Source organism: Tinamus guttatus, unplaced genomic scaffold, assembly GCF_059628265.1.
Source record: "Tinamus guttatus ecotype Peru unplaced genomic scaffold, ASM5962826v1 Tinamus_guttatus_pri_ptg000106l, whole genome shotgun sequence".
NCBI classification, from domain to species: Eukaryota; Metazoa; Chordata; class Aves; order Tinamiformes; family Tinamidae; genus Tinamus; species Tinamus guttatus.
The window spans coordinates 53,301-194,073 of NW_028288640.1; the positions used below are offsets into that span (position 1 = coordinate 53,301).

At 54.5% G+C, this 140,773-nt stretch overlaps 2 protein-coding genes across 2 annotated transcripts; both read right to left on the bottom strand.

Moving 5' to 3' along the window:
• Window positions 1-26,023: 26,023 nt before the first annotated feature.
• Window positions 26,024-83,072, bottom strand: LOC148595378 (olfactory receptor 14C36-like). The gene is made up of 7 exons (XM_088520931.1): window positions 82,142-83,072; window positions 45,997-46,022; window positions 44,540-44,609; window positions 27,488-27,631; window positions 27,304-27,426; window positions 26,995-27,116; window positions 26,024-26,098 (listed from the first exon to the last, which is right to left on the bottom strand). The coding sequence occupies exons 1-7, from the start codon at window positions 83,070-83,072 to the stop codon at window positions 26,024-26,026; spliced, it is 1,491 nt and encodes a 496-aa protein (XP_088377057.1).
• A 27,270-nt stretch (window positions 83,073-110,342) lies between these two features.
• On the bottom strand, window positions 110,343-111,263 carry LOC148595379 (olfactory receptor 14C36-like). The gene has a single exon (XM_088520932.1). The coding sequence runs from the start codon at window positions 111,261-111,263 to the stop codon at window positions 110,343-110,345; it is 921 nt and encodes a 306-aa protein (XP_088377058.1).
• Between the last annotated feature and the right edge of the window lie 29,510 nt (window positions 111,264-140,773).

Consider the following 140,773-nt stretch of genomic DNA (forward strand, 5'->3'; position numbering starts at 1 on the left):
GCAAGACCCTGCACTTGCCCATGTTGAACGTCATGAGGTTCCTCTACCCCCAACTCTCCCGGCTGTCCAGGTCCCTCTTAAAGCCTGCACAGACCTCTGGGCTATCAGCCATTCCTCCCAGTTTTCTATCCTCAGAAAATTTGCTGAGAGTGCACTCTGTCCCTTCAGGTCACTGAGGGACCTGGACAGACTGGACATCTGGGCGGTGAAAAACCTCATGCAATTCAACAAGGCCAAGTGCAAGGTTCTGCACCTGGGGAGGAATAACCCCAGGCACCAGTACAGACTGGGGACTGACCTTCTGGAGAGCAGCTCTGCGGAGAAAGACCTGGGTGTCATGGTGGACGATAAGGTGACCATGAGGCAGCAGTGTGCCCTCGTGGCCAAGAAGGCCAATGGGATCCTGGGCTGCATTAAGAAGAGCATCTCTAGCAGGTCGAGGGAGGTGATCCTGCCCCTCTACTCAGCACTGGTGAGGCCACATCTGGAGTACTGTGTCCAGTTCTGAGCCCCACAGTACAAGAGGGATGTGGAGCTGCTGGATAGAGTCCAGTGCAGGGCCACAAGGATGATCAGGGGCCTGGAACATCTGCCCTATGAGGAGAGGCTGAGGGAGCTGGGCCTGTTCAGCCTGGAGAAGAGAAGGCTGAGAGGGGACCTGATCAGTGTCTAGAAGTACCTCAAGGGAGGCAGTGAGGAGGATGGTACTAGCCTCTTTTCAGTGGTGGCCACTGATAGAACTAGAGGAAACGGCCAAAAACTAAGGCATCAAATGTTCCACAGAAACTTAAGGAAAAATTTATTGGCAATGAGGGTGACAGAGCCCTTGAACAGGCTGCCCAGAGAGGTTGTGGAGTCTCCTTCTCTGCAGATCTTCAAAACCCACTTGGACACAGTCCTGTGTCACATGCTCTAGGTGACCCTGCGTGTGCAGGGTGATTGGACTAGATGACCTCTAAAAGTCTCTTCCAACCTTAAGCAATCTATGATTCTTAGAATAATCCTCCCTATTCACGGATGCCATAGAATGCCCTAAGGAATTCTTGTTATGTTTATCTCTGCTCACTCCAGGACCAGCTTGTCCCCCCCAGCTTTGTGTTTTTCCTTCCAGAGTTTGTGGCCTTGAGGCTGGAGAACAGTGATGGCTGCTCTGGGCGCCTACAGGTTTTCTACAACGGGTCATGGGGGAGTGTTTGCTCCAACTCGATGCCTTCCAGCACCGTGTCTCTGGTGTGCAAACAGCTGGGCTGTGGAGATGGAGGATTCCTTGAAACAGACCTGCCATATAGGAAGGTATCTGGCCATACATGGCTGGATCATGTTGAGTGTGGAAAGAGGAACAGCTCCTTTTGGCAGTGCCTCTCTGATCCCTGGAACCCACAGTCCTGTGATGACCAACGAGAAGAGACCCACATCACCTGCAATGGTAATGCTGGAGCCACGTGGGCGCAAAGCTCACAGCAGGTCTTGCTCCCTGTTCAGCAAGGCACAATGTTGAGAAGGGGTCTGGAGTGGCTTTTACTTTCCATATGAGATCATTCTGCTATCAGTGACACAAATACAACATATCCATGAGCAGTAGCTGCCCTGAGCTACCTGCATGGCCAATGAGGGGAAGAGGCACATGCAGCCTCCACATCACCTTGGTGATCTCCTCTACTACACCTTGGACACCTCTTGGAGGTGCCTGTTGATCTCTGTTGTGAATAGACGGGGCCCAGACAATTACCTTTTAGCTTGGGAAGTCCATGCAGAGCATTCCACTCACGGCCGTGGTTTGCTGAGGGAATGGGAAGGGGGAGAGAGAACACGGTGCTGGTGGCTCGAGGTTATGTAGGAACCAGGCCGTGCCCAGGGCAGTGCTGGCATCGGAGTTTGGAAACAGCCTCCCCTTGGGGACATGCTCCTGCTCCTCTGCTAACCAGGAAACCTCTTGGGGTCAGCAGCCAAGGTAACCCTGGAGTTCAGCACTGTTACACACTGCATTATCAGGGGGGTTCACCTTTGTCCACGAGCAGGGGGAGGTGCTGGGAGGTTCAAGCACAGCTCAGTCCTGATCCTGTCCACATGACCCCCATAAAGCAGCCCCTTCCTTCACTGTAGCGTTTCCTTCTACAGGGAGATGACCAGAAACCCCTCCAGCCCTAGCGGCAGAGTGCCCCAACTCTACAAGCTGCACAGGTAACTGCTGCTCCCTGTGCCCTTCTCACCTGGCCAGGCCCTCCCAACCACCCCAATGACACGGAGGGTTCTGTGTTTTCCAGAGATGGAGAAGATTCGTGTCGTGGGAGGAGAGGACGGCTGCTCGGGCAGAGTGGAGGTTTGGCACCACGGCACCTGGGGGACAGTGTGTGACGACTCCTGGGACATGAAGGACGCTGAGGTGGCCTGCAGGCAGCTGGGCTGCGGCCCTGCCGTGTCTGCCCTGGGGGAGGCTGCGTTTGGGGAGGGGACGGGTCCCATCTGGCTGCAGCAAGTGAAGTGCAGAGGGACGGAGCGGTCTCTCTGGGACTTCAGGGTGCAGTGCAGCAACAGCGGTGCCTGCCAGCACAAGGAAGATGCTGCTGTGAATTGCTCCGGTGAGTGGCAGTGCTTGGTCCCCTTGTTTGGGGACACGTTATCCCAGCTGGGCCCTCACAGGGCCCCAGACTTCTCAGAGCAGGGATGTCCCTGCAGAAGTTGGGTGCCTGGTGCCAGGTGGGGAGCAGATGTTACGGGGCAGGGTGTCCTCATGCCCTTTCCTGTGGGGTTCTGCAGCCCCCTGAATGCCTGTCCTGGGCTGTCCATGCTGTCCTCCCCATGGCCCAGAGCAGAGAGCCCAGGGCCTGTCACGGGCACCCAGGGAAGGACTGTTCTGATGGCACTTGGAGGGGACATGCACAGGCACAGCCACATCTCTCTCCCTGCTCTGCAGCTGCACCCAGGATGACAACAGCAGCCCCGTGAGCAGGTAACCTGTCCTTCGTCCTGGGTTGGGTCTCCCTGGGGCCAGGCTGTGACCTGCAGCCCGAGGGAAGGGGCCTGTACTGGGGTGCAGGGCCTCCCACAGGGTGTTGGAGCGTTTGGCTTTGTGGAGGGGTGTGGATCACCCAGCAGTGTGAGAGCTGCCCCACAAACCAGCACAGGGTCCCCCAGCCCTGCCATGTGCAATGGTTCGGGACTGGGGTGTCCCTGGGCCCCAGCATGCCCCAGGCGAGGGCCTGCCTCGTCCATGTCACTGCCCATGCAGATCCCACCCAGAGGCGTGTGAGGGAAAGCGGAGGAGTCTCCGTGCCTGTTGTCATCTGCATCATCCTGGGGGCCCTGCTCTGCCTGCTCCTGGCCCTCCTGGCAGGGCAAGTGCGAAGAGCCAGGGCTCAGCGCAGAGGTGAGTCCTTCCCCAGCGGTACCAGGGTGGTCGATGCCTCTTGACAGCCCTGTGGGGGCTGTGGGGTGTGTGTGAGGGCACAGAGGAGCTGGGGTGGGGGTGCTACCTCCTGCCTTATTCCCTATTCCTTCACTGTTTGTGGGACACCCGCAAGCAGGAGCTGTGGGAGTGCTGATGCAGGAGGAGATGGTGATGGGGCAGAGGGAAAAGGCAGCGAGGGGCTGGGGGAGATGGGAGCAGCAGGAGACGTCCAGGGACGCTGCTGGCTGCGCTCTGGACTGTGCTAGGGGAGGCTGTGGGGCAGGAGCGGTGCCAAGAGGAGCTCAGGGCAGGGAGTCTCTCAGAGTGGGAGTCGGTCCCTGGGCTGCTCTCTCTGTCCTGCCCTGTTCACCCATGTCAGGGCAGAATCATTTTATGGACCAGTCTGGCAGAGAGTGAGAAGCTCTCTGGGGAGAGGAGCTATGGGAGCTGCTCCCTGGTCAGAGCAGGGACTGACTTGGCGCCAAAAGGGCCATTGGGGTCTGTGTCTGAAGAGAGAGCATGAGGTGACATTGCCCCAGACCATCTCCACAGGGGCGTTGCTGTCACTGGGGATCTGACCGTAATGCCTGGGCAGGGCAGTGGGTCTGGGCTGTGGGGTCAGCACTCGTTTGGCTAGGGTGGAAGGGCTGGGTGCCCACATCGGGGTCCTTCTCCTCTCTCCATGTGCCTGTGCTGATCTTGCCCATATCCTCAGCCTCCAGGAGGTCTCTGGAGCCCCTCTCTGAGGCCGTGTACCAGGAGATCGACTACAGCCAAGTGTGGGAGAAGCAGGCGAGGTTCGGTCCTCCAGGTCTGTGTGGTCGGTTCTGGAACAGAGCACATGGCAGGGCCCTTTCCACTGGCCCTAACCCACGATGGGACCGTTGCAGCCCTCGGGCCAGTTGTCCCCTCAGTGCTGGGGTCACGGGTTCCTTCAGGAGAGCAGCCCAGTGCTGGGTTCAGGCGAGGAGCTTCCTCCCGACCTGCTCTGCCCATCCCAACCCGCGGGCACAGCTTCTCCCTGCCTGTCCTGCTGCCCCCATCGGTTGTACGTGTTGGGTAAGGGAAGGGGGTGGCCAGGGCGGCTCTGAAAGGCCCTTGGAGATGGGATTTGTCCCATGGGAGCAGGGCAAGCCCTGGGCCGTCCTCCCCACGCAGTCCCTGCTAGGTGGGTCCCCATCACGAGCAGGGCTGACAATTGGCAGGGTCAGAAGGGCTCATCCCGATAACATTCACTGCTCCTCTTGCCAGGTTCCTCTTCAGAGGGCTCCCTGACCAAGCTGCAATCCGAGTCCAGGGACAGTGAGGAACGTCCTGGGTCAGCACCAGGTAATGGGCAGGGAGGCAGGGGAAGGGTTGGTCTCTCCTCCCCATAGCTGTGTCACTGAGTGTCACCATTGGGATGGGGAGCAATTGCCTTCAGGAATGACTCTGGAGTCATGCAGTGTGGGCAAGCATTGGACATGCCCCACTGAGCTGGGTGCCTGAATGGGGCCTTATTGGGCTCGACTTGTCCCTGCCTCCATCAGGCTCTGAGTTTGTCCCAGGGAATCCCCAGCCCTGGTGCAGACTCCAGCTCTGTTATCCCTGTGGCAGGGGGAGAGGGCACCCTGATGCCTCACACACACTCCCATAACCCTGGATCCAGGATGCTGGATCTTCTGTGGCCCTGCCAACACCAGTGTCTCTGCCCTTTGTTCCTTCATGTCCTTCCTTCCTCTGCTCTGTGGGAGGGCTCCTGTCATCACCAGCTCCTCTCTCGTTTCAGAGGTCCCTGTCCTGCCCACAGGTGACCCAGCGGATGGCTATGACGATGCCAGCGAAGTATCTGACCCTGGGGAGGATCTTGTTCCTGGCCAGCAAGACTGGGAAGTGCCCAGGGAAGCAGAGGATGGTGAATGGTTTGAGGAGGCACAGAGAGGTGAGGGGGGAAATGCAGCTGCTGGCTCCTGGGGTGCTGTCCCCAGTGCCAGGAGAGTGGCAGCAGCCTGAGAGCCCGGCCTCCCGGCATGGGGAGGATACCTACCTCAGGAGTTTTCCTGGTGAGGAGACGGGGGTGGGATTAGGGGACTGAAGGTCTCAGGCAGTGAGAGACAGGGAGGAAGGGGATTCAGCCCAGGAGGGGCATGTGTGTGGGGCAGACTGCAATGCACTGGCCTTGCTGCTTCCAGTGGGGAACGGGCGCTGCTGGGGATGTGATGGAGCCCCCAGGGCAATCAGAGCAGCCCCATCCTTTCCTTTCGCAGACACAGCGTATGATGATGCTGAAGGAACATCCCTGGCACATCCTCATGAGGACACCAAGGCTGTGAGACTGGACCCTGGTGCCAGACTGTCCCTGAACCCAGGTCTGAGAGAGCCCATCACTGCCATGAGGTTGGGTGCAGCTGGGACAGAAGAGAGGACTGTGCAGCTTGGAGAGTCATGAGTGACAGAGACCCGCTCTCCCTTCTGCCACTAGTAGCAGAAAGAGCTGGACATTGCCTCTCTCATCTTTTCTCTACTTTTATCCCATGCATTGCTATTTGTTCTTATTAAAACCATGTGGGAGATTGACCCAGAGATTGTGTTTCCCTCCCCAGATCTGGATGTCTCCCCAAAGCTGATCAGGGAAGGTGAAGCAGCACAAACCAGCAGTGGGTAAGGGGAACAACTTGGGAAGAGCAGGCTCTGAGACAGGCTGTGCTCCTGCAAGAGCCCGTGATCTCTGGGGTGTGGGAATAGTGATGAGTCCAGCTGGAGGATATTTCTGCTGGCAGGGACATAGAATCATAGAATTATTAAGGTTGGAAGGGACCTTTAGAGATCATCTAGCCCATCCCCCCTGCACACACAAGGTCACCTACAGCACGTGGCACAGGATTGCGTTCAAGCGGGTTTTGAAGATCTCCAGAGAAAGAGATTCCACAACCTTTCTTGGCAACCTACTCCAGGGCTCTGTCACTCTGTCAGGAAATTTTTCCTTAAGTTTCTGTGGAACCTTTGGTGCTTCAGTTTGTGGCTGTTTCCTCTTGTCCTATCACTGGCCACCACTGGAAAGATGCTGGCCCCATGCTCCTCACTCCCTCTTAAGGTATTCATAGACACTGATCAGGTCCCCTCTCAGCCTTCTCTTCTTCAGGCTGAACAGGCCCAGCTCTCTCAGCCTTACAGTCAGTCTTAGACATTCCCATCCTGCAAACCTCATGCAGGGTTTCCAGCCATATGTGCCGGTCTGCAGAGTCCTATTATGTCCCTCTGGGCAGGATGGTCCAATCTCCTGCCCCAACCTTCTCTTTTCCCAGGGGCTCTTCCTGGGCTACCCTGGGACAGGGGCCACCACAGAGCTGCAGCACAGAGCTGCACAGAGCCCCGAGTGCTGGGCTGGGGCCCCATAGCAGTGAGCCTGGAGGTTACTGTAGGCCCTGAACGCTAGCCCATATTTCCATGGCCGAGCAGATGTCATGTCTACCCCTAAAGCAGGTGCCCATGGGAGCTGAGGAAGGATCCCTGTTCCTTGGCTGGGTTTTAAGCAGCTGCTCCCTAGTGTGAATGGGTGAAAGACCTCTCCTGTGGGAGCTGAGTAGGGAGGAGGGTTCGATGGTTGTCCAGCATGTGGCACCCAAACTGCCTCCCTCCTCCATTCAGGGGTCTCTGCAACTTGCTGACCCTTCCTGAGGGGATCCCACACACTGACGGGCAAGTGAGGGCTCAGGGCAAGCACACAAAACCCCCCTCATCCTTCAACCCGGCTCATTTCTTTTCTTGCGCTAACCTACTCAGAGAGCTGCTCCTGGAATAGTGAGAAAGGAGTCACACACATCTATTCCTGTATCTCTTTCTATATAATATATATAGATGAATATGTAGAAGATGAGACATCTGTGGCTAAACTATCAATTTCTGAGAGCTGATTTTTTTTCCTCTTGCTTTAATTTTCCTTTCCTACACTGCAGTTAACTATATCCCCTACTTCTTGTTTTCCTTTGCTTTTTTTGCCTGCCCATCACACTACCACTTGTGCATCCATCCTCCACTCATGTCCTGGTTTCAGCCTTCCCAGTCACAGAAGAGCAGGGGCCATGTGGCTGCCACCACCTCTCCCTGCCTCGCTCACCTCTCCCGGCAATGGGTGCCATCAGCTGCGAGACAAAATCAGACATCTCTGCTCAGGGTCTAGGGTCTCTCCGGGGGCGGCAGAGGATAATGCCCCAGCCCCCTCTCCCATGGTAGCATCTCCCCACTGGGAGCTTCTCTAGCCCCAAGAGGCACTGAGGAACTTTTGGGGGATCCCAGAGGAGGTTCTGTGGGCCTCGCCAAAGGACCGTATGTGCCAGAAGAGCAGTGGGTCTTTGCACGTCTCTGAGAAGGAAAGGGATCCAACGGGCTGCTGAGACACAAATGGAGACACATGGAGGCCCCTGATATTCACTGAGGCCTTCAGGGCACCAGAGCTCACTCAAGGAGCCTTGGGATGCACTGAAAAACTGACAGCAGCCCAATGGGGGAAATGAAAGGAACTCAAAGACCCATGAGATATACTGAAAAGCAGATCAGGGCCTCCAAGAATCATCAAAAACTAGACAGAAATCTCTGGCACACACCAAACGGCACCTGAGGCCCCAGGAATGGACCAAAAAATGAGACACGCTGAAAGGCACTCAGAGGCTGCTCGGACACACTGAATGTGCTTGGGTTCTCCTACGGTGCCCCAAGAAGCAGACAGAGACTCATGGGATGCACCAAAAATCAAGTGTGGGCACTGTGAAGAAACCAAAGGCAATCAGAGGCCTCTGAGAGGCTCCAAGTAGTGCTCTGAACACCCTAGAAGGGCCCACAAGGCACACGAAGCCCCAAGACAGAGGTTCCTAGGAGCACCTGATAGACACACTGAGCCCCCTGGGAAGTGTGCAGAGGTCCCTGGAGCAAACTAAAAGAAACACAGAGGCCAAGGGAGCACCCCAAAATGTACTCCCAGCCTGCTCCCAGCCACTGTCATGAGCTATCCAACTTCTTCTTTCCTAGAGGAGGTAATGACAGAGGAGGGATGGCTTTCTGGACGATGAGGCTTTTTCTCCCTGCAGCCAGCACAAGACAGCTGTACCACTAATGCCACTGCCACTAGCAAAGGAGTGCTTTAACCTGCCCTTGCTGCCTGGGCGCTGGTGACTCTGCCTAGGAGGCTTTTGCTTCCTGCCCCTTGTCTCCAGTACATCCCCAGGCTCTTGCCTGGTAGGGCTTCTTCTCCAAAAGCAGCCAACCGCTCCATGCAGGGCACGTGTTGTCATGGCCGGGGCAGGTGGGGAGCAGAGGGAAGAGGTGGCTTTTCTGTTTGGCAGAAGAAGTGCTCTAGTTCACAAGCAGGACTCTGGCTGTCTCTGCTGGCTGTCGGCCTTCAGCCTGAGCTCTGGTGATAGAGGAGGAAAGAGAAGGTAACTCAACAAATCTGAGATTTCCATGAACACAGCACCCCACACTGCCATTCCCATATTCTCCACTGTGCAGGGACAGATGTGTGCTCATCAGCATGAATGGGGTATACAAGTGGGATAGACTGCAGTGACCAGGCACATGGCTTGGCCACACAAGTGCAGTGGTCAGGGTCTTGCTTACACACCACTGCCCCTTTTCACTCCCTCTGCCTCATTCTGTTAGCTGCAGTGTCCAGTGATTTCTTTTACCCTCTAGTTCTTCATGTCCTGTTCAGTTAAGTCCACACTGGGCCAGGGTTGAGGCATCTGCCTGCACACCCTAACTCTGCTTGGCCGGGGGAGCTGTGGGCCTGGATGGAAGATCCACGGCCACCACATCCTTCACTGTGGTGCGGAAGGGCCCATTTCAGAGCAAGACAACTGAGCTGCCCAAGAGCAGCTAAGTACTCGGTCAGGCTTTGGTCACCCAAAGTGCTGCAACTTCCCTGGGGCCCAGTGTGAGGATATGGAGTTTGCTTTAAAGAGTTCACAATTCCCTTGAGAAATGGGATGATCACATACAGTTTATAAAAGATATTAACAGCAATTCTGCCCCTCAGAGGCCCTAACAAAATGAAACATGAATGCAAAGGAGTGCTTTCCGTTCCTCTGCACTTTTTTGTTATCCCTGGTGCAACACAAAAAAAAAAAAAAAAAAGAGAGATTTCATCAACACTACATGCTTCTGCCCATCACTTTGCCATGAAAGGATATGGATGATAGAAGGTTAGTTTATTAGAAAAAATAGTTTATTTGAAAACATTCTCAAACATGGAGTACTTCTTCAGCAAAGAAAAAGACGGTAGGACATGCTTATGTATCCAAGATAAAAAACTTTTTTTTTTTTTTTTTGTTAAGAGAAATGCATCCTAGACTCATCAGTGGATATAAAATGGGGCTTCTAACAATGAACATGCTGGCAGCATGTTGTAAATATATATATTTTTAAGAAACCTCCCTCAAAAGTGAATAAATAAAGCTATTGCCCACATGCCATCACTGGCTAATGAGTGAAGCTGTCTTCATCACAACAGTGAAACTGAGATTTATTTATGTATTTGAATCCAATGAATTTTAACTTATTGTAAGCTTAATTTTCTTGGCACCTTCTTAGCATCTTAAACTTAGCATTTTCTGTTCTTCAGGGAAGGAAGGTGTTTTGAGGTTTCCTCAACAGCCCTTGGTCATTGTTCCCAAAGTTTTCAGATAAACTTCCTGAGATGATTTATGAAAGTTCCTTGTGTCAACATGTACTGTCAGCCTGTGTTGCAGTCTGAATAAGGGGGGTTACATTTAGTGAACATATTTTCGATTTCATTTATAACAGTCCCTTGTAACCATGGCACAATTCACACCCTCCCCTGTCACCACTGCAATCCAAAGAGAACACAAATCTGCTGAGGCACCTGTATTAAATAGCTACATATATATATGTGATATAATAAATCATGCATATTTAGAATGGCTATTACGAAAAGCATCAAGGCAGCCAAAAGTTTGCATGTCCAATGACTTCCTTCAGGGCCTCAGGGCCTTTTTTTTTTTTTTTTCCTGAGACTTTAGATGAAGGTGTTTGCAAAGAGGTGCAGGACCATGTTCAGCACAGCTGCAGTTCTGACGGTCTCCATGAAAACGTCTTCCATCACAAAGATCTTCCCAAGGATGGACTGGGCCTGTTTTTATTTTATCTCTCTCTGAGTCATGTTCCTGTCTGAGAGTGTAGTGATGTATTTGCAGCTCAGAAGAGGGTTCTCTGTGCCAGACCTTTGGGAGAGTATATCCTTCAGGGAGGGCTGAGCTCAGCCCCACATCTTCAGGGCCAGGACTGACACAGCCCCAGGGCTCAGCTCCGGAAGACCCACGCAGGTCCCAACAGCTCCCCTCATGCAGCCCCTGGTGACACGCGCTGAGGTCACACTGGCTTGTGCTGCATCACAAGGAGGTGACCCCAGCGATCGGCAGGGCCCTGTCACTTCCCTGCCAGGCACGCGCGCTGCTGGTCACTGCTCGCCGTGCTGTGCTCCACTGCTGCCCTTTGGAGCTTCTCGGTGACGAGGAGCGCACACAGGAGGCAGCGGGAGTGCTCGGGGAAGCTCTCCCTCACGGGCTGAGAACAAGGGGCTCGTTGGAGAGAGAGGAGGCCTTGGCGAGGTCGTGGGAAGAGAATTCTTCATCCCTGCTCGACCGGCAAGCCAAGGACAGCGGGGAAGCCAAGATGGAGGGCTTCTGGACTAAGACCGTTGGTCCGGAGCACTCATTTCTATTCCCCGTGCTCCTGCAGCTCTCCACTGAGGGTAAGGGTTTGAGGGCTGCTTTGCCAGGTGCCGCAGATCCTGTTAGGGGTCAAAGCAGCTGTGGCCCCGGGGCTGTAGCCTGCGGAGGGCTGGGGCCTGTTGGGAGAGCGTGGCCTGAGGGTCCTGCCTGGCTTGGGAGACAACGTGTCATCCAGGACTCGTGGGTCTTGCACCTGTGGCTGCCTTGGGTCCTAAGGCTCCTTTGGGCACAGCTCCCTCTGCTCAGGGAGTTGCAGTGAGGGGTCACGTCTGCCTGGGAAGGGGGAAGGCGTTTGGTGGACTGCTGCTATGAGGGAAGAGATCCCCTGTCCAGGAGATGGATGTGCCCCCGCATTCCCCCAGGGTTCTCAAGCGCTCGCCACCAATGCCCCTGGTGGAAACAAATCCTTTGCTCTGGAGTAAATCCAAGGAGGTTTCTTGTTTGGGACAACCTCAGTTTCATGCCCCTGCATCCTCACATGTGCTCTAGTGGGCAGATGATGTTTGGAGTTTCGCACTTGCAACTGGCATCCTTTGCCAAGAGTCCCTGGCCACTGATCTTGTGCCAAATCCTTCCCCTGTCCCATCTTCTCCTCTGCATGTCCGTGAGGATCACTGTAAGGCTGGCAGCCTGAAACAGGGGCACAGGCCACCTGGGCAGCTCAGCCAGTGGCTTCTTGGTTGGCTTGCGTGCACGTGCATCAGTCACCCAGGGGGGAGTCGTTTGCGGAGAGCTCGTGAGCTCTCTGACACGGCACCTGACACATCTTTCCCTCATTCCACAGAGATTGTCACCATCTGGGACGCTGTGTCCCATTACATCCTGAAGCAGCTGAAGCTGAACAAGGTGGGCTGCCGTCCTGCTCCTCCTCGCCTTGGGGGTTTCAGTTGTGCAGAGAGCCCTGGGCCCCTGGGAGCAATCCTTCCCCCAGCACCACGGCAGCGCACTGCCACCAGCCCGTGTGCCGCAGAGCAGCTCCTTGTCAAACTGGGGGAGAAACTATGGGCAGGTCTCGTGTGAAGAAACATTCGACACCTCGTGGGGCTTCCCTTTCCTGGTGGCTACAATGCAGAGGCCAAGCAGAGAGATGGAGGCATTTTCCTGCCTCTGTCCTCTTTGAGAGCCCTGGGATCTTGTTGTCCACTGCCATGGTAGGAAATACTTGGAGGACGGTGAGGACCAAATGTGGAGAGGAGGCTGAGGACAACATCCACAGCAAGGGGCTCTCCTCCAGAGCTTTCCAAAGTCTTGCCCTACTGTAGCGCAACAGCAGGGAGGGCACAGAGCAGCCTGCCCTCGCTCACACAGTCCTCCCCTTTTCCATCAACACAATGCTTACACAGGGCCTTTCTGTCTTTTCTGTGTGCAGGGTGTCCTGCTCAAGGGTCTTGGCACCTTCTGCACAGTCCAGGAGCCAGTGAGCCTGGGTGAAGAAGGGGTGCTCATGGTTCGGAGACCCATCTTCAAGCTGGGCGAGCAGATGGTCTGTGTGCAGGAGTGCCCCGAAGTGACTCTCCCTGGTGAGACAGCAGGGACCACCCTCCGCTTCCCCTCTCCACTGTACCCGGGCTGGGAGTGCGCTCCCTGCGCTGTGCAGGGGCTGCCAGAAGCAGGCAATGCCCTCCACAGCTGGGGAACACAGAGAGCTCCCCCCGCGCAACCCCCCACACAGAGAGCTCTTTCTTGGGAAGGACCTTCGGTGCACTCTTCTGCTGCGAGTGTCGCAGCAAGTTGGGCTCTCTTACCCTCGATGCCCCAACTCTTGGCTCCACGCCACTCCCATGCCTTGATGGCCCAGCGATGCCAGCTGCGGCCCCTGTAGCACTGACATTGCAGACTCTCTTCCTTGCAGATGATATCTGGATTGAGACGCTCGACTACCACCGCTTGTCCCTGGCCACCTCCTTTCCGTGGCATGTCATAAAAGACTGCGTGAGAGAGACCATCCACTTGTTCAGATTGCAGTTGGGCAAGAAGCAGGATGTGGCCTTTGCCTTCAGGGACATCGGCGTGCTGACCCGACAGGGAGACAGACTTTGCATGAGGTTTTACGCCAGCTGCATCAAAAAGCTGGAAAAAACAGCAAGCTTAATTGCAGCCCTTCGCAGTGTAAGTTGCTCTGCTTTCCAGGCCTACTTCCATTGCTTTGGGAAGCCTCAGTGGCTTCCCGCTCTGGGCAGGCTAAACAAACACCTTCTCCAAAGCTTGGTCCCACCAAATTCCCCACTCCCCAGGAGAGCGTCCAGCCCCACTTCCCTGCATCCTCGTCTCTACAGAATGACTCGCATGGATATTCGAGTCATTCCAGAGCCACTCTCAGGGCTCTCTCGTGCAGCATCTGCATGCTACATCAAGGGGCTTATGGGCATGGTCAGGGCTGAGGAGGCGGCTTTGGAGCGGCGGCTCCTCCTGCAGCACCCGCAGGGGCTGCTGCCTTTGCCAGCAGGCAGGAAGCTGCCTCGGAAACCTCCCAACGGGCCTGTGCTGCCTTGCAGGTCCCTTGGGCAAAGGATCCCAGCAAGGCAGCTGGGAGGATGACTCTTCCCGGGACCTGCTCTCGCCCCGTGCGCGTCTTCCCCAGGTGAGTGCGTTTCCCTTGCAGCCCTTGGCTGGCTGACAGGGGGCCCTCGCAGCTGCTGCTCAGCCGGGTGCACTGCCGGGGCTCAGTGCTCACAGGCACTTACGCCAAGTTCCCTGGCTTTGGGGGACACTGCCAACCCCCCCGGGGAAGTGTGCACGGAGGCAAAGCATCTGGTAAACGAGGAGTTCTCCTAGGGCAGGAAGGAGCATGAGTCCTGGAGCAAGACGCCAGGGGCAGGCAGCCTCCTTTCTTCAAACCTGCCTCGTCCTCTGCTTTCCAGGTTTCGGCTCCTGGAGAAAGGCAGCCCAGAGGCCAAGGCTGTCTCCGCCGCCTCCCGCTCTGGGAAGAAGAAAGCCGAAGAGCTCAGGAGCACCAGCCCCACCAAAGGTAAGGCCAAAGCTGCCGCCTGCGGGGCACGTTGGCTCCCTGTGCCCCCACACTGCCTAACAGCAGCCCCCTGGAAAGGGGCTGCTCAGCAGGCTCTGCTCAAGAGCTTCCTCCCTTCCTCCCTGCAGAGCAGCAGCCTGGCAAGCGCCTGCAGCAGCGCCAGGAGCTGTGTCTGCCCACGCTGCCCAACGCAGGCACAGGCAGCAGGCGGCAAGGCCCGGCGAAGCAGCCTGCTGCCAGGTGAGAGCCTTGGCGGGAGGGAGGAGGATCTGTGCTCCAGAGCGGGCCCCTTTGACCATGCTGGGCCTAGGGCCTCCAAAACGTCTCCAACACACACCCCACTTAAGGCTGTTCTCCTGCTGGAAGGCAAGCATGTACCACTTTGCATGGGAGCCTCCCATGGCCTTAACTTTCCTCCAGCATCAGGACTTTTTGGGGAGCTAAAAGGAAATGCCTAGTGCAGGAGCGTTTGTCCAGGAAGGAGTCCCTCGAGACTGCAGGGAATCCCATCCTTTCCCTTGTGGGATCAAATGCCCCCTGCCCTCAACCTGTTGCCTCCCACGGTGTCTTCTCAGCAACTCTGTCAAACAAGCGGGGCGCATGGAAGACGTTTTGGTGCCGAAGGAGGGGAAAGTGGAGCACCGCCCGCATCCTCCGGCCGCTCCTCGGCCTGCGGCTGCCCGTGCTGCTCCCAGGGCTGCCGCACAGGTGTGTGATGGGAGGTTGTGGAAAGGGCCCTCAGCGCGGGCTCCCTACAACCCCCAGTGCCCTCTTTAGGATGTGTCCTGCAAGGATGCAAATTTGGCTCTGTTCTCCAACACAAAACGCCTGCAAAAATTCTTCTGGGGTTTTGTTAATCGCAGAAACGGTTCTTTTTGGCATTGAAGGCGTAGAGGACAGCTCAGTGCCTCTTTGGTCCCTGCTCAGTTAGGGCAGGAGAGAACAGTATTCCCGCTGTGTTGAAAAGGGGCAAAGAGCCCGTGAGGCTCAAGAGCAGGGGCAGAAGAGACGGTGAAGGGCAAAATCCATCAACTCTCCCTCTCAACCGCACAAAAGTGTGATCGAGTTGCCTTCCTGTGCCCTTGCCAGGAAACGACGACCCTCCCATGCAGTGCGCTCCAAGGGCTGCCTGCATCTCTGTATTCCAAGAGAGGCAAGGGCAAGCTGCACAGAGGGGACAGCAGGCTGTGGGGGCAGAAAGGGCCCCACGTCAGGGATGCCGTGCAGGGCCCTCTGAGAAAGGGGCATCTCCTGCCTGCCGGGCAGGCAAGGGAGCTTTGCAGGCAGCCAGGGCCCAGGAGGAGGATTGCTGCCTGCCTGGGGCAGCAGCCAAGTTGGCTGAGCCCTTCCGAGGAGGGAGATGGCTGCAGCCAGGGGAAATGGGCGAGGGGGTGGCAACCTGTGGATCTGTGCCTGGATTAGGTGCATCCCCTGCGAGTGGGCCAGTGTCGTCGTCTCTGTTCACTTCCCTCCTGAACCTCCTCCTGAAGTTTGTTCTTCTTGCCCTTACAAAACAGACGCAAAGGCTGAAGAAGCTGGAACCCCTTGGCCAGTGCTCCTCCGCAGACAGAGGCATGCCAGCGGACAAGTGAGTGTGCAAGGCACGCGAGTTGCAAGCTGCGTGACCTTGACCAGCCCCATCCCTGGGGCACCTGAAATCCCTCTGCTGCGAGGCACGCAGCATCCCCTGATACCTACCGGGATAGACAACATCCCCTGAATTCTGCTGGGGAGGGTGTGAAGGAACTGCAGAGGGGAAAAGTGCCAGGGGTCCCCAGGGAGCAGGACAAGGACTTTGTTCCTCCTCCTGCAGATATCAGCTACCGCAAGTAGAGCAGAGCGCGAAGGTCACCACCGCGTACAAACTGCTTCGGGACCGCTGGAAGGAGAGGGTGGAGCAAAACCAGCAGGAGCAGAAGCAGGAGGAGGAAGGGGCTCGCCGGTAAGTAGCTCCCAAGGCAGGCAGGGTCCCTGCTCCTGCCAAGCCCTTTGTGCCAAGGTCCGGGGGAGAGAGGGTCTTTCGCTGCCCTATACACCAGGGCACACAAGTGCCCTTGGAGCTTGGCCTCACCTGTGCCGGGCCCAGCCATCCCTTGCATGGAAATGGGGTGGGGGCTGGGATGTGCCTTTGGATTTCCAGGAGGCACCTGTGTGTCATGACACACTCAGCATCTTTCTCCTCTACCCCTCAGTGCTTCGGTGATGCGCAGCCTCCAGAAGAAAGAGCAGCGGGGCCAAAAGCCGGACGGTTCCGGGAGAAAAGTCACTTTCTCCAAAAAATAAACTCCCTTTCCAAGTTCATGTGAGCCTTTTTTTGGTGCGGGGTGAAGCTTGCAAGAGTCAACAGGGCATCTTTGGAGGGGCAGGCTGAGGGCATAGGGCAGCAGGGGGAGCGTGGAGCCCCCATCCCGGGACACTCTCGCTCTGGGCCATGCCTGTCTTGACCAGAGAAAGGGAAGAAGAAAGGCCATTGGAAAGGCCCTCTAAGGCAGCCGTTTCTGAGATGACGCTGGGCGCTGCGACGCTGCTTTCTGCACCCTGGGAGAAGCCTTGAGCAAGGGCAGGCGGGCTCCCACAGGGAAAGGACCTGCTTGCGAGGCAGAAGCTCTCCCCCATCAGTAGCCAAAAGCCAAGTGGGCGCCTGTGGGGCAGTCCTGCGCAGCCTGGCAACTCCTGCCTGTGGGCAGCTGGAATCTCAGCTGGGCTCTGGGGAATCTCACACATAACCATTGGCCAGTTGAATTTCCAGCACTTCTCCCTCTTTGGGCGAAGCGGCCTCCAGCTCATTGCTCACATGCTGATGACTCCAGCTCACGTTCCCCCAGTTTGGCTACAAAGATGTTATGGAAAAACATGTTAAGGGCATTCCTTAATTCTAGGCATGCAGCGTGCACTGCTCTCCCCTTGTCCCCACAGCCAGTCATCCCACCAGAGAAGGCAATCAGGTTGGTGAGGCACAAATTGCCCTCAATGACTTCACGAGGGATCTTCCCAGGCCTTAATGTGTTCAGGAACTAGAACAGACCATTTCCCTGCTGCTTCTGCCACCCTCGTTGTGGACTGGGACACGCCAGGAAAGTGCTCTGCCTGTCCTGGTGCTCCGGGCAGCTCCCCAAGGCTGGCGCAGCTGTAGCTGAGGGATCTGCTGGTGCTCAGCCTCTTCTCTGCCATGGTGGGCGCAGGGACAAGAGCTCATCAGGCCGGGCTGGGAGAGCCCTCCTGGCTTTTCTTTTGGGCGGTGGAGCAGTGAGCAGCATCACGGCTCCCATCTCTGTCCCAGCTCCGTGCCCTCAGTATCCCTGCCCCACATCTGGAGTATTGTGTCCAGTTCTGGGCTCCACAGTACAAGAGGGATGTGGAGCTGCTGGAGAGAGGCCAGCGCAGGGCCACAAGGATGATTAGGGACCTTGAACATCTCTCCTGTGGGAAGAGGCTAAGGGAGCTGGGCCTGTTCAGCCTGTAGAAGAGAAGGCTGAGAGGGGATCTAATCAGTGTATATAAGTACCTCAAGGGAGGGAGTGAGGAGGATGGTGCTGGTCTCTTTTCAGTGGTGGCCACCGACAGAACTAGAGGTAATGGCCACAAACTGAAGCACCAAAACTTCCACATGAACTTAAGGAAAATTTTTTTAACAGTGACGGTGCCAGAGCACTGGAACAGGTTGCCCAGAGAGGTTGTGGAGTCTCCTTCTCTGGAGATCTTCAAACCCGCTTGGACACAGTCCTGTGCCACGTGCTCTAGGTGACCCTGTGTGTGCAGGGGGGTTGGACTAGATGATCTCTAGAGGTCCCTTCCAACCTGGAGCATTCTAGGATTCTATGATTCTATGATATGTGGCAGCATGGACCCACTGTGCAGTCACCACATAGGACAAGGCGCATTCTGGCTTGGGGGAATGTCCCCAGCACAGTCCCCAGGACAACCCTTGGTGCTCCATCCCTCCACAACCCTCCTGCTTTGGCACCTCCCCAGCACCCGCTGCCTGCCCAGCCGTGGTCGGGTCTCAGGCCGGGGGAGCACACTGACATCCCCCAGGATCTGCCGCAGTCTATGATGGGAGAGAGGTTGGGGAGATCTGACCGTTCCCATCCATACAGGCCGTGGACACAAGACCTGGCCCAGAACCACAGACCCATCCATGTGTGTCCCCCCCGCTGCCTGTTCACCCCCCTTAGATAACACTGTTGTTTTCCTCTCATGGGCCATGAGCAGCCCAGAACAGCCCCTTCCTGGCTCTCCCCACCTCTGCTGCCCTCTCCCCAGCCCGACCATCCATGCAGCCCAGGCTGGGGTGGCCCCACAGCAGTGCCCAACAGAGGATGATGCAGAGCTCTGGACACTCACAGCACTGCCCAAGCCACTGCGGGCAAAGCAGCTCCAGGGTGCAGGAATGTGTGATCAGCTGCCCCACCAGTCCCCAAGCTGACACCAGGCCCAGTGCTTGGCACAAGGACACAGAGGACAGTGACGCTCTGCTTCCCTTATCTTTTTTTTCCAGGGAACCAAGTAGTGAATGCTGAATCCAGCCCTCATGCTCTAACACATCACCCCATGAGCTCATTACCACGAGGCCTTGGAAATCCATGGAAAAGCAAAAGGTGTCTTTCATGCTAAAAGGCCTTGAGCAAATCCTCGGCTCCAACTTTAGAAAAAAAAAAAAGACCCTCCTCCAAAGTGACCTTCCCTTTTATTGGAGAGAGGACAGCCCTGAATCACATATTTACAAGATATGACCAGCTCAGGTAGACTGTGGTGCATGATGCTGGGGAAGTGGGATGCATTCAAACACTACTATCAAGGAGACAATTTCAAAGCACAAAAATCTTTCCAAGATAAATTAGAAATCAGTTGTGCAGAGGAATGGGCAGCTGATTGCTGCTCAGCTAGTACCAGCTGAACTGTTTATTCAGTGCATGCTTGAGTTTCTTGTTCCTCAAACAGCCCCTACCATTTTGACCCCAGCTCTGCTGCCCAGGAAGGTCTCGTAGTGCAGGGGTCTGCAGAGGGCAACGCAGTGGTCACAGGCCGTGACTGTGAGGAGAGAATGATCATCTGAAGGGAAGAAGGCAAACAGGAAGAGCTGGGTTGCACATCCTGAGCGGGAAATGGCCCTGGTGCTCCGGAGGGAACTGGCCATGGACTTGGGGATAATGGTGGAGACGGTGCCAAGGTCCAGGGCAGGGAGGTTGAGGAGGAAGAAGTACATGGGGGTGTGGAAGTGGTGGTCGCAAGTTATAACTGTGATGATGAGGCCACCAGCCTCATGGATTCACTCTTTTCCGCTTCTCCATCTCTCCTTCCCCTTCTGTCCTAATCACCTTTCCCCCTTCCAAATGTGCTCATGCAGCTCCTCATTGTGCATAAGGGCTAATAAAACCAAATCTCTGCCTTGTTTAGGGTTCTACTCTAATGGAGAACAAGAGCACGCTTTGAACACAAGGAAGCCTGCCTCTAAAATCCCCTGTGCTGTGCTGTGGTCAGGGTGTTTCTGTGGCTCCTCATGGACCTCTCTTTTTCCAGACCAACCCCATGCATCCAAGGCTGAAGGAGAATGCATGTTTTGTTTGCCCATCCCATTTCGCCTTAGTGAAAGCAAAGCCAAGTGCAAACTTGGTCCCTTATAACGTTAGCAGTTGTTCCACTTGGTGCCATGACAGAGGGTTACTAATCCAAACCTTTGACCTCTGTGCAGGTGCACGCCACTTTCCCACTTGGCAACGGCCAAATGAATCCCTGTGTTGCAAGAGAAAAATGCCAAATGCTCCGCTCATGTTGCTGGCACTAGCACTCACCCATGACAAAGGCTGGAACAGGTGCCGTTATGTCTCTGCTAAACCAGGGTGTGTTTTGACTAATACCGAGTGACGCTTAACAGAGTGGCCTTAAGCACCAACTAAAGACACCTGCTCCGCTCCCTGGTACACTTCCTAAAAAAATAAATATAACAATAAAAATAAAAGAAATAGCAACACTTTTTGATAGAAAGCTACTGTTTTAATTTCCTATATGGTTGACTGGAGTCTATTCGGTTCTCATGCATTTAGTAAATTGATTCATCCAACCTGGATTGAATGAACCTAAGGAAAATGAATGGCACGAAGGATTCAGTTCTGGCAACCCCAGAAATTTTAGTCTGAGCTGATGGGAAAACAATATTTTAGCAGAGAGCTATTCTACTATTTTGTTGAGGCATAAAACCAAATCCCTCCCTGACAGTGCATGTAAAAGATTCATTAGACCTCTTCCTCTTGATCTTTGAGTGACTCTTCCTCTTGATCTTTGAGTGATCTGACCTTAGAAACAGCATTGACTCCCTAACATTTATGTTCATATCAGACAAGGGACCCTTGAGGGTTTTTTGGACTGGGAACTTGGAAGGGAGAGCAGAGAAAGATTTCAATATTTGTACAGAGTTTACAGAAATAAAGTCCTCCTTATAAGTATAGGTATATGGCAAAGCCAAATGAAGAACATGAAATAAAGCATTTTATTTGAAGGCCTGATATAGCTTATGAGAGCCTAAGATGGGACTCCTCAGCTTGAAAATTTTCCCACTTTGAAGATAAAAAATATCCTATGAATTCCCCCTCTAAATGGCAAGTAGAATACATCTCTGGCTGTCTTTGAACAGCATTAAGAAGCAAAAAAAAATAGCATAAATTTTGCCTTTATTTATTTTGGCACATTGCCTGTTCGCTGACATTGTATATATGCTGCTGTAGAGTGGATTTGTTTCAGCTTAGACTTTAGGAGTGGAGAAGCAAATTCTTTATGTTGGTTACCCCAAATAACAAGAGTGGATCATGCCCATGCAGGTTGCCTCTGAGCCCAAGGAGCAGGAGAAAACACCGTCTTCCCACGAGAACACGCCGGAGGCAGAGTCAGGTATGTATTAACCCTTGTGTGCCAGCCCAGCTGCTCTAATCTCAATGGCCGTCCTGAGCCATGTCCTTGGGGCGGGCCCTGCACCTCCTGCCCATGCAGCACCAGGAGGGAAGAGCCAGAGCAGCAGCCCTGAGCACTGGTCACTGCAGAGCTGACGCCGCAAGGCCCAGCCCCGGCTGCAGCCAGGCCACAGCCACAGCCAGCGGGAGCCGCTCGTAGGGCAGCAGCGACAGGGGCAGCGGGGCAGATAACCCTCCCCGAGTGCCCCTCCAGAGACCCCTCCAGCAACAGGCAGCCCATGGGGCACCAGGACGCCAGGCCGGGAAGTCGCGGGATGGGTTATCAGGGATTGCCCTTTGGGGATGGGAGCGGCTGCGCTTGGGCTGAAGCCGAAACCTACAGCTAAGGACGTGGGGATTAGAGGTCCCTGCTTGGGGGCCCCCACCTCAAGTGGCACCTTCATTCCGCAGAATAAACCTCTTTTTTAGCTGGGAAAGAGATTCACTGTTTAATTTGGGAAAGAAGCAGAGACCTGAGTTGAGGAGAAAGAATGAGGAGGCACCAGGCACATTTCTGTGCGGAAAGGTGTTAACTGCGTCATTCCTCCCACCGTCTCCCACCAGCCGTGGCAGCGGCCTAATTTCTGTCTGGATTGTGGCAGCTGTGTCATTCCTTCCACAATCCATGTGGCAGTGGCCTTATTTCTGTTGGAAAAGCGGCACCTACTACAATCCTCTGCCTCCGTGCAAGATACACTGGTTCAAGGAGCCTTCGAAGACAGCCCGGAGCCTTGGCCGGGTGTTCTCTTAAGCACACACTGCAGTACAGAAGATGTGCTCTCCAAACACATGGGAAACTCCTGGTGCCACCCCTGCCCCTGCCTGAATCTCGCAGCTCTGGTACACACAGGGCAGAGGACAAAGAGCCCCCTAGACCTCGTCACTTGCTAGGACCCCCATGATGCAATCCTCTTGCTCCAGGAGAAAGCCTGACCTTTCAGGGACCCATGCGGAGGGCTCTGTGAGCTGTGGGCTTCCCCTTGGTGATCACTAAGCTCCTGAAATGGGGGTGCCCTTGGTCATCACCACGCCATGGTCCTGGCCCCCCCCATGGCAACACGCAGGCCTTTGTGATGGAGATGACATCATGTCCCCAAGGCCATTGTGACAGGATGGTGCCCACGGTGACCGTATTTATGCCTGGGCAGAGTCCTCGCCCTGGCCCACTCTGGATGCATACTCTGAGCAGAGCAGCTCCTTCCCGAGGGAGCAGCACTTCTCGGAGTCCAGAGTAGCCCATCTCCGGGTGTACAGCCAGGAGATGGAGAAGGAGCAGCAGGCGAACGCTTGCTGGCAGCCTGTGGAAGGCCTTTCTGACACACGGGAAGGTGGCAGTGAGGTGAGTGGTGGCTCTAGCGGGAGAGGCGGACAGCAGGGATGGGAGCCGCACGAGAGAGCATGAGGATGGTGGGGAAGAGGAGTCGGGGCAAACCAGCCCGGCAGGACCTTCTCTCAGGTCAGGGTACTCGCTGCTGGACTCTCCACACAAAGCACAGTGAGCAGGACCATCCAAGGTGCTAAAGGAGCCTGCGAGCCTTGCCCTGATGTTCAGAGAGCATCTGTGGGGCCAGCATAGCTGGCCTGGCTCAGCTGTGAACGTCCCTTTGACGTGGGGATGAGGCTTTCTGTGCCTCAGGGGCCACTTGTATCAGCGCAACCAACTCCATCGTGTTTCTTGTTGTCCGCGCAGGGAGCCGAGCAGGATCCGCGTGCTGCACTGCATCATGGCGAGACCCTGGCTTCGTCCCACACAAGGGACAGCTTGCATTTGCTCCCGGCCCCACCGAGCTCACAAGACTTGGAAAACATCATCACACAGGTACAGAGCTGCACCGCGACGGTGGCCAAGCCTCTGCGTGACTGTGCAGCTGCTGAGGAGCAGGCAGGAAGCACGGGGGGAAACAGGAGGGCTCTGGCCCCACAGCCCAACTGCCTGCTCTGTGCAGGGACTGCAAGGAGCTGCCTCAGGGTCCTCTGGGAACTGCCTTTGCCCATCTCTTCCCCCATGCTCACAACCCCCTCCCCACCCTGCCTGTAGGAGCAGGGCAGCATCTTCCTAGGTGGGAGAGCGCTGCTGTTGTTCAGGCCCCAGAAGGGCAGGGAATTTACGGGAGGGGAGGGTGCAGAGTGGAAGGAAGGATGGCACTCACTTTCCTCATTACGATCCTTGGAAAAAACACAGGGTTTGGACACGAAGGCGCACAGCCAGGACTCCATGGGAGCCAAGACTTCAGTGTCCCCAGAGCCTGTGATGTGGCCTCCACGAGGCCAAGTGTCTGCTGCTGAAACTCCCCAAAGGGAACCCTGCACTGTGACAGAGGATGCCCTTCACGGGGAGGACATGGAGAAGAGCCTTTCAGTGGAGGCTTGCCTCAGCAGCCACTACTTCGCAGAGGTGCCACCAAGCTCCGCACAAGCCAGCACTACCGGCACCCAGGGTGCAGTGGTGTCATGGGAGGCCCCATTCAGCATCATCTGCAACCTCCAAGGCCAAGCGCTGCGTGTGCGCCCTGACAGCACTGCGCAGTATCTGTCTGTGCTCTCTTCCCTGGGCAGTGCCTATGGGCCGGTGACTCTACACTGGCAGCCTTCCTGGCAGGCCTTACAACAGCAGCCTCCCGGAATCATCTGCTGCCTTCGAGGCACGCCGCAGCGTCTGCACAGCGACAACGCCGCGCAGTATCTGGCCGTGCTCTCCATCAAAACGGAGCCACTGGAGGAGCTCGCGAGGACTTTCCTGGCATGCACCGGGCAGAGCTTGGGGCAGCTGCGAGAAAGCTTCCTCGAAAGGATGGAGCAAGGGCCAAAGGAGAGCGAGAGCCAGGAACTGGAGGTCAAGGGGAAACGTTTCACCCTCACGGCATCAGGATGCCTCAGTGTTCGACCCAAGGAGGTGAGTGCAAGGCATGGGCTGGGGCAGGTGGAAACTCTTCTTGTGTTCAGGTCTGCTACCGTGCCCCACAGCAACACAACGGTTAGACAGGGGTTCACACGGCTGTGCGGGGCATTTTCTGGTGGAAAAATCAGCTCCTTTCACCAATCCCCCTCTCTCCCTTCAGCTCCGTGCCAGAAACTCCTTCTACAACCTGTGGCAACCGGAGGTGACGCGAGTGGAGCTCCTCAAGGATGCCAGGTCCAAGTGGGAGGTGCTGGAGGGGCTCTACACCCATGCACCCAAGAGGGACACTGAGATGGCAGCCAGGAAGAGAGTGCAGGGAGCATGGCACAAGGAGCAGGAGGAGTGCAGTGAGGAGGACGAGGAGGATGACGAAGAGAGTTTCCAATGGGAAGAAATGGAGAGGAACACCACAGTGTGCACGAGCTGGGTCACTCCAAGCCTCAGGAGCGTGTTGGGTGGCAGAACAACATGCCTCAGGCAGCTGCCTGCCTGGAAAAGCTTTAATGAAGGAGACGATGTGAGGGAGGCAGACAACGATGTGCAGAGATCGCCTTCCTACCCAGCACTGCTGCAGGAAGTCGAGGCAGGAGCACCTCTTTTGGCTGCAGACCTGGTGCACATGGGGGACAGCATGCCTCTTGTCCTATCACACACCACCGCAACAAAGGCACACACAGAAAACGGTGATGTCTCTCCATCCATTACGACAGACCAGGAGCCAGAGGATTCTCCCCTGGCTGAAAGCCCTTGTGCTCATAGAAACACCTCGCCTCTTGAAACAGCAGTGCCCAAAGACATTGCGTCAGGGAGCTCTGCCTTGCCTGCAGGACCTCCTCCACAGGTGAGCAAGAAACTTGGCATCAGCAACACCCACCACGAAACGGAGCTGCCCTGCGAGCAATGCTGAGGTGTTGCAGGGTGGCTCTGGAGAGGTCCCCCTGCCCGCGATCGGCAGCTGGCACCCCCAACCCTTCAGCCCCTGGCCCGTGTGCCATGGGCAGGACGCCTGCTGCTTTGTGCTTGCAGGCACAGCTGTCGTGCCTTGCTCGCCCTGCCCTGAGTGCAGCCCTGGGGCATGGATGTGGAGTCAGGAGAGAAGGGGCAGCCCCAGCAGCAGCCCCCAAGCACGAGCACCCCCCAGCGTCCTCGGGACACACACGGGGCAGCCTCCAGTGCTCCCTGCATGGCGTGGCCCCTGCCACAGCCCTGCTGCTGCAGCCCCAGCACCAGCCTCTTCCCTTGCACAGGCAGCTGCACGGCTCTCCCCTTGCCGCTGGCGCATACCCACAGCACACAGCCACCCCAAACCCTTCCCCAAGCACAGTTGGGGGCAGCAGCACCCTGAGCACTGCCAGCTCATAGCACCCGCCTCTGGGCCTTTGCTCTGCCCATGCAGGTGTCCTCTGGACCCAGGGAGCAGGAGAAGACACCATCTTCCCTCGAGAACACGCCGGAGGCAGAGGCAGGTATGTACTAACTGCAGATCCATTGCGGGCACGGCGATCCCGTCCCGACACAGCGGTCGGTGCTGAGGCCGGCAGCAGGATGCCCTCGGGGACCAGCTGAGCCCAGGCCAGGAGCCCTTGGGAAGCCCTTGGTGTTGGGGGACAGGCACCTGGTGCTGGCCCAGACCCTGACCCACGGCTCTGCTTCCCCCACAGGCACCAGCGCCCTCCCACGTGCTGCAGCTCCCAAGAGACGGCCCTCGCGCCTCCGGGCAGCGCTGCGAGCTCTGCGCAGAGCTTTCTGCTGCTGCTGCGTGTCGGCGCAGCGAGAGGAGGAGCGCAGCGACGCCGCTGCCAGGCAGCTCCCCTGACATGGGGGATGGAGGCCACCAAGGAGCCACCGCCACAGACGCTCCATCCTGGCTGCTCCAGCAACACTGGTGCATCGTGTCCCACACCACACATCCTCCATCAATAAAACCCTTGCGTGCCCTTTAGCCTGTGTTTGTGGGAGGAGAACAGCCTGTTTTTCACTAGCAGTCCCGCTACTCTCATTTCTATGGCGGTCCTGAGCCATGTCCTTGGGGCGGGCCCTGCACCTTCTGCCCGTGCAGCGCCAGGAGGGAAGAGCCAGAGCAGCAGCCCTGAGCACTGGTCACTGCAGAGCTGACGCCGCAAGGCCCAGCCCCGGCTGCAGCCAGGCCACAGCCACGGCCAGCGGGAGCTGCTCCTAGGGCAGCAGCGACAGGGGCAGCGGGGCAGATAACCCTCCCCGAGCGCCCCTCCAGAGACCCCTCCAGCAACAGGCAGCCCATGGGGCACCAGGACACCAGGCCAGGAAGTCGCGGGATGGCTTATCAGGGATTAGGCCATGGGGGCGGGAGTGGCTGCGCTTGGGCTGAAGCTGAAACCTACAACTAAGAACGTGGGGATTGGCGGTCCCTGTTTGGAGGCCCCCACCTCAAGCGGCACCTTTATTCTGCATAATAAACCTTTCTTTTAGCTGGGAAAAAGATTCACTGTTTAATTTGGGAAAGAAGCAGAGACCTGAGTTGAGGAGAAATGAGGAGGCACCAGAGGTGTCGATGGTGCCAACAGTGGCCCACCCAGGGGCCAGCTCGCCTCTGTGGTGGCCGGGCCTCCGGCAGGTTGGCGAGCTGGCTCAGGAGTTTGATCCATGAGGCCACTCAGGTCATGCTGGAGAGGACCCCCGGCGGGTTGGCTCTTCCGTGCCCCTGTCATGGGGTGCGCGGGGGTGTCTGATGTTCAGGCACGAGGGTCTCCTCTCCAGGACACGTCCTGCTGTAGCGTTGCTGGGGATGCTGTCCCGCTGGCTGAAATGGCGAAGGGAGCTTGCCGCGGTGCTTCTCCCTCCCGCTGTCCCTCCCGCCATCCCCAGTCATCTTCCATGTAGCTGTGGGAGCGTCGCCACCTCGTGCGGAGGTGCGTGCCATGAGAGCGAGGAAGCTGCACAGCGGTCCTCGCTCCTTCCCCACCCCGGGGCGCCTTTAGTGGGGAAGGTTGGTGGGGCCGCTGGCATCGGTGCGGCTTCCCCTGGCAAGGGGAGCTGCTGCCCCGCCTAGTCATTCGCCCCCGTCCCGGCCATGGCATCGCCCTCATCCGTACCGCACTTTGCTGCCACGCGTGCGTGCCGGCGGGCAGGCCCGCCTGCCGCTGCCCCTCCACAGCCGCCATCGCCCCCCATGCCTCGTGTGTAGCCAGGTGGCCGGCGTGTATGTGCGAGCGAGCTGGGGGCGGGAGTGCCATGCATCCGACTGCGACCTCAGATCAGACGTAGCGACCCGATGAATTTAAGCATATTAGTCAGCAGAGGAAAAGAAACTAACCAGGATTCCCTCAGTAACGTCGAGTGAACAGGGAAGAGCCCAGCGCCGAATCCCTGCCCTGCAGTGGGGCGCAGGAAATCTGGCGTACAGAAGCCCCCATCCTCAGCACCGCTCTCGGCGGGGCCCAAGTCCTTCTGATTGAGACCCAGCCCACGGACGGTGTCGGGCGCATTCCTCCTGTGGCGGTGCACTGTGACCTGCTCCGGGTCGTCTGAGAAGGCCCGGGTGGCAGGTGGCCGGTGAGTGTTGGAGCCCCCGGCAGCAGCTCTCACCGAATCCCGGGACCGAGGGAGAGGATCGCTGCCGCTCCTTCCCCTGCGGCGGCTCCCCGGACTCCGTCACTGGCGGCACCACCGCTTTTCCCTCTCCACCCGACCGCTCGCAGAAGCTGGGGGGCTGAGGGGGCACATGGCGCCCTGCGGCAGTGGTGAGGAGGGCCCCCAGGTCTGGGGGACGGGCCCCACGGCCCCCCACGCGACTGTCAACCGGGGCGGACTGTGCTCAGTGCGATGACGATGTGCTCGTGGCGATGTCGGCTACCCACCCGACCCATACTTGAAACACGGACCAAGGAGTCTGGCACGTGCGTGAGTCAGCGGCTCGCTCGAAAGCCCATGGCACAATGAAGGTGAGGGCCAGCACGCACCAGGTGAGGTGGGATCCTGAGGTGGAGGCAGAGCCGTGGGCACAATACCGGCCCGTCTCGCCCGCTTCGTCAGGGAGGTGGAGCGTGAGCGTCCGTGCTAGGACCTGAAAAATGGTGGACTGTGCCTGGGCAGGGCAAAGCCAGAGGACACTCTGGTGTAGGTCCGTAGGGGTCCTGACCTGCAAATCGGTCGTCCGACCCGGGTATAGGGGCGAAAGACTAATCGAACCATCTAGTAGCTGGTTCCCTCTGAAGTTTCCCTCAGGATAGCTGACACTTGGTGGGGGGCAGTTTTACCCAGTAAAGCGAATGATTAGAGGTCTTGGGCCCGAAACAACCTCAACCTATTCTCAAACTTTCAATGGGTAAGAAGCCCAGCTCGCTGGCATGGAGCTGGGCCGTGGAATGCAAGTGCTTAGCGTGCCACTTGTGTCGGACAATGACACAAGTATACCCCTTTCCCTGGGTTATCAGCTCATGTGGCTTAGACCATCGGCTGCCGACTAAGTCACGAACCTGCACTGGTACCCGCTGTGGCACCTTTTCCACTGTAGTCAAAGAGGAAAAATGCGAAAAAAAATGGGTGAAAGAGTAGAGTTATTAGGGAAGGAAATAAAGTTAAGCACATATACGGCCTTGTCTAGTCTTGCCTGTGGGGATTTCTCCTGCATTTCCCCCTTTATTTTTCGCATGAGGCTCTTCAGAGTGCCATGCAAGCGTTCAACGATGGCTTGGCTGTAGGGGAACGGGGAATCCCGGTTATGTGCTGAACACCCCATTAATTTAGAAAACTCTGTGCCTTTTTGGAAACATGGGCAGTACCATTGACAGTTTTCACTGTCCAAGGAATGCTGAGAGTTGCAAAGGCATGCTGAAAATGGCAAATTACATATGTATCAACAAAAAAAAAAATGTATCAACAGAAACAAATGTATCAACAGAAACATGGACAAACTGAAGCCACCCAAATTCAGCAATATGAGTGACATCCATTTGCCACAACTGTAACGCTTGCAGGCTCTCAGGTTAACACCATGGAAAACAGGCGTCTGCTGTCCTTGACAATCAGGGCAGGCAGCAACTATAGATCATGCCACGGACTGTGTCAAGCCACATTGTGTCAATCCACATTGTTCTGTGTGTCACACAGAAACTGTCACTGCAAAGACCCCTGTGGATCCCGGGCTGTGGCAGTGGCTGCTCAGGGCTGGAGGCTGCTGCAAGAGTCCTGCCTGAGGGTCCCATGTTGCTTGCGGACAATGTGGCAGCCAGGACCCTTGGGGCTGGGGCTTCCCCAAGCCCCAGGGCTCCCGTGGGGCAGCTCCAACCCTTGAGTGGGTGCTGGGGGCAGGAGGAGAGAATCCAGGGCAGGTTTCCCTAGCACTGGCTGCCCCTCTTCTCCTCTTCCAACACAGCAGCTCACTCAGCCCTCCAGGCCCCCACACCAGCACCCCCAGCACCGGCAGCCCCGAGCTGGGCTCCCCTGCCTTCCCCGTCCCTGCACAGCCCCCAGCACAGCCAGGAGCCCCGCGGGGCCCCTGCGGCAGAGCCCAGCCCCGCCGAGGCAGCCAACGCACCCCAGGGCCCCAACCTGCCCCGCACACGGGGCCTGGATGCCCCAGCCCCGTGATGCCCCGTGCGGCCCCCACGAGATGGCGCCGCCCGCAGCAGTGAAGGGTGGAGCTGCCGGCAGAGCCGGAGACCGCAGCGTTGCTATGGCAGCTGACAGCCAATGGCTGCGCTGGGCACGAGGAGGTCACTGCTGCCGCAGCCCCTGATAGGCCAGCTGCAGGGAGAGGGCGTGGCTTCTGCTTGGGAGGTCCCTGCTGCGGGCAGAGCTGATTGGGCAGCAGCAGGGCTGGCTCTGCCTGGTGACTGTGAGGTCACCGCTCCCGCAGCGCCTCATTGGGCAGCAGCCGGGCCCTGCGGGGCTCTGCGCTGCTGAGATCATCTCCGCGGAGCAGCTGCTGAGCCCGGGCTGGGCTCCTGGCGGGGAAGGGCTGGGGAGGCCATTGCTGCCCTGGAGGGCAGGGCCAGAGAGCTGGGCGGGACGGCGCTGTGACGTCATGTCTTTGTGAGTGCCTGATTGGCCGGCAGCAGGCAGGCAGGCGTGGGCGGTGGGTGGGGGGTCTCTGTGGTGAGAGGAGCTGAGAGGGCAGCAGTGGTTCCTGTGTGGGGAAGGGGTTTGAGGAAGCTGCTGTCTCTGAAGGCCACAGGCAGCAACAGGGATGTGGTGGGTTTGCACCTGTCAGGTCACCTCCATGTGAGCAGCTGGGTTTGGGGTTTAGGCTTTAGGGTTGTGATCAGTGGCACAGAGCCTAGTTGGAGACCTGCAACTGTTGGTATCAGGAGTCAGTCAAAGCCTGTTCGGTTTATTAATCAGTGACCTGAAGGGACAGAGCGCACCCTCAGCAAGTTTACTGAGGATAGAAAAGTGGGAGGAATGGCTGATAGCCCAGAGGTCTGTGCAGGCTTTAAGAGGGACCTGGACAGCCTGGAGAGCTGGGCATAGAGGAACCTCATGAAGTTCAACATGGGCAAGTGCAGGGTCTTGCAGCTAGGGAGGAAATACCCCATGCCCCAGGACAGGCTGGGGGTTGACCGTTTGGAGAGCAGCTCCACAAAAAGGGACGTGGGAATCGTGTTTGGCAACAAATTGACCATGAGCCATCAGTGTGCCCTTGTGGCCACTGATACTGATGGCTGAGGTCTGATGGTACTCAGAGTGCCCCCACAATATTGCAATGGCAGGAGATGTCTTTGGGTGGCCACTAGCTCCAGGCTGTGGTGTTTCACTGCGGGTGCAGGAATCGCCCTCCACTGCCCCTTCTCTGGGCCTCCTGGGTCCCCACTGCCTCTCTGGGGATTGCAGAGCCCTCCTTCCCCATGTGCACCTGGGTTTAGTGCTGTACCTTCTGGTCCCTGCACTGTGAGTCATCCCTGTTTCGTTAAAGCTGCACTCAGTGCCCACTCCCAGGCAAACCGTGTGCCTGGAGATCCCCTGGGGATCTCATCAGCACAGTCACGTGAGGGGCAGCCTGGCACAGGCAATGCAGAGACCATTGCCTGTCTGCAGTGGTCACTGAGAGATGAACCCTAGAATGAAGCTAACAGATCACCCTGGAATGCTGAGGTCATCCCCTGGATCCCATGGAGTTCACAAGCAGAAGAGCAGGCCCATTTGTGGTTGGACATGCTTGGGCATATTTTTTGCTTCCAGTTTCTAAAGAGAGGCCAGATTCAGGACCATCATAGGGCAGATCCCCTTTCATTATGGAAATGTTATTCTGGAGTCCAGCTGTGGCTTAAGGGAGCCCAAGGACTGGTCCTGCCTGTTCTTCCAGGGTACGAGGAAAAACAAGCCTATATCTACCAGATCATGACAGTTATGAGAGTTCCTCGGCCACATCTGCAGAATTAAGCGTGGAAGGACAGAATGGAAATGAGGAGGCCAATTCTAAATAGAGAAATTCCTGCTCCTCTACTGGAATTTGTCTTCAGGAAAGATGAACTGCCACAGGAAGGCTGCCTCTAGACTTTCCTTCAATGCATTCATGTTTAATTTTGTGTGTTGGAGCTTTGCATGGAACCATGGAAACCTGTGCTGACGCTTGGTTATCATTTCCCTCATATTAGAGAGTTTTGAGATGACACTCTAACCATAGCCACGAGAGCTGAGATCTCCTAAACAACACTGGACCCCTGGTCTCAGCCCACCTGCCCTTGTCCCGCCGTGACTCTGTACCCCAGAGGTGCCTTGGTGTCAGTGCTGGAAAAGACGCTGCAGAGGGAAACTCTCCTCCCTGCACTGGGCACATCCAAGGGAGCTCAAAGAAGCGGCTCAGAGAATCCCCCCTCTCTGCTAGTGAAGGGGGAAGCCTGGCTTCCTGCTTTATCATGGTCTGTGTTTAAGTGCTAAATGAGAGATTCCTGTGCAGACGTGACGAAAACTAGGTGTCCTTATTATTTATTATTTTAAGGTGGATGTCAAAGAGAGAAGTAAAAAAGAAAGAAATGGATAAAATGCAGCCTCAATGCCAGATATCCTGGTGAGTGAATGAAACAGTTCTTACCACTGACCTTGTACCCACTGGATGAGTTTCCTCACTGCCTCCTTGAGCTCCTTGTTCCTCATGCTGTAGATGAGGGGGTTCAGGGCTGGAGGCACCACAGAGTACAGAATGGACACAACCATATCTAGAAGTGGGGAGGAGATCGAGGGAGGCTTCAGGTAAGCAAACAATACAGGAATGACAAACAAGGAGACCACGGCCAGGTGCGGGAGGCACATGGAAAAGGCTTTGTGCCGGCCCTGCTCGGAGGGGATCCTCAGCACAGCTCTGAAGATCTGCACGTAGGACACCACAATGAAAACGAAACACCCAAAGCCCAAAGAGAAAGTAACCCCAATGAGCCCAACTTCCCTGAGGTAGGAGTGTGAGCAGGACAGCTTGAGGAGCTGGGGGATCTCACAGAAGAACTGCTCCATCACATTGCCTTGGCACAGTGGTATGGAAAATGTGTTCCCAGTGTGCAGGAGAGCATTGAGGAAACCACTGGCCCAGGCAGCTGCTGTCATTTTGACACAAGCTCTGCTGCCCATAAGGGTCCCGTATTGCAGGGGTCTGCAGATGGCAACATATCGGTCATAGGCCATGACTGTGAGGAGATAAAACTCTCCTCCCAACAAGAAGATGAAGAAAAATACCTGGGCAGCACATTCCAAGTAGGAAATGTCCCTGGTGTTCCACAGAGAATTGGCCATGGCTTTGGGAACAGTTGTGGAGATGGAGCCCAGGTCGAGGAGGGAGAGGTTGAGGAGGAAGAAGTACATGGGGGTGTGGAGGCGGTGGTCGCAGGCTATGGCTGTGATGATGAGGCCGTTGGCCAGGAGGGCAGCTAGGTAGATGGCCAGGAAGAGCGAGAAGTGCAAGAGCTGCAGCTCCCGTGTGTCTGCGAATGGCAGGAGGAGGAACTTGCTGTAGGAGCTGCTGTTGAACATTAGTTCCTTAGGGGCACAGGAGTCCTGTCCAAGGAAGGAAAGAAAGCCAAAAGTTAAGGCAGGCTTTTCTGAGCCAAACCATTTCAGTTTCTCAAGGAACTCCCTACATTTCCTCTCTCCCTTATTTCAGCTCCCTTTCTGGTGCTCCACTTTGAACTGGCTGAGTGTGCCAAGTTCAGCAGGGACTCCTGCCCATAGCTCCAGAGGAGTTGTTTGTGCTTTGCTGCAGGTGGAAATAGATGCACTAGTCTTTGACTGATATTTTTGGAGAAACCTTGGAATGGCATATTGCCTTGCTTGGAATGGACTTAGTCCAGAGACCAAGTGGAAATATTCTCCATTCACCAGCATGAGAGCTGAATACAGCCCTCACACCAGTTGTGTCTGAAGGAGAAGAGCTCTGTGAGGGATTCACCCCCATCACTCTTGCCCTCCTCAACAGAGATATTTGTATCTGAGTCTGCCACACCAGATCTCACTCCAACAAGGGAGAAGAACAGTCAAAAGGAGACAAGGATAGACCTTACCCTTTCTACACGTCAAGATGTCTAGAGATAGACCTTGTCCTCATGCCTCCTTTAACCCTGCACCCTTATTCCAGGCACTGCAGAGAGAAGGAGCAGCTTTGATGCACACAAGCTGCAGGAGACGATGTCCACTCCTTCTATGACAGGGCTGTTCAACATTTAGAATTCAAGTCTTCTCTGCAAAAGGATAAGTGGAGGAGTCTGTTGATATATAAGCATGCGTATAAATAATATATATGATGGTGCACACACAAACACACAAAGGTGCCTACTCACTGTGGGAACATTATTTGATAGAGCAGAAATTTTTGGCGCTTCAATCGTTCTCAGCATAAACCCTTGTGCATTCCAAAAGGAAAAAAACAAACAAACAAACAAACAAAAACAGCTTGTTATGACTTTGTCATGGGACCTGCTTCATCGCTGAGCCTTGCCCCTCACTGTCATGTACTTGCACCTCACTCACATGAAGGACAACAACACTCACAGGTGAGCCCAGTCCTCCCTGCAGAAACCTCCCAGGAGCAGGGGACTGTCCAGGGGCACCCCCGTGTTTACAGGTTGTAAGGAGCAGCTCAGATAGACCCTGATGCAGCAGCCCCGGAGAAGCTGGTGCTGCCTATGCACTAAGGGATGGGGGAGGGAACAGTCAGATGTCCCTGGCAGACTCTTTGGCTGCTCCTTGAATCTCTTAATGAGTCTCAGTCTCTTGTCCAAATCTGACCATTTCACTTCCATTTTCCTCTTACCAAGTGGAAGGACCATCTAAGCACCATCTCGTTGGCTTCTCTTCCAGGAAATGCCTGCCTTGCCTTTCCTTTTACAAAGTGCCCCCTGAAATGTGCTCACAGCTAGACCTGTGAGCAGACCTGACCCCCGCAGCACCCTCCCAGCAGGAGAAGGAGCCTGTCCTGGTAGAGGATAATCCTCCCACCCAGAACTTCTCCCCTCAGTGTTGTGGGGAGCTCCCTGGGCAGGCTGAGTGCTGACCTTCACAGGTGACACAGTCACTGCTGCGGGCACACAGCACCTTTGGGTGCAGGGACCCTGCTCTGAAGTGCAGACCTCTCACCCTGTCTGCACAACCCGGCTTCACATCACTGCCGTTTCTGTTGGGGAAGGCAGCAGGATGCCCTGCCCTTAGGTGGTATGTTAGAGAATCCCTGCTCTGAAGCAGCTCCTCTTCTTCCGCACTGCAGAAGCCAGAAGAGAAAAATGCTGCCAGCCATGAGGTGTGATGAGTTCTTATGTCCCTTCAAGAAGCTCTATAGCATTGTCCTGTAAGCACAAACTCACCATGTCAAGAGCTGTGAAGGTCTCCTGTGTGCTCCCGCTCCACACTGCTGTTCCCCTCTCGCTGCCTTCTCTCCTCCCCTGTCCGCAGCAGCAGGCAGTGCCCGCAGCCCTGCTGCTCTTGGCACAGGAGCTGCTCCTGCACTCGGCTGTCTCTGGGCAGTGCTGCCAGGCTGCCACGAGCTGTCTCCATCCCAGGAGCCTGGCCCCGCTCAGGAGCAGAGGAACAGCTGAACTCACCAATTTCTCTGTCCCTTGTGCCCCCTCCTCCTGGGAAATGTTCACTGGAGTCAACTAAAATAATCCCTGATTATCCCTCTCTAAACACTAGGAAAGACTGGTGTCAGCCCTGTAGTTTGTTTCATCAGAGCATGGTTACTTGGAAGAGCTGAAAATGTCCCACTCAGGAAGCCCCTCTTCCCAACTCTTATCTAGGCAGGATAAATGAATACAAGAATAGAGCTCACGTTCCCAGTGCTCAGGTATTTGTTGAATGTCACTCAGTTTGGGATTCTCAGGCTGGTTTAGAAGACCCTGGGCTGCCATGGTATTCTGTGGTGAGCTCCACAGAAACACACAGCAGGTGGGATTCCCCTTGCCCAAGCTGAAGTGAGCACAGCAGGGATACCTGGATGGGAGGTCTTGCTCTATGCTCCCAACCACTGGTCGTTCAGGGTGGGTGTCAGCTGCACACACACAAACCCTTGGTGACACTGGAAGGGCCAGAGGTGGTTGAAGGCATGTGCCAGTGTCTGATTGCTGTGGTCACCATATCTACTTTCTTCTAGAGCATGTGTTGGGAGCGGGTAGGGAATTGCTTTGGTCCCTAAAATGTTATCAGATGCCCACTGCTACCAGAGCTCTACTCACTAGGAAGCTGAGACAGGAGCAGATGCTGACATTGAAATAGTTCATCTCATTCTGTTCAGGCATTTGATTGACTGACACAGCAATAGGCCATGCTGGATGCCTGGGGCGTCCAGCACAGCCACGTGTCTCTAGCAGATACACCCTGTGACCTACAAGGTAAACGTGTCCCTTTCAAGTGGTTTTGGGCACTCAGGTTTCTTAACAGTGCCCACATGTCTGGATCCCACCACTGTCCTTCAGCCAAGTCCTAACAGTCTAAGCCAAGCTTACTTCATCAGTGAGAGAGGCACATCACCGCAAGGTCTCTGCACCCTTAAAACCTTCTAGCTCTCCCTCTCTTGAAACTCTTCACACCCCTAGATGGCATGAACGGGACTTGGGCCAATGATGACCTCAGGCTGTGAACTCAGGCCAAGGGACTTTTTCGCTGGCATCTTGTCCTTCCTGGAGATTGGTTCACCTCTGTCACAGGTCCCAAGGTAAAGCCCGCTCCTGCCATTCTTTCTGCACAGCCCAGCTCTGTTTCTCCCGAGGCCTCCCCTCCTCCCGGTCTGGGTGAAAATGACAAAGGCATTGCCAACGCTCAAAGACCCCAAATGAGGTCGACATCCTCTTGGCTATGGCTGTTGTCTCTGCCATCAAGACCTACCAAGAGACACTGGGCCTCACTGTCCCCCTTGCCAACACCCTGAAGGGTGTCCTATCATTGTGCTGCACTGAGCACTGCACACCCCCACCCACATAACGTCCCCAGGAGGACCTGGAAAACATGTGGGGGAAAGGAGCTCCCTTTGCAGAAGCTAAGTGATCGAGCTTGGACATTCTGCCTGATCAAACACATCAAGGGTTAAAGTGGCATGAGAGCCACCTGCACATTTCCTCTGCCTACCTGTTATCAGTGATTCCAGTGATCTCCTCTAATCAGCCCCTAGGGAATCTTTGTAGCTAACAACTCTCAGTGGGACCCATTAATGCTCTACAGAACTTTGGAGGTTGCTTCTGACTTTGAGTTCTTGAACATTTTGTTCAGTCTCATCTCAGTAACTGAGGTTCATAGGCTCAGCACCAAACACACAAGGGGACTCATTAAAAAGCAAAAAGCTCTGACCAACTATGTCTCTCCCTGTAATTTTCTCCAAGTCTTGCATGGCTAATTGGAGACATTTCAGGAATGTAGCTGAAAGGTGGAGACATAAATAACTACAAGTATTTCTGCCTTTAAAGGCTTTTATCATTATTATAATTTCAGAGCAACATTCTCCAACTGGTGTCAGTATAGAGTGACTCCTAATGAAGTCTGGACTGAGAGGAAAAGCGTGTCCTGGAGCTCAGGCACTGTATGGACACTTCCTTCCCCCTCCCCAACCCTGCCATTTCTCCCATCAGCCACATGGGACTTCCTCACTCTTGTTAGAGTGTTAGAAGCTCTCCTATTCCACTGTAGTCTACAACTGAAGGTTGCAGCTCATCTGCCCCAGCTCGCACTTGCTTTCCTTAGAGAACTAGCTGCAAATAGGCACAGGATTTTTCTTAATTGCATAGAAAGAGAAACAGAGCAGGAATAATTTCATAAAGTGTAATTATTCTCTTTGGCTGTAGGCTAAGTCCAAATGCCAACAATGAGGTCCCTTTGCTACAGGGGAGAGCCTTACTGGATATCTTTTGGAGAGATGGGAAAGGCTGGATATAAGCAGAACGTGGGGGACAGGCTCCTGTAAAGCAGAGCAGGCTTTAAACTCCCTGAAGTGCAAACCAGCAGCTGGGTTGCTGAGTGAATAAAGAGTAACGGGAGGATTCCCAGTGCTGCAGCTTTACAATGTCCGCCTCGTGTGCTGTGAAGGTGAGTTTAGAACTTGTCAATTCAAGCAGGACATGTGGGAATAGGAGAGCCACACAACTCCTAGGCGTCCTGGGCCATGATGTGGGCCGTGCCGCACTTGGCAATCGTAGACCTCTCTGAGCTTCTGTACAAAAGAAGGCAAAAAGCTCTGATGCAAGTCCCTAGAGAAAAGGGATTTTCTTGGCTGCTCAGAGCGACCCAAGCACAACATGGGGATGTCAAAGGAAGGCCTCCATCAAGCCTTCAGATGCACAACTTAGAGCTTCAAGGGAGCTCCCTAAACCAGCACTTCCCATGACCCTGGTGACTCAGTAGACATGGAGGAGACAGCAGAGAGAGGAGAGGAAGAAAGGGCAGAAACTCCAAAGGCGTGCTCAATATGCCATAGACAGGATAATAGATGCTGAATAAGTACCAAATAAAGGAGTAAAGGTCGTACTTCCCTTTGCAGTGGCTTGGAAAGTCCCATCTCTGACAGGCTCCAAGGGGGATGGAGTCTCCCTTCTGCAAGACTGGCCACAGGACTGTGCAAAGACTAGGAGGAGAGGAACGTTGGTTGTAGGGATGATCACAAGCTTCAGCAGCTGGGGAGCTGAGAGATGGTCATCTCACCACCTTGTGAACAAGTCAAAATCATAGAATCATAGAATGCTTAAGGTTGGAAGGGATCTCTAGAGATCTTCTCGTCTGACCCCCCCTGCACACCACGGTCACCTAGAGCACGTGGCACAGAACTGTACCCAAGCAGATTTTGAAGATCTCCAGAGAAGAAGACTCCACAACCTCTCTTGGCAACCTGTCCCATATTTAAACAGTTTTTAATCCATTAATATTCAGCATGTATGTTTACTAGCAGACCTCACCTCAGACAAGTTCAAGATTTCATGACAAACAGAAAACATGGTAAAATACACCATATCGGAAAATGCAGCTCCTGAGCCCAGCAGTGCCTTACAGGCTCCAGACGGGAGTCTGCATGGCAGCACTGCAGTGTGTGGGCACGTCCTGAGGCACCCAGAGGCAAAAATGTGTGGGAGATCCAAGGTGCTCTACGGACCCAAAAGACAGAGCAAGTGCCAGGAACCACGCCTAGGGGAGAAACACTACTTGAAGGTGCCACAGAAAAGCCCAAGGACCAACTAAGGTCCAAGATAAGAAATGGATTTCCTCTGGGTCAGACAAAGGAAAGCTTGGCAAAATTCACAGAATCTGGAAAAACTTCCCCACATTTGCTACCTGGATTTGACCCATGGTTTTGAGTCTGGCAGGAACCAGTGTCCCAGCTAAAGCCCTCTGGAAGGAAGACGTGTTAAGGGCACATTGACTCTTTTCTGATGTATCATTTCCATCTTAAGTACCACAGACCAAGAAACCTTGCTCAAGACTTTTAAAAGCAAAGAGTCACTGCAGCCTGTCTCAGAAGAGCAGATTCCTTGCACCTGCATTGGGGGATCCAATGCCCTGCTGAAGGCAGGACCCAGCAGAGCTCTGGATTATCCCTGAAGATGGAGTTCGGAGAATGTTTCTGCATGCCTGGTCTCCCAGAAGGCCGCTGCGATGGCAGGCAGGGCTCTGGAGCAGAGCGCCGCTCTCTCCAGACACCTCCTCCCTTCTGAGCACCTAGACCCTGGGGACACACTGGGGCCATCCTGCACTGCAGCTCTCCATGACCTCCCTACCTAACCCGAGGGCTGACAGCCTACACCTGCCTCTGCATGAAGGACACACAGGGCTAAGCACCACACATGGCATCAGACAGGACACCACAAAGTGCCCCAAGATGCAGGAAGCCCAAATCTCCATCTCTCCCATGCACTTCTAGACCACCAGCACCTTCCAACAAGCACACGAGACTTCTCCTGACCTCTCATGTCCTCACATGGAGGTGACCTCACAGGTGCAAACCCACCACATCCCTGCTGCTGCCTGTGGCCTTCAGAGACAGCAGCTTCCTCAAACCCCTTCCCCACACAGGAACCACTGCTGCCCTCTCAGCTCCTCCCACCACAGAGACCCCCCACCCACCGCCCACGCCTGCCTGCCTGCTGCCGGCCAATCAGGCACTCACAAAGACATGACGTCACAGCGCCGTCCCGCCCAGCTCTCTGGCCCTGCCCTCCAGGGCAGCAATGGCCTCCCCAGCCCTTCCCCGCCAGGAGCCCAGCCCGGGCTCAGCAGCTGCTCCGCGGAGATGATCTCAGCAGCGCAGAGCCCCGCAGGGCCCGGCTGCTGCCCAATGAGGCGCTGCGGGAGCAGTGACCTCACAGTCACCAGGCAGAGCCAGCCCTGCTGCTGCCCAATCAGCTCTGCCCGCAGCGGGGACCTCCCAAGCAGCAGCCACGCCCTCTCCCTGCAGCTGGCCTATCAGGGGCTGCGGCAGCAGTGACCTCCTCGTGCCCAGCGCAGCCATTGGCTGTCAGCTGCCATGGCAACGCTGCAGCCTCCTGCCCCGCCGGCAGCTCCGCCCTCCCCTGCTGTGGGCAGCGCCATCTTGTGGGGACTGTGCGGGGCTGGGGGCTGTGCTGGGCCCCATGTGCGGGGCAGGTCGGGGCCCCAGGGCATGTTGGCTGCCCCGGCAGGGCTGGGCTCTGCCGCAGGGGCCCTGTGGGGCTCCTGGCTGTGCTGGGGGCTGTGTGGGGACAGGGCAGACCTGGTGCTGACACTGGTGCTGGCGTGGAGACCCCAAGGTGTCAGGTCAGCAGAGCCTGTGGGCAGCATCGCGCTGCCTCAGGACAGGGCAGAGCCCTCTGGCCCCCACTGCCCCAGCTCCCTGCCCTCGGCAGCCAGAGCTCCTGCTGCACCCCACAGGGCTGGGCCACGGGCGGGCAGGGGCGGCTCCCTGTGGGTCTGGCTGTGCCCCGGGTGCCCAAAGCCCTTAGCCTTAGTGGGGCTAAGTCCACCATGGACTGTGGTCTGGGGCTAGACATGGCTCCAGCCTTCCTGCATCTTCCTAAGCCCCTTGCCCTCCGCTCAGTTCTTGAGCCAGGTAAGAGGAAGGACTCTCTTCCCATCTTGTATTACCCAAATCTTCTCTGATGGGCCCTCACTCTTCTGCATGTTGGCAAGGGCCAACAGCATGTCTCTAGTCCCGCACCCAGGCCAGATTGCAGAAGGCAGCAGTGAGGAGCCTGCGAGCAGTGCTCAGCAGTGCATGAGCCTCACAGGGAAGTGAACCCCCTCTGAACAACACCAGGGAGACCTGCGTGTGATGGGGCACGATGCCTTTTGGCCTCAGTTGCTGTCATGTGGGGCTCAGTAGGTCACTGACTTGGAGATGGGAGAGAGCAGAGAGATTTCCCTCTGTCTCCTGGAAGGGAATCAGTCACGTCCTGTCAATAATACCCTGGTCCAGCGCTTTCTGATGGATCCTACAGCAGCATCTTCAGATGATACCAAAGGCACTGGAATATCTCAAAGGGGATACTGGAGAAATCATTGCCGTGTCCTTCGCCTGTCAGATATCTGCACTGGGCAGATCTGTGTGGGAATCGTGGGCTTTTTCTTGGGAAGATGGCAGGATTGAAGCCATGTACGTTGAAGCAGCAGAAAGCATGGCCACAGACTGAGATGCTTTAGGGAGCCACAAAACTGTTTCCTGCTGTGTGTTCCCTTTCTGAAGAAGGAGAGTGGAGCACCATGTGGGACAGGCTGTAGCCTTCGTCCTTTGGGCACCGAAGCAGGCTCTTTGCTTTGAAAAGTCCTCAGCAAGGTTTCTTGGTCTGCAGGGCAGAAGACAGAGACTGTTAGGCCAGAGAAAAGCAAGCATGTGTGGAAGGCCATGTCCAGAACCCTAACCCTGCCGAGCACCAAAGCCATGGTCCAGGCCATGTAGCAAATCTGGCTCAAAATTTTCCCCATTTCCAACCAAGTTTGCCCAAGATTCCTTCTGGCTGAGCCTGGAGATACCTGTTGCTCATCACAGACCTTAACTGGTCCTGGTGCTTTTCAGTGTCACCTTGGGGCAGTGCTTCTCCCTTGGGTGCAGTCCCTGGCGCCTTGGATCCGTCCTGGCTTTCTTGAGGGGCTGTACAGCCCTGTCACCCTGGACCTGCCTCATTTTTGATTGAGGACATTTCCGGACATGCCCACACGCTGCTGTGCTGCTGTCGGGGCTCGGTGCAGAGCCTGTAATGTGATGCAGTGCCTCAGGACCTGCATTTTGGCTCCTTCAGTTTGTGAGATGAGCAGCTCCCAGCTCTGCAGGTGGTGAAGACTGAGAACATCCCTGTGAACACCCTTTGTGCTCTTCAACTCTGCAGAGTCCTGGGGCCAGTCCTTCAGAAGGGAGACCCCATCCCCCTGGAATGCTGTCAGAGATGAGGCCTTCCAAGCCACTGCAAAAGGAAGGATGAATTTGGGTTTCTTGTTGAGTCTGTGGCACGCCGTCAATGACAGCGTGAGCCCAGCTCTGCACCTTGGTGTCTCAACCGTTTCTCCCCGCTGTCTCTTGTGGGTCTACTCAAGGTCTTCAGCACACCCCAGGGCCATGGGAAGTGTTGGTTTAGGAAGCCCATGTGAAGCTCTGACAAGTTGTGGAGCTGAAGGCCTGATGGAGACAAGTCCGGGATGTGCTTTGTCCCCATATGCCCTCCTGCTCCCAGGCTGAGGATCTAGGGGGATCTCTGGGAAGAGCAGTGGATTTGATATGGGTGCGATGGGTTTCCCTTGATATCCCCAAATTCTCCCTGGGTTGCTCAGAGTGCCCAGGAAAATCCCTCTTCTCTGATCACTTGCATCAAGGCTTTTTGTGACGTTTGCACAAAAGTGGGACCTCCCCTATTGACCAGGGCTGCTGATAGATGATGGAGAGCAGCTTGTCAAGCACTTTTGCCAGCTCACTCAGAACCCTCGGGTGGATCCTATCTGATCTCAGAGACTTGTGGGTGTCCAAGTGGAGTAGCAGGTCACTGACTGCTTCCTCCTGGATTATGGGGGGTTATTCTGCTCTCCATAGGTGTCTTCCAGCTCAGGGGGCCGAGTACCTTGAGGAGAATTGAGGTGAGTGTTAAAAATTGAGGCCATGAAGGCATTAAGTATCTCAACCTTATCCTCACTCTTGGCTGCAGTGTTCCCCGCCACAACCAATTAATGATGGAGATTGTTAATCTATTTGTAGAAACAGTTTTTGTTGTCTTTTGTAGCAGGGGCCAGAATGAGTTCCATCTGAGCTTTCACCTTTCCAAGTTCCTCCTGACATACCCCAGCCATGTCCTTGTACTCTTTCCGAGTTGCCTGCCCCTTCTTTCAGAGATAGTAAACTCTCTTCCTTTTCCCTTCAAGTTTCAGTGATAGTTCCTATTCAGATGAATTCCTATTCCTCTGGCTTGTCTTCTGGCACACGGGAACTCCCTGCTCCTGCGCCTCTAAGATTTCCTTCTTGAGAAAAGTGCAGCCTTCCTGGACCCCTTTGCTCTTCAGGACTATCTCGCAATGGGCTCTCCCAAGCAAAGTCCTGAACAGTCCAAAGTCTGCCCTCTGGAAATTCAGGGTAGCAGTTTTGCTGATGCCCCTCCTGACTTCACCAAGAATTGACAACTCTGTCATTTCGTGGTCACTGTGCCTAGGACAGCCTCCAACCACCACATCTCCCACCAGCCCTTTTCTGCTGGCAAAGAGCAGCTCCAGCAGCACACTTCCCTGCTAAGCACTTACCAGCTATGATGGGAAGCTATCTTGCACGCATTCCACGACCTCCCAGGCTGTCCTCTCTGCTTTACTGGATTTTCAACAAGCATCTGATAGTTTGAAGTCCCCCACAAGAACAAGGGCAGCTTATCATGAGACTTCTGCCAACTGCTTGCAGAATGCCTCGCCTGTCTCTTCATCCTGGTTGGGTGGCTCTATGGCAGACTCCTACCAGGAAGGCTGTCAACCTTGTTGGCCTTCCCCTTGATCCAGACCCTACAAACTCTCCTTCACCCACTTGAGGCTCCCTGCGGTCGAAGCACTCCCTAACACACAGTGCTACGTCACCTCCTTTCCTTCCTTGCTTGTCCCTTCTGAAGAGCCTGTAGCCATCCATTGCAGCACTCCTGTCATGACAGTGGTCCCACCACGTTTTGGTGATGGTGACAATGCCATAGTTTTCCTGACGCGCAGTGGCCTGTAGCTCCTCCTGTTTGTTGCCCATGCTGCATGCACTGGTGTAGATACACTTCAGCCGGGCTGCTGAGCTCTCCCCCAGCCCTGGCAAGTTTCCCCTGGGCTCATCCCTCGTAATCCCAGTTTTATCCCCCTCCCTCTTCGTTCCTACTTTAAAGCCCTTTCAATGAGCCCCACCACTGCGCTCCCGCTCCCTCAGCCAGCTTTCCCAGTGTCCTGTTGATGGACTTAAGATTTCTTTTGGCAACTTCATTACTACCCCGCAGAGGACCAATACCAGGCAATAATGAAGAGGGCCGTACAAGACCTGGGAGCCCTCTAGTGATGTCTCGTGTGTGTAGTCTCCTGGTGATTTCCCTGGGAAACCCTCTCTGCTGCCTCCATTTGCAGCAGGATATGGAGCAGAGACCTCCAAGAGCCCTTTCCCCTCCCTGGCTGCTCTGTAACTCTGTGAATGGTGGATGAGTGTCCCTCCAGGCTGCACTGGCTGCATTGGCATCACCTGCACTAGTCTTAATCTGGAGATAGGTCTGACACCAAGTGTGACTGGGAGGAAAAACTTGCAATGGTTTTATTGGAAGCAGGCAATGGCTGTACATGGGGGCTGTAGGGCACGACGCAGCAGCATCTCTGTAGTCCCCAGGACGCAGCGTCCGTCGCTCTGCCACTCCGCTCTGTGCCAGCCGGCACCTCAGGGGACCTGTCTGGCACGTGCGTCCGCTCGCCGCTCCTCTCGCTGCCCCGCGATGCAAGGGCAGCAGAACGCTCTGCACAGAGCCCCAAGGGCCGTCCTGAGCCACGAGCGCCATCGCCGGGGAGCTGCGACATGCGGGAGGGCGGTGGTGCCTGCAGGGGAAGCAGGGCCTGGTAAGAGGCTGGGCAGGCGGCAGGGAGCACCTGCCTGTGGCAGCCACCAAGGGCTTCCCAAGGAGCTGTGGCCTCAGCACGGCAGCTCCCAAGCGCTTCCTGCTGCCGGCCTCGGTGCTGCTGGCTGTGCGGGGCAGGCCCGCTGTCCCCAGCAGGGCTCTCCACTCAGGTACGTACCTGGCTCCACCTCTGGTGTGGGGCTGCAGGAGGAGGGCGACTCCTCATCCTGGTTGTGCTCCGAGGCCACCTGCATGGGCAGAGCAAGAAGAGGAACCCAGGAGTCATTAGCTGGCCCTGCTCAGGGTAGCGGTGCCCCGGGCAGCATGGGGGAAAGGCTTTGGGATTGGGGCAGGCTGTCCCTGGCTGTGCGTGCCAAGGGAAGGGACCTGCGGCTGGCACGGCCATGGGACAAGGCTCGTTGTGGGGCCGTAGCAGCAGGGCTGGGCAGGGGGAACAGAGGCAGCCGGGGGTGTGTGTGGCACAAGGGGGCTCGTGCCCTGGTGTGGAGGGGGCTGCTGCTGGGGCTGCCCCTTCCGTCCTCGCTCGGCATCCAGACCCCAGGGCTGAATGTGATGTGGGTGGAGCAGACTTCATCCTTGTGCTTTTGGCACTTGGAAACAGAGAGGAGCCGGCATCTCCCCATGGAGACATGGCAGAGGGCAAATGTCTGGGGGTGACAGTGGGATGCCATGGGCAGGGGGCTCTGATGAGATGGGGCAACTCTAGGCACCCCCCACACAGCTCCCACGGCAGCTCCCGGGGACGGTGGAGACAGGGGAGGCGCTGCTTGCTCACCTGGGGAGCAGGGCCTGCAGCCAGGGGAGAAGCTGCTGCTGTTGTTTCCTTGGAGATTGGCTGCTGCTACTCTCATCCCAAGGGGTTTCAGTCAAGGGAGAGGCCTCTGGTATAATTTCTGGAGGAACTGATGGGGCTGAAGGAGCATTTTCCCCTGCATCTGGAGAATCGCTGGATGCAGGAGAGGCCTCTGGTTCTGCTCCTGCACTTGGTGCTGGTGGGACAGACACGCTGTCCTCTGCATGCAGAAAGCTGCTGTCCAAAGCAGGTGCTCCTGTCTCACTGCCTCTGGGCACTGCTGGCTCCAGAGAGGGGCTCTCCACGTGGCCAGGTGCCTCGCTCACAGCCTCTATGGTGCTGACATGGGGCGAGCAGGGCACCTTCTCGTGCTCCGTGTCCTTGTCCACAGCCGGGCTGCAGAGGCTGGCTCTGACCCAGGGCAAGGAGTTGATTTCCTCCACCTCCTCCCCTTGCACAAGCTCTTCCCCAGCCTCCTCCTCCTCATCAGTGTCCTCTGCTCTCTCCTCCTGCAGTGCTCCCAGGCCTCTCTTGCCTCTCTGCACCTCCCGCGTGGGGGCATGAGCATAGAGCCGTTCCAGCACCTCCCACTTGCAGCTTGCGCCTTTGAGGAGCTCCACTCGCGTGATCTCTGGTCTCCAGAGGTCATAGAAGGAGTTTCTGGCGAGGAGCTAGAAGGAGAGGGAGGTTTGTGAAGGGAGGAAAGGCCTCGTGGGGCTCCGCCAGTGCTTTGACAAGCCAGCTGTCCCGCACGGCGTGGTACAGCTGCTGGCCACAGCACTGGGAGGGCTCCCCCATGGCCCAGCACTCCTTGCACTCACCTGCTTGGGTTTGGCATTGAGTGATCCTGCCGGCGTCAGGGACAAACGGTTGTCACGGCCCTCCTCTTGCTCGCCTTGGCTCTCTCTCAGGTTCTGCTCCCTCCTTGGAAAAGCTCCTTCTCGGAGCTGGGCCAAGCCCTGTCCAGTGCGGTGCAGGCAGCTCCTCTCGAGCTCCTCCAGCGGCTCTGTTTTGATGCTGAGCACAGCCAGGTAGCGCGCAGTGTTGTCTTGGTGCACGTGCACTGGCCTTCCTTGGAGGTAGCACGTGATCTCCAAGGGCTGCTGCCGTGTCCGTGATGTCCGTGCTCTCACTGGCCCAGTTGGACAGCTTAGTCCGCTAGGCCAGCTCGGCCAGCTAGGAATGCTGCACTGGAATTCACCCCGACGGCTGTAGGGATCACGCCCTGTCTGAGGTGCAGAGGATGATGTGCTGGGGCGCCACTCTATGCTCTGGAGCTGCCATGATCTTGCCCGTGCACCTTGATCGATGGCGCGTGCCAGTGCATGTGGTGGCACAGGTACAGCGAGCTCCATACGAGCACCATCGGCATCAGGCTGTGCTTGGTCCTGTGGAGCGGGCGATAGCGTTTCCTGAGGCCTTCCAAGGCTGGTGGAGGGCTGCGGCTCTTGCGCCGTGGAGGGGACATCGCTGGCCTTCTCCTCCACAACCTGCAATGAAGGCCACCACAAAGGCAGTCCTTACTGCCGTCCTTGACCCTTCCCTCCATCCTTCCCAATGGGAAACCTCCTGCAACCTCTGACCCCCTTGACGATGGCTCTGCCATGCAGGTGGCTGCTGCCCTGCTCCCAAAGGGTGCCTGGGGAGAGGGCTCGTGCCTGTGGACAAGCCTTGGGCAAAGGCAGCTCCTCGGAGAGCCCGAGGCGGGTGCGTGCAGGCTGCCGTGCAGAGCAGCGCTCGGCCTGCCGGGCACAGAGACCTCCTGGTGTCTCCCAGCAGGTCCCGCCTGCTTCTCGGCCCCATGGGGAGTCAGGCAGAGGCTCGGCCTCCACCACCGCTCAGCTCTGTACCTGTACGATGCCGTGTTCAGAGGTGTGTGAGCCCTGAGGGCCGGGCAGCGGTGACAGCCGGTCCCTTTGGTGGGACGAAGCCGGGCTCCCGCTGCGCTGCACTGCTGCGGGCAGCTCCTGCTGGCCCACCTGTGGGGAGAAGGAGGCCCGTGATGGGGACACTTGTGTTGGTACGAGCAGCTCCTAAGCACAGGAAACCCCAGCCTTGTGTCGAAGAGAAGGTTGTGCCAAGCATGGCCTGGCCACGTGTGGCCTGCACTTGCTCTCTGTCCTCTGCCCAGAACTTGCAGGGTCTGTGTGGGCCTTGGTACATGCAGGTGGGGCTGCTTTGTCTAAGAAGAAATGCCCACGGCCAGGAAGACACATCCCCTTGCTCGAGAAACTTCCGCCTGGCTCTATTGATCCAAGGTCTTTCCCCATCACCCTTGTGCTCTCCATGCGAGTCCTGTCCCTGCCTCCCAGCTCTCCTTCCAGCCCCACCACTCACCTCACTCGTGCATTCTTGCATGCTGGAGATCCCTTCCATGGATGAGGTGCAGGTGTTCACCTGCTGCTCCTTCTCCATCTCTAGGAACCGCTCTGAGGACCTCTCACACGGGCACCAAGGGGAGTTGCTCCCTGCTGGTTGCGCCGCTCTCCTCAGAGTGAAGACCCCAGCAGGGACACGGTCACCTTGGGGACTGCCCCATCACAGTGGCCTGTGGGCACGATGCCACCCCCATCACAAAGCCCTGGGAGTCGCCATGGGGACACCAGGCACCGCGTCGTTTCCTCCTCTCCCCACTCCTGAGCAGGTCCCTGGGGCGCAGGACGAGTTGTCCCCTCCACAGCTCTGCGCTCCCCGGGCCTTGCAGATGCTGCTCCTCGTCAGGCGCTCCATAGCAGACACCCACCACGAGGCCACCCTGTTGCTCTGCCCCCCATCCTCACCCCTGTGCTCTTGATTGCCTCTTGAAAAAGGAAAAGGAGAAGAAAAAGGAGAAGAAAACGAAAAAGAAGAAAAAGGAGAAGAATTGGAAATGGAAAGAAGAGAGGGAAAAAGAGAAAAGAAAACAGCATTACGAAAATATTAAAAGGAAAAAGAAAAAAAAGAAAAGGGAAAAGAAAAAGAAAATGAAGAATAGAAGAAGTGAAAAAGAAGAAGAAGAAAAAAAAACAGCTGGAAAACTGGCTGGGGCATCCCAAAGGGCCATCTGTGAAGGAAGTCCTAGAGGGAACCTTTCCTGGCCCTCACTTGCCCCTAGGGCCTGAAATCTTAGCACTACACACACACATCTTCAGGGGGGATGATTTTAGTGCCTGATATCACTTGGATAAAACACGCAACACTAAAACAATGATACAGGAATATATATTTAAACAACAATAAAAACAGAACAATATAATAAACAATAACAACAACAACAATACAAACAATATCAATAAAAATAACAACAAGAATATCAACAATATCAACAATAACAAATATTACTATAAAACTCTCCAAAGAAAAATCCAAATAAGATGTTATTGCTGGTGTCCGTGGGCCCAGCACATCCTGGCAGCAGCCAGGGTGAAGGGGAGCTTGGCCTGCAAGGGAAAAGGAGGCGTGAGCAGGGCTGAGGAGCGGCTCGGGGGCTCCCGTGGAGCAGAGGCTCTTTGGCGGCTGCGCGGGCTCTTTGGCAGCAGCGCTGCCGTCATTGGTGCCCTGGCAGAGGCTTGGCGTGGCCAGCGCAGCCCAGAGGCCGGCAGAGGGGCTGAGGCAGCAGGTGCCCAGGCCTTGGGCGCTCCTGCGCCCTGTGCAGCTCTGCCCCGGCGCCACGGCCCGCCAGAGCGCCCGCACACCTGGGCCAGGCTCCCGCGCGGCTGCTCCCCAAAGGCAGCGCGGAGCAGCGCCAAGGGGCCGGGCACAGCCCCAGCTCTGCCCGTGCAGCCGGCAGCAGGGGCCATACCTGGGGGCTGCAGCCGGAGCTCTCCCAGTCCATGGGCTCCTCCGTGCTGCAGCCGACCAGGCCGCTGCTCCCCACAATCTGGAAGAGAGCAGGAGAGCTTGGTGGGGACAGTGCGTGGGGATGAAGAAGGATAAGGGCATCCAGTGGCTGTGGAGGTTGTACCTGGCTGCTGCCAGAACTTTGCCACTCCATAGGCTCAGGATGGTCCCCTGCAGGCCCCCCCATTCATGCTTGGAGCCTGCAATACAGAGAGAGGGCAGGTCACAGAGCAGGAGGTCCCTGGCCCCAGCGCCCCTGTTCCTGCAGCAGGAAGCGGGAAAATGGGAAGGGGCTGGGACCAGCCCCAGCTCTGCCTGTGCAGACAGCAGCAAGGGCAATACCTGAAGACCACAGAAGGAGCTTTCCCACTCCATGGGCTCCTCATTGTTGCAGCCATCCAGGCCTCGGATGTAGGAAGTCTGGAAGAGAGCAGGAGAGCTTGTGGGGACGGTCATGGTGGCAGCGCTGGCTCTGTGCGCGGGGCCTCGTGTCCCCTGTGTGCGCGGGGCAGGCGGTGCACAGAGCCAGGGCGCCAGGCTCAGGCAGCAGCCCCCGAGGCCGTGGCCACTCCTGGCCCTGGCGCAGCTCTGCCCCAGCACCCAGGCCTGCCAGAGCTCCCTGCCACCTCTGCCACCAGCCCTGCGGCTGCTCTCGCAGAGCCAAGCACCAGCTGTCCCCATGTAGCCTCTACCTGCGTGCACAGTACCTGTCTGCTACACCCCGAGCTCTCCCAGTCCATATCCTCTACTTTAGAGTTATCCATATTTTTCACTGTCCTGAGCCTGCAATGGAATGGAATTGTTTACATTTGCAGCCATGAGCACCAAGTGTTGCGCGGTGGCTTTGTGGCCTCCCCTGGGAGGCATCGCGCAGGCTGCCCTGGAGCCCCGCAGCTCCCCTGCTTCTCATGGGCACCACGGGTGGCCCCTGGTGCTGCGCGGCCCTGCTGCTCACCTGGCCTCGCTGCTGCGTGGCCAGCACTGGGGCCACTGTGAGGCGCAGCCCTGGGAAGCATCCGTGTTCCCGTGGCGATAACTGCCCCTCTGGGATGTTCCACTGCTCCGTGGGGGGAGGAGGGCAGCGGCAGGGGCCAGGGGGGCCGCCGTGAGGAAGGGTCTGCGTGTGCTGGACTCCCCCTGGCACTGCTGAGCCTGGCGGCAGAGAGCAGTGCGTGGCCTTGGGCTTGCTGGGTGCCAAGGAGGGCTCCTCACGCAGCCCCATGGTGCTGCTGGCGGCTGCCTGCCCAGAGGCCGGGCTGCACTTGGGGCTCTGCTCCCACCCCTGCAAGCAGCCTTGAACACCTCGCTCTTTCTTCCCTGCTCCCGTGCTGCCCTTACAGCCCGATGGACTCAAGAAAGTTTTGTCTTCCATAATTGAGACGTGTTCCTCGATAGCGCAATGAGCGCCATGGGCAGTTGTGCCCTGGGGCCAGGTGTGCGTGTCCTCAGCAGAGCCCTTGTGAGTTGGTGGTGGCCTGGGACCTCTTTTTGCAGCTTCATCCACTTTCTGATTTCCTCTGGTTACATTGCTCCTTTCCTTCTAAATGGCCAGAAGTGCATGTATTACCCCAAAGGTATATTTCAAGTCACATAGATATTGGCCCACTTTCCTCCAGGTAACTCCAGAGTCTGTGTGAAAGCAAGCAAATCAGCTTTCTGAGGTGACGTATTTACAGTTCATGGTCCTTGGTTCTTTGTTCTTTGTTCACAACATGGAGCTTTTTGTAGATTTTCCATTCATTTTGGTGCATTTGCGCCCTGTTGTGGGCCTTCCCCATTCAAAAGCGAGCAGCTTATGACTTTGTTCTTCCCATACGATACAAAAGAAAGTGTCTTTTAAATCCAAAAGTGTAAGAGAGAGGCTTAACACAATTTTGATGTTAAGAGTATGCAGCTTAGGTACAGCAAGATATATGTCAAACACTCTTTGAGTAATAGCACTTAGATCTCATCCTCTGATTGCCTTGCCTTTAATTCCACTCTTCCTGGTGAAATACCACTGGTCACAGGCCTGCAACTAGATTCAGCACCATTGATAACAAGTCTTGAAGCTTGTCCATCCAGCCAGTTCTTGATCCACATGCTCGGCACTTAACCACACCAAACTGCCTGAGCTTCCCAGCATCCCTAGAAGGATGTTACAGGAGATGATGGGAACGAGAAGCTTGTTTCATGGGCCAGCTTTTACAAACAAGTATTCCTGGCTGTTTTTAAGAATTTCAGTTCATCACTGCAGTCAATAGCAGCTTCTCCAGCACTGTGAAAGTCACCTTCTCCGTATAGCCTCGACTGTGCCTAAGGCAAAACGGGGAAGCAGGCAAGACTCTCCTCTCCATGGCTCAGCATGATTCCAGGCAGCTCGTCTCTCCTGCACCTCCAAACACCGCTTTCCAGAGAGGGGCCGAGTGGAGACCCACATGTGTAAAGCTGCTGACGGACAATCCAGAGCAAGGCGGGTGCTGAGTGAGGGCAGTGCCTGATCAGAGAATAAACACGTTGCTCACAAGGCCCCTTGCACCCATGTCACGAGGCAGAGGAGCCGCAGCTTCTCTGCAAGCAGCCTGCGTGGGGCAAGGGCTTCCCAGCGCCTTTCCTGCCGCCGGGGGCACTGCGCACGCCTGGGCTCTGCAGGCGTCATGCGCGCAGGCAAGGGGGCTGCGTGAGGAGCCCTCCTTGGCACCCAGCAAGCCCAAGGCCACGCACTGCTCTCTGCCGCCAGGCTCAGCAGTGCCAGGGGGAGTCCAGCACATGCAGACCCTTCCTCACGGCAGCCCCCCTGGCCCCTGCTGCTGCCCTCCTCCCCCCACGCAGCAGTGGAACATCCCGGAGGGGCAGTTATCGCCACGGGAACACGGATGCTTCCCAGGGCTGCGCCTCACAGTGGCCCCAGTGCTGGCCACGCAGCAGCAAGGCCAGGTGAGCAGCAGGGCCGCGCAGCACCAGGGGCCACCCGTGGTGCCCACAAGATGCAGGGGAGCTGCGGGGCTGCAGGGCAGCCTGCGCGATGCCTCCCAGGGGAGGCCGCAAAGCCACCGCGCGACACTTGGTGCTCATGGCTGCAAATGTAAAAAATTCCATTCCGTTGCAGACTCAGTAGAGTGAAAGAAAATGGACAAATGTGATGTTGAAGAGATGGAGTGGGAGAGCTCAGTGCAGGTACTGTGCACGCAGGCAGAGGCTGCGCGGGGACGGCTGGCGCTTGGCTCTGCGAGAGCAGCCGCAGGGCTGGTGGCAGAGGTGGCAGGGAGCTCTGGCAGGCCTGGGTGCTGGGGCAGAGCTGCGCCAGGGCCAGGAGCGGCCAAGGCCTCGGGGGCTGCTGCCTGAGCCTGGCGCCCTGGCTCTGTGCACCGCCTGCCCCGCGCACGCAGGGGACATGAGGCCCCGCGCACAGAGCCAGCGCTGCCACCATGACTGTCCCCACAACTCCCTGCTCTCTTCCAGACTCTGGGAAGTCAAGGCCTGGATGGCTGCAACAATGAGGAGCCTATGGAGTGGGAAAGCTCCTTCTGTGGCCTTCAGGTATTGCCCTTGCAGCTGTCTGCACAGGCAGAGCTGGGGCTGGTCCCAGCCCCTTCCCACTTTCCGGCTTCCTGCTGCAGGAAGAGGGGCGCTGGGGCCAGGGACCTCCCGCTCTGTGACCTGCCCTCCCTCTCTATTGCAGGCTCCAAGCATGAATGGGGGGCCTTCAGGGGACCATCCTGAGCCCATGGAGTGGCACAGTTACGGCAGCAGCCAGGTACAGTCCTTGCAGCCCCTGGATGCCCTTATCCCTCCTCTTCCCCACGCACCATCCCCACCAAAGTCTCCTGCTCTCTTCCAGACTGTGGGCTCCAATGGCCTGGTCGGCTGCAGCACGGAGGAGCCCATGGATTGGGAGAGCTCCGGCTGCAGCCCCCAGGTATGGTCCCTGCTGCCGGCTGCACGGGCAGAGCTGGGGCTGTGCCCGGCCCCTTGGCGCTGCTCCGCGCTGCCTTTGGGGAGCAGCCGCGCGGGAGCCTGGCCCAGGTGTGCGGGCGCTCTGGCGGGCCGCGGCGCCGGGGCAGAGCTGCACAGGGCGCAGGAGCGCCCAAGGCCTGGGCACCTGCTGCCTCAGCCCCTCTGCCGGCCTCTGGGCTGCGCTGGCCACGCCAAGCCTCTGCCAGGGCACCAATGACGGCAGCGCTGCTGCCAAAGAGCCCGCGCAGCCGCCAAAGAGCCTCTGCTCCACGGGAGCCCCCGAGCCGCTCCTCGGCCCTGCTCACGCCTCCTTTTCCCTTGCAGGACAAGCTCCCCTTCATCCTGGCTGTTGCTGGGAAGTGTTAGGCTCATGGATGCCAGCAATAACTTCTTCTTTGGATTTTTCTTTATAGACTTTTATATTAGCATTTATTGTTGTTAATATTGTTGTTGCTTTTATTGTCGTTATTGTTGATTATATTGTTGTTATTTTTCTTGTTGTTGTTATTGTTTATTATATTTTTATTGTTGTTTAAATATATATTCCTCTATCATTCTTTAAGTGTTGTGTGATGTTTCCAAGTGATCCCAGGCACAAAAATCATCCCCACTGCAGGTGTGTGTGTCTAGCCCTAAGATTTCAGAACCTAGGGGCAAGCGGGTCCAGGAAAAGGTTCCTGTAGGATTTCCCTTTACACACGGTCCTTTAGGATGCCCCAGCCCATTTCTATCCTTTTTCCTGTCTTATTCTATTTCACTTATTCTTCGTTTTCTGTTTTCTATTCTTCTTCATTTTTCTTTCCATCTTTTTCTTCTTTACCTTTTATTTCTTTTCTCTTTATTTTTATTATTTTTTCCTCTTTCTTTTTCTTTCCATTTTTTTCATTTATTTCTTTTTCTTCTTTTTTTTTTCTATTTTTCTTCCTCTGAGGGTGGTTCTCTGGGAGAGAACTCTAGCAGAGAAAAGGAGTGTAGGACATCACTGAACCAAAGCGCATTCCCACAGGCAGCAGGGACACTCAGGCGATCCCCTTCTAAATGCCTGCACTCAAACAGTGCCAGGAGAGGACAAGCTCATCCTCAGGAGAGCAGGCATTGCTCTTTGGAAAGGAAGGGAGCTCCAAGGCCAGGCCTGCAAAGGAACAATGGTTCTTTTGTAGCAATGTGTATCCATTCCAGTGCCGGGCGGTGGGATTTCTTGCCCCCTTACGGCGTTGGGAATGAGTGTATGGTGCTGGGCAAAGCAGGACAAGCAAGGAAGAAGGCAAGGAGGTTGTTGGAAGATGAGCTGGAAGGCAGCACTGCCAGGCCCAGCGGGAGTCGCGCGGCACACGGGGAGCAGCTGAGTGCGCCTAACAGCCTGGCTCATTGCGGCCAATGACCACCTGCAGGGACCAGCCCTCACGCACACGCTCGCCCCAGTCCTGCTTCACTGCTTTAGCCCTCTCTTCAGCTTCCCACAACGAAGATGCCCCGGATCTGCTGCATCTCTGCATGGCTCTTGCTTCGGGAGACAGGCCAAGAAGGTAGCCTCAGATCCTGAAGGAATCATAAGTGTCCTGAGCAGGGCATGATGATCACTCCTTCTTCAGACTGGAACACAGGGGTACACTGCGCCCTGGAAGCAAAGCCCCAGCAGCACCTGCCCTGCAGCACCACCATGGGCAGGGGAAAGCAGGAGAGCAGCTTTGACACAAAACGCCCTCTCTTCAGGCACCCCATGCACAAGAAAAGGCACCCATCCGTCTGGCCTTGCCAGAGGAACATCAAACGAGATGTCCTCAGAGTGACGACCTTAAAGAAACTAGGGGCAGCAGCAGGAGCCTTGCTCCTCTCTTCCTCACGCTCACTCACCCTAGCACAGCTCTAATGCTGCTGGGAAAACCAATGTGTGCAAGCCCAATCTGCAGCTGCTCTGCTTGCACAGCACAGTGTCTGTGTGCCCAGCAAGAGGCCTGTGCTTGGCCCTGACATCCTCACCCCAGCCCTTCCGCAGTCCACCCGTGCCTGAGACCTGGCAGCTGCTGGGGCCAGCGCGGGGCCTCTGGCAGCAGGGCCTAAGCTGCGTCCACAGGGGCAACAAGGAGGACCCGGCAGTGACAGCCCACTCAGCCTCATCTCCACCCCTGCAAAGGCCATGGCACAACTCGTTCATCCTGCATGGCAGCTCTGAGCACGTGCAGGACACCAAGGGCATCAAGAGAAGGCAGCAGGGATTCCCCAGGGAAAATACTGCCTAAGCAACTTGTCATGGTACTATGGGTATGTGTGATGACTGGCTGGGTAGATGAGGGGAGAACAGTGGATATTGCCTCCCTCGACTTCAGCAAGCCCTTTGATACTGTCTCCCATCACAGCCTCCTCGGTAAGCGCAGGCAGTGTGGGTTAGATGTGAGGTGAGCAGCCTGTAGCTGAGAGCAGCCTTGGTGCGGCTCCTGCACTGCTGCCCCTGCCACGGTTTCCTAGGGCTGCAGAGGGCAGAGCAGGCACAAATGTGCCCTGAGCAGCAGCAGGGACCTGCAGCTGCTGCAGCTCTGCCCAGCACTGGGCTACAATGCTCACTTGCTAAGGGAAAGAATTCCTGACTTTCAGGGTAGGACATGAAAGCCGAGGGCTGGTGGCGTGAGGAATTGTCGGCAGGCATTTGGCTACTGCCCTGGGAATGCTGGAGGGCAAGTGTGAAGCAGAGCAGTGTTCCCTGCAGGGAGGCGCGAGCAGAGGGCTGGGCAGCGAGCTCAGCCCCGTGGCTGTGAGGGCCAGTGCTGGGAGCCCCCTTGCCTGCGCGCATGACGCCTGCAGAGCCCAGGCGTGCGCAGTGCCCCCGGCGGCAGGAAAGGCGCTGGGAAGCCCTTGCCCCACGCAGGCTGCTTGCAGAGAAGCTGCAGCTCGTCTGCCTCCTGACCTGGGCTCAAGGACCCTTGTGAGCAGTGTGTTTATTCACCGGGCAACTACTGCCCTCTTTCAGGTTGTCTGCTGTTATGCTCCCCTCAGGCTGTCTGAATTATTGAAATGCAACAAGAGTGCAGGTGGATGCAGAGTAACCCCTGTCAGACAGGGTGTCATGACTCCACCAATAATGAGGGAGTTGATGGTACATCCCCCTAAAAACACATCCATGGGGATTGAAGCTGAAGCTGAAACAGTGAAGAGATGCACAGGGGAAATCCATATGATTGCCAGAAGTGTTACCCAATGTCGTGAAATCTGCACAAAGAATAATACCAATGGTCAAAGGAAACTTTCTTCTCGGGAGGTGAAGAGAGGTTCTACACTTGGGGATTACGGGTAGGTTGATTTTTAATTGTCTTGGACATATGGAGTTAACTTGACACATTTTGAGGATGCCCTGATGCCTTCCCATGTCCTGCCAATAACGCAATGGAGGTGGTAAAAAAAGATCATAGAATCATAGAATCATAGAATGCTTAGGGTTGGAAGGGACCTCTAGAGATCATCTAGTCCAACCCCCCTGCACACGCAGGGACACCTAGAGCACGTGGCACAGGACTGCATCCAAGCGGGTTTGAAGATCTCCAGAGAAGGAGACTCCACAACCTCTCTGGGCAGCCTGTTCCAGTGCTCTGGCACCCTCACTGTTAAAAATTTTTTCCTTAAGTTCCTATGGAATTTTTGCTGTTTCAGTTTCCGGCCATTTCCTCTAGTCCTATCAGTGGCCACCACTGAAAAGAGATGTCCTTTTAATTAATCATAGCTAGATTTGCATTACTGGAAGAGTAACCCAAGGATTCCTCTTGATCAAGAGCCTCATTTCATGATAAGAATCTGCATCTCCAGGCCCTGTGTCCCTGGGGTGCGGCAGCTTCCCTTTGCCTGTGGCTTGGGCACTGCGGGGACACGTTGTGTGCGGCACCCGGAGAGTTGAGAGCTGCCCCGCGCTGGGGCTGGGGCTTCTTCCCCTTTGCTCATCCCCAGGGCCACGTGTGAATGGAAGTCCCAGAGGGACCTTTTTACTGTCGCCCCCGGCCCCTGGTGCCTGAAATCCTGGGGCTCCACAGACGCACCTGCAGTGGGGATATTTTTGCACCTGTGCTCGATTGGAAAAAACACGCAACATATGAACAATGATACAGGAATATATATTTAAACAAGAACAAAAAAGAATAACAATAACAACAATAACGACAACAGTATTAATAACAGTAACAACAACAATATCAATAACAATATAAAAATATCAAAAACAACCAAAACTACTGTGAAACTACATATATATTTAAACAAGAACGAAAAAGAGTATAACAACAATAGAGAAAGAGAATAACAACAATAACAACAACATTATTAATAACAGTAACAACAACATCAATAACAATATAAAAATATCAAAAACAACTAAAAATACTGTGAAACTATATATATACAAATCCACTAAATAGGCTAGGGCTGGAGTCCTTGTGCTCAGCTCTTCCTGGCAGCAGCCAGAGTGAATGGGAGCTTGGCCTGCAAGGGAAAAGGAGGTGTGAGCAGGGCCGAGGAGCGGCTCGGGGGCTCCCGTGGAGCAGAGGCTCTTTGGCGGATGCGCGGGCTCTTTGGCAGCAGCGCTGCCGTCATTGGTGCCCTGGCAGAGGCTTGGCGTGGCCAGCGCAGCCCAGAGGCCGGCAGAGGGGCTGAGGCAGCAGGTGCCCAGGCCTTGGGCGCTCCTGCGCCCTGTGCAGCTCTGCCCCGGCGCCGCGGCCCGCCAGAGCGCCCGCACACCTGGGCCAGGCTCCCGCGCGGCTGCTCCCCAAAGGCAGCGCGGAGCAGCGCCAAGGGGCCGGGCACAGCCCCAGCTCTGCCCGTGCAGCCGGCAGCAGGGGCCGTACCTGGGGGCTGCAGCCGGAGCTCTCCCACTCCATGGGCTCCTCTTGGCTGCAGCCGACCAGGCTGCTGCTCCCCACAATCTGGAAGAGAGCAGGAGACCTTGGTGGGGATGGTGCCTGAGGAAGAGAAAGGACACGCGCGTTCAGGGGCTGCGGGGGCTGTACCTGGCTGCTGCCGTAGCTCAGCCATTCCATTGGCTCAGGAAGGTCCCCTGAAGGCCCTCCATCTGTGCATGGAGCCTGTAAGAGAGAGAGAGGTGTTTGCAGGGAAGGTACCAGAACCCAAGGATCCTGGCCCCGGGGCCCCCGTTCCTGCAGAGGGAAGCAGGAAAGTGGGAAGGGGCCAGAATGAGCTCCAGCTCTCCCCATGCAGCCGGGGCAATACCTGAATGCCACAGCTGGAGATCTCCCACTCCTGGCTGCATCCAGCCAGGCTGTGGGTGCTTGGAGTCTGGAAGAGAGCAGGAGAGCTTGTGGGGATGGTCATGGTGGCAGCGCTGGCTCTGTGCGCGGGGCCTCGTGTCCCCTGCGTGCGCGGGGCAGGTGGTGCACAGAGCCAGGGCGCCAGGCTCAGGCAGCAGCCCCCGAGGCCTTGGCCGCTCCTGGCCCTGGCGCAGCTCTGCCCCAGCACCCAGGCCTGCCAGAGCTCCCTGCCACCTCTGCCACCAGCCCTGCGGCTGCTCTCGCAGAGCCAAGCGCCAGCCGTCCCCGCGCAGCCTCTGCCTGCACGCAGAGTACCTGTCCGCTGCAGCCATAGCTCTCCCAATCCATTTCCTCCACTCCAAAATTATCCATTTTTCTTTAGTCTCCAGTGACTGCAAGAGAAAAGGAGTCATTGGCATTTGCAGCGCTGAGAGAAGGGGTCTCTGTGTGAGCAGCTGTGAGCGCCAAGTGTCACACGGTGGCTTTGTGGCCTCCCCTGGGAGGCATCGCGCAGGCTGCCCTGCAGCCCCGCAGCTCCCCTGCATCTCATGGGCACCACGGGTGGCCCCTGGTGCTGCCGGCCCTGCTGCTCACCTGGCCTTGCTACTGCGTGGCCAGCACTGGGGCCACTGTGAGGCGCAGCCCTGGGAAGCATCCGTGTTCCCGTGGCGATAACTGCCTCTCTGGGATGTTCCACTGCTGCGTGGGGGGAGGAGGGCAGCGGCAGGGGCCAGGGGGGTCGCCGTGAGGAAGAGTCTGCGTGTGCTGGACTCCCCCTGGCACTGCTGAGCCTGGCGGCAGAGAGCAGTGCGTGGCCTTGGGCTTGCTGGGGGCCAAGGAGGGCTCCTCACGCAGCCCCATGGCGCTGCTGGCGGCTGCCTGCCCTGAGGACGGGCTGCACTTGGGGCTCTGCTCCCAGCCCTGCAAGCAGCCTTGAACGCCTTGCTCTTTCTTCTCTGCTCCCCTCCTGCACTGACAGCCCGACGGACTCAAGGAAGTTTTGTTTTTCATGGTCAAGACATGTTCCTTGGTAGTGCAATGAGGGCAAAGGGCAGTTGTGCCCTCAGCAGAGCCCTTGTGAGTTGGTGGAGGCCTGGGAGCCCCTGGTGCTGCTGGGCTCCTTCTCTTGTCCTGCCGCGCACCTTGCAGGCACCATGTGCTGTGGCTGAGAGCAGCCTTGGTGCAGCTCCTGCACTGCTGCCCCTGCCACGGCTTCCTAGGGCTGCAGAGGGCAGAGCAGGCACAAATGTGCCCTGAGCAGCAGCAGGGACCTGCAGCTGCTGCAGCTCTGCCCAGCACTGGGCTACAATGCTCACTTGCTAATGGAGGTGCATTCCCAGCCCTTGGGTAAGGACAGGAAAGCCAAGGGCAGATGGAGCAGCAGATCGCCCCGGTCCCATTGGGTGCTTCCCTCATGCAGAGGAAAACCCCCCAAAAGGAAGCAGCGCAACCCCTGCCACCAAATTGCTGGAGGCCAGAGGAGCATCTTGCTGCTGGCCAAGCTTGCTTGCTGGCATGCCGCAGTGCCCCTGCGAGGCAGAGCGCAGCTGCTGGGAAGGGGCTGGCGCCAGAGGTGCGCGGAGGGCTCTGGGTGGCTCCCAAGCAGGGCTGGTGGCGTGAGGAATTGTCGGCAGGCATTTGTCTGCTGCCCTGGGAATGCTGGAGGGGAAGTGTGAAGCAGAGCAGTGTTCCCTGCCGGGAGGCGCGAGCAGAGGGCTGGGCAGCGAGCTCAGCCCCGTGGCTGTGAGGGCCAGTGCTGGGAGCCCCCTTGCCTGCGCGCATGACGCCTGCAGAGCCCAGTCGTGTGCAGTGCCCCCGGCAGCAGGAAAGGCGCTGGGAAGCCCTTGCCCCACGCAGGCTGCTTGCAGAGAAGCTGCAGCTCGTCTGCCTCCCAGTCTGGGCACAAGGAGCCTTGCGAGCAACGTGTTTATCCTTTGTGCAGCTACTACCCTCACTCCGCACTGGCGTTGCTCTGACTTGTCCATCAGCAGTTTTACACATGGGGTTTCTGTTACGTCTCTCTCTGGGAAAGGGGCTGTGGAGGTGCCATGCAGAGGATTTGGAGGAGGTGAAGTGATTGGAGCAATTTCTTTTACACAGCTTTTGGCTGCCTCACCTTTTGCCTGCTCTGCTCGCACGACACCTCTGCCTGTTTTGGTGGTCTTGTTGGCGCCTTCTCCAGGTCTGAATTCTGCAATGCTCATTTGGAGAGGAGGAACAAAAAGTCCTTGTTCCTGGAGCTCCCTGCGTTGTCATGCTTTCCGAGAGACCACTTCCCAGAATGGGGATTTGGAATAGCAGAAGAGAAAATCTTTCCTCAGCTTTCCCAGAGGGTGCTTGGGGATGACTTTCCCCCCATTCCCAAATTCCTCACCCTGGACCCATACACTCGTTTCCAGGCCACAAGGGCTGTCCTGCCAGCGCAGCCTTTCCCGCTCCTCCAGCTCCTGCCTTGCTGGGAGAAAACAAGGGAAGCCCCAGCCCTCTGCAGCACCAAGCGTCCCTGTGAACCCTGAGCTTTAGCTCCTTGTTGTGGCCCACGTGTCTTGTCGCGCTCTCTCCTGAGCGCGGCCAGGTGCTGCCTGTGCTGGCTGCAGTGGCGCAGGTTGCAGACGCCGCATGGCGAGATGAGGGCAGCAAGGAGGCGGCGCTCGTGGCGCTCCCGCGCAGGCTGCCTTGCCAGGAGGAGCGCTGGCCCCGCGGGAGCTGCTCCCCTGCGCGCACGGCCCTGCCCAGCGCCGGGGCCTTGGCTCCCAGCAGCCAGCGCGGAGCCGTGCTCCTCGCTGCGCCGCCTGGCCACGCACCCGCTGCTGCGGCAGCGCCGCACAGCCTCGCAAGAGCAGCTCGCAATGCCCGCAGCGAGCGCTGGGCTCCTCCTGCCCCTGCAGGGACAGCAGCACAGCAGCCCTGCGCCCTGCACACGCACGGGGCGGCTGCAGCCAGCGCTCTCCCAGCCTCCCCCTCCCACGGAAACTCCTCTGCTCACCCACATGGACAACCCACTTGGCCATCCTTGCTCACGTAGCCTCCTCTCCTCCGTCTGTGCAGGTTGTCTTTGTGGTTGGAGGACTCCCACAAATGGGGGTCCTGCAGACATTTGTTCTCATTGCCCAGTATGTGACAGGATGGATGTGCAAGAGCAAAGAGACAAGATGTCTGTTCAAGCTTTAAAATACATTGTGCATGTCAAGATGAGGGTAAGGTGGATGAGGGAAGAGACCAGGACACTTTGGAGATTTGTCAGCCCATAGGGTAGCGCTCTCCAGGCTCTGAGCTTGAGGGTGATTCCGTGCTCAGCACATAGCTCAGCTCTAAACCTGGGGGAATTGTACCCAAAGGAAAGCTTATTCTTTTTGGGAGACTCTTCATCGTAGGAGAATCCTCAACTCTACAGCTCCTGTCTCATGGCTGTGTCTAGAGGGATCCTTTCCCCATTTCTCCAGCAGAGAAGCCCTGGCATTTACAGCTCAGCAAAGACGGAGTTCTTGAGAAGTTTTCAGTCCCTGCAGAGAGTCTCTTGGGGCTGCACGAGCATTGCTGGCCTGTTGCCGTTCAGGCGGCGTGGCAATCTGGTTCAGGAACGGCACGGTGACCACCCCCAGGCCGCTTGGGCCATCAGCTCGCTGACACCAGTGTGGTGGAAGGCAAATGGCGTTTATTGATGGGTAACAAGGTGTTATATAGCTAAGGTTTACAACGTCACATCCGTCTGCTTACATCATAAACTAACACTATTGGCTATTAGGGGCTCTACCTTTCCGTACAGCGCGATATCTTCCGGGCGCCGGACCCTAACTATCTGTTACAGTGTAGTAATCTGCAACATTTCCCCCCTCCCTATGCATAACAAAACTAGCTAAAATATGACTATCTTATTCTTACATATTCTTATCTTATTCTAATTACTTATTCTCATTATCTTATTACTATCTTGTTATTATCTTATTGTGATCACTTATTCTTATTATTATCTTACTTAATGCATTTATTATCTTACTTAATGCAAAGGCATCGCGGCCCCCTCTTGCGGAGGCTGTTTTGTTGTTTTCTGGATTCGGTCGGCGTGGAACTCACAGGCTGGGGCGGGACGCCAGTCACCGGGGCGTCCGATGATCCGGTCCTGTGAACAGAAACTCACAATCTTCATTAGTTTTATTTTGAAGGTCTGGTTTAACAGACTTAAGCGGGCACCACTTGACTCTGCCATCTTTCCTGACAGCGACCTTTGGGTCGATCTTGGCGTGGGGGGAGCGCTGCCAGCGAGTCCCCCAGCCAAGGGCAGTTTACTGCAACGTGGCCGGCCTGGCCACATTTAGAACCTGCCATTACGTTGGCTATTGCGGTGTGAACTGCCACCTGAATTGGGGTCAGATGCTCTTCCTTTGCAACATGCTTAATCATGTCTGCGATACTTGACCCCGCCGGCAATGATCGCAGGATTTCTTTGGTTGCCGAATTGCATTGTTGGTGCAAACATTCCGCTACGACCGGGCTTTTTGTCTCCGTGGGCAGGGCCAAAGAGTCGACCGCTGCTTGGAGACGATCTACAAATTGTGTAAAGCTCTCACTTTCACTTTGCTTTATTGAGGACCATGGCGGTGGTTTGGCAAGAACTCTAGAGGCTGCGCGAATGGCTTCCCTGGCCGCACAAGTTGTTGTCATAACTTATCTTCATGGGCCTGCGCCTGGGGGGTGATCATTGTTGGGTCTATACCCATTAACCGCTGCAGGCTGGAGCCGTGTAATGGATGATCTGCCCCAGTTACTTGGGCTAAACACTTCGTACAGTTGTCTTCCCATTCTTGTTTGAAAACGATCATCCCTGCTCCATCAAAGATCAGCCTACAAGTTTATTTTATATCAAACGGGAGCATATCGCCCCTCCCGAAGATACCATCTATGAGGGTTGAGACCATGGCAGAATTAATCCCTTTATCTGCAATTGCTTTAACAATCGCTTGTACGTCCTTAGATTTTATCGGCGAGTGGACCCTCTGTCCCCTCTCTGTCACCTGGACCGGGAACGCTAGCGTGGCCGATGCACCCCAGTCGGCACATACGATCTTTATTTCCTTCCAGTCCGTGAGAGGGGTTTCTCCCCTTCACGGTTTTTCTTTAATTCGAATGGGAATATTTTGGCTCTTAGTTCGTTTACCTTCTTTTTCTCCTTCCTTAAGTTTGAATCACTTGTGAGCCGCTCGTCCTGACTAGTGTCTGATCCGGAGTCGGAACTCGACTGACTGGTCACTTCCGGGCTCCGGTACCTTTTCGTTGGGCTCCGGCCCCGCCTACTTCCGTCCCGCCTACTTCCGTTGCGGGCGGGCTGTTCCCCCCCTCTTGTCTCGCCCCGCCTTCCACCCGCGGAGGCGCCTTTTGTGAAATGGCCGCTCTGATCGGTCCTCAGCGCCTCGCTCGGGCCTCCCTCCCCTGTCCGGTCACCCCCATTGGTTCTCGGCCCCTCGCTCGGGCCTCCCTCACCTGTCCGGTCACCCCATTGGTTCTCGGCCCCTCGCTCGGGCCTCCCTCACCTGTCCGGTCACCCCCATTGGTTCTCGGCCCCTCGCTCGGGCCTCCCTCACCTGTCCGGTCACTCCCATTGGTTCTCAGCCCCTCACTCGGGCCTCCCTCACCTGTCCGGTCACCCCCATTGGTTCTCAGCGCCTCGCTCGGGCCTCCCTCCCCTGTCCGGTCACTCCCATTGGTTCTCGGCCCCTCGCTCGGGCCTCCCTCACCTGTCCGGTCACCCCCATTGGTTCTCGGCCCCTCGCTCGGGCCTCCCTCACCTGTCCGGTCACCCCCATTGGTTCTCGGCCCCTCGCTCGGGCCTCCCTCCCCTGTCCGGTCACCCCCATTGGTTCTCGGCCCCTCGCTCGGGCCTCCCTCCCCTGTCCGGTCACCCCCATTGGTTCTCGGCCCCTCACTCGCGCTGGGGGCACCCCCGCCCGGCCCTTCCCCTTGCGGCTCGGTGCCATTTTGAGGGGCATAGGGTGGTGGCCTGGCCCAGACGTCCCCAAGCTCTGACTTCTTTTCAATGTTCCTAGCTTCCCCGGCTAGCTCGCTCCAAACAGATTTCGGCTGTTTCTGCTCCTCTGTAAGCGGGACGGGGTTCGGGGTTGGAGGGGATGTGTCGCTCTCTTGCAGATCTTTAGGGTCAGCAGAATCACCATCATCTGGGGAGTGCCAAGTCTGTGCGGTTGCCCCGACTCCAATTTTCGGGGTGGCCAGCAAACAGTCCCTTACTGCTACCCAGGTCTCCTGCGCTTTTATAGCTTTCTGCAAGGCTTGTACAACTTTTCCCCAACCCTTAGGGTTTTTCCCACAACCCGAAGGCATCGTCTCCTCGGCTAACGCCTTAGTACATTTGTCCCACACTTTAGGGACACACTTCAGGGACTTCAGAATATCCACTGGCTGGTCTATAACCTTAATTTTTAAAAGCCTCGCAACAGCGAGAGTAAAATCTTTTGGCTTACAATCAATCCCCCAATCCTTATGTAATTGCGATACGACCTTCACAAGGGCTTCCATCCTCCTTGTTCGTCCGGGAGCGTCCTCCCCACCGGGCTGGTCCAGCCGCTCTGGCCGCCGTTCACCCGTCCAGCCGATGATTCCCGGGTTTCGGCACCACTTGTTGCCGTTCAGGCGGCGTGGCGACCTGGTTCACGAATGGCACGGCGACCACCCCCAGGCCGCTCGGGCCATCAGCTCGCTGACACCAATGTGGTGGACAGCAAATGGCGTTTATTGATGGGTAACAAGGTGTTATATAGCTAGGTTTACAACGTCACATCCGTCTGCTTACATCATAAACTAAACACTATTGGCTATTAGGGGCCCCATCTTTCCGTACAGCACGATATCTTCCGGCTGCCGGACCCTAAGTATCTGCAACACCCTCCCTTGCCCCTAGGGGCTGGGATCTTAGGGCTACACACACACCTCTGCAATGGGGATGATTTCTGTGCTTGACCTCGCTTGGAAACACGACACAAAACTTAAACAATGATACAGGAATATATATTTAAACAATAACAATAAAAAAATTATAATACACACTAACAACAACAACAATACAAACAATATCAATAACTCTAACAACAATAATATCAACAATATCAAATATTACTATAAAAGTCTCCAAAGAAAAATCCAAATAAGACGTTATGGCCGGAGTCCTTGTGCTCAGCACTTCCTGGCAGCAGCCAAGGTGAAGGGGAGCTTGGCCAAAAGTTCCACAGGAACTTAAGGAAAAATTTCTTGCCAGTGAGGGTGCCAGAGCACTGGAACAGGCTGCCCAGAGAGGTTGTGGAGTCTCCTTCTCTGGAGATCTTCCAAACCCGCTTGGACGCAGTCTTGTGCCACGTGCTCTAGGTGACCCTGTGTGTGCAGGGGGGTTGGACTAGATCATCTCTAGAGGTCCCTTCCAACCCTAAGCATTCTATGATTCTATGATTCTATGTCCCCAAGGCCATTGTGATGGGGCAGTGCCCATGGCAACCAAGGCTGTGTTGGGCCAGAGCACCACCCTCGGGATCGAACTCTGAGGACAGCAGCTCCAGCAGAAGGAGCAGCTCCTATTTGTCCCCAGCTGTAGAAAGTGCCCTGGAGATGGAGAAGGAGAGGCAGGCGAACGCCTGCTCCCAGCCCAGCAATGGGCGTCCTGCCAGGTGCAAGCGCACAAGGAAGGTGAGTGCTGGGGCTGGAGGGGTGGGAGCACAAGGATGGAGACCACAAGCATGGGGGGCCAAGCCAGCCAGGTGTGACCTTCTCCGTCCAGGGGCTGCTTCTTGCTGGCTGTGGGGATTTTCTCGAACACAAAGCATGACTGGGATGCTCCAAGGCCCATATGGATCCTGGGAGCCCTGTGCGGAGAGTCAGAGATCCTCTTTGGACCACGTGTATCTGGGCTGTGCTCGACCATGAGCTTCCCTATGACATGGGGCTGGGGCTTCCCGTGCCTCAGGGGCTGCTTGTAGCAACACAACCCTCTCCATCAGGTGCCTCCTTCTCCCTGCAGGTGGGCAAGTGGGAGCCGCACGCAGCGAGGCGACGCAGGCGGACCCTGACTTTGTCCCCACAAAAGGACAGGCGGCCTTTGCTGTCTGACCCCCAGGCCTTTGAAGATGCTGATCAGGCCATCGCAAAGGTACAGAGCTGAGCAGTGAGGCCGGCAAAGGCCCTGCCTGACCAATGCCCTTCTCAAGACGACTCCTGTGAGGCTCAGGGAGACCCTGCCCAGCAGAGCTGGGCTAAGAGCGGAGGTGCCACATCTGCCTCCCAAACCACCGCACACTGCCAGGGCAGCCAGCCAGGCACATGGAGGCCTGGAGGCTTCTGCATGTAAAACACCAGGGTCTACAGGGAAAAAGAAGCTGCCTGCTCCAGAAAAGCCTTGCAGAGCTTCTGCCAGGTGCAGGACCAATGCCATCGATACGGAAGATGTGGCCAGGAGACTGGTGGACATCGTGATGGAGGGATTAGAGACAGTGGCAATAACTTGCAGGGAAGTTGCTGCCAGGGAAACCTCAGGGGCTGCTGGGGGTGCTGTGATGTCTCTGGAGTGCAGGAAGAGACTGGAAGAGTCCATGTCTCTTGATTTGCCTGCCCTTCAAAAAGCCAAGCGAGATGCTGGTGTTCCCCACCAGGCAGTTCCAGAGCATGGCCACTGCTTGCCTGAGGCCAGATCTGGGCCTTGTGCGCTGGGAAAAACAAGGATGGCGCCAAAAGTGTGGTGCTTATCCCAGAATATCCTTGATGCAGAGGCAGGTGTAGGCTGAGGACCCTCTGTTTAGGTGTGCAGGTAGTGGCGTGCTGCAGTGCTCTGCTCCAGAGCCCAGCCTGCCACCCCAGGGTCCTGCTGGGACAGCAGAGGGAGGACTGTTGGATACCCTGTTCTCTCCTTGGAGCATCCTGGTGCGACCCAGGGGTTCTCACAGTTTGATGGTTTCTGTCAACTGATGTTCAGGCTTGCAGTTTCTGATCGTCTTGATGATTATCTGAGTCTTTGAGATTTGAGTCACTCTGGTGGAGTAAGTTATCTTCTCACTCCTTTAAAGGCTTTCTGTTGAAGCTGGATCCTCAATACATCTTCCCATCGCAGACCCTAATCCATTGTGATCCCTCATACAAACTGGTAGTTAAACAAAGCAGTCAGAACCATTTCTGCACTTTGTGGATATGCAGACACTTGCAGACAGAGAGATGCCCCCTCACAAGAATCAGGCTTCTCAGGGTGATGGATGGCTCTGCGATACCTGTTCTTGGTCAGTGGTGGAGGCAGCAGCTTGAAATCCACAGGTCCTTTTGGAAAGGGTCTCCGAATAGCAGATTCCTTGAGCCTGCTTTTAGGGAGCCATCTGGAGGTAGGGATCCAACACCCTGCTGAAGACACTTCCCAGTAGAGGTGTTGTCTTTAGGCCTTTTCCAGTGAAATTTACATTATCTCTGAGGATAGGAGGATATCTGAGAACCTCTCCGGGTCCCCGTGCCATATTTTGCCCACGATCCTGGATTTGTATTTGGGAGAACACAACCAGGAGGGCCACTGACACATGCTACCTCTGTTTTTGGCACAGTGGGGACCATGTCTGCTTACCAGATCCCATTTGGTCTCTCCAGTTCTGCACAGGCACTAACAAGTGAGAGGGAGTCCAGCACAGGGACAAGAAGATGGCCAGGGGCTGGAGTGTGCGGCAGAAAAGGAGATGCTGGGAGAGCAAGGTTTGTTCAGAGTAGACCAGAGAAGTCCAAGGGGGATCTTCATGCTGTGCAAATCTCCCTTGTGGAGGGCACAGAGCAGTTGGATTTTCTTGGAGGGTCACACAAATGGCATGTGAGGCAATAGTGAGAGAAAAAGAAATGAACAATGGGAAATGCTGCTTAGATGTTAAGAACCAATCTTTTTCTCTATGAGCATGGCCAAACTCTGGCACAGGATCCAGAGAGATTCTCAGATCTCCATCCTCGGAGATAACCCAAAGTTCAGTGGAAAAGGCCCTAAGGACCTGCCTGCTGGGACCTGCCTTCAGCAGGATCCCCTGCTGAAACCTCAAGGAATCTACTCTTCTGAGAAAGGGTCTATAGGCTCTTCGCTTTTAAAAGCCCTCAGGAAGGTTTCTTGATCTGTGGTAAGATAGAGATGATATGTCAGAAAAGAGCAAACATATTCTTAATACATGTCTTCCCTCCAGAGGGCTTGAGATGGGACATTGGGTCCTGACAGGCTCCAAAACCATGGGTCAGGCCAGGTAGAAAATCTGAGAAAGTTTCTCCAAATCCTGTGAATTTTGCCCAACTTTCTTTCATCTGACCCTGAGGAAAGCTATTTCTCTTTTGCACCTTTCTTATGCTTTGGGGTTTGCCATTACACCTCCAAGTAGTGTTTCTCCCCTGGGTATAGTTCTTGGTACCTGCCTGTCTTTAGGACCTGTAGAGTCCTGGCACCCTGCATCTCCCACACTTTTGACCCTGGGTGTCTCAGGACAGGCCCACACACTGCATTCCTCTGTCCAGGCTCCTGTATGGAGCCTGTAAGGCACTGCTGTGCCTCAGGAGCTGAATTTTGACTTGTTCACAAGTTGGTGAAATGACCATCTCCCCACTCCTCTACTGCTGAAGCTTCCAACAACCAACATTCCTCTTCCTGTAGTGTTTGCACAGTCCTGGAGCAAATCTTGAAGAAGGGAGACTGCATCCCTCTTGAAGCTTTCAGATATGTGGCATTCCAGACACTGAAAGCAAAGCACACCTTTCCTCCTTTCTTTCAGTTGCCTATTCAGCCTCTAGCATCCTGTCTTTGGCACAGGAAGGCCCATTCTGGACCCCGGGGTCTCTACCCATTCTCTCTCCTGTCTCCTCTGTGTCTGCTCAGTCTGCTCGATGCACTAGGGTCATGGGAAGTATTGGTTTAGGGAGCTCCCCTGAAGCCATGAGAAGTTGCAGAGCTGAAGGCCTAATGGAGGAAGTCTGGGACGTGGATGTTTCCCCTGCCCACTCCTGCTCCCATCTTAAGGGTCCACGAGGGTCCAGTGCTTTTGATGTTAGGGGATTGGGTTTCCTTTGACATCCCCAAGTCCTTCTTTGGGTTGCTCTGAGCAGCCAGGAAAATCCCTCTTCTCTAGGGTCTTTTCCCTACTTTTGTAGAGAAGCGCAGGCAGGTCTGGGATCTCCAAAAGCAGCATGGCCCACATCATGACCCAGGACCCCCAGGAGCTGTGTGGCTCTCCCATTCCCACATGTCCTACTTAAATTGACAATTTCTAGCATCATCTTTACAGACCACGAGTTGGCCATTGTAGAACAGCAGTTTTGTGACTCCCCCTGTTACTCTTTGTTCATTCCGGGACCCACCTGCTGGTTTGCACTTCAAGGAGTTTAAAGGTTGCTCTGTGTTTCAGGAAGACAGTCCCTTGTAGCAAGGGAACCTCATTGTTGACATGTTGGACTTAGCCTACACTCAAAGAGCACAATTATTATTTATGAAATTATTTCATGATTTATTTCTCTTTCTTTGCAGTTAAGAAAAATCCTGTGTTTATTTGCAGCTAGTTCTCTAAGGAACTCTCTAAGAAAAGCAGTTGGGAGTTGCAGCAGATGAGCTCTAACTTTCAGTTGCTGATTTCAGTAGAACAGAAAAGCTTCTAACAAGAGTGATGGAAGTCCCAAGTGGCTGATGTGAGAAACAGTAGGGTTGGGGAGGGAAGGAAGAGTGTCCATACAGTGCTTGAGCTCTGGGACACTGGTTCTCCCAGATGTCTAGACTTCATTGGGAGTCATTCTGGATTGATTCCAATTCCAGAATATTGCTGTTGATTACTCTGAAAGCTGGATGTAAATAATAACAATAAAAACCTGTAAAATCAGAAATAGTTGTATATTATTGATATCTCAATCTTTCAGCTACAGTCCCCAAGCCTCTCCAATTAGTCATGCAAGCCTAGACAAAAATTGAAGGGAGAGACATCGTTTGTGAGAGCTTTTTGCATTTTAATGAGCCCCATGGTATATTTCATGCTGAATCCATGAACCTCAGTTACTGAGAGGAGAATTCAAAGTCAAGATCAACCCCCAACTTTTTGTTGAGTTTTAATGGGTCCCACTGATAGTTGTTAGCAGTGAAGTGTCTCCAGAGGCTGATTAGAGCAGAAAATTGTCATCACTGATAACAAGTAGGCAAAGGAAATGTGCAGGTGGCTCTGATGCCACATTAACCCTTGAGGTGTTTTATCAGGCAAAATGTCCCAGCTCGGCCACTGAGCTTCTGGGAAAGGAGATCCTTTCCCCCACATGTTTTCCAGGTCCTCTTGGGGACAGTGTGTGGGTGGGGGTGTACAGTGCTCAGTGCAGGACAATGATATGACACATTTTGGGGTGTCAGCAAGAGGGACCCTGAGGCCCAGTGTCTCCTGACAGGCCTTGGTGGCAGAGACAACAGCCATAGCCCAGAAGATGCTGACCTGCTCTGGTGTCTTTGAGCCTTGGCAGTGCCTTTGTCTGTCTCCAGCAGAGCCTGTCCTGTGCTGTCTCATGCCTGCAGCTGTGTCCATGCAGCCTGTAGACACCCACCCTGCTTCCCCACTTTGCTCTCACACGGGATCTCCTTCCCTTCGCTGTTGTCTCTGCATCCCCACTGGCTGTTCTTGACTCCTCCTGGGTGTCCTGTTGCACCACAGCACCAGCCTTCAGGTGTCATTTCTTCATTCTGATGTCCAGTCTGAAATTCTCTAAACTGGGGATTTTGGGGGTTGTTTTGGCTATTCATACTGCCACCCACTACCAAGTAAAGCTCCTGGCAGTACCACAGTGTGGGGAAGAATATAACCTTGTCTGTCAGGACAGATAGAAACTTGAGGAACTGAGGACAAGGCTGAGAAGGGCCTTGGTGCTACGAGGGATGCCATATGAGGCAGTGGTGCAGGGTCATGTGAATAATGCCAGATGCCTGTGGGGCTGCATTAGTAGTAGCATGGCTAACCAGAGGAGGGGAGCTGTTATCTGCCTCCAAGGGGGACTTTTCCTGAAGGCAGTGGTGGCACTCAACTTTGGGGGAGCATATATGAAACCCAGGTGTCCTAAGTGGTTGCCAACTAATTTGAAGGGTCCGATTTTCCTGCTGGTTCCCTCTTAAATATGCTACAAATGTGGTGGTTTTGCTGGGCACCTCAGGCATCGGACACGGCCGACTAGACCTGTTTTCCTTGCATGAAATCAAGTGTCTGCACAGAATCATGCAAGCTCTTTGCAATGGACATGGATCTCCTCATTGCTCTGTCAGAACAAGTGGACATTTGCACCTGTCTTGGACCAGCTCTGTCCAACATGGACTGCCTCCCCCTTGGAAAAAGTCCAAAGGGGCGAGTGTCTGTGCACAGCTGATTCACTTCTCCCAGTGACTGCAGTGGGAGCTCAGAAAACCAGCTCCCATACAGGCAGCCGTTTTGTGCACCCCAGCAGCTGGACAAAGGGAATCCTCCTCTGAGTTTGTGGAGTGCACAAGAGAAAACTGAATCCTCCTGCGCTCCTGGAGCTTCTCAATGGGCATTAGCTGTACTGCTGAACTGCTCTAAATCACCTCCTGAAGCATGAGGGTGTTAACTCCCTTCTTGCCCCTGTGCAAGTGTTCTGAGTTCTTATGGGATGGAAGCAGAGGCTTCAACAGCAGGACATGTCCACTCTCCTAGACAACCATCCTCTGATGAGGCCAGCTGCATGCTGGATTCGTTCCACGGACTCTCTCTCTTTACATCAGTGGACCTTTGCCAGGGATGACCTTGCTGCCCTGTAGGAACTGTCAGCCCTGGAGCCCCAGACCTGCCTGGAGGCTGCACAGGGGACAGAAAATGTCCCATCTGCAGCTGGGTCCCTGCTCCTGAGCTGGGCCTGGCTCCTGGGACTGCGGGAGCCCATGGCACCCTGGCAGGCGCTGCAGAGAGACAGCTCTGCCCAGGAGCAGCTCCTCATAAAGGAGCACCAAGACTCAGGGCACTGCCCGCAGGCACCAGGCTGGGATGAGTCGCTCCTAAGTGAAAGACAGTTGGGAATGGGAGGGCGGCTGAGCTCACTGCAGGCAGAAACCTCCCCAGCCCTTGACACGGTAAGTCTCTGGCTGCAGGGCTACACTGCTGCGGGTCCTGGAGGGACCTTCTGAACCTGGCGCCTTCAGCAGCTGATTGGATTTGTCAGGGTGGCTCTCCCAGCTTCTCCTGTTTGGAGCTGGTCGTGCTTTAGAGCAGGGACTCCCAGCCACACACTCAGAGGGATCACGGCTGCCTTCGCCCACCCCTCTGCCTGCAGACACAGCCAGCATCCCCTCCCCGGCCTCAGCAAGGTTTGTCTCATCTGCTCTTTTGCACCTGCAAACACGGAGGTGCCCTGGGCAGGGTCCTGCCCCTGGCAGGTGTCTACAGGGCAGAGCTGAGCACCCAGCGGGTGCAATGGGGTCTGGAACATGGACAGGGCAGAGACCTGGGGACAGAGAAGCAGCTCCTGCAGGGACGGCTCCAGGCAATGGAATCATGGTGAGAGGAAAGTGCCTCCTGCAGCGCCCCTTCCCACCAGCACAGCCCTCTGCACTCCAGGCCATGGGGGCCAGGGCAGGAGTTGTCCCAGAGCAGCCAGATGTCCAGGAGAGGAGACACATCTGAGTGCCCCTCTGTCCCTGCCAGGCCCTGCCTCCCTCGGCACAGCTATCATGGTGTTACTCCATGATCCCACCTGCCCATGCTGCCCTTCTCCTTCCCTTGGACTCTGTGGGCAGGGGGTTTCTGATGCAGGTCAGACACTGGCCCTGTGGGTCCTGCCATGCAGATGGGTCCTGGACTGTGAGGTGCCCAAGTGCCTTCTAAACTGTGGGGCTCAGGGCAGTGCGGTTGGAGGAGCTTGGAATGAGCCACCTCTCTCATCAGGACACCCCATCCTTAGGACGTCCTGCCATCCCCCTGGGTGCCCGTCTGGGCTGCAAGCTGCCCTCTGGAAGAGCTCAGCTCCCCCGTTACAGCAGGGGCTGTCTGGGTGCCCCAGGGAGAAGCCTCCTGGAATCTGAGGTCACAGAATTGCTGCAGGGAGGTGGATGTGGGCAGCTGGCAGGAGCCCAAGGTGTTGCTGGCTCCGAGGGGAGGGTGGAAACCTGCCTGACATCCCCTCCAAAAGAGTGCTGGTGGACGTGATGTAAAGGAATCCTCTGCCATTTAATTGAGGGGTAACACGAGTGCAAACGTCCTACACCTCCAAGGTGAGAGCACGGGGCAATTGGGACCAAGGCAGATGGAGAGGCCAGCTCTGCTCCCCCAGCATCAAGGCCAAGAGCTGAAGCCATAGAGCTCAAGGATGGTCCTGCTAAAACGGGGGGGAGGCAATGAGTGTGTGTTTGGGCAAGGATATGAGGAAGTTTTGCTCAGAGAAGTTTTCTCTAACTTGTCCATGTCTTTTCTTCCTCAGATATTGCCCCTATGCTGCAAAGGAACAAATGTCCAACAGCAGCTCCCTCAACGAGTTCCTCCTCCTGCTGTTCTCAGACAGGCGGGAGCTGCAGCTCTTGCACTTCTCAATCTTCCTGGCCATCTACCTGGCTGCCCTCCTGGTCAACGGCCTCATCATCACAGCCGTAGCCTGCGACCACCACCTCCACACCCCCATGTACTTCTTCCTTCTCAACCTCTCCCTCCTCGACCTTGGATCCATCTCCACGACTATCCCAAAATCCATGCACAATTCTCTGTGGAACATCAGGGTCATTTCATACTTGGAATGTGCTGGGCAGGTCTTTTTCTTCTTTTTTTTTGTATCTGCAGAGTATTATCTCCTCACAGTCATGGCCTATGACCGCTACGTTGCCATCTGCAGACCCCTGCACTACAGGACCCTCCTGGGTAGCAGAGCTTGTGTCAAAATGACAGCAGCTGTGTGGGCCAGTAGCTTTCTCTATGCTCTCCTGCACACTGGGAACACATTTTCCCTACCCCTCTGCCAAGGCAATGTGGTGGAGCAGTTCTTCTGTGAGATCCCCCAGATCCTCAAGCTCTCCTGCTCAGACTCCTACCTCAGGGAAGTTGGGATAATTGTGGTTAGCGCCTGTTTATTCTTCGGGTGTTTCACTTTCATTGTGGTTTCCTATGTGCGGATCTTCAGAGCTGTGCTGAGGATCCCCTCCGAGCAGGGCCGGCACAAAGCCTTTTCCATGTGCCTCCCGCACCTGGCTGTGGTGTCCTTGTTTGTCATTAATGTATTTTTTGCCTACCTGAAGCCCCCCTCCATCTCCTCCCCACTTCTAAATATGGTTGTGTCCATTCTGTACTCGGTGGTGCCTCCAGCCCTGAATCCCCTCATCTACAGCATGAGGAACAAGGAGCTCAAGGAGGCACTGAAGAAATACATCCAGTGGGTAAAAGGTCCGTGGTAACAACTGTTTCATTCACTCACCAGGATATCTGCCATTGAGGCTGTATTTTATCCATTTCTTTCTTTTTTACTTCTCGCTTTTACATCCATCTTAAAATAATAAATAATAAAATAAAGATACCTAGTTTTTGTCACAACTGCACAGGAATCTCTCATTTTGCACTTAAACATAGACCATGATAAAGCAGGAAGCCAGGCTTCCCCCTTCACTAGCAGAGAGGGGGGATTCTCTGAGCCGCTTCTTTGAGCTCCCTTGGATGTGCCCCGTGCAGGGAGGAGAGTTTCCCTCTGCAGCGTCTTTTCCAGCACTGACACCAAGGGACCTCTGGGGTACAGAGTCATGTGTCCAAGTAACCAAGTGTCACCACAGCTTTCCATGGTTCCATGCAAAGCTCCAACACACAAAATTAAACATGAATGCATTGAAGGAAAGTCTAGAGGCAGCCTTCCCATGGCGGTTCATCTTTCCTGAAGACACATTCCAGGAGGGCAGCAGGACTTTCTCTATTTAGAGTTGGCCTCCTCACTTCCGTGCTGTCCTTCCATACTTTATTCTGCAGATATGGCCCAGGAACTCTCATAACCTGGTAGAGATAGGCTTGTTTTCCCTCGTACCCTGGAGCAACAGGCAGGACCAGTCCGTGAGCTCCCTTAAGCCACAGCTGGATTCCAGAATAACATTTCCTTGCTAAAAGGGGATCTTCCCTATGATGGTCCTAAATGTGGCCTCTGTTTAGAAACTGGAATCAAAAAATATGCCCAAGGTTGTGCAACCACAAAGGGGCCTGCTCTTCTCCTTGTGAACTCCATGAGATCCAGGGGATGACCTCAGCATTCCAGGGTGATCTGTTACCCTCAATCTAGGGTCCATCTCTCAGTGACCACTGCAGACAGGCAATGGTCTCTGCATTGCCTGTGCCACGCTGCCCCACACGTGACTGTGCTGATGAGAGAACCCCCAGGGGATCTCCAGGCACAGGGTTTGCCTGGAAGTGGGCACTGAGTGCAGCTTTAACGAAACAGGGATGACTCACAGTGCAGGGACCAGAAGGTACATCACTAAACCCAGGTGCACATGGAGAAAGGAGGGCTCTGCAATCCTCAGGGAGGCAGTGGGGACCCAGGAGGCCCAGGGAAGGGGCAGTGGAGGCGATTCCTGCACCCGCAGTGAAACACCACAGCCTGGAGCTAGTGGCCACCCAAAGACATCTCCTGCCATTGCAATATTGTGGGGGCACTCTTAGTACCATCAGACCTCAGCCACCTGTATCAGTGGCCACAGCGGCACACTCATGGCTCATGCTCAATTTGTTGCCAACCACGATTCCCAGGTCACTATTTGCGGAGCTGCTCTCCAACAGGTCAACCCCCAGCCTGTCCTGGTGCATGGGGTTATTCCTTCCTAGCTGCAAGACCCTGCACTTGCCCATGTTGAACTTCATGAGGCTCCTCTACCCCCAACTCTCCAGGCTGTCCAGGTCCCTCGTAAAGCCTGCACAGACCTCTGGGCTATCAGCCATTCCTCCCATCTTTCTATCCTCAGAAAACTTGCTGAGGGTGAACTCTGTCCCTTCAGGTCACTCATTAATAAACTGAACAGGTTTTGACTCCTGATACCAACAATTGCAGGTCTCCAACTAGGCTCTGCACCACTGATCACAACCCTAAAGCCTAAACCCCAAACCCAGCTGCTCACATGGAGGTGACCTCACAGGTGCAAACCCACCACATCCCTGCTGCTGCCTGTGGCCTTCAGAGACAGCAGCTTCCTCAACCCCCTTCCCCACACAGGAACCACTGCTGCCCTCTCAGCTCCCCTCACCACAGAGACCCCCCACCCACCGCCCACGCCTGCCTGCCTGCTGCCGGCCAATCAGGCACTCACAAAGACATGACGTCACAGCGCCGTCCCGCCCAGCTCTCTGGCCCTGCCCTCCAGGGCAGCAATGGCCTCCCCAGCCCTTCCCCGCCAGGAGCCCAGCCCGGGCTCAGCAGCTGCTCCGCAGAGATGATCTCAGCAGCGCAGAGCCCCGCAGGGCCCGGCTGCTGCCCAATGAGGCGCTGCGGGAGCGGTGACCTCACAGTCACCAGGCAGAGCCAGCCCTGCTGCTGCCCAATCAGCTCTGCCCGCAGCGGGGACCTCCCAAGCAGCAGCCACGCCCTCTCCCTGCAGCTGGCCTATCAGGGGCTGCGGCAGCAGTGACCTCATCATGCCCAGCGCAGCCATTGGCTGTGAGGCCCCGCGGGACTCCTGGCTGTGCTGGGGTCTGTGCGGGGCCGGGGCAGGGAGGGGAGCCCAGCTCGGGGCTGCGGGTGCTGGGGGTGCTGGTGTGGGGGCCTTGGGGGCTGTGTGAGCTGCTGTGTTGGGCTCAGCCAGCACTGCCCACCCCGGCGTGGGGGAGAAGAGGGGCAGCCAGTGCCAGGGAAACCTGCCCTGGATTCTGTCCTTCTGCCCCCAGCACCCACACAAGGGTTGGAGCTGCCCCACAGGAGCCTTGGGGCTTGGAGAAGCCCCAGCCCCAGGAGTCCTTGCTACCACGTTGTCCCCTGAGCAAGGTGAGACACTCAGGCAGGACTCCTGCAGCAGCCTCCAGCCCTGTGCAGCCACTGCCACAGCCTGGGATCCACAGGGGTCTTTGCAGTGACAGTTTCGGTGTGACACCTCGGGAAGGAGCTCCTGAAGCTGGGAGCCTTGTTGGAGAGCAGCAGGATCACTGGGAACAAGAACTGAGGTCCGGGCTGTGGGTGTTGATCCAGCAGTCCCCATCTCACTCATTAGTCCCCATTTCATTTGACTCCATGAGCAGTTTGTGAAATGACCAGCTCCCTGCTCTGCAGCTGATGAAGTTGAGGAACATCGCTGCAAACGCCCTTCCTGCTCTTCCTCATCTCTGCATAGTCCTGGGGACCATCTTGAAAAAGAGAAACCCTATCTCCCTGGAACCCTGTCAGAGATGTGGCTTTCCAAGTCACTGCCAAAGGAAGGACTTCTTTGGGTTGCTTATTCAGTCTGTGGCAGCTCATCAGTGATGCTGTGAGCCCAGCTCTGCAGTCTGGGTGTCTTGGCCCATTCTCTCCCTGTCTCTTGTGCATCTACGGAACTCTCCCATTTCCACAAGTCCTGTTTAAACTGGCAATTTCTAACATCCCCTTAAGACACGATCTGCACACATTGTGACTCCTCCTGTTACTCTGTTCGCTCAGAGACCCAGCAGCTGGTTTGCCCTTTAGGGAGGTTAAAGCTTGCTCTGTCTTTCCATAGTCTGTCCTATTATCCAAGTCCTTACTATATGTACAGATTGTATGGACTTAGCATACACTTAAAGAGTGTCATTATTTTCCATGAAACTATACTCTGCTTTATCTTTTTGTTTCTTTGTAATTAAAAGAAGATCCCCCTGTGCCTGTTGGCAGCCAGTTGTCTAAGTAGAGCAGGTGAGAATTGGGGCAGGTGAGCTGTAACATCGAGTACAGACGTAGGTAGAGTAAGGCTAGCTTTCAATATGAGTAATTTAAATTCCCAAGAGGTTGATGAGGGAAATGGTAGGGCTGGGGAGATGGCAAGGAAGATTGTGCATACAGTGCCTGATCTCTGGGACACTGCTTTTCCTACATGTGCTGATTTCATTAGGAGTCACTCTGGATGGCTATGAATGGGATGGTGTGCTGTCACCTATTCTTTAGAATAATAACAGAAAACTTTAAAAAGATGAAATACTTGTATATGATTGTTGTCTTCAGCTTTCAGCTACACTCTCCAAACCTCTCCAATTAGCCATGGACATTTGAAGGAAATAGCAGGGAGAGTTCTGGTGTATCAGGGCTTTTTGCTTTTTAATGAGTTCCATGCAGTACTTGGAGCTGAGTCCATGAATTGCAGCTATTGAAAGGAGATTGAAGAAATCACTGAAGAAGTCAAAGTCAGAAGGAAACCCTGAAGTTTTGTAGAGCATTAATGAATCCCACTGAGGCCATTAACTACAGGAACTCACCAGGGGCTGATTAAAGCTAAAAAATATAATCATTGGTAAGATTATAAAAATATAATCATAGAAAAAATGAGGTGGCTCTGATGCTGAGTACACTCTTGATGTATTTTGTCAACACACATTGGCCAAGCACAGGCAGAGAAAACCTGGGAAGGGAGATCCTTTCCTCCATGTGCTGCCCACGTCCTCCCTGGCATCAGAGTTTGGGTGAGGGTCTGCAATGCTGAGTGCAGGACAAACACACGACACCTCCCAGGGTCCCCAGAAGGATAAAGAGGGTAAAGAAGTCCTGATGATTCGGGGTAGGCCTCGGTGACAGACACAACAGCCATAGACAAGAGGATAAAGACCTCCATTCTGTTGAGGCCTTGGCAGCGCCCTTGGCCATCTCTACCATGGGTCATCCTAGACCTGCTCCTGTGTCCCTGCAGACTATGGACACCCAATCTGCTTCCCCAGCAGGTGCTCACAAGAGGTTCTCCTTCCCTTCATTGAGAGCTTTTCCATCCTCAGTGGCTGTTTCTTGAAACATAAAGCCATGGGTGGTGACAGACTCGCTCTGGGTGCCCTGTAGCACCACTGCACTATCCTTCAAGTGATATTTCTTCATCCTGTTGCCCAATCTGAGCTTCCCAAGCTGTATTTTGGTCTTGTTTCCTCTTTTCATGCTGCTTACCACTACCAAGGAAATCTCTTGGCAGCCCCACAATGTGGGGACGAGTATAACCTGGTGTGTCACAACAGAGTGGAACGTGAGGAACTGGAGTGCCAGGGCCCGAATGACAGGCCCGAGTCGGGGTTGACTTAGAGATGAATACGGCACTGCCTTTGCAGTACACAACACTCGCCTGTAGAATTGCTCATGCCAGCTTGCACGGAGGCTTATTAAACTGTAGCTTTTTTGAGCTCTTGTGCGGCTGTTTTTGACTGTGAAGGGAACCCTCCCATGCGAGGCCTGGGCTCTGACCAGACCCTCATCCCACATGATAGGGAAATTATGCCAGATCAGAGGTTACTGATCACAAACAAAATGCAAGTTATCATGATTTGCTGATTTTACTCTACAAAGGTGGACACTCTTGCCACGATTTTGGAGACCCCACGGGTGGATGCACCACGTAAGACCTCCCAGTTGCCAGGAAGGTTCTCCAAATCCTTGCCACAACAGGGACTCCCCAGTGACTGTCAATCTGTATGACAGTAACATATTTTGGCAATTGGTGATGTATCTTTTAATCACTCTTCCCTTTCTCATATAGTAATGGTTAGGTGCGTTACCTTGCCTATTTTGTCTGTTGCTAAACCTGAGTGTGTAGTAAGCTGATTTTGTTAAATGTATTATTCTGTACCACCTTAATATTAATAATGAAATAAGACCATTCTTTCCAGTGGTGTCTGGTTTTTCCCGTTGCCCCATGTGCCCCAGAGCTGTGCCGGTGCTCTTCTTTCTCATCGTGCCCCTTTGCATGCCCCAAGCCCCTGGTCCAAATGGCCCTGAGTAGCAAGTGTGTGTTACAAGCAGGATGCAAATTATTGCCTGATGACTTTTAAAAGAAGGGAAAGATGCCTCTTCTCTTGCTGCTCTCCAAGAAAAAGCAGCCCAGCCTGAACCAGGCAATGCCTGTAACAAGACCAAGCAAGGTAGAGCAATGTCCTTCTTTGCGCTCAGCTTCTTCTATTCCCAGTTGACACTTTGACCATGCAGGTGGCAGGAGAAGTTGTCTGAGGTGTGAAACACAGGAATAACACCAGAGGAGAAATTGCCACTTGTGCACTTTGAGATGTGATCGTGACACTTGCAATGGTGCAGTGTGACAAACAGAGAAGGGGTAAAGGGAAGCAAGCTAACCATCAGGAGGCATGAAAGCAGTGTGAGATGCAGTGCCATAAATGCAGCATTCCAATGTGAGCCCCTTTTTGCATCTGTCAGGCAGTGCTCAGGGAGTCTCTGATGTGTGAAGGTCACTTGCCAAGGGCCAGAGGTGCAAGCAGTGTAACTGGAGGGACTCGATTTCTTCCAGTTCATGGAGCTCTGTCAGACATGGGCACTGAACAGTGCAAGAGAGTCCCCTCAGAACCCATGGTTTTGTGGGTGTCCAGTTTGCTGAAGTGAGCCCTACTCAGATCCTCCTCCAGCAAGGGAAAGTCTTCCTTTCTCCATTTCTCCATGGTCTCCAGGGCCTAGGATTCCTGAGGGTCACTCTTAGCACCAAAGCCTGTGGGAAAGATGGCCTTTTCTGTTTCCTCTCTCACCAGGGCTCTTGGCCCATTTAGCAGCAGGCCCGTATATTCCCTAGTCCACCTTTTGTTCCTGCTGTATTGTTGTATTGTATTTTAAATAATTATTTATTATTTTATCAGGAAGGTAAGAGTAAAAATTCAGAAAGAAATAAATGAAGAGCACATGTATCATGCCAAGTACATGGGAATGACAAGTGACTGCACACAGGACAGTTTTTGGCACTGACATTGCACCCATTGAGGAAGTTTCCTCAGTGCTTCCTTGAGCTCCTTGTTCCTCATGCTGTAGACAAGGGGGTTCAGTCCTGGAGGCACCACTGAGTACAGAATGGCCAGTGCAGAGAGATCCAGAGCTGGGAAGGATATGGAGGGGGGAGGGGGAGGAGATAAAGTGGCTAAGGGTGACATTTCAGTGCCCCTGTGACCAGGGGTGGGAGTCAGCACCAACCAAATGGGTATCACGACCTCTAATCCCTCTGGGGGACTGCAGATGACTGCACAGCCCAGGGCACCTGGACTGCAGAGCATTTCCAAGGGTGCTCGTTGTGTCCATTTGTGTCTATACATCCTGCCCGTGGTATTTGATACATGGTGACCCAGAGGGCTTTCCGTTCTCCCTTCTTCCTAACGGTTGAGTCCTCCCTGCCTCTCCTGAGACTGCAGAGTCCTCTTTTGCCTGTGAATACCCAGTGCTTTACCTCTAAGAAACTCCATCTTTGAGCAGCTCTCCCTTTATGAGGCTCTACTCACAGTCCATCCCAGGCATATGCTGTCCCAGCAGGATCTCTGTGCTCTCCTGACACCGCCAGCTTCCCCTCCATGAGAACAGCCATCTAACACTGTGCCTTAATACGTAGGAGAACTGTGCATGTGTAAATCCATGACCATTCAGCATCTCCACTATCCTTGGACTCTGATAGGGGAATTCCCAAACCAGCCCTTGGTCTCTGAAAGATCATTACATGATTCTGAGCTCTGTGTTGCTGAACCCATGGAGAATCCTGTGCAGCAGGCCCTTGAGGGGTGCAAGTCCTTGAGCCTATTCTTGACACCAGCTTTGGAGGAAAAGCCCAGCTTTCACGCACTGTACTGATAGAAATCACTTTATTACAGAGATACTGTTAGGGAGACAGTCCTTGTCCAGCATTCGACACAATTGAGGGTATCAGGTGAGACAGAGCAGACACCGTAAAAAGGGGAATGAATACAAGTAGTTGTGTAGCAACACGATAACAATTATTATCACTAGTAAAAGCCATAATAAAAATAACATGAAGAAACAATGCTTAATCCAGTTATGGGATACAGAAAGTGTCATTTGTGGAGAGATGTGAAAAAATTACCACTGCTTAAAAAGGTCCACGAAATCACTTTCCTAATGGCATCCTTGAGCTCCTTGTTCCTCATGCTGTAGATGAGGGGGTTCACTGCTGGAGGCACCACAGAGTACAGAACAGCCAGCACCAGATCCAGAGATGGGAAGGAGATGGAGGGGGGCTTCAGGTAGGCAAATGCACATGTGCTGAGAAACAGGGAGACCACAGCCAGGTGCAGCAGGCACATGGAAAAGGCTTTGTGCCAGCCCTGCTCTGACAGGATCCTCAGCACTGCTCTGAAGATCTGCACATAGGACACCACAATGAAAACGAAACATCCAAAGACTAAACAGGCACTAGCCACGATAATCCCAGTTTCCCTGAGGTAGGAAACTGAGCAGGAGAGCTTGAGGATCTGGGGGATCTCACAGAAGAACTGCTCCACCACATTGCCTTGGCAGAGGGGCAGGGAAAATGTGTTCCCAGTGTGCAGGAGAGCATTGAGGAAACCACTGGCCCAGGCCGCTGCTGCCATTTTGACACAAGCCCTGATGCCCAGCAGCATCCCGTAGTGCAGGGGTTTGCAGATGGCAACGTAGCGGTCATAGGCCATAACCGTGAGAAGAGAATACTCAGCTGACATGGAAATAGTAAAACATAAGACCTGCCAAACACATCCCGAGTAGGAAATGGCCCTGGTGTTCCACAGGGAATTGGCCATGGCTTTGGGAACAGTTGTGGAGATGGAGGCCAGGTCGAGGAGGGAGAGGTTGAGGAGGAAGAAGTACATGGGGGTGTGGAGGCGGTGGTCGCAGGCTACGGCTGTGATGATGAGGCCGTTGGCCAGGAGGGCAGCCAGGTAGATGGCCAGGAAGAGCGAGAAGTGCAAGAGCTGCAGCTCCCGTGTGTCTGCGAATGGCAGGAGGAGGAACTCGTTGAGGGAGCTGCTGTTGGACATTTCATTCTCTCCAGGCTCTGTGGATTGTTCAAAAAAGAAAAGATATTGGGCAGTTATCCCAGAGTTTTAAGGTTAAATATCTCCCGACTTGTTCCAGTTCTAATACACTGCCCACCTTGCCTTTCTTCATGGAGATCTTTGTGCAGCTCCTTGAGCCTCAGCGTGGGGTGGCTGAATGTGCTGTGAGGAGCAGGGGCATCTCCGCATGGGCTCCAGAGAAGTCTGTCTAGCCCTACAGTAGTGGGAAGGAGACAAGAGATGATCTCTGAGATTCACATTTTTTCAGGTGAAATCCCCCTGGTTTGTTAACGGGCTTTTCAGTATCTACAGCACTACTGCTAATGAACCTGTATTGAGAGCACAATTTGGGGATTTTTAACATTTATTTTGACATGTATTTTCTTTGGGATGCCCCTCTCACCTCTGCAGAGTGTTCCTCACAGGCAGAATTTTTCAGCATTTCTCCTGGGAATCATGAGAAAATGGATTTATAGTCACGTTATGCAGAGTGAGGAGAGCTCCTCTGCCTATTAGCCTTGATTGCAGCTGTTGTGTGCCCAATCCCCATTGAGGTGCCTGATGATCACCCTAATCAGTTGTCCTAGAAAGAACCCAGCCCCTCCTAAGAGCAGACAAGTCCAGTTTCAAAACCTTGGATCTCCAACTCCTCTCCCTTTCTCAGGGCACCTGTTCTCCAAGCTTCACTTCTAGCCAAGAATATGCAGGGCTCTTTTCAGCTGCCCATATGCAGTTTCCAAACCGTTTTTTCATAGTCTCAGTCTCTGTAACAGATTCTTCAGAGGTCTCCTGGACATCACAAAGATGGCAGGAGGCAGCAATGTCCCTCCTGAGGGCACCTCCAAGTCTGTTAAGACATTACAGGCAAAATGGTCAAATGAAGTTGCATTGAAGATGGACTCTGCTTAAGGGAGTGTTAGGTCAGTTTCTAAACCCATGGGCTGCATTTCCTGGAGTTGCACAGGTTAGAGGGCACTGGAGGCGCCTCACTCCCATGCATATTCCTCTCCTCCACAGCTTGCAGGGTAGGTATCTGAACTGCATCTGAAAACTCTGCAACCCCAGGGAGCCCAAGAGAAGAACAGGAGGGGAAACAAGGAGCAATCCTGCGATCCTTCTGCCAAGGGGAGAAAGGGAAGACAGGCAGAGGGGCGCTCAGGAACACCCTTACCTCACCTATGTGGGCATGCTACCTCACACAGGGTGACACTGCAGGCCATGCATCTGAAGCCCCTATACTGGGCAGCAGGAAATGTGCCCATAGCAGGAGGGATGCCCCTGTCCTTTGCCAGGGATCTGGCTGCAGTGGAGTGGGCTGATACCCTGGACCCCAAGGCTGTCAGGGCAGAGAGGCTGCTGGGTGGCAGAGGAGACGTGGCAGGGCTTGCTCAGAGGAAGGTGTCTGCATTGGAAGGACTGAGCATGACTTCCCCAAATCCATCCTCCCATCATGGTGGGCACTTCCCTCTCCTTCCCTGACCATCTCTGCTGCCCACAGCAGTCCCTGATGGCACCTTACTCTGTCCCAACAATTTTTGTCAGTCTGTGCTCACAGAGACATCACTTCTGTGTGCTCAGTTCTGCCCTACACAAGCCTCTGGGGACAGGGCACTGTCCAGGGGCATCGCTGTGCAAGCACTTTACGGAGCAAGTAAAATAAGTTGCACAAAGGCGATGCTGATGCTGTCTGCAGACTAAGGTGGGTTGAAGAGGCTCTATAAAGTTTCTCACAGACCTATTGATCTCTGAGAGGGAAGGCTTGAGTCCACTACCTTGGCAAAACAGAATACACTCCTCTCTTCTCCCTGCAGCAGTTAGGGAGATAACGGAAAGTGCATATGGGAAGAGGAAAGTTCCTGCCCTTGGAAGTAGCCCTTCTCTAGACCTTCCTCTTGAAAAGACTCCTGGGACATGTCCTATACATGAACAAGGTGAGCAGACTTGACCGAGACAGCACAGTGTCAACAGGAAGATGATCCTGGCTGACTGGGACCAGCCCTGTCAGAGCTTCTCTGTGCAGCACTGACCATTGCAGGCAGCAGAGTCACTGCCCAGGGTGCTCCCTCGGGTGCAGGGATGCTGCTGCTCTGATTGAGAAACCTGGAGAGACCTGTGTGCACACCCAGCACTTGACACCCCTGCAGCGATACCTGGAGGAAAGGAGCAGCGTGCCCTGCCCCGTGAAGGTGCATCAGGGAATCCCTGAGCTGGATCAGCTCCTTCTCCTGCCATGCCCTGGATACTCCAGGAGAGACAAGTCCTATCAGTCATGGGGTGGGATGGGTTCAGAAGATCCCTCCAGGAACCTCAGCAGCATTGCCCTGCAGCCAGAGACTTACCACGAAAGGGCTTGTGAAGATTTCTTCCTTCAGTGAGCTCTGCTCTGTCCTCCCACTCCACACTGCCGTTCCCCTCTCGCTGCCTTCTCTCCTCTGCTGTCCGCAGCAGCAGGCAGTGCCCGCAGCCCTGCTGCTCTTGGCACAGGAGCTGCTCCTGCACTCGGCTGTCTCTGGGCAGTGCTGCCAGGCTGCCACGAGCTGCCTCCATCCCAGGAGCCTGGCCCTGCTCAGGAGCAGAGGCCCAGCTGAACTCACCAATTTCTCTGTCCCTTGTGCTCCTTCCTCCTGGGAAATGTGCACTGTAGTCAACTAAAATAATCCCTGATTATCCCTCTCTAAACACTAGGAAAGACTGGTGTCAGCACTGTAGTTTGTTTCATCAGAGCATGGTTACTTGGAAGAGCTGAAAATGTCCCGCTCAGGAAGCCCCTCTTCCCAACTCTTAGCTAGGCAAGATAAATGAATACAAGAATAGAGCTCACTTTCCCAGTGTTCAGGTATTGGCTGATGTCACCCAGTTTGGGATTCTCAGGCTGGTTTAGAAGACCCTGGGCTGCCATGGTATTCTGTGGTGAGCTCCACAGAAACACACAGCAGGTGGGATTCCCCTTGCCCAAGCTGCAGTGAGCACAGCAGGGATGCCTGGATGGGAGGTGTTGCTCTATGCTCCCAATCACTGGTCGTTCAGGGTGGGTGTCAGCTGCACACGCACAAACCCTTGGTGACATGGAAGGGTCAGAGGTGGTTGAAGGCATGTGCCAGTGTCTGATTGCTGTGATCACCATATCTACTTTCTTCTAGAGCATGTGTTGGGACCAGGTAGGGAATTGCTTTGGTCCCCCAAAATGTTATCAGATGCCCACTGCTATCAGAGCTCTACTCACTAGGAAGCTGAGACACGAGCAGATGCTGACATTGAAATAGTTCATCTCATTCTGTTCAGGCACTTGATTCCCTGGCACAGAAATAGGCCATGCTGGATGCCTGGGGCGTCCAGCACAGCCACGTGTCTCTAGCAGATACACCCTGTGACCTTCAGGGTAAACGTGTCCCTTTCAAGCGGTTTTGGGCACTCAGGTTTCTTAACAGTGCCCACATGTCTGGATCCCACCACTGTCCTTCAGCCAAGTCCTAACAATCTACAGCCAAGCTTACTTCATCAATGAGAGAGGCACATCACACCAAGGTCTCCGCACCCTTCAAACCTTCTAGCTCTCCGTCTCTTGAAACTCTTCACACCCCTAGATGACACAAACAGGGCTTGGGCCAATGATGACCTCAGGCTGTGAACTCAGGCCAAGGGACTTGTTCACTGGCATCTTGTCCTTTCTGGAGATTGGTTCACCTCTGTCACAGGTCCCAAGGTAAAGGCCGCTCCTGCCATTCTTTCTGCACAGCCCAGCTCTGTTTCTCCTGAGGCCTCCCCTCCTCCCGGCCTGGGTGAGAATGGCAAAGGCACTGCCAAAGCTCAAACACCCCAAATAAGGTTGGCATCCTATTGGCTATGGCTGTGGCCAAGACCTACCAGGAGACACTGGGCGTCACTGTTCCCCGTGCCAACACCCTGAACGCTGTTGTATCATTGCCCTGCACTGAGCACTACATACCCCCACCCACATAACGTCCCCAGGAGGACCTGGAAAACATGTCGGGGAAAGGATCTCCCTTTGCGGAAGCTCAGTGACCGAGCTCGGACATTCTGCCTGATCAAACACATCAAGGGTTAACATGGGATTAGAACCACCTGCACATTTCCTCTGCCTACCTGTTACCAGTGATCACAGTTTTCTCCTCTAATCAGCCCCTGGGGAATCTTTGCTGCTAACAACTCTCAGTGGGACTCATTAATGCTCTACAGAACTTTGGAAGTTGCTTCTGACTTTGAATTCTTGAACATTTTGTTCAGTCTCCTCTCAGTAACTGAGGTTCATGGGCTCAGCACCAAATACACTATGGGGCTCATTAAAAAGCAAAAAGCTTTGACCAGCTATGCTCTTGTGATTTTCATCAGGTCTTGCAAGGCTAATTGGAGAGGTTTCAGGAGTGTAGCTGAAAACTGGAGACATCAACAACATACAAGTATTTCTGCCTTTAAAGGTTTTTATTGCTATTATTAATATTCAGCTTTCAGAGTTAAGTGACAGCAACATCCTCCAAACTGTATCAATCCAGAGTGACTCCCAATGAAGTCTGTACATGTAGGGAAAAGAGTGTCCCAGAACTCAGGCACTGTATGGACACTCTTCCCTCTGCCTCCCCAGCCCTGACATTTCTCTCATCAGCCACCTGGGACTTCCATCACTCCTGTTAGAAGCTTCCCTATTCCTCTGATGTCTGAAACTGAAGGTACAGCTCATCTGTCTCAACTCTCAACTGCTTTCCTTAGAGAACTAGCTCCAAATAGGCCCAGGATTTTTCTCAATTACAAAGAAACAGAAATAAAGCATGAAATAATTCCATAAATAAGATTTATGCTCTTTGACTGTAGGCTAAGTCCACGATGTCAACAATGAAGTCCCCTGGCCACAAGGGAAAGCCTTACTGAAAAGACTGAGCAAGCTTTAAACTCTCTGAAGTGCAAACCAGTGGCTGGGGCTCTGAGTGAAAAGAGTAAAAGGAGTCCCAATACTGTGGCTTTACAACGGCCAGCTCATGTCCTGTAAAGATGGTGTTAGAAACTGTCAGTTTAAGCAGGACACACGGGAATGAGAGAGCCACACATCTCCTGGGTCATGATGTGGGCCATGCTCCTTTTGGAGATCCCAGACCTGCCTCAGCTTTTCCACAAAAGTAGGAAAAATCCTCTGATGCTATTTCCTAGAGAGGAGAGATTTTTCTGGCTGCTCAGAGCAACCCAAGCAAGAGTTGAGGATGTCATAGGAAACCCAACCTACCAACACCGAAAGCACTGGGCCTTCCTGAACCCTCAGGCCAGGAGCAGGAGGGCACAGGGGAAATAGCCACGTCCCAGACTTCCTCCTTCAGGCCTTCAGCTCCACAACTTGTCGTGGCTTCAAGGGAGCTCCCTAACCAATACTTCTTATGATCCTGGTGCACAGAGCAGACTGAGCAGACACAGAGAAGACAGGGGAGAGAAGGGTGAGAGAACTCAGGGTGTAGAGTGGGGCTCACTGTGCCGTAGAATAGATGCTAGAAGCTGAATAAGCAACCCAAAGAAATGAGTAAAGGTCATGTTTTCCTTGGTAGTGGCTTGGAATGCCACATCTCTGACAGGATTCAAGGCAGATGAGTTGTCTCTTCTGCAAGATTTGCCCCAGGACTACATAAAACGTCTAGCAGGGATGTTGGTTGTAGGGGTGCTCACAAGCTTTGGCAGTTGGGGAGAGGTGAGATGGTCGCCCCACAAGTTTCTGAACAAGACAAAATGCAGCTCCTGAGGCCAGCAGTGCCTTACAGGCTCCATACGGGAGTCCGCACAGCAGCACCGCAGTGTGGCGGCCTGTCCTGAGGCACCCAGGGTCAAAGTGGGAGAGATTCAGAGTGCCAGGGCTCTAGAGATCCCAAAGAGAGGCAGGGTGCCAGGAACTGAACCCAGGGGAAAAACACTACCTGCAAGTGTCATGGAATATGTCGAGAACTAACTACGGTACAAGATGAGAAAACGCTTTCCTCAGGGTCAGAGGAAGGAAAGCTGGGCAAAATTAATGGGGATCTGGAGGATTTTCTACCTGGCCAGACCCATGGTTTTGGAGTCTACCAGAAATTACGGGCCCATCTCATGCCCTCTGCAAGGAAGGAAGGAAGACGTGTTAAGGGCATGTTTGCTCTTTATTGACACATCATCTCCATCTCAAACACCACAGACCAAGAAACCTTGCTGAGGACTTTTAAAGCAAAGATCCTGTAGAGCCTGTCTCAGGAGAGCAGATTCCCTGAGCCTGTATTAGGGGATCTCTGAGGATGAAGATCTGAGAATCTCTCTGCATTCCTATCCCACACTTTGTGAAGAAAAAGATTTGTTCTTAACATCTGAGAAGAATTTCCCATTGTCCATATTTTCCCTGCTGCCTTCCATGCAATTAGTGTGCCCCTCCAAGAAAATCCTGGTGCTTTGTGCCCTCTGTGCCCTCCACAAGGTACTAGTGCACAGCATGAAGATCCAGCCTCTCCTTATCTGTCCCACACTCCAGCATGTACCCTGACCAACTCGGTGTCCCTGTGCTGAACCCCCTCCCATTTGTTCATTTCTTTGCAGAACTGGAGAGCCCAAATGGGATCTGGTATACAGGCATGGTCTCCACTGTTTCAAAAAGAGGAGCAGCACATGTCTGTGGCCCCAGTGGCTGTGCTCTCCCAAATACAAAACCATGAGGGAGGCCAAACTATGGCACAGGGACTCAAAGAGGTTCTCAAATCTTCTGTCCTCAGAGATAATCAAAACTTCACTGGAAAAGGCCCAATGACAACACCTGTCCTGGGACCTGCCTTCAGCAGGGTATTGGATTCCTACCTCCAGCTGTCTCCCCCATTGCAGGCTCAAAGAATCTGCTATTCTGACACTCTTTCTAAAGAAGGGACCTGTGGATTTGGAGCTGTCAGCCCCACGGCTGGCCAAGGTCAGGGGTCTCAGAGACACCCATATCTCTGAGGGATTGGAATGGATTAGGGCCTGGGATGGAAAGATGAAATGAGGGCTCTGGGACTCCCTTCGGTGACTACTAAGGCACTGAGATGAGTTGTGGGTGCCCTTGGCCACCACCAGGACATACCTCTGGGAGTCCGCATGGCAACCGCCAGGGCTTTGTGATGGCAGTGGCATCATGTCCCCAGGGCCATTGTGATGGGGCAGTGCCCATGGCGACCAAGTCTGTGCTGGGCTAGAGCACCACCCTCAGGACTCTGAGGAGAGAAGCTCCAGCAAAAGGAGCAGCTCCCATTTGTTCCCACAGCAGCAATCCCCAGCTGTAGCAAGTGCTCTGGAGATGGAGAAGGAGAGGCAGGCGAACGCCTGCTCCCAGCCCAGCAATGGGCATCCTGTGGGGTGCAAGCGCACAAGGAAGCTGAGTGCTGGGGCAGCAGGGATGGGAGCACAAGGATGGAGAGCACAAGGATGGTGGGGCAAGCCAGCCAGGCATGACCTTCTGTGGCCAGAGGCTACTTATTGCTGGCTGTGGCGATGTTCTCCAACACCAAGCACCACGCCTGGGATGCTGCAAGGCCTGTATGGATCCTGGGAGCCCTGTGTGGAGGATCAGAGAGCCTCTATGGGCCAGGTGCAGCTGGGTCCTCCTCCACCATGAGCTTCCTTTTGACGTGGGGCTGGAGTTTCCTGCACCTCTGGGGCTGTTTGTACCTTAGCTAATGGGGAAAAGGAGAGGGTGTCCCTCGGGTGGGGAATTAGGATAAAGGGAGGCTGCACCCTCCAGCAATTGGAGAGACCCCACAGTGTCACAGACTCGCCCTTCATTCGAATAAAGTTTTAGGACTCCTCTGTCTCTTTTGTGGACATTCAGTTCTTGACAGCAAGATTTTCCGCACAGGCCAAACCTTCTGTCACTCATCTCCACATTTGCCTCACTCTTTCTCCTTTCCATCCTCTAAGAGGATTTGATACAGCTCCTTTGGAGTCTAGTCCATTGAAAGGAACTTCTATTATCTGGAAATGGCATGCAGCCCCACAACACAGCTGCCCATACACCCTTTCCTGTCACTACAATGAGGGATAAAAGCAAATTAAATGAAGTTCTGATATTTAGGTTTTTTTTAAAAAACTGCCTTTAAAACATTTTCTCCAGCAAGAAAAGGAAAGCACAAAACATTCCCTCCTCACCAAAACTCATTGCTGGGCACTGACAACTCACCAATATACCAGAGTTGCCAGAAGGGGATGTTGTAGTACGAGCTTGGACATTTTCCAGTCCTGATAAGGAAAAATAAAAGACAAAAAAAAAGTTACCAATTGTCAGTAATTGGGTTCTGGGGAACATCGAGACCTATACATAGCAGGATGTTTTATGTAATTGAGTCAGATTAATGATCAACGTACATGTCTGTAGAGATCATGCCCGCAATGGAGATATTCAGGAGTCGCCAAGCCCAGAGCACTTTCTGCTCTCCAGACTCTCTCCTCATCTTCATGCTCTTGTCAAGGAGGGCATCTGTCGAAAGCCCTTTGGCTGCCATGGTCTGCAACAAGAGGGAGACAAACATCCAAAACTTTTAGACAGCAAGATCCTCACTCAGCACCAGACTCAGGCAAACAGCAAGAATCAAAAACAATCTGGAAAAAAGGACTTCAACTTGAGGACCTCCAGGTCCTGATTCACGAGTGGCAAGCAGTACTTTTTGCTAGCAATACTCTCTTGCAAACCCTGTGAGCGCCATCACATGGCCGTTTTCCCCAATGGGCTGCAAGGTACAGGCCCCATTTCTATTCCAAGGGCGCTTGTGAAAACCAACGTTTTTGTCTCCGCTGCCTTCCCCTTTCCTGCTGAAAATCCCCCCATTCTGGGAGGCCCCGCGAGCGACACGTCCCAACTGCACAGCTGCCTCCTGCCCCATCTGCACCTCCACGTCCCGCCTTGGCGTCCCCACAAATTACACATGACAGACCCAACACTTGGGGCTTTTCCTGAGCCTCGGTCCCCCCAGTCGTACCCCCCCAAGCCTCCTTCCATCACCAATGGCTTAAAAACACTGTGAGTACCTCTTTTCTGAATAGGAGCATAAACCTGTAAAAGTATCTTCACCGAAATAATAGTACTATGAGGGAAAAAAGGGGGAAAAACGAAAGAAAAAGATAAAAAGGAGGGGGAAATGGAATAAAAAGGCTGAAAAATAGAGGGAGAAGGAAAGAGAAAAGCTGAAAGAGGGGGAGAATGAATGAAAAAGAGGAAAAATGAAGGAAAAAACAAAAAGAGGGAAAAAACATGAAAAATGATTAAAGGGGGAACAAAAGAAAAAACTGAAAGAGGGGGAAAGAAAAAGGTAAAAGGGGGCAAAGAATGAAGGAAAAAATGAGAGAGGCAGAAAAAAGGATATAGCTAAAAAGGAGAGCTAAAAAGCTCTGCGGCACAAGGAGGACCCAGCCACCAAGGTGCCCATCCGTGCCGCCTCCCCCATCTCCTCGGGCACTCGCTGCCCTCGCGGGCGCCCTGCAGCAGCACCCGCAGGGAGGAAGGGAGCTCCGTGATGGAACCAAGGGGGCAGCCCCAGCGCCCCCTGTGCCAGGGCGCTCTGGCCCAGACGCTGCCGACGGGCACGGCCAGAGGGGTGTCAGGAAGTGCTGCCCGCGGGGACGGTGCCCATGTGCCAGCCCCATGTGCCCGCGGCCCTGGCCATGGCTGTGCCAGGGAGGCAGAAGGACGGAGAGCGGCTCCAGGTCCAGCTGGGGGCTTCACAGCCCCGCTTGGGACACTCCCCCAATGACACGGGCTGAGCTCATAGCAGGCCTTGTCTCATCACAAGGACATATTCCTATAAGATGTCCCCACTGGTGCCGCAGCAGCTGCACTTCTCTGCAAGGCCTGGTTGTTGCTGGCCATTGCTCGTGGCGCTCCCCACTGCCCCGCTGTGCAGCCGCTGTGTGGCGAGAAGCGCGAACGGGAGGCGAGGCGAGCGCGGTGCAGAGAGGTCTGGGGCCAGGAGGCTGCAAGAGACCTGTGCGCCTTGCTGGAGAGGAGAGGCGAGGGCGAGGGGCCGAGCAAGATGCAGGGCTCCTGGACTGAGACCCTCCGTCCGGAGATGAGGCTCCTCTACCCCACGCTCCTGAAAGTCTCCATGGAGGGTGAGGCCTTGGGGAGCTGCTTCCCCAGGGGTCAGGTGCCCACAGTCCTTGGTCCTACCCCCCTGTCCCTCTCCCTGCTCCACACCGGCACTGGGCTCTGCGGAAGCCTGGCAGTCTAAAAATGGGGGCTGAGGACCCCTCGAGGGCTGGGACTGGGGCATCTTGGAGGGTTTGCGTACACCTGCATGTGTCACCCTGGGCTGGGCAGCTTGCAGATCAGCCATCAGCAGGTTGACAGGGGCTGACGTCTCTTTCCCTTGCTCTGCAGAGATTGTGGCGATTTGGGACGCAGTGTCCAATTACATCCTGCAGCAGATGATGCTGAACAAGGTGGGCTGCTCTCCTGCTCCCCTCCCCTTGTCGGGAAGCTCGCTTGGCCAGGGAGTCTGGGCACCCAGGGAGCAATCCTGCCCCCTGAGCCACAGCAGCACCCTGCCACCAGAGCAGCTCCTCAGCAAGCCGGCAGAGAGACCGTGTGCAGTTCTGTAGGGGAAACTGTGGGGCACCTCGGCGGCCTGCTCTTTGCCCCATGGTGACAAAAGGGAGGAGACCAAGATGAGAGATGGAGATATTTTCCTGCTTTTATGTCCTCAGTGAACTCTGGCATCTTCTCAAGTTCTGGGATGTTGGGAAATTCTTGGATCAGGCCAAGGACAAAATCCTGGAAAAGTGACTCTGCTCCAAAGCTCTCCCAAGGACTCCCTCTTGCCCCACAGTTCCTCAGCAGCAGCAACATCAGCCCCACATGCTGACACCCGTCACTTGGGCCATCTCCAGAAGGCTGATGCCTTCACCTTGTCTTTTGCCTCTGCAGGGTGTGCTGATTACGGGGCTTGGCACCTTCTGTGTGGTGCAAGAGCCACTGTGGCTGGGGCCAGAAAAAGTGCTGATGGTCCGAAGACCCATCTTCAAGCTGGCCACGAACCCAGCCTGGCAACAGTGGCTGAAACGCCCCAAAGTGACTGTCCCCGGTGAGTTGGCAGCACTGGGCCACCCTCCATTTCCCTTGTCCCCTCTGGTGGGCAGTGGGTGGGTGCTCCTCTACAGGATGGGATTGCAAAGACGGCACCGTAAAGATGGGCGCTCTTCCCTCAGCTGCCCTAACACCTGGCTCCAGCCACCCACTTTGCTGCAGCGCTGACCCTGCTCCTCTTCCTTTCAGGGAACATCAAGATCGAGCCCTTGGACTTCAGGCATCTGAGTCAGGCCACCTCCCTGCCACGGCCTGTGGTGGAAGACTGTGTGGATGAGACCATCATCCTGTTCTCATCCCACTTGAAGTATCAGGAGAATGTCTCCTTTATCTTCAAGGACATCGGGGTCCTGGGCCGCGAGGGAGATGTAATAAGAATGAAGTTTTTTGGCAGCTGCATCCAGCAGCTGGAGACCACCGCAAGCCTCATTGCAGCCCTGCGCAGTGTAAGTCCCTCAGCTTGCTGGGCTCACAGCCATTTCGGTGGGCATCCTGCAAAAGGAGGTGCCACCTGGCCTCTCTTGGCCTGCTGGGGGCTGGTGGGATAATCCAACCCCTGCCGCAATGCTTGGCCCTAACCAAATTCTCCTCTCACAGAGAGAGCAGCCCCCAAACTCCTTGAGTCTTCTCCTTACAGCCTGGCATGGCTATTAGCCCCTTTCCCCTTGCCTTTGCCAGGCAGGCTGTACACCCCAGAACGAGGGGCTAAGGTGCACGGCAGAGGGCTGGCAAGAAGGCTTGGAGCAGCAGGCTCCCCTTGGAGCAGGACCAAAGGCACCAAGCTGCCCTGCCAACCTCCCACCGTGTGTGTCCACATTGCAGAGACCGTGGCTCAAGGAACTGGTGGTCCCCACTCCGCCGGCCAACATCCCAGTAATCCCGTCCCGGCGTATCTACGTCTTCCCAAGGTGAGTGTGCGCCCGGAGCACAGCTTCCCTGTTCCTGCTCGGGAGTACTCGCTACTGGAGCTCAGTGCTCAGCATGGAGCTCGGAAGATGTCATCACCACTTAGGCCAGGTTTGCTGCCCTTGGAGGAAACTGCCAAATCTCCCCAGAGAAGCAGCAGGGACACAAGTAGATGGCTGGCAAGGAGACCTCCGTGGGCAGCCAGGAACATTAGTGGCCACAAGGTGCAAAGGGGAGAAAGAGACTTATCCTCCAACCTGCCTTCCCTCTGCTTTCCAGGTTTCAGGTCAGGGTGGAATGCAGCCCAAAAGCAAAGGCTGCCCCCGCTAGCTCCCCAGGCGGGAAGAAAAAGGGGAAAGAGCTCGGGAGCACCAGGCCCAGCAAGGGTAAGACCAAAGCTGCCTCCTCACCAGCTTGGGGTCCTCTGCCACCGCCCTGGCTAGTAGCAGCCAGGTCCAAGCCTGCTGCACAGCAGCGGTGCTGAAGAGCTCCCGTGTTTCTTGCTTACAGAGCAGCATCCTGGCGCACTCCTGCAGCATGGCAGGCAGGTTTGCCTCCCCTTGCTGCCCAGCTGGGGCACACGCAGCAGGCAGCCAGGCTTGGAGAAGCCACCTTCTGCCAGGTGAGACAGAGCCTGGGCAGGAGGGATGAGGGCCCCTTGGGACGTGCTGGCCCGAAGGTCTCTCAGTGCCTCCCGACACACGGCTCCCAGCCACGGCTGCTGTCTCACTGGGCAGCAAAATTGAGTCACTCTGCCAAGGAGCCTCCCATCCCCTTCCTTTTCCTCCAGGGTCATGAGCTTTAGGGGAGCAGAATGCAAATGCCCGGTGCGGAGTTACTGCTCCAGCAACAAGTCCCAGGAGGTTTCAGGAATCCCATTGTGAGGCTCCCGGGAGCCAACACCTCCTGACCTCCTCCTAATTCAGCCCACACTCTCTTCTCAGGACCTTCACAGACCTATCGGGGCAGTTCTTGGTGCCCTCATGGGAAAAGGAGGCCCAGGTGCAGCACGTGCCTCATCCCCCAGCTGCACCTCGCACTGGCCCTGCCAGTGCCGCTCCAGGCACTGCAGCGCAGGTGCGTGATGGGGCCCCGGGTAACACTTACATCTCTCCCGCTAGCAGCAAAGCTCGCTCTGGCGAGACTCCCCGTGCCATGGGCCCGCAGGGTGGGATCACTAGGACATTCAGCATCCCCAGGGGGATCCAGCCCCACAGCCTCCATGCTTGGCTCTGCTTTTGCATCAGCCTTTTCAGTCGGCTCTCACCACATGCCTGTAGAAACTCTCCTGGGGTTTTGCCCTTCCCGAGATGGTGTTGGTTGGCTTGGATGGGGTTGGACACCTGGGGCTGCTTTGCTGAGTCTGCTCACTTAAGGCATAAGAGAGCAGCTTTGCATCATGCTGGCAGCAGCCCAGCTGTCTGGGAGGCTCAGGAGCAGGCGCTGGAGAGAGGGTGAAGAGCACAAGCCAACAAGGCTCCCAAGTGCCACGAGATCCCTCACCAAATGAAGTCTATCCTGTTCCTTCCTGTGCTCCTCCAGGAAACAGCCCTCCCTGCCCCGCAGCACCCTGCGAGAGCCGCCCGCCTCTCCCTTTTCCAAGAGAAGGCGAAGGCGGACCGTGAAATCCTGGAGGAGCTGCAGGCAATGAAGGACAAGTGCAGCCGGCAGTGCAAAAAGGTAGGGGATGCCTAGGACAGCCCTGGGGAAAAGGGCCATATCCCACCTGCAGGGTGGTGGGGCCTCGCAGGCAGCCAGGGCGCAGGTGGCTGCTGCCTGCAAGGACCTGGCGCCTCCCCTGCCAGGGAGCCAGCGCTTTCTCCCTCATTCCCCCTGCCGCCCTCAAACCATTTGCTCTTCTTGCCCTTGCCAAACAGATAGAAATTCTGAACAAGCAGCTCCGTGTGGAGCAGCGCTGCTTCCCAGCCACAGGCCAGCCAGCCAAAACGTGAGTGTCCATGGGGTTGCTGCGTCAAGCCAGGTCCTTGGACCGTGCTGGACCAGGATCGTGTGTGGATACTGGCCCGCAAATCCCTCTGCTCTGGGCACGGCCTGCAAGAGCCCCTGGTTTCCTCTGCTGTGAGGGGATGGGGCCAGGGAGGGAAGGAGCCATCAGAGTGGCAAAGGGACTTGGTCGCTCCCCCTGCAGGGATCTGTCGCCGCGAGCCAAGCTGAATGTGCAGCTCACGGCATCCTACAAGGTGATTCGGGATGCCTGGAAGGACAAGGTCCAGCTGAACCAGCAGAGGCTGAAGGAGCAGGAAGAGGCTCAACGGTAAATAGAGCCCAGTCCCAGGGCACACAAGTGGCTTTGGAGCTTGCCCTGGCCTCAAACAGCCTTCCATGGAGATGGGCTGGGGGGCTAGGATGCACCATCAAATTCTCAGCGGGTGCCTAGATATCCAGAGTGGCTCAACCTCTTTCTCCTGATTCGCACAGGATGTTGGTGCTGGGCAAGCTCCGCAGCCAAGAACTGCAGAATCGCCAGCTGCGCAGAGCCCTCCGCAAAAACACAAATGGCCGTTTCCTGCGCAAATAAACAGTCTTTCTGAGTTGCTGTGAGCCTGTCATTGGTGGGGGTGAGACCGCAAGGGGCATAGGGCAGCAGTGGAGGGGCTGGAAAGGGGCACGCGGGAGAGTGCAGGAGATTGGGTGGGCAGCAGGCAGAGTGGGGGAGACTGTCTCAAGGACGTGTGCTGGGGGCAGGTCCTCAGAGACAGCAGCAAAGTGATGTAGCTCCTGGGTCCTGCTTCCTTCAGTGCAGGTCTCTGAAAGGGGTCTCAGCCTTATATTTGGTGCCACCCTTCAGGAGGGTTGATGTGCCTATGAGCTGGGAGGATGGGCAGCATTGATCCTTCCCAGGCCATGGGGTGGGCCACCACAGCAGGGTTGTCTGGCTCTGCACCAGGCGCTCGATGTAGTGCATCCACACCCTGAGTATTGTCTTGGAGCTTGCTGTAGTGCACCAGTATTGTCTTGGAGTCCATGCCAGCATTTTTCTTTCCAAGACCCCTTCACATTCAGTTCCACTTCCTTGTCATTTCAGACAATCCCTCCTCTGATTCCGTTGCCTGTTCCCACCATTCCCTTCTCTGTTCTCCCCACAAGACCCTGAGCTCACGGTGCTGCTTCACGGAGCAAAGGGGCAGTTGAGCACACAGGGATCAGGAGATGTCTCCACGGCTGCTGTTCTGCTCAGGGAGGGAAGCAGACTCAACCAAAGGGGGTTTGTGGCCCTGATTCCCCCCAGGAGTCTGAGGATGTGTCAGGTGCTGGGAGGAGCTACGGACATTTCTGAGGGTACTGGCTGTGTCCAGGTGCACCTCTAGATCCTGAGGTATGCCTTGTCCCCAAAAACCTGGGTTTAGTGTGTTACCTTTAGGTGCCTCCACCTTGGAGGATCTCTCCCCTTGTGAGGCTCCACTCCCTGCTCTCCTGGCATCTCCAGCTTCCCCTCCAGAAAGACAGGAATCTCACACTGTGCTTTAACAAGTGGCACAGCTCTGGCCGTGTAAATGCAGCACCATTCAACCTCTACACTATTCTTGGACACTGATAAGTGCTTCCCAAATCCACCCCTTGATCTCTGTAGAGATTGTTACAAGATGATGAGTTTTTGATGCTGAACCCATGGAGCAAGCAGCTCAGCAGGCCCTTCTGGTGTGCAGTTTCTTGGGCATATTATTGACACCAGCTTTAAAGGAAGTCTAGCCTTCAGGCAGTGCACTGGGCAGAACCTTTTCTATTATATAGGAGTCACTGAGGGAGCCTGTCCTGATACAGCATTCAACACAATTTAATGGACTAGGTGAGCAGTCTCAGACTAAATACCACGAATCCAAGAACTTGTGTAGCAACATGATAACCATTATTACTACTAATGAAAGACACAATAAAAATAACATGACGAAACAGTACTCAATCTGGTTGGGATACAGAAAGAGTCATTTGTGGAGAGATGTGGCAATTTTACCACTGCTGAAAAATGTCCATGAAATCACTTTCCTTAAGGCATTCTTGAGCTCCTTGTTCCTCATGCTGTAGATGAGGGGGTTCACTGCTGGAGGCACCGCTGAGTACAGAACGGCCACCACCAGATCTAGAGTTGGGGAGGAGATGGAGGAGGGCTTCAGGTAGGCAAAAAATGCAGTGCTGAGAAACAGGGAGACCACAGCCAGGTGCGGGAGGCACATGGAAAAGGCTTTGTGCCGGCCCTGCTCAGAGGGGATCCTCAGCACAGCTCTCAAGATCTGCACATAGGACACCACAATGAAAACAAAACACCCAAAGGCTAAACAGGCACTAACCCCAAGAAGCCCAGCTTCCCTGAGGTAGGAATCTGAACAGGAGAGCTTGAGGATGTGGGGGATCTCACAGAAGAACTGTTCCACCACATTGCCTTGGCAGAGTGGGATTGAGAATGTGTTCCCAGTGTGCAGGAGGGCATGGAGAAAGCCACTGGCCCAGGCAGCTGCTGCCATTCTGACACAAACTCTGCTGCCCAGCAGGGTTCCATAGCGCAGCGGTCTGCAGATGGCAACGTAGCGGTCATAGGCCATCACAGTAAGGAGAGAATACTCTGCTGACATGAGAAAGGCAAACATAAAGACCTGTGCAGCACATCCTGAGTAGGAAATGGCCCTGGTGTCCCACAGAGAATAGTCCATGGCTTTTGGGACAGTGGTGGAGATGAAACCGAGGTCAAGGAAGGAAAGGTTGAGCAGGAAGAAGTACATGGGGGTGTGGAGGCGGTGGTCGCAGGCTACGGCTGTGATGATGAGGCCATTGCCAAGGAGGGCAGCCAGGTAGATGGCCAGGAAGAGCGAGAAGTGCAAGAGCTGCAGCTCCCGCGTGTCTGAGAATGCCAGGAGGAGGAACTCGTTGAGGGAGCTGCTGTTGGACATTTTGCTCCCTCGTGTCATTGGGGACTGTCCAAAAAAGAGAAGACATTGAGAAGTTAGGATTAACTTTTCAAGGAAAAAAAAAAACTCTCTAGTTGCTCATTTTTCATACATCCTCCCCCCACACACTCTCACACTGCCTCTGTCTTTATTGTGAGGATCTTTGCACTGGCTGAGTGTGCTGCAAGGAGCAGGGACCTCAGCCCCTGGACTCCAGGGAGTCTGCCCTGCTGTACAGCAGTGGGAATCAGGGAAGAGTGGTGATGAGCTTGACCATTCACCATTTCTGTCAGGTGAAATCCAATCAAGATGTCAACGGGCCCTTCAGCATCTTCTCTCCCAAATACAAAGATGGTGGTTTGAGTAACAGAGTTTTATGGAATTTTTCAATATTTTTTATTTGATTGGAGCTGTGCTTGTCACCCCTGGGGAGTGTTCCTCAAATTAGACCTCCTCAAATTAGACCTCCTTGGTATTTCTGCTCTGGAGAGGAAACCATCCACTGTTGCTATGTGCAGATTGGGGATATCTCATTTGTCTCTTGGTCTATTTCCCAGCTGTTCGATGCTGGAGGATGATCACACTCCTGTCCTGCCCTAACTGGAGACCAGACCCTGCAGAGGGCAGAGGTCCCCTTTCACAAAACAGTTTTTCAGGTTCTCACCCTTTCTCTATTCACTTAAGTGAAGTCTCTACACTGTTCTTCTAGCCAAAACCAACAGATTCTCCCCACCACCTCCATGCCCTCAGCATCTCTGCAGCTTCCTCACAGGCCTCTCGTAAAGCAGAGCCTTTCTAGAGAGCAGGGGGCAGCCTGGCAGGACAGCACAGGGATACAGCCAAAGGGCCACTAGCAGTGACATGGGCTCTCCTTAAGGACCCATTTCCCAGCCCTGTGCACTGCATTTCATGGAGCTGCACAGGACAGAAGGGGGATGGAAAAGCTCCTTCCCTGCAGACCCCTCTGTTCCACAGCTTGCAACATCAGCGCCTGAACTGCAGCTGAAAACACCCAACCCCAGAAAGCTGAGAGCAGGAACAGGAGCATGCTGGACAGGAGGGGAAACAAGGAGCTAGACCATGACGCTGCTACCAAGGCAGGCAAGGAGAGGCACAGAGAGACATCCTGGAAAGCCTTCACCATACACAGCTGGGCATGTCACCTCACAGAGGGTGATATTACAGAGCAGTGACTCTCAGCCCCTTGGTGGGGCAGCAGGAAATGGGCCCGTGGCAGGAGAGATGCCCCTGGATATGGGTGGAGGTCTGGCTGCAGAGGAGGCAGCTCCTGCCCTGCACTTCCTGCCCCTTCCCTGCCCATCTCTGCTGCCTGGAGCTGTCCCTGCCGGCAGCTCTTCCTCTGTCCCTGTGTCTTGTCCCTGCCACGGCTCACAGATCCCATATCACCCTCCATGTGTTCAGCTCTGCCCTACAGAAACCTCCTGGCTCTGTGGCCGCAGGTCGTAGTGATTAGGTCACATAAAGTCCTCCGAAGCCACAATGATGATGGTGATGCTATCTGCAATCTAAGGTGGGGATGAAGCGGCTTGCTGAGGTTTCTTACAGACCTCTTAATCCCTCACTGCCCTAATCCCTGCCAGGTGTCTCTCCTCTCAGGCAGAGCTTCTCCCTGGAGGCCCATGGGGAGCTCCCCAGGCAGGCTGAGCGCTGCCCCTCGCAGGCTGCAGAGTCACTGCCCCGGGCACACAGCAGGCGCAGAGACACTGCTCTGAAGAACAGACCTGGCTGCACTCCCTGCCTTCACCCCCTGCAACATCCCTGCGAGAAGGAAGCAGGATGCTCTGTCCCTGTGACAGTGGCAGGGAACGCCTGCCCTGCAGCATCTCCTCAGCCTGCTATGCCCTCAATAATCCAGGAGAGAGACTATTAAAAACCCAGTGCATAATGACATGGACTGAGAGCAGAAGTCCCCTCCAGAAAGCTCAACAGCATTGCCCTGCAGGCAGACACTCACCATGTAAACGGCTGTGAAGATTTTGCCGTGCACTGAGTTCTGCTCTGTTCCCCTTGCTCCAAACAACCATTCATCCCTTGCCGCCTTCTCTCCTCTGCTGTCCGCAGCAGCAGGCAGTGCCCGCAGCCCTGCTGCTCTTGGCACAGGAGCTGCTCCTGCACTCGGCTGTCTCGGGGCAGTGCTGCCAGGCTGCCACGAGCTGCCTCCGTCCCAGGAGCCTGGCCCTGATCAGGAGCAGAGGAACAGCTGAACTCACCAATTTCTCTGTCCCTTGTGTTCCCTCCTCCTGGGCAATGTTTGTTAAATAAACTAAAATAATCACTTGTTGTCTTTTCCTAATGAGTAGAGAAAGAAGGATTCCCAACTTGCCGTCTGTTTCATCAAGAGGATGACTATCTATGCAAGTTAGAAAGGTCCCACTCTGGAAGTGCCTAGTTAGGAAGACCCTCTAGGCAGGACACTGAGACAGGGGCAAGAAGGAGGCTCATTGATTCAGATGAGTCAATCAGGGCATCCCATGCTGGTTCTGAAGCCCTTGGTCTGGGATGGGATTAACATTCCTCCCCTGAACTCCACAAACACGCAGAAGGTGGGATTCTGCTTCCCCACGCTGAAGTGTGCACAGCACTGACATCTGCATGGGACCTCCTTCACTAAGTTCCCCTTGAAATCACTGGTGATGGAGGGTGGGAGTCAGATGATGACATACAAACAGTTGGGGACAGTTGAAGAGGCAGAGGAGGTACCAAAAATGCGCCCATGTCTGTTTGCTCTGCTGGAGCAAATCTGAGATCCACATTCTCATGGAACTTCGGGACAAGACTAGGTTGGAAATATCTTTTGCCATCCCAAATGACTCCAGATGCCTTCCACTACTATGTGAGGACCATGCAATATAAAGCAGAGATCCAGGCAGATCATCACAGTGCAAAAAGTTAGTATAATTCAGTGCAGACATATCATTCAGTGACACAGGAACAGGCAGGCTGGGCCAAGACAGATGCCTGTGTTGTCCAGCATAACCAAATGTCTCCTCCAGCAGACACAGCACGGGATCTATGGGAAGCCATGTCCCTTTGGAGCTGGAGCTGGAAAAGTGCCCCAGTGCATCTCAGGTTCCCTAGCAGTGCCCAAACAACTGGATCCCACCACTGCCTTTGGGCCAAGTCTGTCCCTCCTGCAGCCGAGCATGCTCCATAAATGGGAGAGGCACGTCACACCAAGGTGTCTGCTCTGGTCTCTGCTCTCTTAAAAGCTTCTCGCTTTGCTCCTACAGAACCTCTTTTCACCCTGGATGATATGACTGGGCTAATGATGACCCCCAGCTGGTTCAAGCCCAAGAACACCTTCAGTGGTGCCTTGTCCTGTCTGGAGATTGGCTCACCTTTATCACAGGCTACAAAGTGCTACAAATGAGCTCAGGCAACAAAGCCTTCTCCTGCCGTTCCTGCCAGAGCCCAGCTCTGTTTCTCCCTGGCCTTGGGCACTGCAGGCTTTGCCCTTGCAGTAGGAACCTCCTCTCACCATTTACGTTGCCACCTGCTCTCAATGTCAGCATGGCTCTGCTCTCAAGTGGGGCCATTGCACACAGTGTCTTTGGCTCTTGGTAACAGGTTTCACTGTGAGAAATCTCTTTGCTCTGACACACCTGATGTTTTGCAGACCAAATATATGCAAATGCCTGGAGCCTGGCATACGCAGCATAAACTATCACAGGATCTCTACATCACTGGAATAACTGAGATGCATTAGGACCATTCATACAACTGGAGGTATGACACAGGTACAACTGTGCTGCTGAGGTAAAAGCTCTTCAGGGGAGACTGTCAGGAAAGAGGAGGAGGCTGTTTTATGTGGAAGGGCAGCTCAGATGCATGCAGAGCTTCCATAAAATGGGCAATAGTTTGGGCAGGTGCTTGTGGGTGAGCATCAGATTAAGGGTGACATCATGATGGGAGCTACAGACCATGCAGTCAGGGTGAGCAGGTGGATGACAGCTCCTTTTAAGCAACATGAGAAAGTCTGTTGATCAAAGGCCCTGGCTCTTATTTGGGAGCGGTGGAGTGGGGAGGGAAAAAGATCAGGGAAAGCATCAGGGATGGAATAGTCAGTGTCATTCTTTCCTTAAGTGACTGTAAGAAGAGCAGATTTCCGGGTCCAGTAGAGGAAGGACAGGAGTAGAGCAGAGACCCTGAACTTCAGAGAAAGAGGTCTGACCTGTTCAGCGGACTGCTCAGGGGACAGGTGGGAGACTCCATAGAAGGCCGCTCTGAAGGGCCCAGGAGTTCAGGAAGGCCAACAGGTCTTTAAGAACAACACCAGCCAAGCACAAAGATGGTCTGCACCAATACTCAGGAAAACTTGTTCAACTTTCTGGAGATTGGGATGTCCTCAAGAGTGCTGCAGTAGCTGGTGGATGTTATTGCTAAGTCACTCTGCCTCATCTCGGAATGCTTACGGAGAGGTGCTTGGGGTGTGTTAGGAAGTGTTGGCAGCAGATGGAGGGAGGCGACTCTGGCCCTCTACTTAGCCCTGCTGAGGCCACATGAGGAGTCTTGTTTCCAGTTCTGGGCTCTCCACTACAAAAGGGACATGGAACTACTGGAGAGAGTCCAGTGTGGGACTACAAAAATGATCAAGGGACTGGAGGATCTCTCCTGTGAGGAGACGCTGAGAGAGCTTGGGGCAGCAGCTCTCTGGAAGAGACCTGAGCATCCTGGGGGACAGAGGGAAAACATGAGACAGCAGCATTCCCTGGCAGCAAAGAAGGCCGTAAGAATCATGGTGCTATGAGCAGCAGCACAGCCAGGAGGTCAAGGGAAATGATCCTTAATCAGTGTTCATTAGACCACATGGAGAACACTGCATCCAAGGGTGGTTTCCTGGAACAAGAAAGATGTTGATAACTGGGAGCAAATTAGGCCAAGGACCCTCACTAGAGCTGGGGAGCTGGAGCTCTTGCCCTGTGATGAAACACTGGAATTGGTTATCCAGAGTGCATGAAAACAGAGCAAGCTGGTGTGACACCAGGGCTGACCAGGCTATGAGCAAGGAGATTGGGACAGAGATCTCCTGAGGCCCCGTCCACCCTCTGTGCAAGGAGTCCATGATTCTTCCTGGAACTGGCTGGATGGCAGAGCTCTGAAGGCTGTGATAAATGGAACTGAGTCTAAGTGGAGGCCTGTGGCTAGCAGTGTCCCCAGGGGTCAGTCCTGCTTCCAGTGCTGTTCAACTTTATTCATCAGTGATTTGGATGAGGGCACAGAGTGCACTCTCAGCAAGTTTGTGGACAATACCAAACTGGGTGGAGGGGTCAACACTCCACAGGGCTGTGCTGCCATTCAGAGGAACTTGGACAGGATGGAGATTTGGGCAGAGAGGAACCTCATAGGGTTCAACCAGGACAAGTTAAGGGTCCTGCACCTGGACAGGAATAACTCTGTACAGATAAGGGGCTGACCTGCTGGAAAGCAGCTCCACAGAGAGGGATTTGGGAGACCAGGTTGACAACAAGTTAACCAATTGCCAAAAATGTGCCTTTGTGTCCAAGAAGGCCAATGGAATCCTGGCCTGCATTAGGAGGAGTGTTGCCAGCAGGTCGAGGGAGGGGATCCTGCTCCTCTCCTCACCTCTGGTGAGGCCGCACCTGGAGTACTGTGTGCAGTTCTGGGCTCCCCGGTTCAAGAGGGATGTGGAACTTCTAGAAAGGGTCAAGTGTAGAGCAACAAAGAGGATTAAGAGACTGGAGCATGTCTTGCATGCGAAAACACTAAGCGAGCTGTGTAGAGGATGGCTAGAGAGCCGCGTACATGGCTGCCCAGCAGGCCTGCTCATTCAGCCTTCAGGTTTCAGTGAAAGAACAAAGGGAGTGCTAACTAGGAGATAAGAAAGTAGACCAAGGTCAGAGGGAATAAAAGAGCTGTTGAACTAAAAGGATGAGCTAAACAAGTAAGGGGGGCTGTAAGGGTCTGAGTTAGATCATTGTCTACCAATTAGGAGCCTGTGTAATTAACATCACTAATTGTTAAGAATCATATAAATGTACTGCATGAAAAGCTAATAAACGAAGTCAGTTCCAGCTTCTATGAAGTTGATGTCTGGCATTCCTGACCCGCTCCAAGCTGCAACTAGTGGCGCCCGAACAGGGACCAGATTCCGAACAGGGACTGGTACAGGGACCTGGCACAACGGTGCGGGATTCCGGAGGACGACGTACGGGTGCAGCCGAGTGATCCGACCAAGAAGGGGGACCGGAGCGGGTAAGCCGGCCGTGATTGCGCACACGGGAAGACGGCGTGGGGTAACGGTTAGAAGCAGAATTCCCAGTGCACGTGTACATGGAGCGAGAAGCTGCTGAACAACTGCTGCTGGACTTATTAGCAAAAAGGGAAGCAGCAGTGAGCACGAAGAAGCTGTATGAGTTGATTAAGTGGGCAAGGGAGAAAGGACATTTAAAGGAGCCACAATTTGTTTTTAGTATAACAGAGTGGCGTGAGATAGGGAACTCATTATGGGAAGCCACTCTGGAGGGCAACAAAGCTGCCAAAAGAACTGGGTCAAACTTGGCGCGAGGTGGCGAATCAGCTCAAGTGTATGCAGGCTGAAAAGAAAATGGTAGCAGCCGCGACGCAGATGCTGCAAGGGGAGGAATCAACTCCTGAGGGATCGGCAGTGCAGAAGGGCCCCTTGGACGAGGCGCCACTGCAGTCCCAAAGAGCACCGCCAAGGAGTTGATCGATAGCGTTCTCGAAGGTGGGTCGTCGCAACTTCAGCGTCCCTTGGAGTCATCACCTCCACCACCGGAACCTGCACCAGCTGAATCGACCGTGACTCCCGAATCGCCACAGCAGCCATCGGCGCCATCACTCCCGGCAGGGGCAGCTGGAAATAGACCACAGAGCACCACCAGAGCGAAGCCGGGACCGACCCTCTGATAAGCTGTTCCGAGAAGCCTCTAGAGCGCTGGTTCAAGCCCAGGCAGATGGGCGAGCCACCGATGGGGGGTGGTCGGGGGCTTCGGGGGGCTTTCGGGTCCGCGGGTTTCCTCTTCGCGTTGGTCTGGGGTTATCAGGGATGCAATTCTGGAGGGTCAATGGGAGCCGGCTATGAGGGTAGCGTGCCCGGTAACCTTTGAGCCGGATGGTCAAGGGGGGGCAGCGGGTAAATGGGAATCCGTTTGACTGGAAAATTCTGAGTCAATTGAGGGATACGGTCGTGCGTTGGGGATCAAAGGCGAGCCCTCCAGACAAATGCTATCCTACATTTTTAACAGCGATATGCTTCTTCCTAGTGACTGTCAACAAATCGCAAAATTAATCTTGACACCAGGTCAGTTACTGTTATGGGAAAGACAGTGGGCAGCTCACGCGGCACGGGAATGCGCTGTGCCACGGGGGCAGGATGATCCGTTGTTTAATTTACGGCCCGAAACGGTCATCGGACAGGGAAACTTCGCGGATGTGGGGGTTGAAGAATTGTAATGCTTTAAGTGAGGACAGAAACCGTTATTAGGGCTATTATTTCTATTTGCTATGTTCATCTCTATTATGTGTTGTATCCTTTGTATATTGATGCCGACACGAGGTATGGTTGAAAGGTGGAAATTTGTATGATCTGTAGAGTCATAAAATTGTTGTGCGAAGTAGAATCCAAGACCTTGAGAAAGAAGATGTTTGCCTGCCAGGCTGAGTGATAAGGAGCATAGAGGCGGCTGCTCAGCCAGGGCTCAGAGCCGACCTCCTCCAAAAGCAGCTGAAGGCGGCTGCTCGACCGGGCTTGCAGCCAACTTAACTGCAAACATCCTCTAAATTAATTTGAAGGTAAAACATCCGAGAGGGAGGGAGATGAGAAAGGCAGGACCCTCAGACTGACGACTGCGACAATTTACTGGGATGCGCACCTGCGCACCCAGGAGGGAAGGTTATGTGACTGAAGGCGGAGTTTGTCCGCCCCCTTGGTCTGCCTGCTGGCACGTACTGGCCCTACGTGACAGGATGCACCGGGCTTAAACAGATAAAGCAGAGCGTAAAGTGGGGGGGGCGGTGAGACTCCTAACACTGAGACCCACGTTGTCTCTGCGGGGACGCCTGCCGAGTTGGGAGTCTGTCAGCAACCCTCTAATCTGCTAACTCAAGAGAATACTCAGTCTCAGTATCCTGCCGACGAGTGTTACCTCAAGAGTAATTATCTATGCTTGGTTTCTGAAATCGGATGGGTGACAGAGAAAATGGGAGAGGCCTTAGCTGGAAGCAACCTCACATACATCAGATGTAGCAGGCAAACAGCTGGTACCCTAGCAGTGGGAAGTGTGAGCCTGCAGAACATCATGAGAGGAAGAAGTGTCCTGTACTACTAAGCAGGCCTTGCTGGTACAAAAGAAAAAGGGGGAATTGTAGAGGGATGGCTAGAGAGCCGCGTACATGGCTGCCCAGCAGGCCTGCTCAATTCCAGCCTTCAGGTTTCAGTGAAAGAACAAAGGGAGTGCTAACTAGGAGATAAGAAAGTAGACCAAGGTCAGAGGGAATAAAAGAGCTGTTGAACTAAAAGGATGAGCTAAACAAGTAAGGGGGGCTGTAAGGGTCTGAGTTAGATCATTGTCTACCAATTAGGAGCCTGTGCAATTACATCACTAATTGTTAAGAATCATATAAATGTACTGCATGAAAAGCTAATAAACGAAGTCAGTTCCAGCTTCTATGAAGTTGATGTCTGGCATTCCTGACCCGCTCCAAGCTGCAACAGAGCTGGACCTGTTTAGTCTGGAGAAGAGAAAATTGGGAAGGGATTTTATCAACATGTATAAATATCTGAGGGGAGAATGTAAAAAGGATGCGGCCAAACTCTTTTGGATGGTGGCCAATGACAGGACAAGGGGTAATGGATATAAATTAAAACACAGGAAGTTCCACTGCCATGTGAGAAAGAACTTCTTTACTGTGAGGGTGACAGAGCCCTGGAACAGGGTGCCCAGAGAGGTTGTGGAGTGTCCTCCTCTGGAGATACCCACCTGGATACGACCCTGTGCAATGTGTTCTAGGTGTCCCTCCTTGTGCAGGAGTGTTGAACTAGATGATCTCCCTAAGTCTCTTCCAACCTCAACCATTCTGTGATATGTACACCTGGATTTAGTGCTCTACCTTCTTCTTGCCCCACTGTCGATCGTCCCGCATTTTGTGAAGCTTCACTCATTTCCTGTCGCCAGGCACATGCTCTCCCTCGAAATCCCCTGACCTCTCCTGGGAGCCCCTCCAGAAGCATCTATCATCCACATGGTCTCCTCTGGGAAAGTCCTAGGTAGACACTTCAGAGACCGTTCCCTATCTCCACTGGTCACTGAGAGATGAACCATGAATCCAGTCTAATCCCTATTCATCTGGGGACTCTGAGCTCATCGCTGGAAGCCATGGATCTTACAACCAGAAGATAGGCCCTTTTGCAGTTACACCCCACCTTGGACATATTGCAGCCATCCTGTGAATAAATACCTGGTTTCAGACATATCACAGAGGAGATGCCCTTTAATTACAGGAAATGTTAGTCTGGAGTCCAAGACTGACAGAAGGGTGCCCAGTGCCTGGTCCTGCCTGTGCTTCCAGGACACGTTCACATGGAAACACAACCCTGTCATCACCAGGTTATGAGAACTCCTGGGCAATATCCACACAACAGAGCACAGAAGCACAGCATGGAAATGAAGAGAAGAACTCTAAAAAGAGAAAGTCCTGCTCTGCTGGGATGTGTCTCCAGAAAGCTGCAGTCCCCATTAAAAGGCTGCGGAAAAAGTGAGGAAATGCCTGCTGCGGGAGTGTGGGGGTGACATTGTCAAGCAGAGGGTCTGTCCCCACAAGCTACTGCCCGAGTCTCCTCCCCTCCACTGTCCCTCCACTTGTAATGTTACAGCACTGGAGACAGAAGGGAAGAGCCCACAGTGACATCTGGCTGCCACCATGACAGGAGAGAGGTTTGAGATGATACCCTGATGGTGCCTGGGGCAGCTGAGCTCTCCTAATGGACATGGGGCCCATGGTCTCACCCCGTCTGTACTCGTCTGAGCCTAACCCTGTCCCCCTGAGCTCCCTTGGGGCCAGTTCTGGAAGAGACACTGCACAAGGAAACTCTCCTCATTGCATGAGGGGCGTGTGAGGGAGCTCGAGCAGTGGGCTCTGAGGTCCCCCCTCTCTGCGGGAGAAGGGGGAAGAAGCCTGGCTTCCTGCTTCAACACAGGATGTGGGTCCAGTTAAAATGAGAGGTTCCCAAGGAGACATGCAATGAAGTGGATGTACTTATTTACTTCCTTATTATATTTGTCTGAGATGGATGTACAAGAGAAAACTAAGAAGCAAATAACACACATCCTTGATGAGGGATATTCTGATGAGTGAATGAATGTGGGGCAGTTATTGGCAATGACCTCATATCCATTGAACCATCTTTTCCAGTGTGTCCCTGAGCTCCTTGTTTCTCATGCTGTAGATTAGAGGGTTCACTGTTGGAGGCACCACGGAGTACAGAATGGACAGCACAAGATCCAGAGCTGGGGAGGAGACAGATGAGGGCTTCAGGTAGACAAGTATGTCAGTGCTGACAAAGAGAGAGACCACGGCCAGGTGCGGGAGGCAGGTGGAAAAGGCTTTGTGCCGGCCCTGCTCTGAGGGGATCCTCAGCACAGCTCTGAAGATCTGCACGTAGGACACCACAATGAAAATGAAACACCCAAACACTAAACAGGCACTAACAACAAGAAACCAAACTTCCCTGAGGTAGGAATTTGAGCAGGAGAGCTTGAGGATCTTTGGGATCTCACAGAAGAACTGCTCCACCACATTGCCTTGGCAAAGAGGGATTGAAAATGTGTTCCCAGTGTGCAGGAGAGCATAGAGAAAGCCGCTGGCCCACACAGCTGCTGTCATTTTGACACAAGCTCTGCTGCCCAGCAGGGTCCCGTAGTGCTGGGGTCTGCAGATGGCAACGTAGCGGTCATAGGCCATGACTGTGAGGAGAAAATACTCTGCTGACATGAAAAAGACAAACAGAAATATCTGGGCAGCGCATCCCAAGTATGAGATGAGCCTGGTATCCCATAGGGAATTGTACATGGATTTGAGGAGAGTGGTGGAGATGAAGCCAAGGTCGAGGAGGGAAAGGTTGAGGAGGAAGAAGTACATGGGGGTGTGGAGGTGGTGGTCGCAGGCTATGGCTGTGATGATGAGGCCATTGGCCAGGAGGGCAGCCAGGTAGATGGCCAGGAAGAGCGAGAAGTGCAAGAGCTGCAGCTCCCACGTGTCTGAGAATCCCAGGAGGAGGAAATCATTGAGGGAGCTTCTGTTGGACATTTTATCTTGATTCAGCACACTCTCCAATGCGGAAAAAGCACCAACAAGTTAGAACAAGCTTCTCTGAATAAAATCCATTCCACTCCTCATGGTACCCCCACATTGGATCTTTCCTTTACCTTGTTCCGATCCCTTTCTTCACCTCTGGTTTGTGCTGGGTGAGTGTGCTCTGCCTCTGTGCCTGGGCTCCAGGGCAGTCAGTCCTGTTCTACGAAGGGGTGTAAATGGAAGTGTCAAATTGACTCATGCATTTGCGGGGGAAACTTGGGGATGGGTACTGTGATCTCAGTGAAGGGGATTTGGTGAAGTGTGGAGTGAAGGCAAGTGGGAATATTCTTCACTTACTATTGCAACAGAGAGAGAGGGAGAGAGGCCACACTCATGACAGCTCTGTTTGAGAGGGAAGATCACTGCGAGGGATTAATCTAACCCCTCTTCCAGTTTGCTCTCTTCAACAGAGGTGTCTGGACCTGAATCAATCACTGCAGTTCCCACTCCAGCAAGGGAGAGGAACAGTGCAGTGAAGTCAGGGGCTGAACTGACCCTTCTGGGCATCTCATTTCCACTAAGACGGACCCTGTCCTCTCATCACCTAAATGTCTTCACTGTTGCTTGAGGGAATGCAGTGGGAGAGGGAAGTTACTGCCTGAACTGCAGCTGAATCCCCCTCCTCAGCTCCAGAGAGCAAAACCAGATCAGCACAGACAGGTGCTCTGCAAGACCCTGCTCCCATCTCATAAGCAGACGGAACACATGCACAAGGATAAGAACAGCACAAGTCCATTTCCTCATGCTTCAGGACCTAATCTAGAGGAGTACAGCAGGACATCTAATGCCAGCACATCTAACACTCCACAGTCTCAGAAGAGAGAGACAACTTGTTCGCCCAACTTTTGGGGTCCAGAAAACAGCTATGTGCATGGGAGTTCCTTGTCCAAGGTCCCATTGTAGTCAGTGGAGATGGTGGCAGAGAGTCAGCTGTACACACACGCTCACCCCTTTGGACTTCAGAAGGGACAAAGGTTGGTCCAAGACTTGTGCAAGTGTCTACTTGCTCTGAGAGACCAATGAGGAGACCCATGTCCATCTCCTGCATCAGCCAGGTGGAGAATCTTCTTGGCCATCTGACATCTCAGTGCCTACCACCCTCTAGAGCTCCACTCGCCCAGACTTCTGCAGAACCAGACATTGCAAAGACCTTGCATAATTCACTGCAGACCGTTGGTTTCATGAAATGACAACAGGTCTACTAGGCCATGTGAGGTGCATGGGGTGTCCAGCACAGCCACCATGTTCCTAGCACATTCAAAAGGAAAACAAGAGAAAAATCAGACCTTTCAGAAATGGTTGGTGGGCAAGCACCCTAGGACACCTTGGTTTTCACACCTGCTCCCCAAAACTGATTCCCACCGCTGCCTTCACGCAAAGACCCCCTTGGAGAGGGATAACAGCTCCCCTCCTCTGGGTAGCCATGCTACCACTAATGCAGCCCCATAGGTGTCTGGCCTTATTCACGTGAACATGCACCACTGGCTCATATGGCATCACTTGTAACATGCAGGCCCTTCTCTTCAGGCCAGTCCCCAGTTCCTCATGTTCCGCTCTGTCTTCATAGACAAGGTTATATTCTTCCCCACATTGTGGGGCTGCCAGGAGATTTCCTTGGTAGTGGGAAGTCGCATGAAAAAATGAAATATCCTGGAAAATCCCCATCTTGGGAATGTCAGACTGTGCATTAGAATGAGGAAATGTCACTTGAAGGCTGGTGCTGTGGTGCAACAGGCCACCCACCAGGACGCAAGGATCATCCCTTGGCTTTGTGTTACAAGGAACAGCCAGTGGGGATGGAGAGACATTAGTGAAGGGAAGGAGATCCCGTGTGAGAGCAAAGTGAGGAAGCAGGCTGGGCGTTTACAGGCTGCATGGGCACAGCCGCAGGTTTGAACCAGCATAGGACAGACCCTGGTGGATACAGCGAAAGGCACTGCCAAAGCTCAAACACCCCAAATAAGGTTGACATCCTATTGGCTAAGACTGTTGTCTCTGCCACCAAGACCTACCAGGAGGCACTGGGGCCTCATTGTCCCCCTTGCCAACACCCTGAAAGTGTCGTATCATTGCCCTGCACTGAGCACTGCACACCCCCACCCACATAACGTCCCCAGGAGGACCTGGAAAACATGTGGGGGAAAGGACTTCCCTTCCCAGAAGCTCAGTGACCAAGCTTGGACATTCTGCCTGATCAAACACATCAAGGGTTAACATGGGATTAGAACCACCTGCACATTTCCTCTGCCTACCTGTTACCAGTGATCACAGTTTTCTCCTCTAATCAGCCCCTGGTGAATCTTTGCTGCTAACGACTCTCAGTGGGACCCATTAATGTTCTACAGAACTTTGGAGGTTGCTGCTGACTTTGAATTCTTGAACATTTTGTTCAGTCTCCTCTCAGTAACTGAGGTTCATGGGCTCAGCACCAAATACACTATGGGGCTCATTAAAAAGCATAAAGCTTTGACCAACTATGTCTGCCCTTGTGATTTTCATCAGGTCTTGCAAGGCTAATTGGAGAGGTTTCAGGAGTGTAGCTGAAAGTTGGAGACAACAACATACAAGTATTTCTGCCTTTAAAGGTTTTTATTGCTATTATTAATATTCAGCTTTCAAAGTGACAGCAACATCCTCCAAACTGTATCAATCCAGAGTGACTCCCAAAGAAGTCTGTACATGTAGGGAAAAGAGTGTCCCAGAACTCAGGCACTGTATGGACACTCTTCCCTCTGCCTCCCCAGCCCTGACATTTCTCTCATCAGCCACCTGGGACTTCCATCACTCCTGTTAGAAGCTTCCCTATTCCTCTGATGTCTGAAACTGAAGGTACAGCTCATCTGTCTCAACTCTCAACTGCTTTCCTTAGAGAACTAGCTCCAAATAGGCCCAGGATTTTTCTCAATTACAAAGAAACAGAAATAAAGCATGAAATAATTCCATAAATAAGATTTATGCTCTTTGACTGTAGGCTAAGTCCACGATGTCAACAATGAGGTCCCGTGGCCACAAGGGAAAGCCTTACTGAAAAGACTGAGCAAGCTTTAAACTCTCTGAAGTGCAAACCAATGGCTGGGGCTCTGAGTGAACAGAGTAAAAGGAGTCCCAATACTATGGCTTTACAACGGCCAGCTCGTGTCCTGTAAAGATGGTGTTAGAAACTGTCAATTTAAGCAGGACACATGGGAATGAGAGAGCCACACATCTCCTGGGTCATGATGTGGGCCATGCTCCTTTTGGAGATCCCAGACCTGCCTCAGCTTTTCCACAAAAGTAGGAAAAATCCTCTGATGATATTCTAGGGATCTCTGATGATTTCCTAGAAAGGAGAGATTTTTCTGGCTGCTCAGAGCAACCCAAGCAGGAGTTGAGGATGTCATAGGAAACCCAACCCACCAACACCAAAAGCACTGGGCCTTCCTGAACCCTCAGGCCAGGAGCAGGAGGGGACAGGGGAAATAGCTACGTCCCAGACTTCCTCCATCAGGCCTTCAGCTCCACAACTTGTCGTGGCTTCAAGGGAGCTCCCTAACCAATACTTCTTATGATCCTGGTGCACAGAGCAGACTGAGCAGACAGAGAGAAGACAGGGGAGAGAAGGGTGAGAGAACTCAGGGTGTAGAGTGGGGCTCACCGTGCCGTAGAAAAGATGCTAGAAGCTGAACAAGCAACCCAAAGAAATGAGTAAAGGTCATGTTTTCCTTGGTAGTGGCTTGGAATGCCACATCTCTGACAGGATTCAAGGCAGATGAGTTGTCTCTTCTGCAAGATTTGCCCCAGGACTACATAAAACGTCTAGCAGGGATGTTGGTTGTAGGGGTGCTCACAAGCTTTGGCAGTTGGGGAGAGGTGAGATGGTCACCCCACGAGTTTCTGAACAAGACAAAATGCAGCTCCTGAGGCCGGCAGTGCCTTACAGGCTCCATACGGGAGTCCGCACAGCAGCACCGCAGTGTGGGGGCCTGTCTTGAGGCGCCCAGGGTCAAAGTGGGAGAGATCCAGGGTGCCAGGGCTCTAGAGATCCCAAAGAGAGGCAGGGTGCCAGGAACTGAACCCAGGGGAAAAACACTACCTGGAGGTGTCATGGAATATGTCGAGAACTAACTACGGTACAAGATGAGAAAACGCTTTCCTCAGGGTCAGAGGAAGGAAAGCTGGGCAAAATTAATGGGGATCTGGAGGAACTTGCCCAGATTTTCTACCTGACCAGACCCATGGTTTTGGAGTCTACCAGAAATTATGGGCCCGTCTCATGCCCTCTGCAAGGAAGGAAGGAAGACGTGTTAAGGGCATGTTTGCTCTTCATTGACACATCATCTCCATCTCAAACACCACAGACCAAGAAACCTTGCTGAGGACTTTTAAAGCAAAGACCCTGTAGAGCCTGTCTCAGGAGAGCAGATTCCCTGAGCCTGTATTAGGGGATCTCTGAGGATGAAGATCTGAGAATCTCTCTGCATTCCTATCCCACACTTTGTGAAGAAAAAGATTTGTTCTTAACATCTGAGAAGAATTTCCCATTGTCCATATTTTCCCTGCTGCCTTCCGTGAAATTAGTGTGCCCCTCCAAGAAAATCCTGCTGCTCTGTGCCCTCTGTGCCCTCCACAAGGTACTAGTGCACAGCATGAAGATCCAGCCTCTCCTTATCTGTCCCACGCTCCAGCATGTACCCTGACCAACTTGGTGTCCCTGTGCTGAACCCCCTCCCATTTGTTCATTTCTGTGCAGAACTGGAGAGCCCAAATGGGATCTCGTATACCGGCATGGTCTCCACTGTTTCAAAAAGAGGAGCAGCGCATGTCTGTGGCCCCACTGGCTGTACTCTACCAAATACAAACCCATGAGGGAGGCCAAACTATGCGCAGGGACTCAAAGAGGTTCTCAAATCTTCTGTCCTCAGAGATAATGAAAACTTCACTGGAAAAGGCCCAATGACAACACCTGTCCTGGGACCCGCCTTCAGCAGGGTACTGGATTCCTACCTCCACCTGTCTCCCCCATTGCAGGCTCAAAGAATCTGCTATTGTGACACTCTTTCTAAAGAAGGGACCTGTGGATTTGGAGCTGTCAGCTCAATGGCTGGCCAAGGTCAGGGGTCTCAGAGACACCCATATCTCTGAGGGATTGGAATGGATTAGGGCCTGGGATGGAAAGATGAAATGAGGGCTCTGGGACTCCCTTCGGTGACTACTAAGCACTGAGATGAGTTGTGGGTGCCCTTGGCCACCACCAGGACATACCTCTGGGAGTCCGCATGGCAACCGCCAGGGCTTTGTGATGGCAGTGGCATCATGTCCCCAGGGCCATTGTGATGGGGCAGTGCCCATGGCGACCAAGTCTGTGCTGGGCTAGAGCACCACCCTCGGGGTCACACTCTGAGGAGAGAAGCTCCAGCAGAAGGAGCAGCTCCCATTTGTTCCCAGAGCAGCAATTCCCAGCTGTAGCAAGTGCTCTGGAGATGGAGAAGGAGAGGCAGGCGAACGCCTGCTCCCAGCCCAGCAACCGGCATCTTGTGAGGTGCAAGCGCACAAGGAAGGTGAGTGCTGGGGCAGGAGGCAGAGGCTGGCAGCAGCGATGGGAGCACAAGGATGGAGAGCACAAGGATGGTGGGGCAAGCCAGCCAGGCATGACCTTCTGTGGCCAGAGGCTACTTATTGCTGGCTGTGGCGATGTTCTCCAACACCAAGCACCACGCCTGGGATGCTGCAAGGCCTGTATGGATCCTGGGAGCCCTGTGTGGAGGGTCAGAGAGCCTCTCTGGGCCAGGGGCAGCTGGGTCCTCCTCCACCATGAGCTTCCTTTCGACGTGGGGCTGGAGTTTCCTGCACCTCTGGGGCTGTTTGTACCTTAGCTAATGGGGAATTAGGATAAAGGGAGGCTGCACCCTCCAGGAATTGGAGAGACCCCACAGTCTCACAGACTCGCCCTTCATTCGAATAAAGTTTTAGGACTCCTGTGTCTCCTTTGTGGACATTCAGTTCTTGACAGCAAGATTTTCCGCACAGGCCAAACCTTCTGTCACTCATCTCCACATTTGCCTCCCTCTTTCTCCTTTCCATCCTCTAAGAGGATTTGATACAGCTCCTTTGGAGTCTAGTCCATTGAAAGGAACTTCCATTATCTGGAAATGGCATGCAGCCCCACAACACAGCTGCTCATACACCCTTTCCTGTCACTACAATGAGGGATAAAAGCAAATTAAATGAAGTTCTGATATTTAGGGTTTTTTTTTAAACTGCCTTTAAAACATTTTCTCCAGCAAGAAAAGGAAAGCACAAAACATTCCCTCCTCACCAAAACTCGTTGTTGGGCACTGACAACTCACCAATATACCAGAGTCGCCAGAAGGGGGTGTTGTAGTACGAGCTTGGACATTTTCCAGTCCTGATAAGGAAAAATAAAAGACAAAAAAAAAGTTACCAATTGTCAGTAATTCGGTTCTGGGAAATATCAAGACCTATACATAGCAGGATGTTTTATGTAATTGCGTCAGATTAATGATCAACGTACATGTCTGTAGAGATCATGCCCGCAATGGAGATATTCAGGAGTTGCCAGGCCCAGAGCACTTTCTGCTCTTCAGACTCTCTCCTTATCTCCATGCTCTTGTCAAGGAGGGCATCTGTCGAAAGCCCATTGGCTGCCATGGTCTGCAACAAGAGGGAGACAAACATCCAAGAGTTTTAGACAGCAAGATCCTCACTCAGCACCAGACTCAGGCAAACAGCAAGAATCAAAAACAATCTGGAAAAAAGGACTTCACCTTGAGGGCCTCCAGGTCCTGATTCACGAGTGGCAAGCAGTACTTTTTGCTAGCAATACTCTCTTGCAAACCCTGTGAGCGCCGTCACATGGCCGTTTTCCCCAATGGGCTGCAAGGTACAGGCCCCATTTCTATTCCAAGGGCGCTTGTGAAAACCAACGTTTTTGTCTCCGCTGCCTTCCCCTTTCCTGCTGAAAATCCCCCCATTCTGGGAGGCCCCGCGAGCGACACGTCCCACCTGCACAGCTGCCTCCTGCCCCATCTGCACCTCCACGTCCCGCCTTGGCGTCCCCACAAATTACACATGACAGACCCAACACTTGGGGCTTTTCCTGAGCCTCGGTCCCCCCAGTCGTACCCCCCCAAGCCTCCTTCCATCACCAATGGCTTAAAAACACTGTGAGTACCTCTTTTCTGAATAGGAGCATAAACCTGTAAAAGTATCTTCACCGAAATAATAGTACTATGAGGGAAAAAAGGGGGAAAAACGAAAGAAAAAGCTAAAAAGGAGGGGGAAATGGAATAAAAACGCTGAAAAATAGAGGGAGAAGGAAAGAGAAAAGCTGAAAGAGGGGGAGAATTAATGAAAAAGTGAAAAAGAGGAAAAATGAAGGAAAAAACAAAAAGAGGGAAAAAACATGAAAAATGATTAAAGGGGGAACAAAAGAAAAAACTTAAAGAGGGGGGAAAGAAAAAGATAAAAGGGGGCAAAGAATGAAGGAAAAAATAAGAGAGGCGGAAAAAAGGATATAGCTAAAAAGGAAAAAAACAAAGAAAAAATCCAAAAAGGGAGAAATAGGGAAATAAAGGATAAAAGGAGTGATAACAAAAGAAAAAAGGATAAAAGAGGGAGCTGGAGATGAAAGGAAAAAGAAAGCCTTGAAAAGGTGAAAACAAAAAAGAAAACAATGCAAAAAAAAAGAAAAACAATGGAAATAAAAATGAAAATAAGCAAAAAGGGAGGAAAAATATGAAAAAACAGAAGCTAAACTGTGATACATGGGACGGGGCTCTGCGGCACAAGGAGGACCCAGCCACCAAGGTGCCCATCCGTGCTGCCTCCCCCATCTCCTCAGGCACTCGCTGCCCTCGCGGGCGCCCTGCAGCAGCACCCGCAGGGAGGAGGGGAGCTCCGTGATGGAAAAAAGGGGGCAGCCCCAGCGCTCCCAGTGCCAGGGCGCTCTGGCCCAGACGCTGCCGACAGGCATGGCCAGAGGGGTGTCAGGGAGCGCTGCCCGCGGGGACGGTGCCCATGTCGGCCCCATGTGCCCGCGGCCCTGGCCATGGCTGTGCCAGGGAGGAGGAAGGATGGAGAGCGGCTGACCCTACAGGCCCAGCCGGGGGCTTCACAGGCCCGCTTGGGACACTCCCCCAATGACACGGGCTGAGCTCATAGCAGGCCTTGTCTCATCACAAGGACATATTCCTATAAGATGTCCCCACCGGTGCCGCAGCAGCTGCACTTCTCTGCAAGGCCAGGTTGTTGCTGGCCATTGCTCGTGGCGCTCCCCACTGCCCCCCTGTGCAGCCGCTGCGTGGCGAGAAGCGCGAACGGGAGGCGAGGCGAGTGCGGTGCAGAGAGGTTTGGGGCCAGGAGGCTGCAAGAGACCTGTGCGCCTTGCTGGAGAGGAGAGGCGAGGGCGAGGGGCCGAGCAAGATGCAGGGCTCCTGGACTGAGACCCTCCGTCCGGAGATGAGGCTCCTCTACCCCACGCTCCTGAAAGTCTCCATGGAGGGTGAGGCCTTGGGGAGCTGCTTCCCCAGGGGTCAGGTGCCCACAGTCCTTGGTCCTACCCCCCTGTCCCTCTCCCTGCTCCACACCGGCACTGGGCTCTGCGGAAGCCTGGCAGTCTAAAAATGGGGGCTGAGGACCCCTCGAGGGCTGGGACTGGGGCATCTTGGAGGGTTTGCGTACACCTGCATGTGTCACCCTGGGCTGGGCAGCTTGCAGATCAGCCATCAGCAGGTTGACAGGGGCTGACGTCTCTTTCCCTTGCTCTGCAGAGATTGTGGCGATTTGGGACGCAGTGTCCAATTACATCCTGCAGCAGATGATGCTGAACAAGGTGGGCTGCTCTCCTGCTCCCCTCCCCTTGTCGGGAAGCTCGCTTGGCCAGGGAGTCTGGGCACCCAGGGAGCAATCCTGCCCCCTGAGCCAGAGCAGCACCCTGCCACCAGAGCAGCTCCTCAGCAAGCCGGCAGAGAGACCGTGTGCAGTTCTGTAGGGGAAACTGTGGGGCACCTCGGCGGCCTGCTCTTTGCCCCATGGTGACAAAAGGGAGGAGACCAAGACGAGAGATGGAGATATTTTCCTGCTTTTATGTCCTCAGTGAACTCTGGCATCTTCTCAAGTTCTGGGATGTTGGGAAATTCTTGGATCAGGCCAAGGACAAAATCCTAGAAAAGTGACTCTGCTCCAAAGCTCTCCCAAGGACTCCCTCTTGCCCCACAGTTCCTCAGCAGCAGCAACATCAGCCCCACATGCTGACACCCGTCACTTGGGCCATCTCCAGAAGGCTGATGCCTTCACCTTGTCTTTTGCCTCTGCAGGGTGTGCTGATTACGGGGCTTGGCACCTTCTGTGTGGTGCAAGAGCCACTGTGGCTGGGGCCAGAAAAAGTGCTGATGGTCCGAAGACCCATCTTCAAGCTGGCCACGAACCCAGCCTGGCAACAGTGGCTGAAACGCCCCAAAGTGACTGTCCCCGGTGAGTTGGCAGCACTGGGCCACCCTCCATTTCCCTTGTCCCCTCTGGTGGGCAGTGGGTGGGTGCTCCTCTACAGGATGGGATTGCAAAGACGGCACCGTAAAGATGGGCGCTCTTCCCTCAGCTGCCCTAACACCTGGCTCCAGCCACCCACTTTGCTGCAGCGCTGACCCTGCTCCTCTTCCTTTCAGAGAACATCAAGATCGAGCCCTTGGACTTCAGGCATCTGAGTCAGGCCACCTCCCTGCCACGGCCTGTGGTGGAAGACTGTGTGGATGAGACCATCATCCTGTTCTCATCCCACTTGAAGTATCAGGAGAATGTCTCCTTTATCTTCAAGGACATCGGGGTCCTGGGCCGCGAGGGAGATGTAATAAGAATGAAGTTTTTTGGCAGCTGCATCCAGCAGCTGGAGACCACCGCAAGCCTCATTGCAGCCCTGCGCAGTGTAAGTCCCTCAGCTTGCTGGGCCCACAGCCATTTCGGTGGGCATCCTGCAAAAGGAGGTGCCACCTGGCCTCTCTTGGCCTGCTGGGGGCTGGTGGGATAATCCAACCCCTGCCGCAATGCTTGGCCCTAACCAAATTCTCCTCTCACAGAGAGAGCAGCCCCCAAACTCCTTGAGTCTTCTCCTTACAGCCTGGCATGGCTATTAGCCCCTTTCCCCTTGCCTTTGCCAGGCAGGCTGTGCACCCCAGAACGAGGGGCTAAGGTGCACGGCAGAGGGCTGGCAAGAAGGCTTGGAGCAGCAGGCTCCCCTTGGAGCAGGACCAAGGGCACCAAGCTGCCCTGCCAACCTCCCACCGTGTGTGTCCACATTGCAGAGACCGTGGCTCAAGGAACTGGTGGTCCCCACTCCGCCGGCCAACATCCCAGTAATCCCGTCCCGGCGTATCTACGTCTTCCCAAGGTGAGTGTGCGCCCGGAGCACAGCTTCCCTGTTCCTGCTCGGGAGTACTCGCTACTGGAGCTCAGTGCTCAGCATGGAGCTCGGAAGATGTCATCACCACTTAGGCCAGGTTTGCTGCCCTTGGAGGAAACTGCCAAATCTCCCCAGAGAAGCAGCAGGGACACAAGTAGATGGCTGGCAAGGAGACCTCCGTGGGCAGCCAGGAACATTAGTGGCCACAAGGTGCAAAGGGGAGAAAGAGACTTATCCTCCAACTTGCCTTCCCTCTGCTTTCCAGGTTTCAGGTCAGGGTGGAATGCAGCCCAAAAGCAAAGGCTGCCCCCGCTAGCTCCCCAGGCGGGAAGAAAAAGGGGAAAGAGCTCGGGAGCACCAGGCCCAGTAAGGGTAAGACCAAAGCTGCCTCCTCACCAGCTTGGGGTCCTCTGCCACCGCCCTGGCTAGTAGCAGCCAGGTCCAAGCCTGCTGCACAGCAGCGGTGCTGAAGAGCTCCTGTGTTTCTTGCTTACAGAGCAGCATCCTGGTGCACTCCTGCAGCATGGCAGGCAGGTTTGCCTCCCCTTGCTGCCCAGCTGGGGCGCACGCAGCAGGCAGCCAGGCTTGGAGAAGCCACCTTCTGCCAGGTGAGACAGAGCCTGGGCAGGAGGGATGAGGGCCACCTTTGGAGCTGTGCCACAGAGACGGCCCCTTGGGACGTGCTGGCCCGAAGGTCTCCCAGTGCCTCCTGACACACGGCTCCCAACCACGGCTGCTGTCTCACTGGGCAGCAAAATTGAGTCACTCTGCCCAGGAGCCTCCCATCCCCTTCCTTTTCCTCCAGGGTCATGAGCTTTAGGGGAGCAGAATGCAAATGCCCAGTGCGGAGTTACTGCTCCAGCAACAAGTCCCGGGAGGTTTCAGGAATCCCATTGTGAGGCTCCCGGGAGCCAACACCTCCTGACCTCCTCCTAATTCAGCCCACACTCTCTTCTCAGGACCTTCACAGACCTATCGGGGCAGTTCTTGGTGCCCTCATGGGAAAAGGAGGCCCAGGTGCAGCACGTGCCTCATCCCCCAGCTGCACCTCGCACTGGCCCTGCCAGTGCCGCTCCAGGCACTGCAGCGCAGGTGCGTGATGGGGCCCCGGGTAACACTCGCATCTCTCCCGCTAGCAGCAAAGCTCGCTCTGGCGAGACTCCCCGTGCCATGGGCCCGCAGGGTGAGATCACTAGGACATTCAGTGTCCCTGGGGGGATCCGGCCCCACAGCCTGCATGCTTGGCTCTGCTTTTGCATCAGCCTTTTCAGTCGGCTCTCACCACATGCCTGTAGAAACTCTCCTGGGGTTTTGCCCTTCCCGAGATGGTGTTGGTTGGCTTGGATGGGGTTGGACACCTGGGGCTGCTTTGCTGAGTCTGCTCACTTAAGGCATAAGAGAGCAGCAGCCCAGCTGTCTGGGAGGCTCAGGAGCAGGCGCTGGAGAGAGGGTGAAGAGCACAAGCCAACAAGGCTCCCAAGTGCCACGAGATCCCTCACCAAATGAAGTCTATCCTGTTCCTTCCTGTGCTCCTCCAGGAAACAGCCCTCCCTGCCCCGCAGCACCCTGCGAGAGCCGCCCGCCTCTCCCTTTTCCAAGAGAAGGCGAAGGCGGACCGTGAAATCCTGGAGGAGCTGCAGGCAATGAAGGACAAGTGCAGCCGGCAGTGCAAAAAGGTAGGGGATGCCTAGGACAGCCCTGGGGAAAAGGGCCATATCCCACCTGCAGGGTGGTGGGGCCTCGCAGGCAGCCAGGGCGCAGGTGGCTGCTGCCTGCAAGGACCTGGCGCCTCCCCTGCCAGGGAGCCAGCCCTGTCTCCCTCATTCCCCCTGCCGCCCTCAAACCGTTTGCTCTTCTTGCCCTTGCCAAACAGATAGAAATTCTGAACAAGCAGCTCCGTGTGGAGCAGCGCTGCTTCCCAGCCACAGGCCAGCCAGCCAAAACGTGAGTGTCCATGGGGTTGCTGCGTCAAGCCAGGTCCTTGGACCGTGCTGGACCAGGATGGTGTGTGGATACTGGCCTGCAAATCCCTCTGCTCTGGGCACGGCCTGCAAGAGCCCCTGGTTTCCTCTGCTGTGAGGGGATGGGGCCAGGGAGGGAAGGAGCCATCAGAGTGGCAAAGGGACTTGGTCGCTCCCCCTGCAGGAATCTGTCGCCGCGAGCCAAGCTGAATGTGCAGCTCACGGCATCCTACAAGGTGATTTGGGATGCCTGGAAGGACAAGGTCCAGCTGAACCGGCAGAGGCTGAAGGAGCAGGAAGAGGCTCAACGGTAAATAGAGCCCAGTCCCAGGGCACACAAGTGGCTTTGGAGCTTGCCCTGGCCTCAAACAGCCTTCCATGGAGATGGGCTGGGGGGCTAGGATGCACCATCAAATTCTCAGCGGGTGCCTAGATATCCAGAGTGGCCCAACCTCTTTCTCCTGATTCGCACAGGATGTTGGCGCTGGGCAACCTCCGCAGCCAAGAACTGCAGAATCGCCAGCTGCGCAGAGCCCTCCGCAAAAACACAAATGGCCGTTTCCTGCGCAAATAAACAGTCTTTCTGAGTTGGTGTGATCCTGTCATTGGTGGGGGTGAGACCGCAAGGGGCATAGGGCAGCAGTGGAGGGGCTGGAAAGGGGCGTGCGGGAGAGCAGGTAGCTACAGAGTGAAGTCCTAGGAGGTCTTCATTCTGGGCTGTGCATGTAATGACCACTTTGGAAAGGTCTCCAAGCCAGCACTTCCAGAGGTGACCTGGGCACAGTGGCACTGCTTTCTGCTCTCCAGGTCATCCCCAAAAGTCTCAGAGAGGTCCCAACTGGAGGACCCCTGCCTGGGCTGATAAACTGATCCCACCCCAGCTCTAGAGCAAAGTAAAGCTGGTGGCCAGGGTAAAGCCCTGTGCAGCCTGGCAGCTCTTGTCTGAAAACAGGATCCCCTTCCCAGCTATGAAGGTTCAAAGCATGGCAAAAACCTTACCCACATCCTGCTCAGAAATATGCTACTTCCTACATAGTTTAAATGAAGCTTTCTTATATTCCCCATATCAAATCTAACTCAGAAAATGTTGCTAATTGCACAGCCATAACTTGGAGCAGATTGTTCAGAGAGAATTGCAGGGCACAATATGCTGTCTGTACATGTCCTTTCCTTACTCCTTTATCTCACATTCCCTGGAGGAAGGTCATTACATTAACACACACGACAGAGCAGAACACATTTTTCACCACCTATGTTAAAAGGCTATAGGGAAATAGGAAGAGTTGGGGAGGGGAAGACAGCAAAATGGAAATGCCTGGAGTGTTTTTCCTGCTCCTTCACTGGGCACAATCCAAACCCTTGGGAGAAATCAGGAATCTTTCCTTTGGCTTTAGAGAGCTGCTGTGTAAACTCTCAGTGAAAAGAGGGAGTGAAATACCCCATCACCACACCGTGGCATGCCTCCCGCACATCTCCCAGAAGTGAAGCTGCATTTTTTATTTTTTATTGTTTTTCACATTACCAAGAAGGTATCTGGAAGCATAAGTGCTTCTGGGTATATGGCGCTGTCAGAAACCACCAGTAATGGAAACCGATGCAAATGGCAACTAGGGGAGCTAGTCATCATTTGCTTTGGCAGCTTCTATTGCCTCCTAGCTACAGCAACTATTGGCTTCTAACAACCTGTTATGAGCTAAATTCTAGGAATATCATATTGAGAAACTGCTGGGAAATCCGTTCTTGGAATCTTTTCTTAATTGTGGTCTCCTCTATCCTTCCTCTCTACAAACCCTTCCCTTGCACTTTAATCTTCTGGCTTCACCATTCTGAGACCTCTTTTCAGGTACTTGGTGTCACTTCTGTTTTCCTCAATTCCAGCAGCATCACCGTAAATCTGGGGAGAAAAAAAGATTATTCTCCATGGATTCCCCAGAGAAAAAGCCTCCAAGGACTCCCAAGTAAATAGAGTTCCATCAAAACAACTCTCACGTGGTTTCATTCAAGGTCAGAAGAATGGTATGTGAATACAGGAGAAGTGATGGAAAACCAGGAAAGAGTTGGAATGGAGTTCTTTGCACAGTCCTGATAAGCTTTTTTTTTTTTTTTTTTTTTTTTCCCCTCCCACTTGGTAAAGTTGTGTGGATAAACATAAGTTTTGATGTTTATGGAAATGTGAATATTGAAGAACCCTTGCATGGATGACCAGGTGTTACAGTCAGATGCTACAAATGTATGTAACGATGCACATAAATGACAGAAAGCATCCAAGGTTGCCAAGAGACAGACAGCCTGGGAGAGTCCGTCTGGGAGGACCATACCCAAAGACTAGGTGCATAATCAGTATCACTACCATTCCATCTTGCCTTGTTCCTCTCCTCTTTTTGCTAAGGCCAAATGGCAAGTCCAGTGCTGAAGTCCCCATGTCTGCCCACTTTCCCAAACCCTTACCCTGGGCTTGAAGTTAAGCCTAAGCCTTCTTTGCTCACCTTGAGGTGCTGGACCCTTCTTAGTAATCATCCCCACTCAAAGATGATGCTCTGTGCCAAAACTCAGGGCCCTAAATAAAACCTGAGCACAGAGCCCAAAGGCAACACTGAGCTACCACCAAGAACATTTATTTCCCTGACGCCACTAAGTCCAAAGCCTGCCTGGATGCCTTGAGCTTCAATACAAATATGTTTCTTCACATCCCTGAGCATGCAGGCATCCAGTAAAGCTAGGTGGGAGGGCTATGGGGCCTGTCAGGCAGAGGAAGGGCATGGAGTGTGTGGTGTTGCTGTGAAGATGTGTGGGGCTCAGAAGAGAGGCAGGCCAGAGGTATCTGCAGCAGGAGTTGTAAGTGCTGGGCTGTAGGTGGTCAGGTCACTTGTGATGCAGTCATGGGTTTGGAGAGGAGCATCATGTGGGCATTGTGATGCACTCGAAGGATGGGTGAGGAGCACCCTGGGAGTGGCATGACCCAGGTAGAAGGCAGAGTGATCTGGTGTTGATGAGGAGATGCTCTGTTTTGCTTCCACTGTGCTTGAGGAGCTGGAGGCAGGTGTGTGAGGATATGACGGGCTCCCAGAGGATATCCGAGGGCTCTCTTTGCGGGAGGTAAGGGACCTTGACGTACTGGTGCTGTAGGTGGGATGGGTCTGGGAAAGCCCCTGGAAGAGAGCACAGCTGAGGGGCGTCTACCCCAGGATCCACCACCAATAAGTTCTCCCTCCTGCCACTAAGCCCAAAACCTGCATAAATTGCTGAGGCTTCAAGCACAAGGTTGTTCGCTGCTTCTAGCCATTTGTATCCCTAGTTTGAAGGACTTTGTAGCCTTCAGGGAGTGAGAGGGAGGGCAAAGCATATGGGTTGTTGCAGTGAGGATTTGTTGGGGTGAAAGTGAGGCAAGAGGAAGCTGCAGGAGTAGGTGTGAATGCTGGAGTGAAGGTTGTGTGATCTTTGCTGCTGTAGACACAGGAAAGATGAGGAGCGTGAGGGAGCAGTGGGAGGCCTTCAGGGAATGGTGGAATAGCACGTTGGCCCTGGCCCTTACACAGGACTTTAACCACCCTGATGTATGCGGAGATAATCACACAGCTAGGAACAGACAGTCCAGAGGGTTCCTGTAGAACATTACAGATAACTTCTTGATGCAGGTGGTAGATGAGCCAACAAGGGGAGGGGCACTGCTAGACCTGATACTAAGAAACAGAGATGGTCTAGTTGGAAATGTGAGGGTTGGAGGCAGTCTTGGCTGCAGTGACCATGAGATGTTGGAATTCACAATCCTACAAGGAGGAAGCTGGACAAGAAGTAGGATTGCAACCCTTGCCTTCAAGAGAACTCTAGAAGGCAGGGGGGCCCAAGAGAGCTGGTTAGTTTTCAAGCGGCACTTCCTCCACGCCCAGCAGCAGTGCATCCCTGTGTGTAGGAAGGGAGGCAGAGGGGGCAGGCGACCTGCGTGGATGAGCCGGGAGCTTGTGGCAATGCTCAAGCAGAAGGCAGCGGTATACAGAATGTGGAAAAAAGGACAGGCCCCCTGGGAGAAATACAGGAACGTGGTCAGGGAGTGCAGAGATGCGACAAGGAAAGCTAAGGCACGTCTGGAAGGCAAGCTGGCAAGGGACGTTAAAAATAACAAAAAAAAATTCTTCAAATACATTAACAGCAAAAGGAAGATCAGGGAGAACGTGGGTCCGCTGGAGGACGGGATGGGCACCTTGGTTACAAATAACACAGAAAAAGCAGAGTTGCTCAATGCCTTCTTTGCTTCGGTGTTTACCAAGGGCAGCCCTTTAGAGCCCCAGGCCCTAGAGGCAAGAGAAGAAGCGGGTGGAGAGGAAGACTTGCCCTGGGTAGAGGAAGATTGGGTCAGAGAGCACCTAAGGAACCTCGATACCCACAAATCCATGGGCCCTGATGGGATGCACCCCAGAGTGCTGCGGGAGCTGGCAGATGCCATAGCTAAGCCGCTCTCCATCATCTTTGAAAGATCCTGGAGAACGGGGGAGGTGCCGGAAGACTGGAAGAAGGCCAATGTCACGCCAGTCTTCAAAAAAGGCAAGAAGGAGGACCCAGGCAACTACAGGCCAGTCAGCCTCACCTCCGTCCCCGGAAAAGTGATGGAACGGCTCATACTGGCTGTTGTCTCCAGGCACATGGAGGACAAGAAGGTGCTCAAGAGTAGTCAGCATGGATTCACCAAGGGAAAATCTTGCCTGACTAACCTGATAGCCTTCTATGATGAAATGACCGGCTGGATAGACGAGGGGAGAGCGGTGGATGTCGTCTATCTCGACTTCACCAAGGCTTTTGACACCGTCCCTCACAACATCCTCCTGGGCAAGCTCCGGAAGTGTGGGATAGATGAGTGGACAGTGAGATGGATTAGGAACTGGCTGGATGGCAGGGCCCAGAGAGTGGTGATCAGCGGTGCAGAGTCTAGTTGGAGGCCTGTGGCTAGTGGGGTCCCCCAGGGGTCAGTCCTTGGTCCAGTCCTGTTCAATTTATTCATCAATGACCTGGATGAAGGCACAGAGTGCTCCCTCAGCAAGTTTGCTGATGATACCAAACTGGGAGGAGTAGCCGATACCCCAGAGGGCTGTGCTGCCATCCAGAGGGACCTGGACAGACTGGACAACTGGGCGGTGAAAAACCTCATGCAATTCAACAAGGCCAAGTGCAAGGTCCTGCACCTGGGGAGGAATAACCCCAGACACCAGTACAGGCTGGGGACCGAGCTTGTGGAGAGCAGCTCTGCGGAGAAAGACCTGGGTGTCATGGTGGACGATAAGTTGACCATGAGGCAGCAGTGTGCCCTCGTGGCCAAGAAGGCCAATGGGATCCTGGGCTGCATTAAGAAGAGCATCTCTAGCAGGTCGAGGGAGGTGATCCTGCCCCTCTACTCAGCCCTGGTGAGGCCGCATCTGGAGTACTGTGTCCAGTTCTGGGATCCACAGTACAAGAGGGATGTGGAGCTGCTGGAGAGAGTCCAGCGCAGGGCTACAAGGATGATCAGGGGCCTGGAACATCTGCCCTATGAGGAGAGGCTGAGGGAACTGGGCCTGTTCAGCCTGGAGAAGAGAAGGCTGAGAGGGGATCTAATCAGTGTATATAAATACCTCAAGGGAGGGAGTGCAGAGGACGGGGATGGTCTCTTTTCAGTGGTGGCCACTGATAGGACTAGAGGAAATGGCCGGAAACTGAAACATCAAAAATTCCATAGGAACTTAAGGAAAAATTTCTTAACAGTGAGGGTGACAGAGCACTGGAACAGGCTGCCCAGAGAGGTTGTGGAGTCTCCTTCTCTGGAGATCTTCAAAACCCGCTTGGATGCAGTCCTGTGCCACGTGCTTTAGGTGTCCCTGCGTATGCAGGGGGGTTGGACTAGATGATCTCTAGAGGTCCCTTCCAACCCTAAGCATTCTATGATTCTATGATTCTATGATTCTATGATTTTCAGGTACAATGATGCCCGTCCAGCTGGGTCTGTGTCCAACCATGAGCACAACTGCAGAGTCACCCTGTGACCCCAGAGCACCACAGCCCACTCACTCTGAAGAGCAGCACCAGCATCTCGGGGTCCTGCAGGGAGCACCGGGGAGGCTCCAGGACCTTCCAGGCAGACCATAACTAAGGAATTAACCTGGGGAAGGGTTTTCCAGGGAGCAGGAATATCCCTGGGGAAGGGGAAAAGGAGCAGTTGTGCTCTTAGAAGGAGGAATAAATGGGGAAAAGAAATATGTTTCTGTGCATGTCAGCTAGGGGCTGGCTGCTGTGTCCCTGGCAGCAGGAGGTGCCAGCTGAGCCCCAGGGCAGGGAGCCTTGTGCTGTGCTGGAGAGAGGGGCTGGCATGGGGGCTGCAGGCAGCCTGGGGTAGGGAAGCTCTGGGATACAGGAACAAGAGGCACAGAGTGTCACTGTCCTCTGTGTCCGTATGCCACTGGGGCCAGTTCCAGCTTGGAGCCTGATGGGGCACCTGACACACACGGCCCTGTTCCCTGGAGCGGCTGTGCCCACAGTGGGGCTGGGGCTGTGGGGTGAGTGCCCTGCGGGGGGCACTGCTGTGGGGCCACCCCCAGCCTGGTCTGCTCTGCTGGGTGGGCTGGGAGAGGGCAGGGCAGGTGGGGAGAGCTGGAGAGGGGCTGGGCTGGGCTGGAGAGGGTCCGGAGAGGAAAAGGACGTTTGGTGAGCTGGGTGTTCTTGGTTGCATGGACTGACTGTGAAGGGGCCGCAGGGCATTTGTCACGGATTGGTCTCTCACTTTGGCCATTTCCAGCACTCGTCCAACATTGGACATTTGCAGGGCTCAGCAGGGGCAGGTTGCTGAGGGTGGCTGCCCAAGCAGGAGGGCTGTGGTGGGCTGAGACACCAAGGGTTGTTGCTGGGTCCATACTGGGGAGACCTTTCCCCATCCTGGAGCGCACCCTGCCCCATGAAGTGCCTGCACAGCAGGACCCTGGGACACTTGTGGTTCCTTCAGGATCTGAGGCTGCCCTCTTGGTCTGTCTCCCAAAGCAGAAGCCATGCAGAGATGCAGCAGAAGCAAGGCATCTTCTTTGGGGGAAGCTGAAGAGAGGGCTAAAGCAGTGAAGCAGGACTGGGGCAAGCATGTGCGGGAGGGCTGGTCCCTGCAGGTGGTCATTGGCCGCAATGAGCCAGGCTGTTGGGCGCACTCAGCTGCTCCCCGTGTGCCGTGCGACTCCCGCTGGGCCTGGCAGTGCTGCCTTCCAGCTCATCTGCCAACAACCTCCTTGCCTACTTCCTTGCTTGTCCTGCTTTGTCAGGCACCATACACTCAATTCCCAACTGCGTAAGGGAGCAAGAAATCCCACAGCCTGGCATTGGAATGGATACACATTGCTGGAAAAGAACCATTGTTCCTTTGCAGGCCTGGCCTTGGAGGCTCCCTTCCTTTCCCGAGAGCAATGCCTGCTCTCCTGAGGATGAGCTTGTCCTCTCCTGGCACTCCTTGAGTGCAGGCATTTAGAAGGGGAGCACCTGAGTGTGGAGCAGAGCTGCGGTCCCTGCTGCCGTTGGGGAATGCTCTTTGGGTCTGTGATGTCCTACACTCCTTTTCTCTGCCACAGTTTTCTCCCAAAGAACAACCCTTGGAGGAAATAAAAGAAGAAAAAGGGTAGGAAAACACAGAATGAAAACAAATAAAAAGAAAAATAATTGGAATGAAAACAAAGAGTAAAAAATGATAAAAATAAAGAAGAGGAAAAGAAAAAAAAAGGAAAGGTAAAGAAGAAAAAAATGTAAAGAAAAGAAAAAAGAAGAAGAGTAGAAAAAGAGAAAAAGAAGAAGAAGTGAAAAAGAATGAAAAAAGAAAAAGGGTGGAAAATGGTCTGTGGCATCCCAAGGGCCACGTGTGAAGGGAAATCCTAGAGGGAAACTTTGCTGGACCCCACTTGCCCCTAAGGTCTGAAATCTTAGGGCAACACACACACATCTGCAATGGGGATGATTTTTGTGCCTGACCTCACTTGGAAACACCACACAACACAAAAAAGAATGATACAGGAATATATATTTAAACAACAACAAAAATAACAATATTATAAACAATAACAAGAAAAATAACAATATAGTAAACAATAACAACAATAAAACTAACAACAATATTAACAACAATAAAAGCTAATATAAAAGTGTATACAGAAAAATCCACATAAGAAGTCATTGCTGGCGTCCCTGAGCCCAGCACTTCCCAGCAGCAGCCAGGGTGAAGGGGAGCTTGGCCTGCAAGGGAAAAGGAGGCGTGAGCAGGGCCGAGGAGCGGCTCGGGGGCTCCCGTGGAGCAGAGGCTCTTTGGCGGCTGCGCGGGCTCTTTGGCAGCAGCGCTGCCGTCATTGGTGCCCTGGCAGAGGCTTGGCGTGGCCAGCGCAGCCCAGAGGCCGGCAGAGGGGCTGAGGCAGCAGGTGCCCAGGCCTTGGGCGCTCCTGCGCCCTGTGCAGCTCTGCCCCGGCGCCGCGGCCCGCCAGAGCGCCCGCACACCTGGGCCAGGCTCCCGCGCGGCTGCTCCCCAAAGGCAGCGCGGAGCAGCGCCAAGGGGCCGGGCACAGCCCCAGCTCTGCCCGTGCAGCCGGCAGCAGGGGCCATACCTGGGGGCTGCAGCCGGAGCTCTCCCAGTCCATGGGCTCCTCCGTGCTGCAGCCGACCAGGCCACTGCTCCCCATCATCTGGAAGAGAGCAGGAGACCTTGGTGGGGACAGTGCGTGGGGAAGAGGAAGGATACGTGCGTCCAGGGGCTGTACGGACTGTACCTGACTGCTGCCATAACTTTGCCACTCCATGGGCTCAGGATGGTCCCCTGTAGGCCCCCCATTCATGCGTGGAGCCTGCAATAGAGAGGGAGGGCAAGTCACAGAGCGGGAGGTCCCTGGCCCCAGCGCCCCTCTTCCTGCAGCAGGAAGCAGGAAAGTGGGAAGGGGCTGGGACCAGCCCCAGCTCTGCCTGTGGAGACAGCTGCAAGGGCAATACCTGAAGGCCACAGAAAGAGCTTTCCCACTCCATGGGCTCCTCATTGTTGCAGCCATCCAGGTTATGGATGCTTGGAGTCTGGAAGAGAGCAGGAGAGCTTGTGGGGACGGTCATGGTGGCAGCGCTGGCTCTGTGCGCAGGGCCTCGTGTCCCCTGCGTGCGCGGGGCAGGCGGTGCACAGAGCCAGGGCGCCAGGCTCAGGCAGCAGCCCCCGAGGCCTTGGCCGCTCCTGGCCCTGGCGCAGCTCTGCCCCAGCACCCAGGCCTGCCAGAGCTCCCTGGCACCTCTGCCACCAGCCCTGCGGCTGCTCTCGTAGAGCCAAGCGCCAGCCGTCCCCACACAGCCTCTGCCTGCGCGCACAGTACCTGCACGGAGCTCTCCCAATCCATGTCCTCAACTTCACATTTATCCATTTTCTGTCAGTCTCCTGAGTCTGCAACAGAATGGAATTGTTTACATTTGCAGCCATGAGCGCCAAGTGTCGCGCGGTGGCTTTGGGGCCTCCCCTGGGAGGCATCGCGCAGGCTGCCCTGCAGCCCCGCAGCTCCCCTGCATCTTGTGGGCACCACGGGTGGCCCCTGGTGCTGCGCGGCCCTGCTGCTCACCTGGCCTTGCTGCTGCGTGGCCAGCCCTGGGGCCACTGTGAGGCGCAGCCCTGGGAAGCATCCGTGTTCCCGTGGCGATAACTGCCCCTCTGGGATGTTCCACTGCTGCGTGGGGGGAGGAGGGCAGCAACAGGGGCCAGGGGGGCTGCCATGAGGAAGGGTCTGCGTGTGCTGGACTCCCCCTGGCACTGCTGAGCCTGGCGAAAGAGAGCAGTGCGTGGCCTTGGGCTTGCTGGGTGCCAAGGAGGGCTCCTCACGCAGCCCCATGGTGCTGCTGGCGCCTGCCTGCCCAGAGGCCAGGCTCCATTTGGGGCTCTTCTTCCATCCCTGCAAGCAGCCTTGAATGCCTTCATCTTTCTTCCCTGCTCCACTCCTGCCCTTACAGCCCTATTTCCTAAAGAAGATTTTGTTTTCCATGGTCGAGACGTGTTCCTTGATAGCGCAATGAGCACAAAGGGCAGTTGTGCCCTGGAGCCAGGTGTACATGTCCTCAGCAGAGCCCTTGTGAGTTGGTGGTGGCCTGGGAGCCCCTGGTGCTGCTTGGCTCATTCTCTTGTCCTGCCATGCACCTTGCAGGCGCCATGTGCTGTGGCTGAGAGCAGCCTTGGTGCGGCTCCTGCACTGCTGGCCCTGCCACGGCTTCCTAGGGCTGCAGAGGGCAGAGCAGGCACAAATGTGCCCTCAGCAGCAGCAGGGACCTGCAGCTGCTGCAGCTCTGCCCAGCACTGGGCTACAATGCTCACTTGCTAACGGAGATGAATTCCTTACACTCAGGTCTGAACGGTAAAGCCAGGAGCAGATGGAGCAGGAGATCCTCCTCACGCAGGGGAAAACCCTCCAAAAGCAAGCAGCGCAATCCCTGCCACCAAAGTGCTGGAGCCCAGAGGAGCATCTTGCTGCTGGCCAAGCTTGCTTGCTGGCATGCCACAAGGGGCTGCTGCTGGACAGAGAAACCTCCATCCTGGTCCCCAGATCTTGGCATCACTCATTCCAACGGAAATGCTCTTGGCATCTCTGACATCACAAGCTCAGAAACAAGAACCCTGCTTATCCAGTGTCACCTTCTTCTAAGTAAAGACCAAACTTCGTAAATATATTTTAAGTGACTGACTTTCCCAAGTATGGAAACCTGTGCTGTGCTTGCTGAAGCCAAGGCACCCTCTCCTTTGACTCTTTTGGTGCTGGGAATGGAATTGCATGCTGAGTGTTTGGGTCCAGTTTTATCCGGGGTGATGGGCCAGGGATTAGAGAGCAGAGGGGATTTACCCTCATCTCCCTCTGCCTCCGCCTTCCCCAAACACAATCTCAGAATACGGAATTGGGATCGTGTCAAACCCTGGTTGCTTTGATTCCAACGGCAGTTCAGCGGCACACAAAGAGTTAATTTATGGCATGAGAGTTTGGCCATGTGTGAAGAGGCCACTTGGCTTTTACCGGAGGATCTCTAAGCCGTGCGCCTGTTCCTGTGCTGCTCACGGCGGCATCAGGGAGGCCGGTGCGCAGGACAGGAGCTGCTCCCTGGGTCTTGGCAGCCCTGCGGCGCAGGGGACAGGGACACTGCACCCTGGGCACCTGTGCAGAGCAGGGGGGGTCTTTTCTCCCCTTTGGAAGCAGCTTGGGAAACAGCCAGATACAGGGGTGGAAAGCAGGTTTGGTTGAACTTCCCAGCAAGTGAATAAACTCCCAAGAGCTGAGTGCTTAGCTCTAGGTTAGGGGATCAAGTGCAGCGCGAGCAGGTACCAGGACACGTAGCCCCTCTTCCCCCGCACACCTCAGCCCCAGCCCAGCGCCCTCCTGCCAGCAGCCCGTGTGCTTGCGGTGCGCTCCGCGAGCCGCCGTGCCGGCCTCTTGTGCAAGCGCTGTGGTCTCCAGGGCCTCCGCTCCAATGAGAGCCGTCTCTATTGAAGCCATGGATGAGAAGCCCTGTTTCCCTCTTCATGTGGACATCCATGGGAAGCCGTTGCTGTCCTTGGACAGCACAGGGACACGCTGCCCTCACCAAACAGAGTCCCCACAGGGGGCCGCAGCACCCGCTCCCCACAGCCTCTGCAAGGGGCAGTGTGGGGCTGCTGGAGCAGCGCAGCAAGGTGTGCGGCCAAACGCACCCGTCTGCCAGCCAAGGCAGGCGCCCTCGCGCAGCGCCTCTCTGCAGGAGCACCGGGGCATGGCCTGGTACCAACTGCCGCCACCATGGTCAGGCCAAGCCCGGGATGCAGCTGGCACTCATTCCTTCCCACCCATTTCAATTGCAGGGTTTTGGTGACATTTCAGTGGAAAACAAACCTGGCGTAAATGTTTTTTGTGGAGCTTAACGATCTCTTTGCAAAGTTCCTCATTCCTTGAGCTTAAAAGAGCCAGGTTATTAACCACCATAGCAGCATTTCTAACCAAAACACTATGACTTAAGCAGGCCAGGAGTGCCAGGAGCTGCTGTCACTCTAACCCATTCCTGGCGCCCAACGCAGGGCTGGGACCGGCCAGGTGATGCCTTGAACTGCAGCTGCCCCCTCTTGAGAAGCAGGTGGAGGTGTTTAAGATATTCACCAAACTTCAGCTGCTGGCAGTTAAGAAATGATGAGTAATGTGTGAAACTTATGCATTGATTCTTGGACAAAAGCATCTTGCAGCAGTTTGAAGGAGGGTGATCCAGTGTAGAAGAGACATGGTGTTATTGGAGTAAGTCCAGCTAAGCGCCCCTTAGACGACTAGGGGACTGGAGCCTCTCTCATATGAGGTGTAGCTGAGTGAGCTGGGGCTGCATAGCCTGGAGAAGAGAGGACGGAGGAGAGTTTTATCAATGTGCTTAAGTATCCAAAGGGAGGCTGTGATAAGGACAGGTCCAGATTTTTTTCAGTGATGCTCAGTGACAATGATGAAAGGTAACGGGCACAAATTGAAACACAGGAAGGTTTTTCTGAAAATAAGGAAGGTGTCTGAGCATAGGAACAGGCTGCAGAGGAAGGCAGTGGAGTTTCCAGCCCTGGCAATACTGAACAGGTGTCTGGGCAGGGTCTTGGGCCGCCTGCTGGAGGTAGCCCTGTCAAAGCATGAGGATGAACAAGGTCTCTGAAGGCCCTTTCCAATCTGAGCCATCCTGGAATGTTTAAAGCTAGAATATATCCTTCATGCAGGCAATGTGGAACTTCAGTGTTTCAGAGTGAAACTGATACCTGAGCTCCTGCGTTGGTATTTGTCCAGTGTAAGATGGTTATTGCAAACTATCTTATGATGTTGGCGTTTGCAAATGTTTTGTTCTTTTATTTATTTATTTACTTATTTTTCCTGGCCACGTCTCTCTATGATGTATGTTCTACCCCTTAGAAAACTCCTTATAGTCCATGAAAATGCAAACATTATTTTCTAGGAGTTCTCTTTAACATGACAAGTAATACAGTTCTTTTATTTTTATTTACTTATTTTTTTTTCCTTACACTGACCAAGAAACCCTGAAGCGTTTTGACTTTTCTTTAGGACGCCAAGGCAGGATGCCCCACACTGTCTCCTGAGAAGCTCTCAAATCTACTCAAACTGTCTCCTTATGTCCGCTGTGAGTAGCTACTTCCCAAGAAGCAGCTTGATATTCCTGACAGAAAAGAACATGCCTGCATGTCCCGGATGGAACCTGCCTCAGTGGGTGGATTCACATGCCGCACTTGCCACCATGTGCTCTGCTGGTCACTGACTCCTTGGGAGATGTTCTGCAGGTGTCCTCACTACTCCTCTAACTGTATCAGGGGGGAAAGGAAACAACGGAATCCTACCAAGCACTTAACCTGAGCAAACTCTCTGTCTCCTGGAAGTCAGGACATTGAACAGCTTCGGCATAAGGTCTTCTGCTGTGCTGGAGAAGCAGATGGTGCCTACAGTGATGATCTGGAAATCACAAGAGCACTAGGACCTGCCATAGTCCCATTCCCCAAGGGCCTGAGGGACAGAGCAGCCTCCACCGTGGTCCCCAGCACGGGGCCCTTCCTGGCAGCAGCCCATTTCTGCACCAGCTGCCTCCAGGGACACTGCCCCCCGTGACATGGTCTCTGAGCGTGTCCCAGCCCTGCAGGGCCCTGTGTCCCCCAGGGGCTCGTGGAGTTCAGCCCTGCATCTCCAGGCCCCGTGTCCCTGGGGCGCGACAGCTTCCCTTTGGCTGTAGCTTGGAACCTGTGGGGACACATTGTGTGCGGCACCCGGAGAGTTGAGAGCTGCCCCGTGGTGGGGCTGGGGCTTCTTCCCCTTTGGGCATCCTGTGGGACACGTGTGCAGGTCAGGTGAAGGAAGGCCCTACACTTAGGGATTAATAGCAGGTTGATTTTTAATTGTCCTTGGTATAAGAATCTAATTTGACACATTTTCAGAATGCCCTGAGGCCTTCCCAAATCTCGTACACAGAATTGCTAGCATCATACATGAGGGAAGCACTACTTGTACGTGGTAAATGCTAGGACATTTCTTCCTGAATGTTCAGAGGATTCTCATCCTTGCAAGCAGTTTCCTTTAGTGCAGGGTGCGGGGTTAAGGGTAAGGGAGGGATTCTCACAGTCCAGCCATAAGTGTTGGTCAGGTGTCATTCCCAATCCCTGCTCCGCTTATCAGTGCTACGCCCTGTCATTTATACAATTAGGTGGAAGAAGACACAGCCATGATATGGTCATCCTCATAAGGTGATCCTTCCAGAATCTGCAGACAAGTTGTGTAAGATTCTCTGCTCCCTGCAGCATGAGTGAGTGGCATTGTGCACTGCCAGTGGGTGCCTCTGCAAGACTTTCCAGATTCTTATTTGAGCAGTCCTTGAAAAGTGCATGCAAACTCCAGCATATGTTCTTGCTGCATCAGTGTCTGTGTGTGCCTTTTTGCTTGCCCATTCCATGTGTATTGTTGGAGGGAGGTATTTGAGTAGGGCAGGTGGATTACTCTAGGCTGGAGGAGACAAGTGGATTGTTGACAGAGATTTTATGTGGAATGTGTGGGTGTTGGGGACAGCTTTTTAGTAGGGAAATGCTGCAAAGGGAAATGTAGCTGTGGTGCCCGTGCTGGGAAGGGATGAAAGGAAGCAGGGGCAGTGTTTGGAGGCTTCGCTAAGCATGCAGTGGCTAGTGATTTTAGCTGTGAGGCCTGTCTTTTGTGGGAGGTGATTGAGCAGGGTGACCATGCTGGTAGCAAGGTGTGAGAAGTGTGGTGTAATGGTTGGGAGGGAATGAAGCAGAGCAAGCAGGTGTTGTGAGGCTGCCCTCCTCATAGAGAGTGAAGGCTTTGTTCTGTCAGTCATTTACATGTAAATCCCCCTTGCCAGTGCACATGTGCAGCATGAACAAAGAAATGTGTGAATGAAGCATGCAGCTTCCTGAATGCATGAATGAAGCATGCAGCAACATGAATGAAGGGCAGCATGAATGAAGGACTACCATCTTTACATGTGCTTTGGTGAAATCCTGGCTCCAGAAATGACTTCTCAAGCAAACTCTCTTAAGCAGCTCTGTGGAGGGGAGTTTGGGAGGTCTGCTTGACAACAGGACAGGCACGAGGCAGCAATGTGCCCTTGTGTCAAGGATGGCCAGAGGGATGCTGGCCTGCATGAGGAGGAGTGTTGGCAGCAGGTGGAGGGGGCTGATCGTGGCCTTCTCTTCAGCTCTGCTCAGGCCACACCTGGGCTCTTGTGTGCAGAAATATTGTGGGCTGCCCAGGACAAGAGGGATGTGGAACTTGCAGAGAGTGACCAGCGTAGTGCCACAAAGATGATGAAGGAACTGGAGCGTCTATCTTATGAGGAAAGAGTAAGCAAGCTGGGCCTGTTTATCCTGGAAAAGACAAGAGTGAGAGGGGAACGTATCAACAGGTACAATCGGCTGAGGGGAGATGTAAAAAGGACAGGGCCAAACTCGTTCTCAGTGGCACCCAGCAATAGCCCAAGGGCTAAAGAGTACAAATTGCAACACAGTTTCAATGGGCATAAATTGCAACACACTTTCAATGTGCATATGAGGAAGAGCTTTTTGACAGTTAGGGTGACGGAGCACTGGAAGCGAGTGTCCAGCGAGGTTGTGCAGGCTCCCTCTTTGGAGCTCTTCCAAAGCCTCCTGGGTGTGATCCTGTGCAACGTGCCTAAGGGGTCCCTGCTTGTGCAGGAGGGGGTTGGACTGATGATCTCGAGAGGTCCCTTCCAAAGTCAACCCCTGTGTGACTGTGTGACTCGGGAGGGCTCCGCGGGCACCCAGAATGGCAGTGATGTTGGAAGGGCAGCAGTGGGGTTTTGTCAGGCCGTAAGGCCTCTTCTCCTGTGGCACCGAGTTGTCACCATGAGCAGGTGGCAGATGGCCCTGCAGACGGCAGAGGGACAGAGCAGCCTCCATCGTGGTCCCCAGCACGGGGCCCTTCCTGGCAGCAGCCCATTTCTGCACCAGCTGCTCCGGGGACACTGCCCCCCGTGACGTGGTCCCTTAGCATGTCCAGCCCTGCGGGGCCCTGTGTCCCCCAGGGGCTCGGGGACCTCGGCCCTGCATCTCCAGGCCCCGTGTCACTGGGGCGGGACAGCTTCCCTTTGCCTGTGGCTTGGGCCCTGCGGGGACACTTTGTGTGCGTCATCCGGAGAGTTGAGAGCTGCCGTGCGGTGGGGATGGGGCTTCTTTCCCTTTAGGCATCCCCAGGGCCAAGCATGAATGGAAGTGCCGGAAGGAATTTTTTGCTGTCACTCCCCTGCCCTTGGTGCACACAGGGCTCCACACAGACACGTGCAGTGGGGATGCCTTTTGTGCCTGAGTTTGCTTGGAAAAAAAAAGCAACATATGAACAATGATACAGGAATATATATTTAAACAACAACAAAAAAGAATAACAATAACAACAATAACAACAACAATAATGACAACAACAACAGTAACAACAATATCAAAAATAATATAAACAATATCAACAACTAAGAACTACTGTGACACTACAGAGAAAAAAATCCACAAAATAGTCTAGGGACGGAGTCCTTGTGCCCAGCGCTTCCAGGCAGCAGCCAGGGTGAAGGGGAGCTTGTCCTGCAAGGGAAAAGGAGGCGTGAGCAGGGCCGAGGAGCGGCTCGGGGGCTCCCGTGGAGCAGAGGCTCTTTGGCAGCTGCGCGGGCTCTTTGGCAGCAGCGCTGCCGTCATTGGTGCCCTGGCAGAGGCTTGGCGTGGCCAGCGCAGCCCAGAGGCCGGCAGAGGGGCTGAGGCAGCAGGTGCCCAGGCCTTGGGCGCTCCTGCGCCCTGTGCAGCTCTGCCCCGGCGCCGCGGCCCGCCAGAGCGCCCGCACACCTGGGCCAGGCTCCCGCGCGGCTGCTCCCCAAAGGCAGCGTGGAGCAGCGCCAAGGGGCCGGGCACAGCCCCAGCTCTGCCCGTGCAGCCGGCAGCAGGGGCCATACCTGGGGGCTGCAGCCGGAGCTCTCACACTCCATGGGCTCCTCCTGGCTGCAGTCGCCCAGGCTGCTGCTCCCCATGGTCTGGAAGAGAGCAGGAGACCTTGGAGGGGACAGTGTGTGGGGAAGATGAAGGACAAGTGCATCCAGTGACTGCGGGGGTTGTACCT

Excerpts from the sequence above, each read along its gene's own strand:
- LOC148595378 (XM_088520931.1), bottom strand. The coding sequence starts at position 83,072 with ATGTCCAACAGCAGCTCCCTCAACGAGTTCCTCCTCCTGCCATTCGCA. Across the intron at positions 44,610-45,996 it reads TCAATGCCAAACCCAAGCAG|GTGGCCTCGGAGCACAACCA; the intron begins GTGAGTGCAAGG and ends CTGCCCATGCAG. Across the intron at positions 27,427-27,487 it reads TCCCTCGGTCCCGGGATTCG|ACGACCCGGAGCAGGTCACA; the intron begins GTGAGAGCTGCT and ends GGGCCTTCTCAG.
- LOC148595379 (XM_088520932.1), bottom strand. The coding sequence starts at position 111,263 with ATGTCCAACAGAAGCTCCCTCAATGATTTCCTCCTCCTGGGATTCTCA.